We start from the raw sequence: 144,179 nt of genomic DNA, 5'->3' as shown, positions 1-144,179 counted from the left end.
TTGTTACCTTCTAGGATCTCTGAGGAACAGATACTAACATGATTTGACTTGCTGAATCAACGTGTAGGGTGAGCTATTCACAGATTCCTTTCTTTGCAAATTGAACGAGTGGAAATACAATATCGATCGTGCATGCTATTTGGACTTTTTTAGGATATGAAAATGGATTTTATCTAACAAAACGACACTTCATGTTATCTCTGGGACCCTTTGGATGATAAATCAGAGCAAGATTTCAGAATGTAAGGACACATTTTACCTTCAGAGGTGAATTTATCAACCCTATTGCTGTGAAAAAACTGTTTTGTTGTTAGGAGCTCTCCTCAAACAATAGCATGGCATTTTTTCCCGAAGCAATAGATACTGTAAATAGGACTGTGCAGTTATATTAACAAGAATTTAAGCTTTCAGCCGATATAACACTCTTATATGTACCGACATTTGTTGTTACTCTAAAATCTGCGATCTTGACATGCTGAATGAGTCACAACTGTCCCGTTGACGGGATGCCGATCCTTAAGATTTATACACTTTACACCCACCTATACCTTCCATCACCTACAGAGAGATGAACCTGGAGAAGAGCTCCATAAGCAAGCCGGTCCTGCGGCTCTGTTCACAAACACACCCTACAGAGAGATGAACCTGGAGAAGAGCTCCATAAGCAAGCCGGTCCTGCGGCTCTGTTCACAAACACACCCTACAGAGAGATGAACCTGGAGAAGAGCTCCATAAGCAAGCCGGTCCTGCGGCTCTGTTCACAAACACACCCTACAGAGAGATGAACCTGGAGAAGAGCTCCATAAGCAAGCCGGTCCTGCGGCTCTGTTCACAAACACACCCTACAGAGAGATGAACCTGGAGAAGAGCTCCATAAGCAAGCCGGTCCTGCGGCTCTGTTCACAAACACACCCTACAGAGAGATGAACCTGGAGAAGAGCTCCATAAGCAAGCCGGTCCTGCGGCTCTGTTCACAAACACACCCTACAGAGAGATGAACCTGGAGAAGAGCTCCATAAGCAAGCCGGTCCTGCGGCTCTGTTCACAAACACAAACAGACCCCACAGAGCCACAGGACAGCAACACAATTAGACTTAACCAAATCATGAGTAAACAAAAAGATAAAAAGCTTATTTTGTTAAATCTTTGCAATGTGTCAAGTAATTAAGTTTTGCCTATGTACAGACTCAGTGAGCATAACCTTGCTATTGAGAAAGGCCGCCGTAGGCAGACATGGCTCTCAAGAGAAGACAGGCTATGTGCTCACTGTTATTCCACTTCTTCCCTCTCCTGTTCTTCTGTTGTTCCACGACTTCCCTCTCGTGGGCCTTGACCTCTCTCCTCCACTTAGCACCTACCTAGCCCTCGTTAGGGGGTTAGGTACACACACACACACACACACACACACACACACACACACACACACACACACACACACACACACACACACACACACACACACACACACACACACACACACACACACACACACACACACACACACACACACACACACACACACACACACACACACACACAAGTCCCTTGTACCCGGGCATCTCCACCACTTACCCCTCTCATCAGTCAAACTGTTCACATGGCGCCCTATTCCCTTTGTAGTGCAGTATCCTATAGGCCCTGGTCAAAAGTCGTGCGTGACATAGGGAAAAGGGTGCAATTTGGGACGCAGAGGAAAAAAATGTATGAGAAAATAGAGGACAGAATGAAGTGAAGAGAGGCGCAGCTTTGACAGCAGAACATTCACTTGACACATGTTATATTTATTCTTTAAATTGGCTGCACATTCAGTACAACAGATGGGGTACTTCCCTGCGAGAGAGAGAGAGAGAGAGAGAGAGAGCTCTGTCTTGCCTTTGTTATGCTGGCTGAAAAACATTGACACTATTGTTCTTTTCACTCCAACTTTGAGGAATTTACACCTCTACTTAGCTTTACATGTACATGGATAGAGGAGCATTAGAGAGATGACTGGCTTGATGATGTGATGACGGGCGGTAGAGAGATGAGTGGCTTGATGATGTGATGACGGGCAGTAGAGAGATGAGTGGCTTGATGATGTGATGACGGGCAGTAGAGAGATGACTGGCTTGATGATGTGATGACGGGCAGTAGAGAGAAGAGTGGCTTGATGATGTGATGAGGGGGGTGTTAGAGAGGATCAGGTGATCAGGTGTAAACGTCGGTGTTGCAATATGCTCTCATTCACTTTGGGTAAATGCCGTCACACATTCATGTCACCAAGTGTCTCGACAAGTCTCTGGAGAGACAGACAACTGTGCAAACTCCAATTCATTCACACACACCATGTACAGTACAGTGGTGTAAAGGCATGAAGTTAAAAATATTTTTATGTGCTGCTTTTGTCGATTTTTGCGATGTCCGAACTTTACTTTACTATTTATATTTTGTAAAAAGTTTTACTTTTATTTGACCACATTCCTAATTAAAATAATGTACTTTTTTTACCTCATACATTGTCCCTGACAAAAGTAGCTTTGAATGGACAGGACAATGGTCCAATTCATAGAACCCTCACTCACTCACTCACGACACTCACGTCACTCACTCACTCACTCACTCACTCACTCACTCACTACACTCACTCACTCACTCACCACTCACTCACGACACTCACGACACTCACAACACTCACTCACTCACTCACTCACTCACCACTCACTACACTCACTACACTCACTCACTTCACTCACTCACTTCTCTCACTCACTCACTCACTCTCACTCACTACACTCACTCACTTCACTCACTCACTCATTTTGTCACTCACTCACTCACTCACTCACTACATTCCTACACTCACTCACTCACTTTTTCACTCACCACCACCACCACCACCACCATCACACGACACTCACTACACTCACTACACTCACTCACTACACTCACTCACTACACTCACTCACTACACTCACTCACTCACTCACTACACTCACTCACTCACTACACTCACTCACTCACTACACTCACTCACTACACTCACTCACTACACTCACTCACTCACTACACTCACTCACCACCACCACCACCACCACTCACTCACCACCACCACCACCACCACCACGACACTCACTCACTCACTCACTCACCACCACTCACTCACTCACTCACTCACTCACTCACTACACTCACTCACTCACTCACTCACTACACTCACTCACTACACTCACTCACTCACTCACTACACTCACTCACTCACTACACTCACTCACTCACCACACTCACTCACTCACTCACTCACTCACTCACTCACTCACTCACTCACTCACTCACTCACTCACTCACTCACTTACTCACTCACAGCCTGGTATCAAAAAGTACATGTTTTTGTTGTTGTTGATGAAACAATGAATTTGGCCTTACTGCAACTGGCCCATACAAGTGAATAACAGATTTACTACATGGAACAACAGATAAAAAAGGAGGTTTGTTCTGAAGTGTCCTATATCTGAAAGATCAGGAAAACATTTGTAATTTTTCTAAACATGTATTTAACCCCTTATATTTTGGCACTAAACTATCTCCATATACTGTATATACTTCCTGGGTTTTAAGGACCACCATTTTTTGTCTGAGCTGAGGATGAGTGACTGGTGCGTTGCGTTAACTATCGCTGATTTGGATCTTTAGTTCCCTGTTTAACTGTTGCAGATAAACATGTGACATACAAAATTCTAAGGGTGAAAGACATATCTAATCCTTGGTTTCTCTTACATCTGCTCCCGCCAAGCCCTCTACTGCTCATCCTGTGTCTCCGTAACCTGCCGCCACTCACCCAGTGCTCTCCCTCTCTTCCCCTCCCTCTCTCTTTGTTGGTGTGATTGTGTGGGCAGAGACAGGTGTGCTGCAGTCAGAGCAAATCCTCACCAGCTGCAACCTGTTCCATAATCAAGACCTCTACAAATACTCAGTCCTGACACTTCCACACTGCCAGATTATAATCTCTGCTCAGTCAGCCTATGTTTCCAGCCGTTTGTTACAATTTAGAGCCCGTTATCCTGTTGTGCCTGTTTTCCTTGCCTGACACGGTTTTCCTCTTCGCTACAGTTCTGCCCTCTCTGACTCTGGTCCCTGTCTCCAGTCCCACATCTCCTCATCCTGCTACTCCGTCCTGGATTCCCCACTCTACTGCTCACTTGGATTCCCCTCCGGACCTGGGTACCCTGTCTCAATCCCTCTCGCTCCAGCCTCTGCCTCCGTACCTGCTTACCCTGTCTCAACCCCTCTCGCTCCAGCCTCAGCCTCCGGACCTGCTTACCCTGTCTCAACCCCTCTCGCTCCAGCCTCAGCCTCCGGACCTGCTTACCCTGTCTCAACCCCTCTCGCTCCAGCCTCAGCCTCCGGACCTGGTTACCCTGTCTCAACCCCTCTCGCTTCAGCCTCAGCCTCCGGACCTGGGTACCCTGTCTCAACCCCTCTCGCTCCAGCCTCAGCCTCCGGACCTGCTTACCCTGTCTCAACCCCTCTCGCTCCATCCTCAGCCTCCGGACCTGGTTACCCTGTCTCAACCCCTCTCACTTCAGCCTCAGCCTCCGGACCTGGGTACCCTGTCTCAACCCCTCTCGCTCCAGCCTCAGCCTCCGCACCTGCTTATCCTGTCTCAACCCCTATCGCTCCATCCTCAGCCTCTGCACCTGGTTACCTTGTCTCAACCCCTCTCCCTCCAGCCTCAGCCTCCGCACCTGGTTTCCTGCAACCTGCACAAGCTTCCCCTGGCCTGCGCTCCATCTTCCCCCTGCGTTTCAATAATAGCTTGGTTAGTTCATCCCAGTCTCCTCGTCTGAGTCTGCTCTTGGGTTTCCCTGTTCCACTCCGCGTAACAGGTTCACACATGAGTTGGCTTTGAAATGACATGAAAGACATTTAGCTTGGACTAAGGCTGGACTGACTACTTCTACTTCTGTTTGGCAGTCCTTCAGATATTTGAGAAATATATGTCTATTCTCTGGTTAGAAAAACAAAATGAATTGTGTATCTGAGATTGGTGGTAATCCAGCCAATTTCTGGAAAGTGGTCAATTCTTGAAAACAAAACTCCACCCACTTGTTCCACTGCTAAAGGGAGTCTTCTAGTCTTCTCAGAACATACCACTAGAGGTAGTCCTCTAGTCTCATCAGAACATACCACTAGAGGTAGTCCTCTAGTCTCCTCAGAACATACCACTAGAGGTAGTCCTCTAGTCTCATCAGAACATACCACTAGAGGTAGTCCTCTAGTCTCCTCAGAACATACCACTAGAGGTAGTCCTCTAGTCTCATCAGAACATACCACTAGAGGTAGTCCTATAGTCTCCTTAGAACATACCGCTAGAGGTAGTCCTCTAGTCTCCTCAGAACATACCACTAGAGGTAGTCCTATAGTCTCCCCAGAACATACCACTAGAGGTAGTCCTATAGTCTCCTCAGAACATACCGCTAGAGGTAGTCCTCTAGTCTCCTCAGAACATACCACTAGAGGTAGTCCTATAGTCTCCTCAGAACATACCACTAGAGGTAGTCCTATAGTCTCCCCAGAACATACCACTATAGGTAGTCCTATAGTCTCATCAGAACATACCACTAGAGGTAGTCCTCTAGTCTCCTCAGAACATACCACTAGAGGTAGTCCTCTAGTCTCCTCAGAACATACCACTAGAGGTAGTCCTCTAGTCTCCTCAGAACATACCACTAGAGGTAGTCCTCTAGTCTCATCAGAACATACCACTAGAGGTAGTCCTCTAGTCTCCTCAGAACATACCACTAGAGGTAGTCCTCTAGTCTCCTCAGAACATACCACTAGAGGTAGTCCTCTAGTCTCCTCAGAACATACCACTAGAGGTAGTCCTCTAGTCTCATCAGAACATACCACTAGAGGTAGTCCTCTAGTCTCCTCAGAACATACCACTAGAGGTAGTCCTCTAGTCTCCTCAGAACATACCACTAGAGGTAGTCCTCTAGTCTCCTCAGAACATACCACTAGAGGTAGTCCTCTAGTCTCCTCAGAACATACCACTAGAGGTAGTCCTCTAGTCTCATCAGAACATACCGCTAGAGGTAGTCCTCTAGTCCCCTCAGAACATACCACTAGAGGTAGTCCTCTAGTCTCCTCAGAACATACCACTAGAGGTAGTCCTCTAGTCTCATCAGAACATACCGCTAGAGGTAGTCCTCTAGTCCCCTCAGAACAGAGTGTAGAGAATGTTGCACTAATAGAGTCACAGACCTTATTTTCATTTGAACTGTTTGTTGTCTTTGCTAAATAATGATGTTAAAAAATCCATAGGGGCTGATTCAATCTGATTTGATTCAATGAATTCCTCCTTACTGCAGTTCTCTGAACCTCTTATTGCAGAACTGTTGACCTACATCTTTAATTGGACAATAGTTTCTGGTGTTATCCTTAGGATCTGGAAAGAGTCACATTTCCTCCCCTTAATTAAAGAAGGATATCCTTCTGACTTAGATAACCATCGTCCCAATCTCCAAATGATCTTTTAGAATCCCTGGACAACTGTTAGCTTACAACTTGTTGTTGTTGTTGTAATCAACGTTTTATTTTTATTTCACAATATACAACACACAAGGTAGGATTACATTACAAATACTAGCCGACATGACAACACTAACATACAATACAACTATTTACATAATCTCAGGAGTCAATTATTTGAGTGCAGAATATGACATTTACAGAAAGGAAGTAGGGTTTACAATAAAACGTATTCTATACTTGTCATGCATAGGTGTAATAGGTGGCAGGGAAGTCAGGCGCAGGAGAGTCAAATGGAGTGTAAAATGGAGTCTTTTAACCTCTTGAAACTCCCCATCCCGGATCCGGGATTGTGACTAAGCCTCAGGCTCATTAGCATAACGCAACGTTAACGATTTCTGAAAATCGCAAATAAAATTAAAATAATGCGTTTGCTCTCAAGCTTAGCCTTTTCTTAACAACACTGTCATCTCAGATTTTCAAAATATGCTTTTGAACCATAGAAATTGACTAATTTGTGTAAGAGTATGCAAAGCTAGCATAGCATTTTGTGTAGCATGTAGCACGCAACATTTTCACAAAAGCCAGATAACCAAATAAATAAAATCATTTACCTTTGAAGAGCTTCTGATGTTTTCAATGAGGAGACTCCCAGCCACATACCAGATGTGCAGTGTTTCCTGAAAGCGTCTGTGTGTAGGAGAAATCGTTCCGTTTTCTACATTGCGCCTGGCTACCGAAACGAACCGAAAATGCAGTCACCTACAACGTGAAACTTTTTCCGGATTAACTACATAATATCGACCGAAACATGGCAAACGTTGTTTGGAATCAATCCTCAAGGTGTTTTTTCACATATCTCTTCATTGACATGCAGTTCGTGGAAGCTTGCTTCTCTCTCTGTGCCCCATGGAAAAATACTGGCAGGTGACTTTTGCGCACCAATTTCGGCGCAGGACACCGGGCGGACACGTGGTAAATGTGGTCTCTTATGGTCAATCTTCCAACGATCTGCCTACAAATACGTCACAATGCTGCAGACACCTTGGGGAAACGACAGAAAGGGCAGACTCATTCCTCTTGCGTTCACAGCCATATAAGGAGATCATGAAAGACAGAGCCTCAAAAATCCTTGTCATTTCCTGGATGCCAAGTCATCTTGGTTTTGCCTGAAGCTCACGTTAAAGGGCACGCACAGAGAAGATATTTGTATTTCTGGACACGTCAGAGTGTTTTCTTTCGAACAGTAGCAATTATATGCATAGTCGAGCATCTTTTCGTGACAAAATATCTTGTTTAAAACGGGAACGTTTTTCTTCCAAAAATGAAATAGCGCCACCATAAGTGTAAGAGGTTAATAAAGTCCACGGAGTATGCTCCATAACACTAAATGTACATAAACAAACATGGGTACCAGGACCCGACGCGCACCTATACAACACTCATACTACACTGACAATAAAACAATCTCTGACAAAGACATGAGGGGAAACAGAGGGTTAAATACACAACAGGTAATGAATGGGATTGAAAACAGGTGTGTGGGAAGACAAGACAAAACCAATGGAAAATGAAAAAAGGATCAATGATGGCTAGAAAACCGGTGACGTCGAACGCCGAGCACCGCCCGAACAAGGAGAGGCAACAACTTCGGGTGAGAAGTCGTGACAATACTGTTCTCAGAAAATAAAATGGCGTCCCCTCACTCCCCTAACCATGTCGGTCCATAGCTTGGTTAAGAGTTGTTGATATCTGATAGAGTTTTACATTATACATATTATATACATTATATATATTCCATGCCTCAACTGGAAAACATGATAACCATGTTTGAAGGCGAGAGGATTGTATAGGTAATCAGAGCATGAAGCATAACCTTTTTGCTGATGTTCAACCTGCATAACTTAGGTACCAGTTGCAACACAAATGAAGAGTCACCATTCAACAAAAATAAAAGTGGGTCTTTCTTCACAGGGAAACCCATACTTGTTGTAAGGAAATCTGAAACATTTCACCAGACTCGGACGCCACAGGACATTCCCAACCCATGTGACCAGACCTGGGACACAACAGGACATTCCCAACCCATGTTACCAGACCTGGGACACAACGGGACATTCCCAACCCATGTTACCAGACCTGGGACACAACAGGACATTCCCAACCCATGTTACCAGACCTGGGACACAACGGGACATTCCCAACACATGTGACCAGTCATGGGACACCACAGGACATTCCCAAACCAAATGACCAGATCTGGGACACAATAGGACATTCCCAAACCATGTTACCAGACCTGGGACACAACAGGACATTCCCAACCCATGTGACCAGACCTGGGACACAACAGGACATTCCCAAAACATGTGACCAGTCATGGGACACCACAGGACATTCCCAAACCATATGACCAGACCTGGGACACAACAGGACATTCCCAAAACATGTGACCAGACCTGGGACACAACAGGACATTCCCAACCCATGTTACCAGACCTGGGACACCACAGGACATTCCCAAACCATGTGACCAGACCTGGGACAACACAGGACATTCCCAACCCATGTGACCAGACCTGGGACACAACAGGACATTCCCAACCCATGTGACCAGACCTGGGACACAACAGGACATTCCCAACCCATGTTACCAGACCTGGGACACAACAGGACATTCCCAACCCATGTGACCAGACCTGGGACAACACAGGACATTCCCAACCCATGTGACCAGACCTGGGACACAACAGGACATTCCCAACCCATGTTACCAGACCTGGGACACAACAGGACATTCCCAACCCATGTGACCAGACCTGGGACACAACAGGACATTCCCAAACCATGTTACCAGACCTGGGACACAACAGGACATTCCCAACCCATGTTACCAGACCTGGGACACAACAGGACATTCCCAACCCATGTTACCAGACCTGGGACACAACAGGACATTCCCAAACCATATGACCAGACCTGGGACACAACAGGACATTCCCAACCCATGTTACCAGACCTGGGACACAACAGGACATTCCCAAAACATGTGACCAGACCTGGGACAACACAGGACATTCCCAAACCATGTTACCAGACCTGGGACAACACAGGACATTCCCAAACCATGTGACCAGACCTGGGACACAACAGGACATTCCCAAAACATGTGACCAGACCTGGGACACAACAGGACATTCCCAACCCATGTTACCAGACCTGGGACACAACAGGACATTCCCAACCCATGTTACCAGACCTGGGACACAACAGGACATTCCCAAACCATGTTACCAGACCTGGGACAACACAGGACATTCCCAAACCATGTGACCAGACCTGGGACACAACAGGACATTCCCAACCCATGTTACCAGACCTGGGACACAACGGGACATTCCCAACCCATGTTACCAGACCTGGGACACAACAGGACATTCCCAACCCATGTTACCAGACCTGGGACACAACAGGACATTCCCAACCCATGTTACCAGACCTGGGACACAACAGGACATTCCCAACCCATGTTACCAGACCTGGGACACAACAGGACATTCCCAACACATGTTACCAGACCTGGGACACAACGGGACATTCCCAAACCATGTTACCAGACCTGGGACACAACAGGACATTCCCAACCCATGTTACCAGACCTGGGACACAACAGGACATTCCCAAAACATGTGCATTAGTGTTCCAGCAGCATTCATATGGCATCTATCACATATCAAATCTATCACTCACCTCAATTACCTCGACTAATCAATGCCTGCGTTACATTGACTCTGTATCGGTACCCCCTGTATATAGTCTCGCTATTGTTATTTTACTGCTGCTCTTTAACTACTTGTTACATGTATTTCTTATTGTTACTCATATTTTGTAAACTGCCTTGTTGGTTAGGGGCTTGTAAGTAAGCATTTCACTGTACGATGTACACCTGTTGTATTCGGCGCATGTGACTAACACAATTTGATTTGATTTGATACTGGAGTAGGAATCAGCTTCATCTTAAAATGTCTAAATGGGGTTGCATAACCTCTACTGTATGTATCAGCTTATAATGTATAAGCTGCTGTGCTGGGTTTTTTAGAGGTAACAAATACATTTTCCCAAATGGTAGATAGTGCCCTAATCCTTGCATTTCACGGTTCCATACCAGAGTAATCATAAGTGGCAGAGACCATTTTAGAAGAGAATGATGGGTCTATCCATGTAAGCATTATGTGGGATGTTAACGGGGCATCATAGACCATAAGCTTTTTAAAGAAGATCTTAACTTTTGGTAAAGAAATCATGAAAAGCCTAGAGGTGAATACATTTGTTTGAGGTCCTGGAAAGGTATCACCCCCTTATCATTATACATGTCTTGTAAGGTATGCACACCCTTATCATTATACATGTCTTGTAAGGTATGCACACCCTCATCATTATACATGTCTTGTAAGGTATGCACACCCTTATCATTATACATGTCTTGTAAGGTATGCACACCCTTATCATTATACATGTCTTGTAAGGTATGCACACCCTTATCATTATACATGTCTTGTAAGGTATGCACACCCTTATCATTATACATGTCTTGTAAGGTATGCACACCCTTATCATTATACATTTCTTGTAAGGTATGCACACCCTTATCATTATACATGTCTTGTAAGGTATGCACACCCTTATCATTATACATGTCTTGTAAGGTATGCACACCCTTATCATTATACATGTCTTGTAAGGTATGCACACCCTCATCATTATACATGTCTTGTAAGGTATGCACACCCTTATCATTATACATGTCTTGTAAGGTATGCACCCCCTTATCATTATACATGTCTTGTAAGGTATGCACACCCTTATCATTATACATGTCTTGTAAGGTATGCACACCCTTATCATTATACATGTCTTGTAAGGTATGCACACCCTCATCATTATACATGTCTTGTAAGGTATGCACACCCTTATCATTATACATGTCTTGTAAGGTATGCACACCCTTATCATTATACATGTCTTGTAAGGTATGCACACCCTTATCATTATACATGTCTTGTAAGGTATGCACACCCTTATCATTATACATGTCTTGTAAGGTATGCACACCCTTATCATTATACATGTCTTGTAAGGTATGCACCCCCTTATCATTATACATGTCTTGTAAGGTATGCACACCCTTATCCGCCCACAATGGCTTATTGTTTGTCAGCAGGTCATGGCTATGCCATTGTCATGACGTGGACCTGCTGGTGAGGTTTGTGACCCCTATAAATACCTTTCCCCTTTTCTCTCTCTACTCTACACAATGGACTCTTAGAAAGCCCTTTGTTAACATAGAGAGAGTCTGGTACCATCAAAAGGTTGGGGAACGGAACCATATTTTGGGATTCCAACCAGTTGAAAATATCCCTTGGTACTTAAAGAATATGAGGTCAGATCAGTTGTCATTATAATTACTGATAATATATACTGAAAGGCTACACATTATATTTCTCAGATTCACATGGAATTGTTGTGGAATTTAAATGTTTAAATATGAACCCCCTTAATGATTTAGATGCACTATTGTAAAGTGGCTGTTCCACTGGATGTCAGAAGGTGAATTCACCAATTTGTAAGTCGCTCTGGATAAGAGCGTCTGCTAAATGACTTAAATGTAAATGTAAATGAAATATTTGTGAAAAGATTAAATGTAATTTTGGCTTCTAAATGAGAGATTTGTTTTCATGAGTGAAACTATGCTCACTCAGTGGCCCCGCCCAAGTGAACAGAGTTTGGTTGTGAACTATGAAACACGCCCATCTCTCCACCACTACAAAAGCCCATTGATGAAAGTCAACCTTTAAAATGGCTACTATCAACTGCAGAATTAAGTCAACATCAGCGTGAGCTCTGGTTGCGAATGGTTGAACGACTACAACCTAATGAAATTAACAGTGTTCCTGGTGACATGAGGACGGATGTCCATACATTTAGAATGCTGAATTTCAACGTGGAGGTGACGATCGACACGCTGAAGTATGAATTTTGACTATACCAGCCAGAATATAGCATGAGCTTATGGTATGGCAACTTGGTATGAACTTTGAACTCTTATTCACTAAAGAAGTGATACATCCTAGACATCAAGTTAGCGGCAGCAGCTGTAAACGTGTGCTAGGAAAGGATGGACAATCTCTTCAGAAAGACAGGGTACTACAACGTATCCATTCTACCACACGGCGACAGTGTACTACAACATATCTGTTCGACCACAAGACATATTCTTCAAAGGACAAGGAGATCAAACCCAACCTCCTTTCTTTGTGTAACCAGCCGTCATATCGGTTTGGTACACCAGGGACGTTTTCTTTATGACATCATTAGTAATCAATGTATGATTACCAGATCTTTATTTTTCAGAAGACAACAAGTTAATTACATTTACATAATTCGTTTAATCAGGTGATATTAATTGCAGAGAAGTTATTTTATAAAATATCACTTAATCCGAAGACACATATAGGAGAAGATTCACAGAACGTCTTAGTGTTGCCTATATGTCCCTCAGAGTAGTACCATACTTGTAGTGAGTTGGAAATAATTGAACCAAACAGTTTTTGCCTGTAAGTCTATGCGGTGCAACAAGTGCTTCGTCTATGCCTCTCTAAGAAGCTACAATAAAATCATCTGACCAATGACTCTCAAGGATTTTATTTGGACGACCAGTAATATAATGTGTAATCTGGAAGAGACAAAACCTCCTGTTCCCTTTAACTGTGTAAAATCATATCGAAAGCGTGGCTTTTTATTATTCCAAATTAACTGAGGTCGTTGACTTTAATATCTACAAGTATTTTGGTGGAGGAGGTATACGTAGTATGGAGAAAATAAAATGTAGTCGACCGATTATGTTTATTTTTACAACTGCAATCCTACCTTGTAATGATATTTTAAGAGAGTACCATCTCTGCAAATCAGAGGTGATCTCCTTTTTAAGTTTGGGAAAACTTGGGACAATTTGGTGGGTATGCATATGGTCAAATAAATCAAATCTGCCTCATGCCACTGCAATGAGAAGCAGCAGGCAAAGTAAGCTATTTCGCCCATCAGTAAAGGTAATTACCAGTTTATTTTATATCCAGAGAATGAACCAAAAATAGTAAATAATTTCAGAATCTGCAGAAAGGAAATTGAGATGTCTGAGAAATACAATAAGCTGTCATCGGCATAGAGTGACACTTTATGCCGAGTTCCTTAATGTTGAAGGGTGAAATAAGTGGGTTCATTCTCATTGATTGAGCAAGGGGCTGCAATGACAGTGGAAAAGAACGTTGGTGATAATGGACATCCTTGTTTTGTGGAATGTTGTAAACAGAAAGTCTTGGATAGAATGTTACCCGTCTACACAACTGCTTGACAGTAGATAAATCCTTTACCCAAACCAAAGGCCTCCAAAACACACCATACATAGTTCCATTCTAGCCTATCAAAGGCTTTTTCTGCATCAAAACTAAAAAGGAACTGGGACGTTTTCAGACTCATTTCTGATATTGAATAGACGTCTAATATTGTCTGAGGCTAAATGACCCTTTTTAAACCCAGTTTGGGTGGGATTAATTAGATTTCCTACAAGCTGTTCCAATCTGATGGCAAGTACCTTCGCAAACAGCTTGAGCTCTGTTGTAATAAGGCTTAAGTGTTAGGCGGAGCAGCACAGGGAAATCCAAGAGCAGACTCAGACCAGGAAACAGGGATGAATGAACCAAGATATTAATTGCAACACAGGGAGAGAGGAGTGCAGGTCAGTTGGGTGGGTTGTAGGAAATCAGATGTGGAGGCTGATGTGGAGACCACCCTCGCCGTGTTCTGGGTAAACAGGTCCAGAGGGAAATTCAAGCGATTGATGGTGAGCCTGAATCCAGAACAGGTCAGCAGGGTGGTGAGATGTGGAACAGGAGACAGGTACCAGAGTCAGAGCAGCAAAACTGCAGTGAGAGGAGAAACAGCGTCAGGCAGGGAAACAGGCACAGCAGGGTAACAGGATCTTGAATAATCATAAAAAGCTAGAAGCATAATACTGACTGAGCAGAGATTACGATCTGGCAGAATGGAAGTGGCAGGCCTGAGTATTTGTAGAGGTCTTGATTATGGAATGAGTTGCAGCTGGTAGGGAACTGCTCTGACTCAAGCATACCTGTCTCCAACCCCACAATCCCACACACAGAGAGAGAGGGAGAGGGAGAGAGTACTGGGGGAATGGTTGCAGGTCAAGGAGACACCAGATGTCCACTAGGGGGTTTGGTCGGAGCAGATGTGACATTAAGGGCCTAAGACTTTTACAGTCTAGGGAAGATTCGCCAAATTTGAACAAAACTATAATCAGTGAGGTTTTTTGGTCTCTATGGAATTCTTCATGTTTTAATGCATAATTGTTAGAACCAAGAACTAGTGGCACGACAATATCCCATATTTCAAGAAACAGCTCAGGAGGGAAAGCATCAAGTCCTGGTGATTTGACTCTTTTCATAGATGTTCTTCAAGAGTAAGAGGGGAGTCAAGGAATCCAGATTGCACTCTGTCGAGTTTTGGAAGGTCCAATGATGATAAGAAATGTCTTATTTTGATCAGGATCCACCTCTGACGTATATAATTGGGAATAAAACTGTTTAAACGTATCATTCATTTCTGCCGGGTCATGTGATTTCTTACCAGGTGGTGTTTTTTCTTCCCCTCTCGCTCTGTACATTTTTATTTCTGAGCGATTCAACAAGAGCGATTAGTTTTTCCAGATCTACTACTTTTTTTTTACTGCGAGTTGAATTCAGATTTGAGGCAAACGAAGTTGAAAGTTATGTTAAAAAAAGCCTTATTCTGCAGCAATGTTGCGTTAAAGCGCCATCTTCTGGCACCTTTGTTTGTAGCTGTCAAGTCAGAAACTATACAGGACAGCTCCATGTTCAGACACGCTCGGTTGTCTGAAGACACTGGTCTATATAGGGAGATACAAATATGTGGACTATCTGGGAAATTGTATTATGTCTCGAAGAAAATAAAGTATAATCTTTGACAGTCAAATTAGTGGCTGAAGAGTGAGCAGCACATTTATAGAATCTCTTTTGGAATCTATAGACATCCAGAATGTTTTAGGTGGGTTTCTGTATTAGGACAATATCAACCTTTTTGCGTCTGATGTATTCTAAGCATTTGGTACGCTTGATTGCGGAATTCAAACCATGGGAATTTAGTGACATTATGATGACCTCACTGTTAATTTAAAACCGTTGTCATATAGAATGCATGGACAAAATGAAAAATAAATGAAATAAAAAAACATCTACTTCAATATAAAAACGAAAAAATATTTGTGCACCAATATATTTATTTGTGAAGAAACTCTGACAGCTGGGTTTTTAAAATGATTTTTTAACAATTATTGAAACAAAAACAGTAACCACCTGCAAGAAAGGATGTCTTCAACCGCTGTCTTTGGCTGGTTTGAACATCAGGAGGCTTCAGTGACGCACGTTCCAAGTCCAGTCACACGTGTTTTTATCCAACATGACATGAATACATGGCAAAATGACTTTTCACAGAACACGCTCATACCAAGCTGAACGTTCTGTATGTTTATCCCCGTAAAGTTTACCCTACCCCAGGACTGCTTTACTGATGAATAAATATTTTAGCCAGGTAACGTTTTCAGCCCTGAACCAAATAATTATCCAGCCAGATAATCTAGCATGCCAACCAACTCAGCCAGCTGCATCTTAGCAGTATAACCAGAATCCTAACAGCCAAGCTAACACATCCACCATGCTAACACATCCACCATGCTAACACATCCACCATGCCCCTCATACCAAATTAACTAAATGATGTTCCTGAATAACAAATCATCAAATCATCAAGGAACCCACCAGGTACAACCCTAACTCTGTAAACAAGGGCACCCTCATAGACGTCATCCTGACCAACTGGCCCTCCAAATACACCTCCGCTGTCTTCAACCAGGATCTCAGCGATCACTGCCTCATTGCCTGTATCCGCTACGGAGCCGCAGTCAAACGACCACCCCTCATCACTGTCAAAAGCTCCCTAAAACACTTCTGTGAGCAGGCCTTCCTAATCGACCTGGCCCGGGTATCCTGGAAGAATATTGACCTCATCCCGTCAGTTGAGGATGCCTGGTCATTCTTTAAAAGTAACTTCCTCACCATTTTAGATAAGCATGCTCCGTTCAAAAAATGCAGAACTAAGAACAGATACAGCCCTTGGTTCACTCCAGACCTGACTGCCCTCGACCAGCACAAAAACATCCTGTGGCGGACTGCAATAGCATCGAATAGTCCCCGCGATATGCAACTGTTCAGGGAAGTCCGGAACCAATACACGCAGTCAGTCAGGAAAGCTAAGGCCAGCTTCTTCAGGCAGAAGTTTGCATCCTGTAGCTCCAACTCCAAAAAGTTCTGGGACACTGTGAAGTCCATGGAGAACAAGAGCACCTCCTCTGCAGCTGCCCACTGCACTGAGGCTAGGTAACACGGTCACCACCGATAAATCCATGATTATCGAAAACTTCAACAAGCATTTCTCAACGGCTGGCCATGCCTTCCGCCTGGCTACTCCAACCTCGGCCAACAGCCCCGCCCCCCCCGCAGCTCCTCGCCCAAGCCTCTCCAGGTTCTCCTTTACCTAAATCCAGATAGCAGATGTTCTGAAAGAGCTGCAAAACCTGGACCCGTACAAATCAGTTGGGCTTGACAATCTGTACCCTCTATTTCTGAAACTATCCGCCGCCATTGTCGCAACCCCTATTACCAGCCTGTTCAACCACTCTTTCATATCGTCTGAGATCCCCAAGGATTGAAAGCTGCCGCAGTAATCCCCCTCTTCAAAGGGGGAGACACCCTGGACCCAAACTGTTACAGACCTATATCCATCCTGCCCTGCCTATCTAAGGTCTTCGAAAGCCAAGTTAACAAACAGGTCACTGACCATCTCGAATCCCACCGTACCTTCTCCGCTGTGCAATCTGGTTTCCGAGCCAGTCACGGGTGCACCTCAGCCACACTCAAGGTACTAAACGATATCATAACCGCCATCGATAAAAGACAGTACTGTGCAGCCGTCTTCATCGACCTTGCCAAGGCTTTCGACTCTGTCAATCACCATATTCTTATCGGCAGACTCAGTAGCCTCGGTTTTTCGGATGACTGCCTTGCCTGGTTCACCAATTACTTTGCAGACAGAGTTCAGTGTGTCAAATCGTAGGGCATGCTGTCCGGTCCTCTGGAAGTCTCTATGGGGTGCCACAGGGTTCAATTCTCGGGCCGACTCTTTTCTCTGTATATATCAATGATGTTGCTCTTGCTGCGGGCGATTCCCTGATCCACCTCTACGCAGACGACACCATTCTATATACTTCCGGCCCGTCCTTGGACACTGTGCTATCTAACCTCCAAACGAGCTTCAATGCCATACAACACTCCTTCCGTGGCCTCCAACTGCTCTTAAACGCTAGTAAAACCAAATGCATGCTTTTCAACCGATCGCTGCCTGCACCCGCATGCCCGACTAGCATCACCACCCTGGATGGTTCCGACCTTGAATATGTGGACATCTATAAGTACCTAGGTGTCTGGCGAGACTGTAAACTCTCCTTCCAGACTCATATCAAACATCTCCAATCGAAAATCAAATCAAGAGTCGGCTTTCTATTCCGCAACAAAGCCTCCTTCACTCACGCCGCCAAACTTACCCTAGTAAAACTGACTATCCTACCGATCCTCGACTTTGGCGATGTCATCTACAAAATTGCTTCCGAAACTCTACTCAGCAAATGGGATGCAGTTTATCACAGTGCCATCCGTTTTGTCACTAAAGCACCTTATACCACCCACCACTGCGACTTGTATCATCTAGTTGGCTGGCCCTCGCTACATATTCGTCGCCAGACCCACTGGCTCCAGGTCATCTACAAGTCCATGCTAGGTAAAGCTCCGCCTTATCTCAGTTCACTGGTCACGATGGCAACACCCATCCGTAGCACGCGCTACTGCAGGTGTATCTCACTGATCATCCCTAAAGCCAACACCTCATTTGGCCGCCTTTCGTTCCAATACTCTGCTGCTTGTGACTGGAACGAATTGCAAAAATCCCTGAAGTTGGAGACTTTTATCTCCCTCACCAACTTCAAACATCTGCTATCTGAGCAGCTAACCGATCGCAGCAGCTGTACATAGTCTATTGGTAAATAGCCCACCCATTTTCACCTACCTCATCCCCATACTGTTTTTAGTTATTTACTTTTCTGCTCTTTTGCACACCAATATCTCTACCTGTACATGACCATCTGATAATTTATCACCCCAGTGTTAATCTGCAAAATTGTAATTATTCGCCTACCTCCTCATGCCTTTTGCACACAATGTATATAGACACTTTTTTTCTACTGTGTTATTGACTTGTTAATTGTTTACTCCATGTGTAACTCTGTGTTGTTGTCTGTGCACACTGCTATGCTTTATCTTGGCCAGGTCGCACCAATAAACATTGGTGACATTAGCTAGTTAGCTTAGCATTAGTTGTGTATATCTTACTAGTTACGATGGGCCTTTATCCAACGAAGGAGAGGGGCCCGGTGTTGTCTGTTTTTTCCATCTGCAGTGGGGAGAATCTGGAGGAATGGGGGACGATGACTGGTCTCCTTCACTTGTAGTTGTTCTCAGCTGCAAGGCATGCCTCTGCTTCTTCCACAGTATGGAATTCTTGGAGTGTTCCATTTTTCCTGATCTTCAGGATGGCTCGGTCTATCAGGAATGGGCAAAGTCATCTTGCTGTCATCTCTCGTTTGACGTGGTTGAAGTTTTTCCTCTTCAGTGTGGTTTCGTTGCTGTAGTCTGGGTAGAATGCCAGATTGGACCTCCCATATGTCGGTGGGTTCTCGAGGGCTCTGGTTCCCTTTGGAATATTCACTCTGTCCTCATATCTTAACAGGCAGGAAATGAGGGTGTGGGGATGGCTACGGTTACTATTGCCACTGTAGATTCGGTGTGCCTTCCTCCCTTGTAGCAAAGGTATCCATTTTGGTACATTCTCCTGAAGAAAACCTTTTGGGTCAGAACCCTCTGTGGGTTCTTTCAGGCCGACCAGATGTATGTTCAGACTCCTCCCTCTGTCAAGCAACGTCATTTTCCCCGCATCTTGGCAGGTTGCTATGTCATCTGTAGCATCCCTGTAGCTAATCTGCATCTTGGCAGGTTGCTATGTCATCTGTAGCATCCCTGTAGCTAATCTGCATCTCATCACAACGCCGCTCCAGAGACCTGGATGGCTATGTCATCTGTAGCATCCCTGTAGCTAATCTGCATCTCATCACAACGCCGCTCCAGAGACCTGGATGGCTATGTCATCTGTAGCAGCCCTGTTGCTAATCTGCATCTCATCACAACGCCGCTCCAGAGACCTGGCTGGCTATGTCATCTGTAGCAGCCCTGTAGCTAATCTGCATCTCATCACAACGCCGCTCCAGAGACCTGGATGGCTATGTCATCTGTAGCAGCCCTGTTGCTAATCTGCATCTCATCACAACGCCGCTCCAGAGACCTGGCTGGCTATGTCATCTGTAGCAGCCCTGTAGCTAATCTGCATCTCATCAGAATGCCGCTCCAGAGACCTGGCTGGCTATGTCATCTGTAGCAGCCCTGTTGCGAACCTGCATCTCACCACAGCGCCGCCCCAGAGACTTGGCTGGCTATGTCATCTGTAGCAGCCCTGTTGCTAATCTGCATCTCATCACAACGCTGCACCAGAGACCTGGCTGGCTATGTCATCTGTAGCAGCCCTGTTGCTAATCTGCATCTCATCAGAATGCCGCTCCAGAGACCTGGCTGGCTATGTCATCTGTAGCAGCCCTGTTGCGAACCTGCATCTCACCACAGCGCCGCCCCAGAGACTTGGCTGGCTATGTCATCTGTAGCAGCCCTGTTGCGAACCTGCATCTCACCACAGCGCCGCCCCAGAGCGCTTGAGAGTTTTATGATAGACATGTTGGAGGATTCCACCATATCTTTAAGTGATGTAATTTCTACCGAAATGTCACAGTTTTCTAATGGTGAAGGAGAGTCGGACCAAACTGCAGCGCGTATATTGTGATCCATGTTTATTTACACAACGTAACACGAATCCAAAACACAAACTCTACAAAACAATAAACGTAGTGAAAACCGAAACAGCCTTAACTGGTGCAAACTAACACAGACTAAGGACATCAAGACAATCACCCACGACAAACTCAAAGAATATGGCTGCCTAAATATGGTTCCCAATCAGAGACAACGATAAGCACCTGCCTCTGATTGAGAACCACTCCAGACAGCCATGGACCTTGCTAGATAACCCCACTAGCTACAATCCCAAATACATACACACCAAAACCCCAAGACAAAACACACCACAATACAAAAACTCCATGCCACACCCTGGCCTGACCCAATACATGAAGAAAAACACAAAATACTTAGACCAGGGCGTGACAGAACCCCCCTAAGGTGCGGACTCCCGAACGCACCTCAAAACAATAGGGAGGGTCCGGGTGGGCGTCTGTCCATGGTGGCGGCTCCAGCGCGGGACGTGGAACCCACTCAGTCAATGTCTTAGTCCCCTCTCCTCGCGTCCCTGGATAGACCACCCTCGCCGCCGACCATGACCTAGTAGTCCTCACCCAGAACCCCACTGGACTGAGGAGCAGATCGGGACTGAAGGACAGCTCGGGACTGAGGCAGCTCGGGACTGAGGGGAAGCTCGGGAGTGAGAGAAAGCTCGGGAGTGAGAGAAAGCTCAGGAGTGAGAGGAAGCTCAGGAGTGAGAGGAAGCTCAGGAGTGAGAAGCTCAGGAGTGAGAGGAAGCTCAGGCAGGTTGATGGATCTACCAGATCCTGGCTTGCTGGTGGGTCCGGCAGATCCTGGCTGACTGGCGGATCCTGGCTGACTGGCGGATCTGGAAGAGTCTGGTTGACTAGCAGATCTGGAAGAGTCTGGTTGACTGGCAGATCTGGAAGAGTCTGGCTGAATAGCAGATCTGGAAGAGTCTGGCTGACTGGCAGATCTGGAAGAGACTGGCAGATCTGGAAGAGACTGGCAGATCTGGAAGAGTCTGGCTGACTGGCAGATCTGGAAGAGTCTGGCTGACTGGCAGATCTGGAAGAGTCTGGCTGTCTGGCAGATCTGGAAGAGTCTGGCTGACTGGCAGATCTGGAAGAGTTTGGCTAACTGGCAGATCTGGACAGACTGGCAGTGCTGGGCAGACTGGCGGCGCTGGGCAGACTGGCGACGCTGGGCAGTCTGGCGACGCAGGGCAGACTGGCAACGCTGGGCAGACTGGCGGCGCTGGGCAGACTGGCGACGCTGGGCAGATTGGCAGCTCCTTGCAGACTGGCAGCTCCTTGCAGACTGGCAGCTCCTTGCAGACTGGCAGCTCCTTGCAGACTGGCAGCTCCATGCAGACTGGCAGCTCTGGCTGCTCCATGCAGACTGACAGCTCTAGCTGCTCCATGCAGACTGGCAGCTCTAGCTGCTCCATGCAGACTGGCAGCTTTAGCTGCTCCATGCAGACTGGCAGCTCTGGCTGCTCCAAACAGGCAGGAGGCTCCGGCAGCGCTGGAGAGGAGAAAGGCTCCGACAGGGCAGGAGAGGCGAGGGGCACTGTAGGTCTGATGCGTGGTGCTGGCACTGGTGGTATTGGGCCGAGGACACGCAAAGGAAGCCTGGTGCGGGGAGCTGCTACCGGAGGGCTGGGGAGTGGAGGTGGTACTGGATAGACCGGACCGTGCAGGCGCACTGGAGCTCTTGAGCACCGAGCCTGCCCAACCTTACCTGGTTGAATACTCTCGGTTGCCCTGCCAGTGCTGCGAGGTGGAATAGCCCGCACTGGGCTATGTAGGCGAACCGGAGACACCGAGCGCAAGGCTGGTGCCATGTATGCCGGCCCAAGGAGACGCACTGGGGACCAGATGCGTAGAGCCGGCTTCATGGCATTTGGCTCGACGCTCAATCTAGCCCGGCCGATACGCGGAGCTGAAATATACCGCACCGGGCTATGCACCCGTACTGGGGACACCGTGCGCACCACTGCATAACACGGTGCCTGCCCAGTCTCTCTAGCCCCCGGTAAGCACAGGGAGTTTGCGCAGGTCTCCTACCTGGCGTAGCCATACTCCCTGATAGCCCCCCCCAAGAAATTTTTGGGGCTGATTCCCGGGTTTCCATCCACTTCGCCGTGCTGCCTCCTCATACCAGCGCCTCTCCGCTTTAGCCGCCTCTAGTTCCTCCTTGGGGCGTCGATATTCACCAGGCTGAGCCCAGGGTCCATTTTCCGTCCAGTTCTTCCTCCCATGTCCAATTCTCCAAGTGGTGTAGCCTCTCCCACTGAAGCTGCTTCTGTTGCCTCTCCTGTGGCTCCTGTTTCCTCTTCTCCTGCTGCACCTTTGGGCGGCTACACTCCCCTGATTTAGCCCAGGGTCCTCTCCCGTCAAGGATTTCCTCCCATGTCCAGAAATCCTTAATACGCAGCTCCTCTTTGGGCTGCTCCTGCCTGTTGACACGCTGCTTGGTCCGTTTACGGTGGGTGATTCTGTCACGGTTTTCTAATGGTGAAGGAGAGTCTGACCAAACTGCAGCGCGTATATTGTGATCCATGTTTATTTACACAACATAACACGAATCCAAAACACAAACTCTACAAAACAATAAACGTAGTGAAAACCGAAACAGCCTTAACTGGTGCAAACTAACACAGACTAAGGACATCAAGACACTCAGGACAATCACCCATGACAAACTCAAAGAATTTGGCTGCCTAAATATGGTTCCCAATCAGAGACAACGATAAGCACCTGCCTCTGATTGAGAACCACTCCAGACAGCCATGGACCTTGCTAGATAACCCCACTAGCTACAATCCCAAATACATACACACCAAAACCCCAAGACAAAACACACCACAATACAAAAACTCCATGCCACACCCTGGCCTGACCCAATACATGAAGAAAAACACAAAATACTTAGACCAGGGCGTGACACGAAAGCAGTTCCTCCAGGGATTCCTTAACTGCTGATATGACCATTGCCTGCATCGACATTTGATGTTGATTCAGAGCCTTCAATACGGAGGAGTAGGATATATCCTCGAAGGTATTTGTTGGCTCGGTGTCTTTCTTTCTTTGGGATGCTTTGAGGCTTCCCTGTGTCTTGAGTGTCCTCTGTCATTTACAGTCCATGTTATTAAGCATTTTTGAAGGTTCAGAGGTCAGTTGTCAGGAATGTATTATGGACTTTGGACTTTTAAGACGGTATTCGGAACTACACGTGCATCTCTTCCAAAAAGGCCACCGGATGTCCAGCTAAGAACTTTTTTAAACTTCTCACTCTATTCTTAATGTTTACCAATCTGGTATTAGATCTGGACACAACACCGTTTCAGCTGCTACGTTTTTTCTAGACATTAAATTGCTCAGATCATTAAAAAAAATCTTTGTGCTGCCTTATTTCTAGACCTTTCCAAGGCCTTTGACACGGCTGACCATGACGCCATCATTCAAAGGTTGACTGAAATAGATCAGGCTTCTTGAAAGTGTTTTGAAAATTATCTGTCAGATAGGACAAAATGTGTGATTTCTGATGGTGTCAAGTCTAGGTTCTTGGATATTACGAAAGGTGTACCACAGGGGTTGGTATTGGGACCTGTTGTCTTGACTATTTATATAAATAATATAGATCTATCTGTTAAAATGTATAATATTAATCTATATGCAGACAATACTGTTATATATGCCATTGCCCCAACTGTAGAGCAGGAGTTGTTAGAGCTGTAATCTGACCTTGTTGTCTTACAAAAAGTACTGGTTGGTTTAAAACTTGTACATCATGTGGGTAAGACTAAATATATGTTGTTCTCTAATTCTCACAATAATGTTCCGGATTGAATACATATTTATTCATTGGATGGTTCTCCCATCGATTGGGTTGCTGCCTATAAATATCTGGGCTTTTGGATTGACAAGGATTTAACGTTTAAAAAACATACCAATGAATGAGCTAGTTAAAAAGCTAATATTTCATGTGGACTTCGTTTAAAAAATATATATCTTTCCTCTCCCTAAACAGCAGGAAGCAGATTTTGCTTACAAAGCTCTAAAACTCAAGCTTCCAACTTACCTAACCTCGTTGTTGAAGTAGAAAAAACACAAGATACCAAACCCGTTCACAAGGTTGGTTAACGTTTTGAGGGTCCTCAGGTCTCCAACTTAATTTGCTAAATCCGGTTTTCATTTTAATGTGCTTCACTGCTGAAACAATTTGCAGAACTCATTACAATTAGATGTTCAGGCGCCACTCTGGGATATTAGTGTGTTAATTGAGGACCTAGTAGCTTAGAACTGTTTATTATAAATATCAAGAAGATACAGTGGTATGAGACTGTAAACATACTGTATTCATATTCACACACAGTATAAACCTTTCATTTGTAGAGCCTGTGACACTGCGATCATCAGCCTTGTAACAGACTCTGAAGTGTTACGGTGTCTGGTTAGTATGAAGTCAATTGTTACATCCCAAATTGAGCCCTATTCTCGATATATTGCTTTGCTTTTGACCAGAGCCCAACCAACGATGGAAGTTTCCCTTTTCTCCAAACATGTCATCAAACTCCTGTCAGAGAGCTGCGTAGACAAACAGTTCTTCATGTCGGTGTTTGATAAACTCTTCCAGGTTGTATTCTAGGCCTGTGGTTATACTGTCTTGTGGAAAGCTTTACTTTTCAGAAGCCCCAGCAGCCGATTCTGTCTGACAATGGATGTCAATGCACACACACACACACACACACACACACACACACACACACACACACACACACACACACACACACACACACACACACACACACACACACACACACACACACACACACCATGTAGCCGGCCTGCCTCATTAAACGTTGCTATGCATAATTCATTGTTGATGATTAGCATGAGTGTGTGTGTTGTGTGTGTGTGTGTGTGTATCATTTTAAGGTCCTCCGCAAAGTTAACGAGGTGAGGATTGTAAAGAGGACAAGATGAGAACTTAATTAGTCATTGTTAGCCACTCAGACTGTGTGTATGTCCCAAACGACTCCTTATTCCCATTACAGTTCACTACATTTGGACAGAACCAAATAGGCCAAGGTAAAAAAAAAGAAGTGCACTAAATAGGGAATAGGCTGCCATTTGTGACGCTAGGGTATTAGCAGGCATTGTTGCGGAAAAGTAGCCTTATTATGAAATTGTATCTGAGAATAACTGTCAGTAACCCTCCCTAGTCCAACCACTAGTATTATAGTCAGTAACCCTCCCTAGTCCAACCACTAGTATTATAGTCAGTAACCCTCCCTAGTCCAACCACTAGTATTATAGTCAGTAACCCTCCCTAGTCCAACCACTAGTATTATAGTCAGTAACCCTCCCTAGTCCAACCACTAGTATTATAGTCAGTAACCCTCCCTAGTCCAACCACTAGTATTATAGTCAGTAACCCTCCCTAGTCCAACCACTAGTATTATAGTCAGTAACCCTCCCTAGTCCAACCACTAGTATTATAGTCAGTAACCCTCCTTAGTCCAACCACTAGTATTATAGTCAGTAACCCTCCCTAGTCCAACCACTAGTATTATAGTCAGTAACCCTCCCTAGTCCAACCACTAGTATTATAGTCAGTAACCCTCCCTAGTCCAACCACTAGTATTATAGTCAGTAACCCTCCCTAGTCCAACCACTAGTATTATAGTCAGTAACCCTCCCTAGTCCAACCACTAGTCTAACATTCAGTAACCCTCCCTAGTACAACCACTAGTATTATAGTCAGTAACCCTCCCTAGTCCAACCACTAGTATTATAGTCAGTAACCCTCCCTAGTCCAACCACTAGTCTAACATTCAGTAACCCTCCCTCTCTAGTCCTACCACTAGTCTTACAGTCAGTAATATACCCAAGAGTAATGCCTAATATATCGAAGAGTAATATCTAATATCTCCAACTGTAATTGCTAATATATCCAATAGTAATACCTAATTTCTCCAACTGTAATTGCTAATATATCCAATAGTAATACCTCATTTCTCCAACTGTAATAGCTAATATATCCAATAGTAATACCTCATTTCTCCAACTGTAATGGCCTCCGAATTCCGTGCAGATCTTCTTCGGGAACGCAGGAGGTTTAATCCTAGTAAAAATTCCCTGTTTTAGGTCAGTTAGAATCACCACTTTATTTTAAGAATGTGACATTTCAGAATAATAGTAGAGAGAATGACTTATTTCAGTTTGTATTTCTTTCATCACATTCCCAGTGGATCAGAAGTTTCCATACACTCAATTAGTATTTGGTAGCAATGCCTTCAATTTGTTTAACTTGGGTCAAAGGTTTCGGGTTGTCTTCCACAAGCTTCAAACAATAAGTTGGGTGAATTTTGTCTCATTCCTCCTGACAGAGCTGGTGTAACTGAGTCAGGTTTGTAGGCCTCCTTGCTTGCACATGTTTTTTTTCTGGCACGTCTGCTCCCATTCCCCCTCCTGGCGTTCGAGGGCGCCAGGTTACCCGTCATCATACACACCTGTTACCAACATTACGTGCAGCTGCGCTCATTGGACTCACCTGTACTCCTTCACTTTGTTGATTAACCCATGTATATCTGTCTGATCCTTGGTTGTGTTTCCTGTGTCCTGTGTTCCTGTCCAGACGCCGTTCCTGTTCCGTTTCCTGTCCGTCAGTAAATAAACCTTCGCTCCCTGTACCTGCTTCTCATCTCCTACATCGCTCCCTGTACCTGCTTCTCATCTCCTACATCGCTCCCTGTACCTGCTTCTCATCTCCTACATCGCTCCCTGTACCTGCTTCTCATCTCCTACATCGCTCCCTGTACCTGCTTCTCATCTCCTACATCGCTCCCTGTACCTGCTTCTCATCTCCTACATCGCTCCCTGTACCTGCTTCTCATCTCCTACATCGCTCCCTGTACCTGCTTCTCATCTCCTACATCGCTCCCTCCACCTGCTTCTCATCTCCTACATCGCTCCCTGTACCTGCTTCTCATCTCCTATGTCACTCCCTTACAGAATGCGGACACCACTTCAAGAAGCACCAGGGAGTTATTTTTGTTTTTTCTTTTGACATCGGGCTTGGATTCAGCCGCCGATGGAACCAGGGGTGCCTAGGCCAGCTCGTCGGGCTTCCACGACCTAGCTGGCTTGAGAGGTTTCCTTGCCTCGGTTGGCTCGGCAGGTTCACATCCCACGTCATGCTTCAGCCGGCTCATGGGGTCGCAGCGGGATCTTCAGGCTTTCACGCCTCAACCGGATCTTCAGGCTTCCACGACTCAGCCAGTTTGCCAGGCTCCCACGACTCAGCCAGTTCGCCAGGCTCCCACGCCTCTGCCAGTTCGCCAGGCTCCCACGACTCAGCCAGTTCGCCAGGCTCCCACACCTCTGCCAGTTCGTCAGGCTTCTTCTTCCCAATCGGCTTGTCCAGTGCCCATCCCTTGACCTGCCTATCAGGTTTGCCCAGTTGGTACGCCATGTGGCGCCCCTAGGGGCTACTGCCACACCTGCTTCCGCTCCCCCTCCCTGGCGCTCGAGGGCACCAGGCTACCCGTCATCATACACACGTGTTACCAACATTACGTGCAGCTGCGCTCATTGGACTCTGTTCCTTGGTTGTGTTCCCTGTGTTATTATTGCTTTTATCATGTGTTCCTGTCCAGACGCTGTTCCTGTTCCATTTCATGTCTGTCAGTTAATAAGCCTTCACTCCCTGTTCCTCCTCTCATCTAACGCGTCACCCCCTTACAGTTTCAGTTCTGCCCACAAATGTTGATGAATGTTCCTCAGGGCAAAACGGGCACAGTAGGGAGACGTCGTTGTGCCCTTTGTCACAGGAAATGCCCCATCACCTGCACCACCTGTTCAGTAAATCTTTGCCTTACAGCAGAAAGAGACTGCTATGGGCCATGGCACCAGCAGCACACTATTGTGTAGAGGACTGAGGGTCTTCACAATATTGTAAATAGTAAATATGTAAATAGTTACACTTGTTAATTGTTTGTTTTATTTTTATTATTATTTTATTTTTTATTTTTTATATATATATATATATATATATATATATATATATATATATATATATATATATATATATATATATATATATATATATATATATATATTTGGGGTGGGGTGTTTTAGAATAGCATTTATGTAGTTTGTATATAGTTCTTTCCTTCAAAATGTATCACTGTACCAATTTGCCACTTGGGTACATTTGGGTACATTTGTGTGGGACACCTGGGTGACTTCATGCTCAATGTCATGTAGCTCGCTCATGTTTGAAGTTATCTGTCCAAAACTTTGCTCAGCTATTGTTGCCATCTTATGTTCTTCATTCAAATCATCCACAGCATCCTATCAGTATGTTTGACTGTTCGTGGTTATTTGAAAGATGATGCAGCAACAATAAAAAACAGAAAACGTATGTTTATTTCCTTGTATTTTCTTCTAACAGATCTATTGTGTTATATTCCTCTACATTCAATTCACAATTCCACAACATTCAGAGTGTTTCCTTTCAAATGATACCAAGAATATGCATATTGTCATGTCTTGTTATGTCTGTTCCTGTCCTTTCTCTTCACTCTGTCTCTCTCTGCTGGTCTTTTTAGGTTACCTTCTCTGTCTCTCATTCTTCAGCTGTTCTACATCTCCCCTAACTAGCTCATTCACTCCTTCCCACCTGTTCTCTCTTCCCCCTCTGATTAGGTCTCTATTTCTCTCTCTGTTCCTGCTACTTTCAGTGTCTGATTCTTGTTTGTGTTTTTGATGCCAGAAGCAAGCTGTCGTCCCGTTTGCTTCCACCTTGTCCTATCCTGTCGGAGTCTGCCTGGCAGGTGCATCCTGCATTATACTAACGTTCTTTTTGTTCCATTGACTACGTTGGAAGAGGATTTATGCCATTCCTGTTTTTCATTAAAGAACTCTGTTTTCTGTTAAAACCGCTTTTGGGTCTTCACTCAAGTACATAACAGAAGAATCAGACCAAGAATGGACCCAGCGGCTCCGGACCCTTTTCACTCCGCCGTCGAGATCCAGGGAGCGATGCTAGGCAGACACGAGGAGGAATTGTCTGCTGCTCGACATGCCGTTGAGACCCTGGCCGTCCAAGTCTCCGACCTCACAAGACAGGTTCACCAACTCCACCTCGATCCACCGCCCACTTCCAGGGTTTCCGAGTCTCCGGAGCCCAGGATCAACAACCCGCCGTGTTACTCTGGGGAGCCCACTGAGTGCCGCTCATTCCTCACTCAGTGTGATGTGGTGTTCTCTCTCCAGCCCAACACTTACTCCAGGAGCGCAGCCCGCATCGCCTACGTCATTTCTCTCCTTACCGGACGGGCGCGTGAGTGGGGCTCGGCAGTCTGGGAGGCGAGGGCTGAGTGTATTAACCAGTATCAGGACTTTAAGGAGGAGATGATACGGGTTTTGACCGTTCTGTTTTTGGGGAGGAGGCTTCCAGGGCCCTGTCTTCCCTATGTCAGGGGAATCGATCCATAACGGATTATTCTATTGAGTTTCGCACTCTCGCTGCCTCTAGTGACTGGAACGAGCCGGCTTTGCTCGCTCGTTTTCTGGAGGGTCTCCTCGAGGTTAAGGATGAGATCCTCTCCCGGGAGGTTCCTTCCAGTCTGGACTCCTTAATAGCTCTCGCTATTCGCATAGAGCGACGGTTTGATCTTTGTCGCCGAGCTCGTGGAAAGGAGCTCGCGTTCTCCGTTGCTCCCCTCTCCACATCACTGCCACCTGCCGCATCACTGCCACCCTCCTCCGCCGGCTCGGATGCTGAGCCTATGCAGCTGGGGGGTATCCGCATCTCGGCCAAGGAGAAGGAACGGAGAATCACCAATCGCCTCTGTCTCTACTGCGGCTCCGCTGGTCATTTTGTCACCTCATGTCCAGTAAAAGCCAGAGCTCATCAGTAAGAGGAGGGCTACTGGTGAGCGCAACTACTCAGGCCTCTCCTTCTGGATCACGCACTACCTTTCCGGTCCATCTCCGCTGGCCCGGTTCATCTGCTTCCTGCAGTGCCTTGATAGACTCTGGGGCGGAGGGCTGTTTTATGGACGAGACCTGGGCTCGGGAACATGACATTCCTCTCAGACAGTTAGGGGAGCCCACGGCCTTGTTCGCTTTAGATGGTAGTTCTCTCCCCAAGATTCAGCGTGAGACGCTGCCTTTAACCCTCACTGTCTCTGGTAATCATAGCGAAACCATTTCTTTTTTAATTTTTCGTTCACCTTTTACACCTGTTGTTTTGGGTCATCCCTGGCTAGTGCGCCATAACCCTTCTATTAATTGGTCTAGTAATACTATCCTATCCTGGAATGTTTCTTGTCATGTGACCTGTTTAATGTCTGCTATCCCTCCTGTTTCCTCTGTCTCTTCTTCACAGGAGGAGCCTGGCGATTTGACAGGGGTGCCGGAGGAGTATCACGATCTGCGCACGGTGTTCAGTCGTTCCAAGGCCACTCTCTCCCTCCACACCGGTCGTATGACTGTAGTATTGATCTCCTTCCGGGAACTACTCCCCCCGGGGTAGATTATACTCTCTGTCGGCTCCCGAACGTAAGGCTCTCGAGGATTATTTGTCGGTTTCGCTCGACGCCGGTACCATAGTCTCCTCCTCCTCTCCCGCCGGAGCGGGGTTTTTTTTTGTTCAGAAGAAGGACGGGTCCCTGCGCCCATGCGTGGATTATCGAGGGCTGAATGACATAACAGTTAAGAATCGTTATCCGCTTCCTCTTATGTCTTCAGCCTTCGAGATCCTGCAGGGAGCCAGGTTTTTCACCAAATTGGACCTTCGTAACGCCTACCATCTCGTGCGCATCAGGGAGGGGACGAGTGGAAGACGGCGTTTAACACTCCGTTAGGGCACTTTGAATACCGGGTTCTTCCTTTCGGCCTCGTTAACGCTCCAGCTGTCTTTCAGGCACTAGTTAACGACGTCCTGAGAGACATGCTGAACATTTTTGTTTTCGTTTACATGGACGATATCCTGATTTTTTCACCGTCTCTCTCGATTCATGTTCAGCACGTGCGACGCGTCCTCCAGCGCCTTTTGGAGAACTGTCTTTATGTGAAGGCTGAGAAGTGCACTTTTCATGCCGCCTCTGTCCCTTTCTCGGTTCCGTTATTTCCGCTGAGGGCATTAAGATGGATCCCGCTAAGGTCCAGGCTGTCATTGATTGGCCCGTTCCTAAGTCACGCGTCGAGCTGCAGCGCTTTCTGGGCTTCGCTAATTTCTACCGTCGTTTCATCCGTAATTTCGGTCAGGTGGCAGCTCCTCTCACAGCCCTTACTTCTGTTAAGACGTGCTTTAAGTGGTCCGTTTCCGCCCAGGGAGCTTTTGATCTTCTTAAGAATCGTTTTACATCCGCACCTATTCTTGTTACACCTGACATCTCTAGACAGTTTGTTGTTGAGGTTGACGCGTCAGAGGTGGGCGTGGGAGCCATTCTTTCTCAGCGCTCTCTCTCTGACGGCAAGGTCCATCCTTGCGCGTTTTCTCTCATCGCTTATCGCCGTCAGAACGTAACTATGATGTTGGTAATCGCGAACTGCTCGCCATCCGCTTAGCCCTAGGCGAATGGCGACAGTGGTTGGAGGGGGCGACCGTTCCTTTTGTCGTTTGGACTGACCATAGGAACCTTGAGTACATCCGTTCAGCCAAACGACTTAATGCGCGTCAGGCTCGTTGGGCTCTGTTTTTCGCTCGTTTCGAGTTTGTTATTTCTTATCGTCCGGGCTCAAAAAACACCAAACCTGATGCTTTATCTCGTCTCTTCAGTTCTTCTGAGGTCTCCACCGACCCCGATGGGATTCTCCCTGAGGGGCGTGTTGTCGGGTTGACTGTCTGGGGAATTGAGAGGCAGGTAAAGCAAGCACTCGCTCACACTCCGTCGCCGCGAGCTTGTCCTAGGAACCTTCTGTTCGTTCCCGTTCCTACTCGTCCGGCCGTTCTTCAGTGGGCCCACTCTGCCAAGTTAGCCGGCCACCCCGGCGTTCGGGGTACGCTCGCTTCCATTCGCCAGCGTTTCTGGTGGCCCACTCGGGAACGTGACGCGCGTCGATTTGTCGCGCTTGTTCGGTCTGCGCGCAGACTAAATCTGGGAACTCTCCTCCTGCCGGCCGTCTCAGACCGCTTCCCATTCCCTCTCGACCGTGGTCTCACATCGCTTTAGATTTTATCACCGGACTGCCTTCATCAGCGGGGAAGACAGTTATTCTTACGGTTGTCGATAGATTCTCTAAGGCGGCTCATTTCATTCCTCTCGATAAGCTCCCTTCTGCTAAGGAGACGGCTCAGATCATTATCGAGAATGTTTTCCGAATTCATGGCCTTCCGTCTGACGTCGTTTCCGACAGAGGCCCGCAGTTCACGTCTCAATTTTGGAGGGAGTTTTGCCGTTTGATTGGGGCTTCCGTCAGTCTCTCGTCCGGCTTTCATCCCCAGTCTAACGGTCAAGCCGAACGGGCCAATCAGACTGTTGGTCGCATTTTACGCAGTCTTTCTTTTCGTAACCCTGCGTCTTGGTCAGAACAGCTCCCCTGGGCAGAGTACGCCCACAACTCGCTTCCCTCGTCTGCTACCGGTCTATCCCCTTTTCAGTGTAGCCTCGGTACCAGCCTCCGCTGTTCTCATCTCAGCTCGCCGAGTCCTGCGTCCCCTCCGCTCAGGCTTTTGTCCAGCGTTGCGAGCGCACCTGGAGGGGGTCAGGTCGGCACTTTGCCGTAATAGGGCGCAGACTGTGAGGGCCGCTAATAAGTGTAGGACCAAGAGTCCTAGATATTGGTGCGGTCAGAGAGTATGGCTCTCCACTCAGAACCTTCCCCTTAAGACAGCTTCTCGCAAGTTGGCCCCGCGGTTCATTGGTCCGTTCCGTATTTCCCAGGTCATTAATCCTGTCGCAGACTTCTTCTCCGCGCTATCTTCGTCGCGTTCACCCGGTCTTCCATGTCTCCTGTGTTAAGCCCGTTCTTCGCGCCCCCCGCTCGTCCCTCCCCCCCCATCCTTGTCGAGGGCGCACCCATCTACAGGGTTCGTAAGATTTTGGACATGCGCCCTCGGGGCCGTGGTCATCAGTACCTAGTGGATTGGGAGGGGTACGGTCCTGAGGAGAGGAGTTGGGTTCCCTCTCGGGACGTGCTGGACCGTTCGCTGATCGATGATTTCCTCCGTTGCCGCCAGGTTTCCTCCTCGAGTGCGCCAGGAGGCGCTCGGTGAGTGGGGGGGTACTGTCATGTCTTGTTATGTCTGTTCCTGTCCTTTCTCTTCACTCTGTCTCTCTCTGCTGGTCTTTTTAGGTTACCTTCTCTGTCTCTCATTCTTCAGCTGTTCTACATCTTCCCTAACTAGCTCATTCACTCTTTCACACCTGTTCTCTCTTCCCCTCTGATTAGGTCTCTATTTCTCTCTCTGTTCCTGCTACTTTCAGTGTCTGATTCTTGTTTGTGTTTTTGATGCCAGAAGCAAGCTGTCGTCTCGTTTGCTTCCACCTTGTCCTATCCTGTCGGAGTCTGCCTGGCAGGTGCATCCTGCACTATACTACGTTCTTTTTGTTCCATTGTCAACGTTGGAAGAGGATTTATGCCATTCCTGTTTTTCATTAAAGAACTCTGTTTTCTGTTAAAACCGCTTTTGGGTCTTCACTCAAGTACATAACATAATATCTCCAACAGTAATACCTAATATCTCCAACAGTAATACCTAATATCTCCAACAGTAATACCTAATATCTCCAACAGTAATACCTAATATCTCCAACAGTAATACCTAATATCTCCAACAGTAATACCGAATATATTCAACAGTAATACCTAATATATTCAACAGTAATACCTAATATCTCCAACAGTAAAACATAATATCCCTGCCACGTTCTGACCTTAGTTCTTTTGTTATGTCTTTGTTTTAGTATGATCAGGGCTTGAGTAGGGGTGGGTTGTCTATGTTCCTTTTTCTATGATTTGGGATTTCTGTGTTTGGCCTGGTATGGTTCTCAATCAGAGGCAGCTGTCAATCGTTGTCCCTGATTTGAGAACCATATTTAGGGAGTCTGGTTTCACTTTTGAGTTGTGGGTGATTATTTTCCATGTCAGTGTTTTGTTCCACACGGAACTGTTTAGGTTTTGTTTTTTCACGTTGTCGTTTACTGTTTTGTTCAGTGTTCATTATTCTTATTAAAAACCAAGATGAACACTTTACCACACTGCGTATTGGTCCGATCCTTGCTTCTCCTCAGAAGAAGAGGAAGAGGAAAGCCATTACAATCCCAAACTTATCTATGATGGTGTCTGTATGAATGTGTTACTTATCTATGATGGTGTCTGTATGAATGTGTTACTTATCTATGATGTTGTCTGTCGTAATGTGTTACTCATCTATGATGGTGTCTGTATGAATGTGTTACTTATCTATGATGGTGTCTGTCGTAATGTGTTACTTATCTATGATGGTGTCTGTCGTAATGTGTTACTCATCTATGATGGTGTCTGTATGAATGTGTTACTTATCTATGATGGTGTCTGTCGTAATGTGTTACTTATCTATGATGGTGTCTGTATGAATGTGTTACTTATCTATGATGTTGTCTGTATGAATGTGTTACTTATCAATGATGGTGTCTGTCGTAATGTGTTACTTATCTATGATGGTGTCTGTCGTAATGTGTTACTTACCTATGATGGTGTCTGTCGTAATGTGTTACTTATCTATGATGGTGTCTGTCGTAATGTGTTACTTATCTATGATGGTGTCTGTCGTAATGTGTTACTTACCTATGATGGTGTCTGTCGTAATGTGTTACTTATCTATGATGTTGTCTGTATGAATGTGTTACTTATCAATGATGGTGTCTGTCGTAATGTGTTACTTATCTATGATGGTGTCTGTCGTAATGTGTTACTTATCTATGATGGTGTCTGTCGTAATGTGTTACTTATCTATGATGGTGTCTGTCGTAATGTGTTACTTATCTATGATGGTGTCTGTCGTAATGTGTTACTTATCTATGATGGTGTCTGTATGAATGTGTTACTTATCTATGATGGTGTCTGTATGAATGTGTTACTTATCTATGATGTTGTCTGTATGAATGTGTTACTTATCTATGATGGTGTCTGTCGTAATGTGTTACTTATCTATGATGGTGTCTGTATGAATGTGTTACTTATCTATGATGGTGTCTGTCGTAATGTGTTACTTATCTATGATGGTGTCTGTCGTAATGTGTTACTTATCTATGATGGTGTCTGTATGAATGTGTTACTTATCTATGATGGTGTCTGTCGTAATGTGTTACTTATCTATGATGGTGTCTGTATGAATGTGTTACTTATCTATGATGGTGTCTGTATGAATGTGTTACTTATCTATGATGGTGTCTGTCGTAATGTGTTACTTATCTATGATGGTGTCTGTCGTAATGTGTTACTTATCTATGATGGTGTCTGTAGGAATATGTTTCTTATCTTGTTGGAAAGCAACGTCTTTCCTGCTGCAAGTAAGTATTTGTGCCCACAGGAGCCAGGCTGTTAAAATTAATGTATTTTTCCAGTATCCTGAATGGGTGATACCAGCTAATGAACACATTAAGTACAGACTAATACGTGACAATATGTCGGTAATTGGAAGTCATTTGGGGCTATTAGAATGCAACGCATAACGTGGAGGCTGCAGACTTCATCTCCTGCGTCTTGACAAATAAACAAGGTGATATTTGAAGAGTTTTGTGATTTCTATCTCGGTTGGTGAAAATGTGCTCCAGTTTTTAGTTTGAAGCCCCCATGAATAACAACAGTTATATAATGTGAGAGAGAGGGAGAGAGAGAGAGAGAGAGAGAGAGAGAGAGAGAGAGAGAGAGAGAGAGAGTCAGAGAGAGAGAGAGAGTCAGAGAGAGAGAGAGAGAGAGAGAGAGAGAGAGAGAGAGAGAGACAGAGATAGAGACAGAGAGAGAGAGAGAGAGAGAGAGAGAGAGAGAGAGAGAGAGAGAGAGAGAGTCAGAGAGAGAGCGAGAGAGTCAGAGAGAGAGAGAGAGAGTCAGAGATAGAGACAGAGAGAGACAGAGAGAGACAGAGACAGATAGACAGATAGCCAGATAGACAATGAGAGAGAGAGAGGGAGACAGAGATACAGAGAGAGAGAGAGACCGCGAGAGACAGAGAGAGACAGAGAGAGACAGAGAATAATTGTATAAGAATAAGTTCCAGATATTTCTCCTCTCTAATTAGCGTTGCTAGGCGTTGCAAGGCGTTGCTAGGTGCTTTAATGAAACAGGAAATAGAGATATCTAGGGTCTCTCAGATCTACTATGCGTAAAGGATGAAGGATGAGACAGAGCAATTATTAGCATTCTTAAACATCGTTTACGATCACGCCTTTGATAACGCAGGAAGGTTGTTTTTAATGGCGTAGATCAAAGGACATCACATCCCCAGTGGTCCACTGTTTAAACCGACTGTATTAAATACATCACATCCCCAGTGGTCCACTGTTTAACCTGACTGTATTAAATACATCACATCCCCAGTGTTTAACCTGACTGTATTAAATACATCACATCCCCACTGTTTAACCTGACTGTATTAAATACATCACATCCTCAGTGGTCTACTGTTTAAACCGACTGTATTAAATACATCACATCCCCAGTGGTCCACTGTTTACATTTAAGTCATTTACATTTAAGTCATTTAGCAGACGCTCTTATCCAGAGCGACTTACAAATTGGTGAATTCACCTTCTGACATCCAGTGGAACAGCCACTTTACAATAGTGCATCTAAATCATTAAGGGGGTGGTGGTGAGAAGGATTACTTATCCTATCCTAGGTATTCCTTGAAGAGGTGGGGTTTCAGGTGTCTCCGGAAGGTGGTGATTGACTCCGCTGTCCTGGCGTCGTGAGGGAGTTTGTTCCACCATTGGGGGGCCAGAGCATCACATACATTTAACCTGATTGTATTAAATAAATAATTAATAAAACACTGTGATAAGAGGCCTCAGGTTTCATCATCCCTGCAGAGAGACAAGTATATATTAGACTTGTGTGTGTGTGTGTGTGTGTGTGTGTGTGTGTGTGTGTGTGTGTGTGTGTGTGTGTGTGTGTGTGTGTGTGTGTGTGTGTGTGTGTGTGTGTGTGTGTGTGTGTGTGTGTGTGTGTGTGTGTGTGTGAGTGCGTGCGTGCGTGTGTTTGTGTGCGTGCGTGCGTGCGTATGTATGTATGTATGTATGCATGTATGTTTGTAGGTATGTAGGTATGTAGGTATGTATGTATGTATGTATGTATGTATGTATGTAGGTATGTATGTATGTATGTATGTATGTCAATTTGTAAGTCGCTCTGGATAAGAGCGTCTGCTAAATGACTTAAATGTAAATGTAATGTATGTATGTATGTATGTATGTATGTATGTATGTATGTGTGTGTGCGTGTGTGTGTGTGCGTTTCTTTAGTGCTCATAGTGTTTAATGGTTGTTGTGGTGTGTTTTCTTCTCTCTGTCAATATAAATGCTTCATGTTGACATTAACATTGCAGTGATGGGAGTCTAGAGGCTTTTGGGTTTGTAGAAAGACACATAAACACAAGAAAGAGTTCTTCATTAGTGTGCTAACAATTGTTTGCTCTACTCTGGGGAGAGAAAAAAAACAAGAAATAAAATGCCTCAGGTTGATTATAAAGTCACAGTCATAATCCTTTGATTTAGTCCCCAAAGAAAGAGATTTAAACATCAAGATGATGCTCCAGTTTGCTATGGTAACGAATATGTAATACGCTCTGTTTATGACAGGTTAAAGTTCTTTGCTCTGTTTCACAAATAAAATATAGATACTTCAGCTTGGCAATAACATCCCAATGATGCCCAGGGCCTTTGAGTTGAAGAAAGAAGCAAACATAAAATGTTGTTCATTAGATGAGCCAAACAAACTGTCATTTGTTTTTAGAAAAATAAAAACATTTGCAGTTAAACGGTTCAGTGGGAAGGGGGGGGGGGGCATTCTCAAGGGAAATTATTAAGAAGAGAACATTAGGCTTCTGCAATGAAGATCTGAGCTGACAGTCCTTACCTCAACTAAGGAAAAACCAACAACAAAAAAACAACATTGCATTGCATTAAAAAAATAGTCCCAGTTAGACACTACATCAATCAGAGCACTGCCACTGGCTTGTCATGTCTGGACACCATGTCTGTCCAGGCAAGCCAATCATTTCATTTAAAGCCAAAGTCTCCATTTGGAGCAGTGTGGTGACAGTGTGCTAATTGGTGATCGGTTCGTCGGCCTGCCAGTGTGGTGACAGTGTGCTAATTGGTGATCGGTTTGTCGGCCTGCCAGTGCGGTGAGTGTGCTGATTGCTTTCTCTGCTCATCCGTTGCTAATGCCAGTTCGTGTCACCGCAGTAACACTGAAGGTGCCAACTATCAATCTCAGTTCGCTAAGGTGCCGTGTGTGTGTGTGTGTGTGTGTATGCGTGTTTGTGTCCGTGCATGCGTACATGTGTGTGTAGACGATCAATCTGAGCTGGGTGAGATGCTTTCGAAATCCTTAACCACAGGGCCGATGTTAACTAAAGTGAAAACGATCACTCTGCAGCAGTCTTGTCATTCAGTGTGTGTGTGTGTGTGTGTGTGTGTGTGTGTGTGTGTGTGTGTGTGTGTGTGTGTGTGTGTGTGTGTGTGTGTGTGTGTGTGTGTGTGTGTGTGTTTGTGGGCTTGTGTGTGTGTGTGTGTGTGTGTGTGTGTGTGTGTGTGTGTGTGTGTGTGTGTGTGTGTGTGTGTGTGTGTGTGTGTGTGTGTGTGTGTTTGCGGGCTTGTGTGTGTGTGTGTGTGTGTGTGTGTGTGTGTGTGTGTGTGTGTGTGTGTGTGTGTTTGTGGGCTTGTGTGTGTGTGTGTGTGTGTGTGTGTGTGTGTGTGTGTGTGTGTGTGTGTGTGTGTGTTTGCGGGCTTGTGTGTGTGTGTGTGTGTGTGTGTGTGTGTTTGCGGGCTTTGTGTGTGTGTGTGTGTGTGTGTTTGTGTGTGTGTGTTTGCGGGCTTGTGTGTGTGTGTGTGTGTGTGTGTGTGTGTTTGTGTGTGTGTGTGTGTGTTTGCGGGCTTGTGTGTGTGTGTGTGTTTGCGGGCTGTGTGTGTGTGTGTGTGTGTGTGTGTGTGTGTTTGCGGGCTTGTTGTGTGTGTGTGTGTTTGCGGGCTTGTGTGTGTGTGTGTTATGTTATTTTAGTACATGGATTGAAGGTTGAAGAGGCAGCAGATTACAGGGTTTTATATATATATATATATATATATATATATACATACATTCCATAATGAACAGAAACACCTATTCAATAAGAAGCGGATTACACTCCCATCAACAAGATTCTGCCTCTCAGCCTAAAAAAAAGTTAATGTGATTTTGCTGAGCTATCAAAAATAATGCTGAACCTATAACATTTTGTCTGATTGTCTGTTTTTATAAATTTACCAAAGCACCTGGTCCTCTAAAACTACAGCGCTTGACATAACAAGATGGCCGCCCTATTTCCAGGTTCTAGACACATTGTTTTGGTGGGTTATTTATTACATTATTTTTTTAGAATGTTTCCTGCATTATTACCTACAACCAAAAATAACGTGGATATCAGGTCGGTTGGTCACTAATTTCTACCAGAAATTCGACTTCCCTCAATTGGATCCTTTGTTTGAACTCGCCTTGACAAAATTATGTGGATATATTGAAGCAACATCTCAAGACATCAGTCAGGAAGTTAAAGCTTCGTCGCAAATGGGTCTTCCAAATGGACAATGACCCCAAGCATACTTCCAAAGTTGTGGCCAAATGGCTGAAGGACAAAGTCAAGGTATTGGAGTGGCCATTCCATTCTTCTCCAAGACGTCAACTCCAGAGAAGAGGAAGAAGCTGTGTATTTAAGGTATTTTATGTATTGCCATGACCTCAACTCCAAATCCAAAGTTAGTTTGTTCGCTATATGGCTTACAGAAACAAAATAACAAAATGTAGACCTACCGTGTCTTTGTTAAACACGTTATATTGAACACATTTGCAGTCCACATTGTAATTGCATGGCTTCAATGGTTAAATAAAGGTTAAATGAAAAAATACACATTTTGGGAAAAATAGCATTCACAGTGATATAGGGGCTATGCCTAATGTAAATTGCATTATGACTGAGCATGGACATGCCAAACATGGTCAATATGAAATATTAAATGCATTATAGATAAAGTCTAAAAAGAGAACAAATAATTAGAATCAAATTCTAAACAAAACGAAACAACAACTTTTTTTGTTTATGTTTTCTGTTTTGTTTTAGGGGGTGGATCAGCTTTAATTATTGCTGATAGATTGTAGCTTCCATCATTGTAATTTCTGCGTCATTTCCAATTCCCCATATATTTTGGGGGTAAATATACATATTTAAATATAGATATATATACATACTGTACATACACATACCCACATATTTACAGTTCAAGTCGGACGTTTACATACTTTTTACATACTTTTTTTCCACAAATGGCTTTTTAACAAACTATAGGACTTTGTGCATGAATTTCCGACTTCAACTGTATGTATATATCTATATATGTATAAAAAAATATATATATATAATAAAGGAAAATATATTAAAAAAATATATATATATACACATACGCATACATATATTTGTAACGGCTTTCATCTGGTGGAAGAGAAGCGGACAAAAATGCAGCGTGGTGGTTATTCATGTTCTTTAATAAATGAACTAGACATGAAATAACGAACAAAACAAAGAACGAACTTGAAAACCTATACAGCCTACCTGGTGAACACAAACACAGAGACAGGAACAATCACCCACGAAATACTCAAAGAATATGGCTGCCTAAATATGGTTCCCAATCAGAGACAACGATAAACACCTGCCTCTGATTGAGAACCACTCCAGACAGCCATAGACTATGCTAGATACCCCCACTAAGCCACACACCCAACACCTAACAACACCCCAAGACAAAACACACCACAATAAACACGTCACACCCCGGCCTGACCAAATAAATAAAGACAAACACAATATACTACGACCAGGGCGTGACAGAACCCCCCCCCCCTAAGGTGCGGACTCCTGGACGCACACCAAAAACCATAGGGGAGGGTCCGGGTGGGCGTCTGTCCATGGTGGCGGCTCCGGCGCCGGACGTGGATCCCAATCTATCAATGTCTTAGTCCCTCCTCCTCGCTTCCTTGGATAGTCCACCCTCGCTGCCGACCATGGCCTAGTAGTCCTCACCCAGAACCCCACTGGACTGAGGGGCAGCTCGGGACTGAGGCAGCTCGGGACTGAGGGGTAGCTCGGGACTGAGGGGAAGCTCGGGACTGAGGGGAAGCTCGGGACTGAGGGGAAGATCGGGACTGAGGGGAAGCTCGGGACTGAGGGGAAGCTCAGCACTGAGAGGAAGCCCGGCACTGAGACGAAGCTCAGCACTGAGAGGAAGCTCAGGCAGGTAGTTGGATCCGGCAGATCCTGGCTGGCTGGCGGTTCTGGCAGATCCTGGCTGACTGGCAGATCTGGAAGTCTGGCTGACTGGCGGATCTGGAAGAGTCTGGCTGACTGGCGGATACTGGCTGACTGGCAGATCTGGAAGAGTATGGCTGACTGGCGGATCTGGAAGAGTCTGGCTGACTGGCAGAACTGGAAGAGTCTGGCTGACTGGCGGATCTGGAAGAGTCTGGCTGACTGGCAGAACTGGAAGAGTCTGGCTGACTGGCGGATCTGGAAGAGTCTGGCTGACTGGCGGATCTGGAAGAGTCTGGCTGACTGGCGGATCCTGGCAGACTGACGGCTCTGGCTGCTCCATGCTGACTGGCAGCTCCATGCTGACTGGCGGCTCTGGCTGCTCAATGCTGACTGGCGGCTCTGGCTGCTCCATGCAGACTGGCGGCTCTGGCTGCTCCATGCAGACTGGCGGCTCTGGCTGCTCCATGCAGACTGGCGGCTCTGGCTGCTCCATGCAGACCGGCGGCTCTGGCTGCTCCATGCAGACCGGCGGCTCTGGCTGCTCCATGCAGACTGGCAGCTCTGGCGGCTTTTTGCAGACTGGCAGCTTCTTGCAGACTGGCAGCTCTGGCTGTTCCATGAAGACTGACAGCTCTGGCCGCTCCATGCAGACTGGCAGGTCTGGCTGCTCCATGCAGACTGGCAGCTCTGGCGGCTTCTTGCAGACTGGCAGCTCTGGCTGCTCCATGTAGACTGGCAGCTCTGGCTGCTCCATGCAGACTGGCAGCTCCTTGCAGACTGGCAGCTCCTTGCAGACTGGCAGCTCCTTGCAGATTGCAGACTGGCAGCTCTGGCTGCTCCTTGCAGACTGACAGCTCTGGCTGCGCTAAACAGGCAGGAGACTCAGGCAGCGCTGTAGAGGCGGAAGGCTCTGGCAGCGCTAAACAGGCGGGTTTTAGATTAACTAACTTCAAATAATGACTCGGGACGTCGGGTTTGATACGAAAGCTTCTTTTAGTAAGAATACTGGTTGACGTTACATTTAACAACAATTGTTTTGGTACAGAGCAATGCAGGTAAGATGCTGTCGGAAAGTCAGCTTCAATCACTAAACACCTGCACATAATTGGCGCGTTATCACTCATTCCTCTCGCAAGGCATTCTGGGACTTGCAGTCAAAAAGCGTAATTCAACACAACCCAATACAATTACATATGCAAATAAATCGAAAGAAATATCTTTGGATACAGTTCAAAGAATAAACTTAAACATTAACTCAAACACATTAAAGTTACAACATCGGGAGACTCCAGCAGCGCAGGACAGGAGGAAGGCTCTTCCTGCGCTGAACAGGCGGGAGACTCCGGCAGCGCAGGAGAGGAGGAAGGCTCCGGCAGCGCTGAACAGGCGGGAGACTCCGGCAGCGCAGGAGAGGAGGAAGGCTCCGGCAGCGCTGGAGAGGCGAGGCGCACTGTAGGCCTGATGCGTGGTGCTGGCACTGGTGGTACTGGGCCGAGGACATGCACAGGAAGCCTGTTGCGGGGAGCTGCCACCGGAGGGCTGGGGTGTGGAGGTGGCACAGGATGGGCTAGACCGTGAAGGCGTACTGGAGATCTTGAGAGCAGTGCGGGCACAGGACGTGCAAGGCTAGGGAGGTGCACAGGAGGCCTGGTGCGTGCGGCTGGCACCATCTTCACCAGCCGACTAACACGCACCTCAGGACGAGTATGGAGCACTGACCCAGGTGCCCTCAAATCCCCGACACGCTCCGTCGGGCGAATTCCATGCTTAAAGCACCAACACAGCAACTCCCTCATTTCTCTCTCCTCCAATTTCCCCATTAACTCCTTCACAGTCTCTTCACAGTCTCTGCTTCGCTCACCTCCAACACCGGCTCTGGTTCTGGTCTCCTCCTTGGCTCCTCACGATAAACAGGGAGAGTTGGCTGACTCTGCCACACTCTCCCTGAGCCTCCCACCAAGACATTTTTGGGGTTGACTCTCGGGCTTCCATCCGCGTCGCCGTGCTGCCTCCTCATATCAGCGCCTCTCCGCTTTCTCCGCCTCCGGTTCTTCTTTGGGGCGGCGATATTCTCCAGGCTGAGCCAGGGGTCCTTCTCCGTCCAATTCGTCCTCCCATGTCCATTCCTCTCTTTGTTGCTCCTGCTGTTGCTGTTGCCTGTTACCACGCCGCTTGGTCCTGTTGTGGTGGGTGATTCTGTAACGGCTTTCGTCTGGTGGAAGAGAAGCGGACCAAAATGCAGCCTGGTGGTTATTCATGTTCTTTAATAAATGAACTAGACATGAAATAACGAACAAAACAAAGAACGAACGTGAAAACCTATACAGCCTATTTTTTCTTTATAAAAAATGATTTATTACCTTCAATACCATTCATTCTTTACAACTCAGAATTTACATACATACTCCAATAATGGTATTTTAATTTAACTAAACAACAACCCCAAACAAAACCTCAGGGGAGCATCTTCCCTCCCCGTCACCCTACAAACTACCTTTCCCTATCTCCCCGTCCCTAATCTATACCCTTACAAATCTAAATAACACACAGCCTTAAACCCCCCTTCCACCTCTCCCGAGCAGCATGCTGCCCCCACTTCCTCTCCTCTCTCTTCATCCTCCCCCTCAAATCTCCTTCCACTCTCCTCACTATCCCTTCCACCCCCCAATCTCTCCCTGTCTTCACCATGTTCTGCCTGGCTTCCCACAGCCCCCGTTTAAAGAGACTCATGAGAAGCCAGAGCAGAAACCTGTCCCTATCCGTCCCTCTCGCTCTCCCTACACCTCTCTCTAACCTGGCCCACGTCAAAACAAAATCCCCCCTTACCAAACCTAACAACATCGTGCCCTAGCCCATACTACTCCGGCAAAGGCACAGTCCCAAAAGACATGGCGCACAGTCTCCTCCCTGCCACAAGAGGATCTTGGACAGGTGGGGGATTGCACCAAACTATACCGGTACATGATGGAACGTACCGGCAAGCACTTATGGAGGCTCAACCAATTCAGGTCCTTGAGCCTGTTGTCCAGACCCCGCGCCTGCACTCCCTCCCAGACCACTTCCGAGATGCCCACTACAGGCGCCGGACTCCCTGCCTTTCTGACCTCCTCGTAAAGGTGCCTGTCATCTAAACCTACTCGGGCAACTTCAACCTCAGGGTGCGCACGCAGCCACTTGGCCGCATGACCAAAGTGCCACGGCAGCTGTTCCGCCCGAGGACCTGTGTTAGACCACACCATTACGCTTCTCACCTGATACGAGAAGAACACCCGCAGGAGGTAACCGGACGGGTGTATCACTGGATGAGCAAGCTCCGTTAACAAGAAAGAGTGCCCTGGCGACCCACTCGCACCTGCCACTCCACATGAACTGAAACACAAGCATCACTAGAGGCCTCCTCAGACAAGCCGGCAATGGGTAGATGTACGCCGAAAACAAAAGAGACGGCAACACATCCACCTTTAGCACAAGGACTTTGCCCATAAATGACAAATACCTAGCCTTCCACATTGCTAGCTTCCTCTGTACCACTGCGATACGCATGTTCCAGTTTAGCGTCGCTGAGCCGGAGGTCTCAAAATGGACCCCGAGAATCCTCAGGGCCCCCTCACAGAGAGATAACCCCCCGGGCACATCCGTTCTACCGCGCCATCTTCCGAAAAACTTGACGGAAGACTTTGCATGGTTCAGAACCGCTCCCGACGCTCGGGTGAAATCCCCAAAGATGGCAAGGGACCTTGTCAGGCACGAGTCCTTGCATAGCAGCAAGGAAGTGTCGTCGGCGTACTGCGTCATCTTAACACGCAGCTTCCAGGGATCAGTAAGCCTTCCACCCCTGTGTCTGCCCTAATGGCAGCCCCCAGAGGCTCCATGTACAGAACGAAGAGGAGAGCCGAGAGTGGGCACCCCTGCCTGACCCCAGACGAGAGGTCAAAAACGTCACCCAAGTGACTATTTACACTAACTCGGCACCCCGCTCCGACATATAATGTACGAATCCATCCTATGAACTTCTCCCCAAATCCTAATCGACCTAACACTGAATAAAAAAGATCTATTCACGCGATCAAAGGCTTTCGCCTGATCTAGCGCTGCTACCATTAAAGGCAATCCTCTATCTTCAACCCAAGCGATGGAGTCCCTGATTAACTGTAGGTTCCATCTAATAGAGCGGCCCTCTACCCCGCACGTCTGATCCTCATGGACGACGTAGGGAAGGGCTGTGCGCAACCGGTCTGCTAAAACCTTTGCAAGTAGCTTGTAATCTACACACAGCAAGGTCAACGGCCGTCAGTTGCCAAGGTCTGTTACTTCCCCCTTCTTATATAAAAGTGACAGCACACCAACAGCCATTGATCCCCCCGGGACCCCCGTCTCAAGGATGGCCTTCAAGACTTCGAGAACCACTGGTCCAAGTATACTCCAAAACTTGAGAGAAAACTCAGCCGGCAGCCCATCCATCCCAGGCACCTTCCCTTTTCCCATCCTCCTAAGAGCGCTCTCAACCTCTTCTAGTGAGATCTGGGCCTCCATCACTTCTCTAATGTCCACCGGCAACCGCCTGGACAAGTGTTCTAAAAACACATTTCCCTGCTCTACATCTATTTCCCTTTCCTTAAATAAACCATGGAACTGATCAGTTGTCACCCTGACCATTTTCTTCCCTAACGCCATGCATTACCTTCCTACTCTGTCTGGCCCTAACCGACTTAAAGAACATAGCAGAACAAGTCTCATTGTGTTCTAGAAAGCCACTATGCGCACGCTCCAGGAAAACTCAAGCCTTCCGCTCCTGCAACTCCCTGAGCTGCGCCTTTAGGGTTGCGGATGTCTCCCAGTCAAACGACCCGCCGAGGTTGCCTGCCTCGTACTCGAGTTCAATTAACCTTTGGATACGATCCACCTCCCTCCTCTCCTCCCTTTTTTTCCTCTCGCAATACCCTATTATAAAAGCCCTAATCCTCACCTTAACTAATTCCCACCACTCTAACACCCCCTCGCACATGGACCGGAGGCCTTCAAGCCTCCAAAAGAAACCATAAAACCTGTCAACAAAAGCCTGCTCCTCCAGCACCTCCCGATCTAACTTCCAGTACCCCCTACCAAAGAGGCAGACTGGCGACCCCACCTGCAGGAGCACCCCGTCGGGATCCAAAAAGAAAACAGGCAACAGCCGCCCAGACAACTTACCCAAAGACCTGGGTACAAAAATATAGTCGAGCCTCCGCGCAACCCCCCTGGAGTTGCGCCATGTAGGACCGGCCATTTTCGGAGTAGTGTGCAGGCCACCATCAACCAGACCATGGCAAGCCATTAGCCCGGTGATGTCGCCTGCACTGCTATCCCCCTCTATTCCTAAATCTGTATTAAAATCCCCCCCTATCACTAATTTCCTATTTGTGACACACAGGGGCGCCAGACAGTCCACCATCTCCCTCCTGTCTGCCACCACCTGTGGCCCATACACTACCACTAATCTAAATTTACAATCCCTTATCGTGACATCCACCCCTATAACCCTCCCCTGCATCACCACAAAAGAACCATCCACTTTTACCTCCCTGTGCCCACACAAAATCCCTACCCCCGATGAGTGCACCCCCCCAATAACCCAAACCGACTCCCCCTTGTCCCACTCCCTCTTAAACCTACTAACATCCCCTCCATCCCTCAGGTGAACCTCCTGTAAAAAACAAAAATCAAACCCCACACCCTCCAAATAACTAAAAACCGCCCTCCTCTTAACAAAATCCCTTAAACCCCTTACATTTAAACTAACAAAAGTAAAATTAGACCCCATGAAATAAAAACATGTAATACACTCAAATACTAAACCCAGACACAAAAAAAACAAAAACAGGAGACTCACCCGATGCTTCCCTGCTCCATATCGACATCCCCCCCTCTTCCTCCATCTCACCAACCCAGGATGCAGGAATAGTGTTTGGCTCCGGGGTGCCCTGCACCCTGGGTCTACCCCCACACTCCTCCCCCTCCCCAGTGCTGCAGCTGGTTTGGAAAAAAATAGGGGAGGTTGAGTCCCCAAACAAAAAACTCCCCACCTCCTCCTGTACCCAGTCCTGAGTCTTGTTAGGTGTGACCCCACCCACCAGAAGTTGAGGGTCTGGGGAAACCAGGAGCAACCCAGAGGTTTCTCCCATCCCCATCACTCTCTTGACCATCCCCTCCCTCTCATTGTCGGCCAATCACACCCTCCTCTTCATTCTCTTCTTTGGTGATGGCGGTAGTGGAGAGATACCACCCTCCCCCCGCCAGCTCCTCCACCATACCCCTCATCTCTTCCACCAGGGCACTTTCCCCCCAGTCCACTTGCTCTTCCACCGTCTCCTTCTCTACCACCCCTCCCTCGCGTTCTTCTCTCTCATGCTCCTCCACTCGGTTGCCTTCTTCCGCCGCTTTTCCTGGTTCTCCTACTCCCGTGCCTTCCGTTTCCTTCTCTCTTCCATCCGCCGCTTCTTGCTCCTCCTCCTTCCTTGCGTCATTCCCCTCTGGACTTGTACTCTTGTCATGAGGCGTGCTTCCTTCCCTTCCCCTCCTCTTCTTCCCCCATCCCCCGCTCCTGCTCCCCCCCAGCCGCAGACGTGTATGACCTCTGACGAGCCGGGCACCCCCGCCACAGGTGTGCTGACGAGCCACACCCGTGGCACGTCTTAGGCTTGTCACAATCCTTCGCCTCATGCTCCCCAGATCCACAAAATCTGCATTTTCTTGTGCTGCACGAGGCAAAGATGTGGCCGTAGGCCATACAGCGCCTGCAAAATGGGAGCTGACGTGCATAAAACAAGGTCCCCCTGTCAGCCCCCAGGGAGAACATAGCAGGAGGATGGAGGTAGCCACCATGTCCCTTTGGGTCCTCCCTGAGGAGGGCCTGGAAGCCTCTCCTCCCATTCCAAAACCCAAGGGAGTCTTTGAGGTGCCTTGCTGAGGAGATGTTATCCATGTATCTCCCCAGAAAGGCCCTCACCTCTTCATCCTTAACGTATGGGTTGTACATGTTGACAGTTACAACCCTAAAGTTGTTCCTCGCCAGGCTTGTTATTTCATAATGGCTCATCGGCCTCTCACCTCCCACTGCTCTTGCTCTTCTCAGAATATCATCATGTTTCTCCTCTGTATTTAGTGCCACGTCGTATGCTCCCTCCAACGAGTTGCCTTGGAAACAAAACACGTCCTTCACCGTCAGCTTTAGAATCCCCATCAAGATTGTCCTTCCAAAAGTTTCCCGTCCGAAAGACTCCAACTCCTTTTCCTTCCAAGCAAACCGAATCGTGTTGGCCAGCCCAATCCCAGGGACCGACCGTGTTGATGGATTTTGCACCATCTCCGCAAGGACAATGGAGCACCCGGCTCACGTTCTCTTCTCTTCCAAAACAAGGAAAAAAGAAAAACCAAAGTGACTGCGCCTATTTATTTTTTTTATAAAAAAATTATTTATTACCTTCAATACCATTCATTCTTTACAACTCATAATTTTCATACATACTCCAATAATGGTATTTTAATTTTAACAAAACAAAAACACCCGTCTCACGTTCTCTTCTCTTCTCTTCCAAAACCAGGAAAAAAGAAAATCCAAAGTGACCGAGCCTATTCTGGTGCAAACAAACACAGAGACAGGAACAATCACCCACGAAACACTCAAAGAATATGGCTGCCTAAATATGGTTCCCAATCACGATAAACACCTGCCTCTGATTGAGAACCACTCTAGACAGCCATAGACTATGCTAGATACCCCCACTAAGCCACACACCCAACACCTAACAACACCCCAAGACAAAACACACCACAATAAACCCATGTCACACCCCGGCCTGACCAAATAAATAAAGACAAACACAATATACTACGACCAGGGCGTGACAATATTTTATATATATATTTTTTAAGTATATTTTATTATTTCCGGTAAACCCTACCACCCCTTCCCTAATTGGAGTAAACTAATAAAACAATAACACTTGTGATTTTACTTCCAGCTTATACATACTATAGACATTTTATGGACACAATCTATTTTACAATAGTTATATTTGGTTTGTTTTTAGTCCTGGCCTTCCTCTATTTCTGATGTCCATCCAGTTTGATTTCTACTTGGCATATATTTTTAACTGTACTATTTCACTAAGGTTCTGAACCTATATACCTTCTACAGACTCAGTATATTTGACATTTTTGCAAAAATAATTGTTATATTATTGATCGATTGACTATGACTTTTCAAATCGCCCGGAATTGCTATCTGCAGGGTTAGCTCCAGGTAAACGTTGCAATTCTTCAGCCATTCCTGGAACTGTGACCAAAAATGAGCTGCATATGGACAATACAAAAATAAATGATCTCCTCACAGCAAAATCTGCAGTGCTGAGAAGGTTGTATCCCCCATATACATAACATTCTATTGGTTGCAAGAAATGTGAATAATAATTTAAATTGAAAAATGTCAAGTTCTGCGTGTCAATTCATAAACCTTGTGCCATGGAATCAGTACATCGGAACTATTTTTCAACCTACATAGCACAGCTGTACATTTATTGGTCAAGTTAAATGAAACTGGTATATATTTTTATTGAACCATTTTTAGTCTTTAATACAGGGCCTACAGACAAACTCATTACTTTTACCCCTTTCTACTTGCCTGTTCTATTTTTTGCAGTAATGCTGCAATTAGTTGGTTGTAATTTTGGGTAGAGCAGACATTTCCATATGTCTGTGTTAGCTGCTTGTGTGACATAACTCCAGCAGTCCTATTTATGATATAATTTACAAATATTATACCATTTAAAAAAAGTGTTGAAAAAAAATAAATATATATGTATTTGAGTTTAACTACAATATTTGTTGCATTACTTGTTCTGTTTTTTAATTTCTGCCCTCTGAATTCATATTCATTATATAATTAGGCCCTTCTAATTTTGTCTGGCTTGCCATTCCAAATAAAATATATTTTTTTGCTCATATTTTAACGATTTTCGTTGGTGGAAGGAGAGGAGGATCAAAGTGCAGCATGGTATGTATCCATAATACTGTTAATCCAGAATGAATAACCGAACAAAAACAACAAAATGATAAACGACCAGTTCTGACAGGTGCAACAAACAATAACCAGATAATAACTACCCACAACTCAAGGGCGAAACCAGACTGCGTAAGTATGGTTCTCAATCAGAGACAAAAATTGACAGCTGCCTCTGATTGGGAACCATACATGGCCAAACACATAGAATACCCACCCACATCACACCCCGACCAAACAAAAAAATAGAAACACACAAAGCAATCTACGGTCAGGGCGTGACATATAATTCAAAAAACAGGTTGCTAGGTGTAGGCAAGGTAAACTGGGATATGACTAAAGAGTTAATCAGGGTAAACTGGGATATGACTAAAGAGTTAATCAGGGTAAACTGGGATATGACTAAAGAGTTAATCAGGGTAAACTGGGATATGACTAAAGAGTTAATCAGGGTAAACTGGGATATGACTAAAGAGTTAATCAGGGTAAACTGGGATATGACTAAAGAGTTAATCAGGGTAAACTGAGATATGACTAAAGAGTTAATCAGGGTAAACTGGGATATGACTAAAGAGTTAATCAGGGTAAACTGAGATATGACTAAAGAGTTAATCAGGGTAAACTGGGATATGACTAAAGAGTTAATCAGGGTAAACTGAGATATTACTTAAGGGATTTCCCCACAAATAGACAGGTATTTTCCATAAACTGGAGTGAGATAATTTCTTTCTTTCGGGATTTGTATACAGGGTATGTCAGACCATTTTATTACTAAACTACACAGTGTAATGTAAAAGTTGTATTTTTTGTGTGATTCAATACGTACATATAGTACACAGATCATACTTTGGTTGTAGTCCAGAGGGGTCAGAAAGGGTATTTAGATCCTCTATGAGGCTGTGGAGGGATTTGAACTGTGGATTTAATGAATCATCAGTGTGCAATGAAAAAAACAACTACACACAACTCAAGGGCGAAACCAGGCTATAACCACTCCACAGGGGCGGCAGGGTAGCCTAGTGGTTAGAGCGTTGGACCCCGAGCTGACAAGGTACAAATCTGTCGTTCTGCCCCTGAACAAGGCAGTTAACCCACTGTTCCTAGGCCGTCATTGAAAATAAGAATTTGTTCTTAACTGACTTGCCTAGTTAAATAAAGGTAAAAAAATAACCACGTAAGTGCACTTCTCACAGGCCTCATCTCTCATATCCTGTTGCAAAAATGAAGGCTCACGAACAACAGCTACAGTCCAATCAATGTTTTTGAGCCCTGGATTTCTAGACTCTTGATATTATTGTTGGATCTGAATTTAGCAGATGGCAAAAATAGATAGTGGACAATGTTGAAATACTCCTCTAGACAGTTTAAAATGTTATGAGATGTAGCCATTATTGACTCTTTTACACTTAGCGTTACTATACATAACTTTAACCCGATTTATAAGAGAATCCCCAAAATGGAAATAACGCAGGCATGAAATATAAACTCCAGTCCTACTTTATCAAAGGCCTTTTCAAAGTCAGCTATGAAAACCAGGCCTGTCTTCCCAGATGTCTCACAATGTCCTATTGTTTCCAGTACTTGTTTTATATTATCTACAATGCATCTTCTATGTATAAAACCTGTTTTATGAGGATGAAAAATATCAGAAAATGCCTTTTTAATTCCATGCGCTACACATTTAGTGAAAAATATTTGCATCACTACACTGAAGTGTAAGAGCCTTCCAATGTTTTTAAATGGACAGAAAAAACAACTTGTCTGAATAGGCTCCTTACAGTCACCATCATACAATATCATAACAATGTAGAATATGAATGGTTTTACGGACATCCAAATGTTCACACTAGGCTACCTGCCGCCCCTACACTCTAACCACTAGGCTACCTGCCTCCTCTACACTCTAACCACTAGGCTCCCTGCCACCCCTGCCACCCCTACACTCTAACCACTAGGCTACCTGCCACCCCTACACTCTAACCACTAGGCTACCTGCCACCCCTACACTCTAACCACTAGGCTCCCTGCCACCCCTACACTCTAACCACTAGGCTACCTGCCGCCCCTACACTCTAACCACTAGGCTCCCTGCCACCCCTACACTCTAACCACTAGGCTACCTGCCACCCCTACACTCTAACCACTAGGCTCCCTGCCACCCCTACACTCTAACCACTAGGCTACCTGCCGCCCCTACACTCTAACCACTAGGCTACCCGCCACCCCATTATACTGCACCCCACTAGGCTGCCTGCCACCCCTACACTCTAACCACTAGGCTACCTGCCACCCCTACACTCTAACCAGTAGGCTACCTGCCACCCCTACACTCTAACCACTAGGCTACCTGCTGCCCCTACACTCTAACCACTAGGCTACCTGCCACCCCTACACTCTAACCACTAGGCTACCTGCCACCCCATTATACTGCTCCCCCACTCGGCTACCTGCCACCCCTACACTCTAACCACTAGGCTATCTGCCGCCCCTACACTTACACTCTAACCACTAGGCTACCTGCCACCCCTACACTCTAACCACTAGGCTACCTGCCACCCCTACACTCTAACCACTAGGCTACCTGCCACCCCATTCGATTGCTCCCCACTAGGCTACCTGCCACCCCATTATACTGCTCCCCACTAGGCTACCTGCCGCCCCTACACTCTAACCACTAGGCTACCTGCCACCCCTACACTCTAACCACTAGGCTACCTGCCGCCCCTACACTCTAACCACTAGGCTACCTGCCGCCCCTACACTCTAACCACTAGGCTACCTGCCGCCCCTACACTCTAACCACTTGGCTACCTGCCGCCCCTACACTCTAACCACTAGGCTACCTGCCACCCCATTATACTGCTCCCCAATAGGCTACCTGCTGCCCCTACACTCTAACCACTAGGCTACCTGCCGCCCCTACACTCTAACCACTAGGCTACCTGCCGCCCCTACACTCTAATCACTAGGCTACCTGCCGCCCCTACACTCTAACCACTAGGCTACCTGCCACCCCTACACTCTAACCACTAAGCTACCTGCCGCCCCTACACTCTAACCACTAGGCTACATGCCGCCCCTACACTCTAACCACTAGGCTACCTGCCACCCCTACACTCTAACCACTAGGCTACCTGCCGCCCCTACACTCTAACCACTAGGCTACCTGCCACCCCATTATACTGCTCCCCAATAGGCTACCTGCCGCCCCTACACTCTAACCACTAGGCTACCTGCCGCCCCTACACTCTAACCACTAGGCTACCTGCCGCCCCTACACTCTAACCACTAGGCTACCTGCCGCCCCTACACTCTAACCACTAGGCTACCTGCCGCCCCTACACTCTAACCACTAGGCTACCTGCTACCCCATTATACTGCTCCCCACTAGGCTACCTGCCGCCCCTACACTCTAACCACTAGGCTACCTGCCGCCCCTACACTCTAACCACTAGGCTACCTGCCGCCCCTACACTCTAACCACTAGGCTACGCAGCCGCCCCTACAATCTAACCACTTGGCTACGCTGCCGCCCCTACACTCTTACCACTAGGCTACCTGCCACCCCTCCACTCTAACCACTAGGCTACACTGCCGCCTCCACACTCTAACCACTAGGCTACCTGCCACCTCTACACTCTAACCACTAGGCTACCTGCCGCCTCTACACTCTAACCACTAGGCTACCTGCCGCCCCTACACTCTAACCACTAGGCTACCTGCCGCCCCTACACTCTAACCACTAGGCTACCTGCCGTCCCTACACTCTAACCACTAGGCTACCTGCCCCCTACACTCTAACCACTAGGCTACCTGCCGCCCCTACACTCTAACCACTAGGCTACGCTGCCGCCCCTACAGTCTAACCACTAGGCTACCTGCCGCCCCTACACTCTAACCACTAGGCTACGCTGCCGCCCCTACAATCTAACCACTAGGCTACGCTGCCGCCCCTACAATCTAATCTAACCATATGGTAGGCCTAAGGGAGGGCTTGGGATTAGAACATCCGAAATGGAAAAACAAGATATTTTTACAGGTTACAGATAACCTCTAAATACGAGGTTCGCCGATACTCACTGAAGATTCTCATCTCTCTGTTTCACTGGTTTAACATCTATTATCTCTGTTTCACTGGTCTAGCATCTATTATCTCTGTTTCACTGGTCTAACATCTATTATCTCTGTTTCACTGGTCTAACATCTATTTTCTCTGTTTCACTGCTCTAACATATATTATCTCTGTTTCACTGGTTTAACATCTATTCTCTCTGCTTCACTGGTCTAACATCTATTATCTCTGCTTCACTGGTCTAACATCTATTATCTCTGTTTCACTGGTTGAATATCTATTCTCTCTGTTTCACTGGTCTAACATCTATTCTCTGTGTTTCACTGGTCTACCATCTATTCTCTTTGTTTCACTGGTTTCACTTCATCTATTCTCTCTGTTTCACTGGTCGAACATCTATTCTCTCTGTTTCACTGGTCGAACATCTATTCTCTCTGGTTCACTTCATCTATTCACTGTGGAGGGCGATAGAGGAGATAATAACCAATCTCAGACAAAAACTCCCCAGCAGACTAATATCTTTCTCTGTCCTTTTTCCGCCTAAGTCAGACAGTTTACTTTTTCCACTAGTCTTTCTGTGTGTGTGTCGTGTATGTCTGTGTGTGTGTCGTGTATGTCTGTGTGTGTGTCGTGTATGTCTGTGTGTGTGTCGTGTATGTCTGTGTGTGTGTCGTGTATGTCTGTGTGTGTGCCGTGTATGTCTGTGTGTGTGTCGTGTATGTCTGTGTGTGTGTCGTGTATGTCTGTGTGTGTGTCGTGTATGTCTGTGTGTGTGTCGTGTATGTCTGTGTGTGTGTCGTGTATGTCTGTGTGTGTGTCGTGTATGTCTGTGTGTGTGTCGTGTATGTCTGTGTGTGTGCCGTGTATGTCTGTGTGTGTGCCGTGTATGTCTGTGTGTGTGCCGTGTATGTCTGTGTGTGTCGTGTATGTCTGTGTGTGTGCCGTGTATGTCTGTGTGTGTGTCGTGTATGTCTGTGTGTGTGCCGTGTATGTCTGTGTGTGTGCCGTGTATGTCTGTGTGTGTGCCGTGTATGTCTGTGTGTGTGCCGTGTATGTCTGTGTGTGTGCCGTGTATGTCTGTGTGTGTGCCGTGTATGTCTGTGTGTGTGTCGTGTATGTCTGTGTGTGTGCCGTGTATGTCTGTGTGTGTGCCGTGTATGTCTGTGTGTGTGCCGTGTATGTCTGTGTGTGTGCCGTGTATGTCTGTGTGTGTGCCGTGTATGTCTGTGTGTGTGCCGTGTATGTCTGTGTGTGTGCCGTGTATGTCTGTGTGTGTGCCGTGTATGTCTGTGTGTGTGCCGTGTATGTCTGTGTGTGTGCCGTGTATGTCTGTGTGTGTGCCGTGTATGTCTGTGTGTGTGCCGTGTATGTCTGTGTGTGTGTCGTGTATGTCTGTGTGTGTGTCGTGTATGTCTGTGTGTGTGTCGTGTATGTCTGTGTGTGTGCCGTGTATGTCTGTGTGTGTGTCGTGTATGTCTGTGTGTGTGTCGTGTATGTCTGTGTGTGTGTGAGCATGTGTGTCTGTGCATGTGGCTGGACCGGCAGCCCCAGACGTTCTATAGAAGCCTACACCACTGGAGGACTGACCTCCCCAGACGTGTGTTTGTGCTTGTGTGTGTGTGCGTGTGCGTGTGTGTGTGTGTGAGAGAGAGAGCTTGTGGAGTGTGTGTGTGTGTACAATGACAGAAGAATCGGGGGACTTACATCCAATTAGGAAGACAGAACCATCTTTAAATTCAACCTATGAACGATCTTGGACACACACACACACACACACACACACACACACACACACACACACACACACACACACACACACACACACACACACACACACACACACACACACACACGTATGTTCACAGACCAAGTATAAATGTGACGTGGGGTTATTGCCAGGTTTAAAAATTGACATGGTTTCACCAGAAAATATAAATTACGCAAATTTATATTTCAATATTGCAGGAAGTCTCTGTGGGACCGGGTGGCAGTTAATGTCAAAGCAGGATATTCAAAGGACAATAAATATTTTATATATTATTATATCTCTACACTTTAATTAGACCGATAGTTACACAGTTTCACAGAAAGTCTGTGTCCCAAATGTCACCAATACATTATTTATTTTGGGGTTCAATATTACTTTGTTGACAACATTTGAATGAGACATGCATCAAATCTACTTCTCAGTACTTCTTCCATTTCTACTTTGCTAGTCTTTTAAAACAGTGTTGTCATCATTTCCTGATACAGAATTACCATACAAAATGACATCTCCACAGCTCTAGGAGCTTGACAACTTCTCTGCGCCACCTTAAAAGGCTATGTCCCAAATAGCACCCATAAAGCCCCAGTAGTGAGTCAGGGAGCCATTTCGGAATTTTTTTTCAGATAAATCCAACTGCTGATGCGACATTCCTCCTTCTTCGCCCCAAAGATCATTTTTGAGTGAGTTTTTCCCTCCCCCGAATTCTATTAGCAAGCAGCTCGGGCAACTAATTGCTAACTTAAAAGGTCAGACTTAATTTCCAGCGGAAGGATAATAAAATAAGATTCTGTCCCAAGGACTTATTACCGCAAACAAGACTCACCGGATTAACGTTCACTCCTTGTGTAGTGTTTGTCTGTGTCAAATCAAATTTGAGTGGTTGTGTACATACAGTATTTGTAGCTAAATGGGTGTAGCACAATGCTAGTGTTCCTAGCTCAAATAGTGCATTAGTATCTAACAATACACAACAATACACACCAATATAAAAGTAAAAGAATGGAATTAAGAAATATAGAACTATTAGGATGAGCAATGTCAGAGTCCGGAGTATATATATATATATTAACAGTACCAGTCAAACGTTTGGACACACCTACTCATTGAAGGGTTTTTCTTTATTTTTTACCATTTTCTACATTGTTGAATAATAGTAAAGACATCAGAACTGTGAAATAACACATATGGAATCATGTAGTAACCAGAAAAGTTAAAAGAAAATCCAAATATATTTTAGATTCTTCAAAATAGACACTTCTTGCCTTGAAGACATCTTTGCACACTCTTGGCATTCTCTCTACCAGCTTCATGAGGAATGATTTTCCAACAGTTTGAAGGAGTCCCCACATATGCTGAGCACTTGTTGGCTGATTTTCCTTCACTCTTTGGTCTAAATCATCCCATACCATCTCAATTGGGTTTGTGGTCGGTCGGGTGATTGGGGAGGCCAGGTCATCTGATGCAGCACTCCATCACTCTCCTTCTTGGTCAAATAGCCCTTAAACAACCTGGAGGTGTGTTGGGTCATTGTCCTGTTGAAAAACAAATGATAGTGCAAACCAGATGTGATGGCGTATCTCTGCAGAATACTGTGGTAGCCATGCTGGTAAACCGTCTTTGGGAATAGTCTCCCTTACACGGGACAGTTGAGCTAACGTAGGCTAATGAAATTAGCATGAGGTTGTACGTAACAAGAACATTTCCCAGGACATAGACATATCTGATATTGGCAGAAAGCTTCAATTATTGTTACAGTTTTTTCGATTGCTAAACGACAGTGGGCACAACTGGAGTCACATGTGCAAAACTCTAACTACAGTCTGCACTACCAACAGTCACCTGAGCTAAACAGTTCACATCACCTGCAAAACTCATTCCAAGCAACACAACTCTTAACACATGGCTCAAAACACACTCAGTGCAGCCAAACACTATGCACAACCCTCACTGAGATAACACACACTGTCACTCAGAACACACTGAGAGTAAAAACACTAGCATCAAACACCAATACAGAAAATACAAACTTTTCATCTTTACAGTTTGATCAATTTCAGTGACTTCCTACAAAGTAAAATTTTCTTCAAAGAAAAGAGTGACATTCTTTCACATGATTTATTAAATTTTTTTGAACATAACAATTCTTTAAGGTAAATGAAAATTAGCAGTTTGCTTCAATAGTCTGTAGTAATTTACGGAATTACAGTAATGAGAAAAAAAAGGTAGAAACTAAAAGTACATACTGTAATTGGAACAAATAATTGAGGGGCTAATCCTGCCTCTCTCTAGCATCAGGCCACAGGTTTTCTTCAACATCACATCTAATGTTTTCTCTTGCCATGCACCTGGGGAAGAACCTTCTGGAGTGCCTTCTCCATCCCTGGCAGTCCTCTGGACTCGTGTCCTCACATCCGGCACGCATGGCTTCCAAAAGAGACATTTGGTCATGTGGGTGGTGACCAAACACTTTCCACCTCCAGGCAAAGAAAAACTCCTCTATTGGGTTGAGGAAGGGTGAATATGCAGGCAGGTACAAAACCATAAATCTGTGATGTGCTGCAAACCAATCTGTGACAGCTGCAGAGTGGTGAAAAGCAACGTTATTGCAAACTATGACAAAAACTTGGGGGTTTCTTACTGGCTCCCCCTGTTCTGCTGGCACTAGCTGAGCATAGAGCTGTTCAAGGAAAGCTATAAGCCTTTCTGTGTTGTATGGGCCAATGAGTGGTGTGTTGAGAAGCAAACCATCATTGGCCATTGCAGCACACATGGTGATATTTCCCCCCTTTGGCCTGGAACCTCCACAGTGACCCTTTGACCTATAACATTCCTTCCTCTGTGCCGTGTTTTGGCAAGGTTAAATCCAGCTTCATCGATAAATACAAATGAATGTGGTCTTTCCAGTGCTTCCACCTCCATTACTCTCTGAAAAACAGTAAGTGCACAGTTTTACTGTAGAAATGCTAGTGTTTTTTTTTTTACTGTAAGGATGAAACTCTCACCTGTTTGTATGATGGAAAATTCGCATTACAGATGCCACTGGGATCTTTGCAGATTGGGTTGCACCCTCAACCCTGCCTCTCTCAATGAGAGACCATGGTTCACGACATGGTCTATAAGAGTAGCCCTTATTTCATCTGAAATAACAGCTCTTTGTCTTCTTTTCTTCCTCTACGCATCTGCCCTCTCCCTGCCACCCTTCTTCCTCCACAAACCCATCTTCCTTGTTCCATTTCCAAAATGAGTCTTTCTGAGCTCTACCTATATATACTGTAATATGTGTGTGTGTTCACTAACAAGTCTAAAACAAGACACCTGCTTAGCCTTTCAGCTGAAATTGCAATCAGCAGTGTTTGAAAGGCACAAGGCTGAAATCTATTCCGTTTTGAATGTGTGGTTCACAGTTTTGACAGCAGTGTGTTAGCATTTGAACAAAGTGCTGTAAATCCACAGTGTTGTGCGGGTTGTGGTTAAAGTCATGGGATAAGTGTGTAGAGTTTTGAAAACTGTGTTCAAGCAATGAAAAACGAACTAGAGTTTGGTCCACATGAACTGCTGCTGTGCAGACTGTAGTTAGTGTTTTGCACATGTGACTCCAGTTGTGTCCACTGTCGTTTAGCAATCGAAAAAAACTGTAATCTAACTGTACTGTCCAATTTTCAGTAGCTATTACAGTGAAAGAATACCATGTTATTGTTTGAGGGGAGTGCACACTTTTGAACATAAAAAGTAATTAATAAACAAATTAGGCATATTTGGGCATTCTTGATTCACAATTTGGAACATAATTGCAATGGTTCATTGGATCAGTTTAAAACTTTGCACATACACTGCTGCCATCTTGTGGCCAAATTGCGCCTGGGCTGGAATAATTACTCATGGCCTTTATCTTGCATTTCAAAGATGATGGTCCCCCCAAAAAAATACAAGAGAATGTTTTTTTCTTCTTTGTATTATCTTCTACCAGATCTACTGTGTTATCTTCTTATACATTCCTTTCACATTTCCACAAACTTCAAAGTGTTTCCCTTTCAAATGGTACCAAGAAAATGCATATCCTTGCTTCAGGTCTTGTTACAGGCAGTTAGATTTGAGTACGTAATTTCATGCAAAATATGTTTTTAACGGGGCGGATCCTTAACAGGATGCCTTGAATTCTAAATAAATCACAGACAGTGTCAGCAGCAAAGTGCCCCCACACAATCGCAACTCCTCCTCCATGCTTCACATGGAGAACCACACATGCTGAGATCATCCGTTCACCTACTCTGCCTCTCACACAAAGACACAGCGTTTGGAACAAAAAATGTCAAATTTTGACTCATCAGACCAAAATACATATTTCCACCATTCTAATGTCTATTGCTTATGTTTCTGGGCACAATTAAGTCTCTTCTTCTTATTGGTGTCCTTTAGTAGTGGTTTCTTTGCAACCATGAAGGCCTGATTCACACAGTCTCCTCTGAACAGTTGATGTTGAGATGTGTCTGTTACTTGAACTCAGTGAAGCATTTATTTTGGCTGCAATTTCTGAGGCTGGTACCTCTAATGAACTTATCCTCTGCAGTAGACTCTGGGTCATCCTTTCCTGTGGTGGTCCTCATGATAGGCAGTTTCATCATAGCGCTTGATTGTTTTCAGACTGCACTTAAAGAAACTTTCAAAGTTCTTGAAATGTTCTGCATTGACTGACCTTCATGTCTTAAAGTAATGATGAACTGTTATTTCTCTTTGCTTATTTGAGCTGTTTTTGACATAATATGAACTTGGTATTTTACCAAATAGGGCTATCTTCTGTATACCATCCTTACCTTGTCAGAACACAAATGATTGGCTTGAGCGTATTAAGAAGGAAATAAATTCCCCAAATACATTTTTAACAAGGCACAGCTGTTAATTGAAATGCATTCCAGGTGACTACCTCATGAAGCTGGTTGAGAGAATGCCAAGAGTGTGCAAAGCTGTCATCAAGGCAAATCTGTAATCCCATCGATGTGGATGGGGGTGTGCTCCCTTTGCTGTCTCCTGAAGTCCACAATCAGCTCCTTCGTTTTGTTGACGTCGAGGGAGAGGATAATTTCCTGACACCACTTCACCAAGGTCCTCACCTCTTCCCTGTAGGCTGTCTCATTGTTGATGGTAATCAGGGCCACTTGATGATTGAGTTGGAGACGTCCGTGGCAACGCAGTCATGGGTTGACAGGGAATACGGGGGGAGGGCTGTCCCTGGTCCCTTTGTTGATAATCAGCATTGTGGAAGGGTTGTTGCCTACCTTCACCATCTGGGAACTGCCCGTCAGGTAGTCCAGGACCCAGATGCACAGGGCGGGCTTTAGACTCAGTGCCTTCGAGCTTAATGATGATCTTGGAGGGTACTATGGTGTTGAAGGCTGAGCTGTAGTCAATGAACAGCATGGTTACGTAGGAATTCATCTTGTCTAATGGGATAGGGCAGTGTGCATTGCGATGGCGATTGCGTCATCCGTGGATCTATTGGAGCAGAATGCAGATTGGATTGGGTGTAGTGTTTCGGGTAAGGTGGAGGTGAGATGATCCTTAACTGGCTTCACAAAGCATTTCACAATGACAGAAGTGAGTGCTATTAGGTGATAGACATTTAGTTCAGCTCTTTTGGGTAAAGGAACAATGGTGGGAGCAAGTGAGGACATTAGACTGGGATGGGGAGAGATGTCCGTAAATACTCCAAACAGCTGTTCTGCGCATGCTCTGAGGACACGGCTAAGGATGCCGTTTAGGCCGGCAACCTTGCGAGGGTTAACACGCTTAAACATCTTACTCACGTTGGCCACGAAGAATGAGAGCTCACTGTCCTCAGGAGGCACTATGTTTTCCTTGAAGCAGGCAAAGAAGGTGTTTAGCTTGTCCGGTAGCAAGACGGTGGTGTCCGCGACGTGGCTGGTTTACCTTCATTATGTGATTATGATTATCTGGAGTCAAAAGTATTTGGACACCTCTTGAAATTAGTGGATTTTAGTAAATTTAAATACATTTGCGGACTCCCACTTACTGCTTCTTTCTCTCTTGCTTTCCCTCACTCCCCTCTCTACCCCCTCTCTACCCGCTCTCTCCCCCTTTCACCTCTCTCTCTCTCTCTCTCTCTCCTCTCTCTCTCACTCCACTGACTTGTAAAAGTACTTGTAAAAGCATTAATAGTTTATATGGACACCTCATCAACTTAATGGATTTGGCTATTTCAGCAACACCCGTTGCTGACAGGTGTATAAAATCTATCATACAGCCATGCAATCTCCATAGACAAACATTGGCAGTAGAATGGCCCGTACTGAAGAGCTCAGTGACTTTCAACGTGGCACCATCACAGGATGCCACCTTTCCAACAAGTCAGTTCGTCAAATCTCTGTCCTGTTAGAGCTGCAACGGTCAACTGTAAGTGCTGTTATTGTGAAGAAGAAACGTCTAGGAGCAAAAAAAAGCTTAGATGCAAAGTGGTAGGCCACACAAGCGTGTAGCGCATCCTCGGTTGCGCCGCTCACTACCGAGTTCTGGAAGCAACATCTGCACAATAACTGTTTGTCAGGAGCTTTAATGAAATGGGTTTCCATGGCCGAGCAGCCGCAAACAAGCCTAAGATCATCATGCGTAATGGCAGGTAATGGCTGTAAAACTCGTCACCATTAAACATCCAGATGCAGTGGAAACACATTCTCTGAAATGATGATTCACGTTTCACCATCTGGCAGTGTGAGGATGGCCAAACTGACCATCGTTATGTTTGGAGGAAAAAGAGGGAGGCCTGCAAGCCGAAGAACACCATCCAAACCGTGACGTACGGGGGTGGCAGCATCATGATGTGGGGGTGCTTTGCTGTAGGAGGGGCTGGTATACTTGACAAAATAGATGGCATCATGAGGAAGGAATATTATGTGGTTAAAACCTCTTAAGGATCAACATGTCAACACCTCTTATAAATACAATTAGTGAGGAAATCTCTCCTCCACTTTGAGCCAGGAGAGATTGACATGCAAATTATTAATTTGAGCTCTCTGTGTACTGTACATCCAAGTGCCAGCCGTGCTGCCCTGTTCTGGGCTAATTGCAATTGCCCTAAGTCCCTTTTTGTGGCACCTGACCACACGACTGAACAGTAGTCCAGGTGCTCGTGGTGGAACCTGTTTTTCAATCTCTCTGTCCAAGCTTTGATGCACCTGTACTCACCTCGCCTTCTGGATGGAAGGGTGAACAGGTAGTGGCTCGGGTGGTTATTGTCCTTGATTATCTATTTTGCCTTCCTGTGACATTGGGTGATGTAGGTGTCCACAAGGGCAGGTAGTTTGCCCTCTGTGATGCGTTGTGCTGACCGCACCACCCCCTGGAGAGCCTTACGGTTGTGGGTGGTGCAGTTGCCATACCAGGTGGTGATACAGTCCGACAGGATGCTCTCAATTGTGCACCAGTAAAAGTTAGTGAGGGTTTTCAGGAACAAGCTAAATGTTTTCAGCCTCCTGAGGTTGAAGAGGCGCTGTTGCACCTTCTTCACCGCACTGTCTGTGTGCATGAATCACGCACCTTTTAGTTGAGGTTTAGGGTTTAGTGAATGATTTGTCCCAAATACAATGCTTTTAGTTTTAGAAATATTTAGGACTACATTATTCCTTGCAACCCACTCTGAAACTAACTGCAGCTCTTTGTAGTAGCTGAAATGTATAGTGTTGAGTCATCCGCATATATAGACACATTGGCTTTACTCATGTCATTAGTAAAGACTGAAAAAAGTAAGGTGCCTGGACAGCTGCCCTGGGGAATTCTTGCTTCTACCTGGAATATGTCAGAGAGACTTCCATTAAAGAACACCCTCTGTGTTCTGTTAGACCGTTTATTTATTTCTCCAGACAAAGTTGGCTCCATTTCAAAACTCATTTGGTATCAACTTTGTTAGCTTGATGGCTAGCAGCTTAGCGTCGCTGTCAAGCAGTCTTCAGTCTGTCTGCTAAACAGGATTCTGGGACAAGAAATAATGGTCCAAACTGTTGAAAGCTAACCGCATCATGGAATCCATGAAAAAACACATTTTGTATTTGTAAAACACACAGCGTAGGTAGGCGGTAGTGAACAGCAAAAAGAAAAAGTTATATTGAGAAGCTTTCTCTTGACAGCTTGATGAAAACCAGTCAATATTCAGGCCTCCAAGAAAGTAGACCTCTCTGTTTCCAAGGCCAGAAGATGGAACAGGGGAGAGGAAGAAGCAGAATCGGGGAAATATCCCTGGCTGACAGTGAGAGTGTTGATCACCATAGTCAAGATAGACTTGCACAGTTGTAAGGCACATTACACCATATCTGATGAGTCTAAACAAAACCTAGACCAGATTGTCAACTCTGGTACTCGCGTCAACCAGGAAATATTTCCCTTCTTTTTTTTTACTCATTAAACTTTAGGTGTATCTTGACCAGCTGTTGGAGAGAGAAAGAGAGAGGCATGGTGTCTGGATGATGATGCTGGAGAGGACACAAGGAGCACATTTTGATTTGGTCCATCTCATCCAAGCCAACCAGGGAGGTGGTGAAGGTGAGGGGGGGAGCCCCTTTTTGTCTACAGGCACTCCTTCTGCCTACTGGTACTACATCTGTTGGCAGGGCCAGAGAATTGTTCTTCCAAGCTGCTGCGTGTGGCATATGATTTCCCTGACCCTAATGGCCAGTATAAAGGATCTTACCTGACCGACGCAGTCGAGCTTTGAGCTAATGGCAATGCTAGACAGAGCATGCGCTTCGAATGCTTCAACTTTGGCATTGTTGGAGGTATTGACGCCAGAATATCATCCACTTTTCCAAAAACTTTCTTTCTAGAGTGTCACTATTAGAAGTAGACGTTACTGAAATAGTTTACTTAGTTAGGTTATTTTGCTGGCTAGTCATTGACGATCACATCATCAGATAATGTTAGCTACAAAGTACACTTTACCTCTGCATCCATACCTACGTACATATTACCTCAATTACCTTGACTAACCGGTGCTCCTCTGTATATAACCTCACTACAGTTATTTTATTGTTACTCCTTAATAATTTTTAATTGTTTTAAATATTTTTTTTACTTGAGTTTATTTTAATAAACACTTTAAAACTTTTTTTTCTTAAAATTGTATTGTTGGTCAAGACTTGTCATTTCACTGTTGAATACCTGTTGTATTCGGCACATGTGATAAATAACATTTGATTTGATTTGAGAAAGCGGTTGTTTCTGTTAGTGTCAAGCTTACCTGTGCAGCAGCAACGATTCCATTTCGGCATTACATTATCATCATTTCACACTAAGTTCTTAGAAGGAGTTGCCTCCGGAGCTCGTGCCACCTTTCAAAATTGCCACCGATATTTACTCTTGACCTTGCAATATCTTGTGTTCATTTTCATTCAGGGTTTTTTCACTTCGGTTGATAGTAACACTCGGTAGCCGGGTGTTTAATCACCAGGGAGCTGTTGTAGTGAGAACAATGATTCACATACAGTTGAAGCCGGAGGTTTACATACCCTTAGGTTTGTAGTCATTTAAAACTCATTTTTCAACAACTACACAAATGTCTTGTTGACAAACTATAGTTTTGGCAAGTTGGTTAGGACATTTACTTTGTGCATGACACAAGTCATTATTCCAACAATTGTTTACAGACAGATTATTTAACTTATAATTCACTGTATCACAATTCCAGTGAGTCAGAAGTGTACATACACTAAATTGACTGTGCCTTTAAACAGCTTGGACAATTCCAGAAAATGATGTCATGGATTTAGAAGCTTCTGATAGGCTAATTGACATAATTCGAGTCAATCGGAGGTGTACCTGTGGATGTATTTCAAGGCCTACCTTCACACTCAGTGCCTCTTTGCTTGACATCATGGGAAAATCAAAAGAAATCAGCCAAGACCTCACAAGTCTGGTTCATCTTTGGGAGAAATTTCCAAATGCCTGAAAGTACCACGTTCATCGGTACAAACAATAGTACCCAAGTATAAACACCATTGGACCACTCAGCCATGGCATACCACTCAGGAATGAGACGTGTTCTGTCTCCTAGAGATGAAAGCGCTTTGGTGCGAAAGTGAAAATCCAAAGTAAAACAAGTCCTATATCGACTTAACCTCAAGGAAGAAGCGAATGCTCCATAACAGCCATTAAAAAAGCCAGACTACAGTTTGCAACTGCACATGGGGACAAAGATTCAACTTTTTGGAGAAATGTCCTCTGGTCTGATGAAACAAAAATAGGACTGCTTGTCCATAATGACCATCGTTATGTTTGGAGGAAAAAGGGGAAGGCTTGCAAGTCGCAGAACACCATCCCAACCGTGAACCACGGGGGTGGCAGCATCATGTTGTGGGGGTGCTTTGCTGCAGGAGGGACTGGTGCACAAAAAAGATGACTTCGCGAGAAGGAACATTATGTGGATATATTGAAGCAACATCTCAAGACATCAGTCAGGAAGTTAAAGCTTGGTCGCAAATGGGTCTTCCAAATGGACAATGACCCCAATCATACTTCCAATGTTGTGGCAAAATGGCTGAAGGACAACAAAGTCAAAGTATTAGAGTGGCCATCACAAAGCCCTGACCTCAATCCCACAGAAAATCTGTGGGCAGATCTGAAAAGGCGTGTGCGAGCAAGGAGGCCAACAAACCTGATTCAGTTTCACCAGCTCTGTCAGTAGGAATGGGACAAAATTCACCCAACTTATTGTGGGAAGCTTGTTTAAGGCTACCCAAAATGTTTGACCCAAGTTAAACATTTTGAAGGCAATGCTACCAAATATTAACTCAGTGTATTTAAACTTCTGACCCACTTCGAATGTGATGAAAGAAATCAAAGCTGAAATAAATCATTCTATCTACTATTATTTTGACATTTCACACTCTCAAAATAAAGTGGTGATCCTAACTGACCTACGACAGGGAATTTTTTCAGTAATTGTGAATAACTGATTAGTATTTGAGATACACTGATATACATATCAGATGTATGTAAACTTCCAACTTCAACTGTTACCTCTGTGTACTGTACGTCTGACGCAAACACATGCCATTGATTTGTCATGTCGCCTCAACATGACCTTAACATTAACTGGTATATTTATCAGGTTGTCTTACCATTAAAAAGGTTTCAGCATCCTCTGCCAGGTCACATGCCTTCTTATCATCCTCTGCCAGGTCACATGCCTTCTTATCCTCCTCTGCCAGGTCACATGCCTTCTTATCCTCCTCTGCCAGGTCACATGCCTTCTTATCATCCTCTGCCAGGTCACATGCCTTCTTATCCTCCTCTGCCAGGTCACATGCCTTCTTATCCTCCTCTGCCAGGTCACATGCCTTCTTATCCTCCTCTGCCAGGTCACATGCGTTCTTATCATCCTCTGCCACGTCACATGCCTTCTTATCCTCCTCTGCCAGGTCACATGCCTTCTTATCCTCCTCTGCCAGGTCACATGCCTTCGTATCCTCCTCTGCCAGGTCACATGCCTTCGTATCCTCCTCTGCCAGGTCACATGCCTTCTTATCCTCCTCTGCCAGGTCACATGCCTTCTTATCCTCCTCTGCCAGGTCACATGCCTTCGTATCCTCCTCTGCCAGGTCTCATGCCTTCTTATCCTCCTCTGCCAGGTCACATGCCTTCTTATCCTCCTCTGCCAGGTCACATGCCTTCTTATCCTCCTCTGCCAGGTCACATGCCTTCTTATCATCCTCTGCCAGGTCACATGCCTTCGTATCCTCCTCTGCCAGGTCACATGCCTTCTTATCCTCCTCTGCCAGGTCACATGCCTTCTTATCCTCCTCTGCCAGGTCACATGCCTTCTTATCCTCCTCTGCCAGGTCACATGCCTTCTTATCCTCCTCTGCCAGGTCACATGCGTTCTTATCATCCTCTGCCAGGTCACATGCCTTCTTATCCTCCTCTGCCAGGTCACATGCCTTCTTATCATCCTCTGCCAGGTCACATGCCTTCTTATCCTCCTCTGCCAGGTCACATGCCTTCTTATCCTCCTCTGCCAGGTCACATGCATTCTTATCATCCTCTGCCAGGTCACATGCCTTCTTATCATCCTCTGCCACGTCACATGCCTTCTTATCATCCTCTGCCAGGTCACATGCCTTCTTATCATCCTCTGCCAGGTCACATGCCTTCTTATCCTCCTCTGCCAGGTCACATGCCTTCGTATCCTCCTCTGCCAGGTCACATGCCTTCTTATCCTCCTCTGCCAGGTCACATGCCTTCTTATCCTCCTCTGCCAGGTCACATGCCTTCGTATCCTCCTCTGCCAGGTCACATGCCTTCGTATCCTCCTCTGCCAGGTCACATGCCTTCTTATCATCCTCTGCCAGGTCACATGCCTTCTTATCCTCCTCTGCCAGGTCACATGCCTTCGTATCCTCCTCTGCCAGGTCACATGCCTTCTTATCCTCCTCTGCCAGGTCACATGCCTTCGTATCCTCCTCTGAAAACAATAATTCACTAAATCTGATGCCACTCCGTCACAGGTCTCCCCTGCTTTTGAAGAAACACAAAAACACATGTACATATTTTTTTAAATCTATAAAAAGTTTAGAGATGGATGCTCAAAAACAAACTTAAACCATTTAAGTTAAACGTGTTAACAGATCGACAGGTTAGTTCAGACAGAGACAATGCCAGTAGTTAGTGCAGCAGTCTGCGGATGAAGTTGTTGAGGAATGGTACGTGATAGAGGAGGAGGACATATCAAGCACTTAGGTTTGTGGGGACAGCTTGGGGCTCAGTGCCTTCTTTGGTGGTCTGCCAAGAGAGTTTAATAATTGGTGGTCTTAAACAAATCTACTTTGAAACAGAAGTACACACCTGACATGCATGGTTATGTGCTTAAACAAGACATCTGTACCATGTCGGTTATAGAGTTGAAATGTTTTACATTTTGAGTTTGAATCCCAATATTACACTTTATATACGGTGCATTCGGAAAGTATTCAGACCCCTTCTCATTTTCCACATTTTGTTACATTACAGCCTTATTCTAAAAAAATATTGAAATATTTTTTTCCCCTCATGAACACCCCATAATACCCTATAACCCTAACCCACAATACCCTATAACCCTAAACCATAATACCCCATAGCCCTAACCCATAATACCCTATAACCCTAACCCATAATACCCCATAACCCTAACCCGTAATACCCCATAACCCTAACCCATAACACTAACCCATAATACCCCATAACCCTAACCCGTAATACCCCATAACCCTAACCCATAATACCCTATAACCCTAACCCATAATACCCTATAACCCTAACCCATAATACCCTATAACCCTAACCCATAATACCCCCTAACCCATAATACCCTATAACCCTAACCCATAATACCCTATAACCCTAACCCATAATACCCCATAACCCTAACCCATAATACCCCATAACCCTAACCCATAATACCCCATAACCCTAACCCATAATACCCCATAACCCTAACCCATAATACCCCATAACCCTAACCCATAATACCCCATAACCCTAACCCATAATACCCTATAACCCTAACCCATAATACCCCATGACCCTAACCCATAATAACCCATAACCCTAACCCATAATACCCCATAATGACGAAGCGAAAACAGGTTTTTTAGAAAGTTTTGCAAATGTACAAAAACAAAACGAGAAATGCCTTATTATTGAGTTTTGGGAACTGCTCGATATGATTAGTCATTGCCCAACACTCACATAAAGTTAGCATAAAGTTTGGGAATCCTGAGCTTTTTCTCTGGCTCCCACGCCACGTTCGAACCTCCCAGCGGTCCCCACTCACCTCTTACCGCTTCACTTTATTTGAAAATGAATAGGAAGCCGTGTTTCACTAAGAGTTGGTGCCTCATTTACATAGCCATTAGGCTACATTACATGGTACAAATTCAGGGCTCTACACTGACATTTTTTTTTTTACAAAGACACATTTAGGAGCACAATGAACGTATTTCATATCAAATTACCCCCAAAAATGTTTTGGGGTGTACCATGCTCAATAAAGTTAGCCTGATGACTCACACTAAATTGTTCCGCTGCTCTGTCGTTCCCTATATACTTTAGTCTGAGACTGCGATCATTGAAGTCGTTTGTGGTGACGAGGGTCATTTGATTATCTCGAAACCAATCAGAGTACTAAAGCCAATCACGAATTTACCCACATGTGATCTAGTTCTGGCTCAACCCTGTCCGTTTGTGGACCAATCAGATGGCCCCAGAATGTGTTCTCATTTTGTGAAGGGTCGGTGAGGTCCTCAGATCCAGACTCATTGCAGAGAATAAACTAACGTCTGTAGGTGGAGCTTTAAGCCGGCGCAAGGAGTGTAGGTATCCAGGCAACAATAAAGTACAACCCTCAAATATTTGTCATTGGTTGTTTTGTGACTGACAGGCGCCTGTCCTATCAATAGATCGCTAGAAGATGCATATCGTTCATTCTAGCGGGAGAGAGAGGGAGAGAGGCAGACTTTTTTTTTTTTAGGTGACTAGCGAATTGAAAAATAGCCTAGTAAATCTTAGTGGAAAAGGGAGAAGAATATAAATTAGTCTGTAAATCGTCTGTTTCACCGACATCCGGATTTTAGTGGAAAACACTGTTCAAAGTGCACTACTTTTGAACAGATCCCATCAAAAGAAGTGCACTATATAGAGTATCTGGTGCCATTTGGGACGTAGGCCTGCTCATGCATATACAATACAAAGCTGTCATGCTTATCGACACATCTCCCCATGAGACCTGCTAGCTCGCTCTTTTGTACTGCCGCGTCGAGAGACATCGGGTTCCCAAGTGGCGCAGCGGTCTAATGTACTGCATCTCAGAGGTACAGACACCCTGGTTCGATCACAACAGTCTGTAATTGGGGGAGTACCATAGGGCGGTGCACAACGGTTTAGAATGGTGTAGGCCGTCATTGTAAATAATAATTTCTTCTTTAACTGACTTGTTATAAAAAAGGTTTATAAAAACAGACACATTCTAATGTGCTGCTCTACGAACTGCCTCAGTCCACACTATTATTGGGCTGTGTCCCATGTTCCTTACATAGTGTACTGCTTTTAACCAGAGCCCTATGGCTAGTAGTACAATATATGTACTGTATAGGGAAACGGGTGTTGTTTGCATTCCTGGGTTTTTTGCATTGCACCTAGAAACACAAGCATATTGCTAGGTATTTGCACTGTTGTCTAGAAACACAAACATATTTTAAATTATGCATATTGTGTGCATTATATATTCTAGGTATTACTGCACTGTTGTAGCTAGAAACACAAGCATATTGCTAGGTATTACTGCACTGTTGTATTGCTAGGTATTAAACACAAACATATTGCTAGGTATTACTGCACTGTTGTAGCTAGAAACACAAGCATATTGCTAGGTATTACTGCACTGTTGCATAGCTAGTATTACTGCAAGCAAGAAACACAAGCATATTGCTAGGTATTACTGCACTGTTGTAGCTAGAAACACAAGCATATTGCTAGGTATTACTGCACTGTTGAAACACAAGCATATTGCTAGGTATTACTGCACTGTTGTAGCTAGAAACACAAGCATATTGCTAGGTATTACTGCACTGTTGTAGCTAGAAACACAAGCATATTGCTAGGTATTACTGCACTGTTGTAGCTAGAAACACAACATATTGCTAGGTATTACTATTAGAAACACAAGCATATTGGTATTACTGCACTGTTGTTGTAGCTAGAAACACAAGCATATTGCTAGGTATTACTGCACTGTTGTAGCTAGAAACACAACATACAAGCATATTGCTAGGTATTACTGCACTGTTGTAGCTAGAAACACAAGCATATTGCTAGGTATTACTGCACTGTTGTAGCTAGAAACACAAGCATATTGCTAGGTATTACTGCACTGTTGTAGCTAGAAACACAAACATATTGCTAGGTATTACAAGCATATTGCTAGGTATTACTGCACTGTTGTAGCTAGAAACACAAGCATATTGCTAGGTATTACTGCACTGTTGTAGCTAGAAACACAAGCATATTGCTAGGTATTACTGCACTGTTGTAGCTAGAAACACAAGCATATTGCTAGGTATTACTGCACTGTTGTAGCTAGAAACACAAGCATATTGCTAGGTATTACTGCACTGTTGTAGCTAGAAACACAAGCATATTGCTAGGTATTACTGCACTGTTGTAGCTAGAAACACAAGCATATTGCTAGGTATTACTGCACTGTTGTAGCTAGAAACACAAGCATATTGCTAGGTATTACTGCACTGTTGTAGCTAGAAACACAAGCATATTGCTAGGTATTACTGCACTGTTGTTGAAACACAAGCATATTGCTAGGTATTACTGCAAACACAAGCATATTGCTAGGTATTACTGCACACTGTTGTATTAGCACTAGCTAGAAACACAAGCATATTGCTAGGTATTACTGCACTGTTGTACTGTTGTATTAGCTAGAAACACAAGCATATTGCTAGGTATTACTGCACTGTTGTAGCTAGAAACACAAGCATATTGCTAGGTATTACTGCACTGTTGTAGCTAGAAACACAAGCATATTGCTAGGTATTACTGCACTGTTGTAGCTAGAAACACAAGCATATTGCTGTATTACTGCACTGTTGTTGAAACACAAACATATTGCTAGGTATTAGAAACACAAGCATATTGTATTACTAGGTATTACTGCACTGTTGTAGCTAGAAACACAAGCATATTACTAGGTATTACTGCACTGTTGTAGCTAGAAACACAAGCATATTGCTAGGTATTACTGCACTGTTGTAGCTAGAAACACAAGCATATTGCTAGGTATTACTGCACTGTTGTAGCTAGAAACACAAACATATTGCTAGGTATTACTGCACTGTTGTAGCTAGAAACACAAGCATATTGCTAGGTATTACTGCACTAGCTAGAAACACAAACATATTGCTAGGTATTACTGCACTGTTGTAGCTAGAAACACAAGCATATTGCTAGGTATTACTGCACTGTTGTAGCTAGAAAACAAGCATATTGCTAGGTATTACTGCACTGTTGTAGCTGTGCTAGGTATTGTAGCTAGAAACACAAGCATATTGCTAGGTATTACTGCACTGTTGTAGCTAGAAACACAAGCATATTGCTAGGTATTATGCACTGTTGTTGCATATTGCTAGGTATTACTGCACTGTTGTAGCTAGAAACACAAGCATATTGCTAGGTATTACTGCACTGTTGTAGCTAGAAACACAAGCATATTGCTAGGTATTACTGCACTGTTGTAGCTAGAAACACAAGCATATTTGTGCACTGTTGTAGCTAGAAACACAAACATATTGCTAGGTATTACTGCACTGTTGTAAGCATATTGCTAGGTATTACTGCACTGTTGTAGCTAGAAACACAAGCATATTGCTAGGTATTACTGCACTGTTGTAGCAAGAAACACAAGCATATTGCTAGGTATTACTGCACTGTTGTAGCTAGAAACACAAGCATATTGTATTACTGCACTGGTATTACTGCACTGTTGTAGCTAGAAACACAAGCATATTGCTAGGTATTACTGCACTGTTGTAGTATTACTGCACTGTTGTAGCACAAGCATAGGTATTACTGCACACAAGAAACACAAGCATATTGCTAGGTATTACTGCACTGTTGTTGTATTGCTAGGTATTACTGCACTGTTGTAGCTAGAAACACAAGCATATTGCTAGGTATTACATATTGCACTGTTGTAGCTAGAAACACAAGCATATTGCTAGGTATTACTGCACTGTTGTAGCTAGAAACACAAGCATATTGCTAGGTATTACTGCACTAGCTAGAAACACAAGCATATTGCTAGGTATTACTGCACTGTTGTAGCTAGAAACACAAGCATATTGCTAGGTATTACTGCACTGTTGTAGCTAGAAACACAAGCATATTGCTAGGTATTACTGCACTGTTGTAGCTAGAAACACAAGCATATTGCTAGGTATTACTGCACTGTTGTAGCTAGAAACACAAGCATATTGCTAGGTATTACTGCACTGTTGTAGCTAGAAACACAACATATTTAGGTAGCACTAGAAACACAAGCATATTGCTAGGTATTACTGCACTGTTGTAGCTAGAAACACAAGCATATTGCTAGGTATTACTGCACTGTTGTAGCAAGAAACACAAGCATATTGCTAGGTATTACTGCACTGTTGTAGCTAGAAACACACAAGCATATTACTGCACTGTTGTAGCTAGAAACACAAGCAGGTATTACTGCACTGTTGTAGCTAGGTATTACTGCAAACACAAGCATATTGCTAGGTATTACTGCACTGTTGTAGCTAGAAACACAAGCATATTGCTAGGTATTACTGCACTGTTGTAGCTAGAAACACAAGCATATTGCTAGGTATTACTGCACTGTTGTAGCTAGAAACACAAGCATATTGCTAGGTATTACTGCACTGTTGTAGCTAGAAACACAAGCATATTGCTAGGTATTACTGCACTGTTGTAGCTAGAAACACAAGCTGTATTACTGCACTGTTGTAGCTAGAAACACAAGCATATTGCTAGGTATTACTGCACTGTTGTAGCTAGAAACACAAGAAACACACAAGCATATTGCTAGGTATTACTGCACTGTTGTAGCTAGAAACACAAGCATATTGCTAGGTATTACTGCACTGTTGTAGCTAGAAACACAATGCATATTGCTAGGTAACATAGCTGCAAATCTGTGTTTTGAAACACGATCAATAAATGTTGATTTGATTTGCATCAGTAGACACACACAGACAGACACACACACACACAGACAGAGACACACAGACACACAGACAGAGACACACACAGACAGAGACACACACAGACAGAGACACACACAGACAGAGACACACACAGACAGAGACACACACAGACAGAGACACACACAGACAGAGACACACACAGACAGAGACACACACAGACAGAGACACACACAGACAGAGACACACACAGACAGAGACACACAGACAGAGACACACACAGACAGAGACACACACAGACAGAGACACACACAGACAGAGACACACACAGACAGAGACACACACAGACAGAGACACACACAGACAGAGACACACAGACAGAGACAGAGACACACACAGACAGAGACACACACAGACAGACAGACAGAGACACACACAGACAGAGACACACAGACAGACACACACAGACAGAGACACACAGACAGAGACACACACAGAGACACACACAGACAGAGACACACACAGACAGAGACACACACAGACAGAGACACACACAGACAGAGACACACACAGACAGAGACACACACAGACAGAGACAGAGACACACACAGACAGAGACACACACAGACAGAGACACACACAGACAGAGACACACACAGACAGACACACACAGACAGAGACACACACAGACAGAGACACACAGACAGACAGAGACACACACAGACAGAGACACACACAGACAGAGACACACACAGACAGAGACACACACAGACAGAGACACACAGACAGACACACACAGACAGAGACACACACAGACAGAGACACACACAGACAGACAGAGACACACACAGACAGAGACACACACAGACAGAGACACACACACACAGACAGAGACACACACAGACAGAGACACACACAGACAGAGACACACACAGACAGAGACACAGACAGACAGAGACACAGACAGACAGAGACACACACAGACAGAGACACACACAGACAGAGACACACAGACAGAGACACACACAGACAGACACACACAGACAGAGACACACACAGACAGAGACACACAGACAGAGACACACACAGACAGAGACACACACAGACAGAGACACACACAGACAGAGACACACACACACACAGACAGAGACACACAGACAGACAGAGAGACACACACAGACAGAGACACACACAGACAGAGACACACACAGACAGAGACACACACAGACAGAGACACACAGACAGAGACACACACAGACAGAGACACACACAGACAGAGACACACACAGACAGAGACACACACAGACAGAGACACACACAGACAGAGACACACACAGACAGAGACACACACAGACAGAGACACACACAGACAGAGACACACACAGACAGAGACACACACAGACAGAGACACACACAGACAGAGACACACACAGACAGAGACACACACAGACAGAGACACACACAGACAGAGACACACACAGACAGAGACACACACAGACAGAGACACACACAGACAGAGACACACACAGACAGAGACACACACAGACAGACACACACAGACAGAGACACACACAGACAGAGACACACACAGACAGAGACACACACAGACAGAGACACACACACACACAGACAGAGACACACACAGACAGAGACACACACAGACAGAGACACACACAGACAGAGACACACACAGACACACACACAGACAGAGACACACACAGACAGAGACACACACAGACAGAGACACACACAGACAGAGACACACACAGACAGAGAACCCCACACAGACAGAGACACACAGACATAGACACACACAGACAGAGACACACACAGACAGAGACACACACAGACAGAGACACACACAGACAGAGACACACACAGACAGAGACACACACAGACAGAGACACACACAGACAGAGAACCCCACACAGACAGAGACGCACACAGACACAGACGCACACACAGACAGAGACGCACACAGACACAGACGCACACAGACACAGACACAAACAGACAGAGACACACACAGACAGAGACACACACAGACAGAGATACACACAGACAGAGACACACACAGACAGAGACACACACAGACAGAGACACACACAGACAGAGGTTTTAGAGACACACACACAGCTGTTCCCAGGAGTGCTGACAGAGACGATAAAAACAGATCCAGCAGTTGAGAGTTTTCACTTTTTATGACACACTCATCTTAGACCATTTGTTTGAACAATGGACACACACAGACAGAGACACACATTAGACACAAACAGACAGACACACATAGACAGAGACACACACAAGAGAGAGACACACAGAGAGAGAGGCAGAGACACACACAGACAGAGACACACACAGACAGAGACACACACAGACAGAGACACACACAGAGAGACACACAGAGAGAGACACACACAGAGGCTGGTTTTAGAGGCTGTTCCCAGGAGTGCTGTGGAGGAGAGGAGTTTTCCTTTTTTTACGTTCCTCATCTTAGACCATTTGTTTGAACAATGGGTCTAAGAGAGGAGAGAGGAGGAGAAGAGAAGAGAAGGGAGAGGAGGAAGTGGAGAGGAGAGGAGAGGGAGTGGAGTGGAGTGGAGTGGAGTGGAGGAGTGGAGGAGAGGAGAGGAGAGGGAAGGAGAAGAGAAGGGAGAGGAGAGGAGAAGAGAGAGGAGAGGAGAGGAAGGAGAGGAGAGAAGAGAAATAATGTTTTTGCATTCCAAAGCCATCAGGCAGAAAGAAGCCAGTTATAACACCACACACATTGCTTTGATTTAAATTCACCGCACAGCTTTCACTGGAATGATAGCAGACATTTTGTTCAGGCGAAAACATAAAGGGAGACTTATTTTTGGGTACTGAGCACGTTCGAGTCAGAGTTAAACCTAGATTTCTTAAGGCGTAGCTCAATGTCTGCCTTGTTCTTGTACCTGTCTGTGGTAAGAAGCTTTGGATGCGTCCGAAACGGAAGCCGACGGATACTGATTAAAAGTATATACTATATATAGGAAATGAAAAGCCCTTTCAGACAGCCTTTGTATAAGGGCCTTTTCTAGGTAGAGTATTAGACAGGATTCTCTCGAATTGGAGATGTCAATCAGAAACAGAAGACCAGAAGACCACCACTGCTCACAACGTAATGCTATAATGAGGATTTGACTCCTGCTCACAACGTAATGCTATAATGAGGATTTGACTCCTGCTGACAACGTAATGCTATAATGAGGATTTGACTCCTGCTCACAACGTAATGCTATAATGAGGATTTCAATTCTGCTCACAACGTAATGCTAAAATGAGGATTTGACTCCTGCTCACAACGTAATGCTATAATGAGGATTTGACTCCTGCTGACAACGTAATGCTAAAATGAGGATTTGACTCCTGCTCACAACGTAATGCTATGATGAGGATTTGACTCCTGCTCACAACGTAATGCTATAATGAGGATTTGATTCTGCTCACAACGTAATGCAATGCTAAAATGAGGATTTAACTCCTGCTCATAAGGCAATTCTATAATGAGGATTCAACTCCCGTTCACAATGTAATGCTATAATGAGGTTCTCCTTTTCACAACGTAATGCTATAATGAGGATTTGGAGAGAAAGATGCACTTATCTAACAGTCATGTTGCGAAATTTGAGGTCACTCTTTCAAGATAAGCTACCCTGATGTCTTCTCTCTCTCCATCTCCCCTCTCCCTCCTCTACTCTCTCTCTCCCTCTCCCATCTCCCTCCTCTACTCTCTCTCTCCATCTCCCCTCTCCCTCCTCTACTCTCTCCCTCCTCTACTCTCTCTCTCCATCTCCTCTCTCTCTCCTCTTCTCTCTCCCTCCTCTACTCTCTCCCTCCTCTTCTCTCTCTCTATCTCCCCTCTCCCTCCTCTACTCTCTCCCTCCTCTTCTCTTTCTCCATCTCCCCTCTCCCTCCTCTACTCTCCCTCCTCTACTCTCTTCATCTCCCTCTCCCTCCTCTACTCTCTTCATCTCCCCTCTCCCTCCTCTACTCTCTTCATCTCCCCTCTCCCTCCTCTACTCTCTTCATCTCCCCTCTCCTCCCTCCTCTACTCTCTTCCACTTCTCTCTCTCCTCTCTTCCACTTCTCTCTCTCCTCTCTCCCTCCTCTAGTCTCCTCCACTCTCTCTCTCCATCTCCTCTCCCTCCCTCTACTCTCTTCCACTCTCTCTCTCTCCATCTCCCCTCTCCCTCCTCTACTCTTCCACTTCTGTCTCTCCTCTCTTCCACTTCTCTCTCTCCTCTCTCCCTCCTCTACTCTCTTCCACTTCTCTCTCTCCATCTCCCCTCTCCCTCCTCTACTCTCTTCCACTTCTCTCTCTCCTCTCTTCCACTTCTCTCTCTCCTCTCCCCTCTTCCTCCTCTCTCTCCTCTCTTCCTCTTTGACTCTTCTCTCCCTCCTCTCCCCTCTTCTTCCTCTCCCTCCCTCCTTTCCCCTCTTCCTCCTCTCTCTCCCTCTCCCCTCTTCCTCCTCTCTCTCCCTCCTCTCCCCTCTTCCTCCTCTCTCTCCTCTCTTCCTCCTCTCTCTCCTCTCTTCCTCTTTGACTCTTCTCTTCCTCCTCTTCCTCCTCTCTCTCCCTCCTTTCCCCTCTTCCTCCTCTCTCTCCTCTCTTCCTCCTCTCTCTCCTCCTCTTCCTCTCTTGACTCTTCTCTTCCTCCTTTTCCCCTCTCCTCCTCTCTCCCTCTCTTCCTCCTTCCTCCTCTCTCTCCCTCCTCTCCCCTCTTCCTCCTCTCTCTCCTCTCTTCCTCCTTTGACTCTTCTCTTCTTCCTCCTCTCTCTCTTCCTCTCTCCACCCGTACCCAACAGAGGAAATCAGACACATTTAGACTCAGAACAGCATCCTCTATCCTTTATCACCACAACTATTATCACCGCAACCATCAACCAGGCCACCAATCATAATTTAGCCTGACCATTTAACCATGTCATTGATCCAAGCTTCTCAACACGTCAGCCGGGCAACAACAACGCATCCTGCATTATCTGGAGCAGAAGGGGAATTATTCCGCAATTCGTGAGATGTAGAGTATGGTGTGTCAAAGACGTGTTGTGGAGAGCAGAATAGATGCTGTGGAGCCACTATCTGAGGCTGCTTGACTTACACTATATACACAGCGGTATGTGGACACCCCTTTAAATGAGTGATTCGGCTTTTACGGCCCGCATCCTTTGCTGACAGGTCAATACAATCGAGCAAACAGCCAGTGACGTTCAACGTGGCACCGTCAAAGGATACTACGTTTCCAACAAGTCAGTTTGTCAGATTTCTGCCCTGCTCGAGCTGCCCCAGTCAACTGTAGGTGCTGTTATTGTGAAGTGGAGATGTCTAGGAGCAACAATGAGTAGGCCACACAAGCTCACAGAACGGGATCACCAAGTGCTGGGTTGCAACACTCTCTACCGAGTTCCAAACTGCCTCTGGAAGCAACGTCAACATAAGAACTGTTTGTCGGGAGCTTCATGAAGTGTGTTTCCATGGCCGAGTAGCCGCACACAAGCCTAAGATCACCATGTGCAATGGCAAGCGTCAGCTGGAGGGGTGTAAAGCTTGCTGCCATTGGACTCTGGAGCAGTGGAAACGCTTCACCATCTGTTCTCTGTAGTGATGAGTCAGGGTCTGTTTATCATGGTTCAGGCCCATTAGTTCCAGTGAAGGACAATCTTAACGCTACAGCATACAATGACATTCAAGACGATTCTGTGTTTTTGTGGCAACAGTTTGACAATGCCCCTGTGCACAAAGCGAGGTCCATACAGAAATAGTTTGTCTAGATAGGTGTGGAAGAACTTGACTGGCCTGCACATAGCCCTGACCTCAACCCCATATGTTAACATGTATGCACGCATGACTGTACGTGACTTTAGATGAAATCACATGGCTAAACGTACAGTATATATTATATTACATGGCAAGGTTTTATACGACTCTACGGACCAGTTTCCTGGAACCAGATAAGCCTATTTATAGACTGAATAGAATGTTCAATGGCGATAGGTTGAGGTATAATATAGGACGTGGACACTGGTCATTTATAGTGTATTTCATAAGTTACAGTTCCTCAACTGCTTAGACACAATTCCTGGAACTCACCATTCTCTCAAATCTTCACACACAACGGTACAAACCTCTAACTTCTGGGTCACATTTAAAACTTTGCCCTCAGACAACACACACACAAGCTGTCAGAAACACAGACTCCATGACTGTTACACACTGGAGGGATTCATTCAAAACACTGCTTCCAAAATGTTTAGAAAAGGTTTTCAGAGAAATAATTGGAAACTTTAAAATCACAGCACTGACTATCCAGATAATCCTTTCAGGAACACCCTGGTGAGAGAACTTCAAAACACTACTGTAATAAATACCTCTTACATTAGTGGATAAGGGAGTACTACTGTAATAAATACCTCTTACATTAGTGGATAAGGGGATACTACTGTAATAAATACATCTTGCATTAGTGGATAAGGGATACTACTGTAATAAATACCTCTTACATTAGTGGATAAGGGACTACTACTGTAATAAATACCTCTTACATTAGTGGATAAGGGAGTACTACTGTAATAAATACCTCTTACATTAGTGGATAAGGGGATACTACTGTAATAAATACCTCTTACATTAGTGGATAAGGGAGTACTACTGTAATAAATACCTCTTACATTAGTGGATAAGGGACTACTACTGTAATAAATACCTCTTACATTAGTGGATAAGGGGATACTACTGTAATAAATACCTCTTACAATAGTGGATAAGGGAGTACTACTGTAATAAATACCTCTTACATTAGTGGATAAGGGGATACTACTGTAATAAATACCTCTTACATTAGTGGATAAGGGGAAACTACTGTAATAAATACCTCTTACATTAGTGGATAAGGGGATACTACTGTAATAAATACCTCTTACATTAGTGGATAAGGGGATACTACTGTAATAAATACCTCTTACAATAGTGGATAAGGGAGTACTACTGAAATAAATACCTCTTACATTAGTGGATAAGGGGATACTACTGTAATAAATACCTCTTACATTAGTGGATAAGGGGAAACTACTGTAATAAATACCTCTTACATTAGTGGATAAGGGAGTACTACTGTAATAAATACCTCTTACATTAGTGGATAAGGGAGTACTACTGTAATAAATACAACTTACATTAGTGGATAAGGGACTACTACTGTAATAAATACCTCTTACATTAGTGGATAAGGGATACTACTGTAATAAATACCTCTTACATTAGTGGATAAGGGAGTACTACTGTATATACCTCTTTTTGGTAAAAACCTGACCTTTGAAATGTCACACTGACCAAACATGTGGATAAGTCTCCATACTGTAAAATGCCCCATTTCAAAAGCTTTATTCCAAATGGATTAAATGTAATACTCAGCATCAGTAATAAATACCTCTTACATTAGTGGATCAGGGAATAGTACTGTAATAAATACCTCTTACATTAGTGGATAAGGGAGTACTACTGTAATAAATACCTCTTACATTAGTGGATAAGGGGATACTACTGTAATAAATACCTCTTACATTAGTGGATAAGGGAATACTACTGTAATAAATACCTTGTACATCTAGTGGATAAGGGAGTTGTACTGTAATAAATACGTCTTACATTAGTGGATGGAGGGGATACCACTGTAATAAATACCTCTTACATTAGTGGATAAGGGATACTACTGTAATAAATACATGTTACATTAGTGGTGACCATTATGAACTTTTAGTTAGGTTGAACTACTGCCTAGTCGATGACGATGTGTTCCTAATAAATCCAGATCAAAGATTCTTACAAGTGGATAACACAAACATTTTACTGTAATAAATACCTGCTTACATTAGTGGATAAGGGAGATTGTACCCTGTTACATTAGTGGATCAAGGGAAACTATACAGTTACATTAGTGGAGAATGGGATACTACTGTAATAAATACCTCTTACAGATAAAGCATACTACTGTAATAAATACCTCTTACATTAGTGGATTCCTTTCAAAAGGGGTACTACTGTAATGTGTTACTTCTTACATTAGTGTCAAAGGTGGATACTACTGTAATAAATACCTGGTCTTACATTAGTGGATTTGAATACTACTGTAATAAATTATTGGCTTACCATTAGTGGCCAGGGAGTACTACTGTAGTAAATACCTCTTACATTAGTGGACCAGGGATACTACTGTAATAAATACCTCTTGTACTCCTAATAAATACCTCTTACATTAGTGGATAAGGGCAGTACTACTGTAATAAATACCTCTTACATTAGTGGATTAAGGGGACACTCCTGTAATAAATACCTCTTACATTAGTGGATAAGGGAGTCTACTGTAATAAATACCTCTTACATTAGTGGATAAGGGAGTACTACTGTAATAAATACCTCTTACATTAGTGGATAAGGGGATACTACTGTAATAAATACCTCTTACATTAGTGGATAAGGGAGTACTCTGTAATAAACACCTCTTACATTAGTGGCAGAGTACTACTGTAATAAATACCTCTTACATTAGTGGATAAGGGGCAGTACTACTGTAATAAATACCTCTTACATAGTGGATAAGGGCAGTACTACTGTAATAAATACCTCTTACATTAGTGGATAAGGGAGTACTACTGTAATAAATACCTCTTACATTAGTGGATAAGGAGTACTACTCTAATAAACACCTACTTACATTAGTGGATAAGGGGACACTACTAAGTAATAACTACATCTTACATTAGTGGATAAGGGAGTACTTCCTGTAATAAATACCTCTTCCATTAGTGGATAAGGGGATACTACTGTAATCTACATCTTACATTAGTGGATAAGGGAATCTACTGTAATAAATACCTCTGGTCATTAGTGGATGGAGTCTACTACTGTATATGCTTTTTGGTCAAAAACCTGACCTTTGAAATGTCACACTGACCAAACATATTAAGGAAGTCTCCATGCACAGTAAAATGCCCCATTTCAAAAGCTTTATTTCCAAATGCATTAAATTACAGGTTACTCAGCATCATGTTCTCATCATCTCGTCTCAGGTCTGGGTCAGGACATATTCATCAGGGCACCCATTATGTTTGCATCTTGCCAGGCAGTCTCCTAAGGCGGTCTGTCTTAGAGGTGCCGGTCTCCACCTCCACACCTCCATATTCAATCAGGGCAGCCCAAATCCATACATCTTGGGCTTCTCTAGTTGCCCTGGCTCCCCTTGCTGTTGAAGAATGTTATTCACCAGGGCAGCTGATCTAGAAGTGGAAGGGGAGTTCCACCGTGTTGGATATTCGACCATGGCGGTGGAGGACGAACCGAACGCTGATGGCTGCACATAGGGTGAGTTCCGTTCCTCCCCTCTGGCCAGGAACTTGTGCGTGGTCATCGGTGACCAATGATGTTCCATCCTTTTGTGTCCTTTTGTTAGGTTGATCCCTGCCTAGTCGATGACGATGTGTTCCTGGGGGTCAGCCATGGCATCCAGCTCAAAGATTCCAATACAAGAGTAAACACAAACATTTTATTACTACAAATACAGTACTGCAGTGTACTACTGTAATGGAAGGAAAGATTGTGTACTGCAGTTACTGTATCACATAACTATACAGTTCTGTATTGATATGCTGGAGAGATGGAGCCATACTCTATATACTGTAAAAGTTCTGTACAGTAAAGCAACTACCTGCACATATTGGAATCGTTGTTCCTTAACTCTGATTTGATATTCCTTTCAACAACATGGTACAGATGCTTTGTCCTTATGTGGTTCTTCTGAACGATCTGGTCAATGGTGGAAATGCTGATGCTGTCAATCCCTTGGAAGAATACCTGGTCTTCAACTATTTGGGTTTGAATACCCCTCAAATGGATGGCATTATTGGCAATCACCATATTCACCAGGGCAGTCTCCTGAGTCTCCACCTACCTCCATATTCACCAGGGCAGTCTCCTGAGTCTCCACCTACCTCCATATTCAACAGGGCAGTCTCCTAAGTCTCCACCTACCTCCATATTCACCAGGGCAGTCTCCTGACTCTCCACCTACCTCCATATTCACCAAGGCAGTCTCCTAAGTATCCGCCTACCTCCATATTCACCAGGGCAGTCTCCTAAGTCTCCACATTCCTCCATACTTACCAGGGCAGTCTCCACCTACCTCCATATTCACCAGGGCAGTCTCCTAAGTCTCCACCTACCTCCATATTCACCAGGGCAGTCTCCTAAGTCTCCACATCCCTCCATATTCACCAGGGCAGTCTCCTAAGTCTCCACCTAACTCCATATTCACCAGGGCAGTCTCCTAAGTCTCCACCTACCTCCATATTCACCAGGGCAGTCTCCTAGGTCTCCACATCCCTCCATATTCACCAGGGCAGTCTCCTAAGTCTCCACCTACCTGCATATTCACCAGGGCAGTCTCCTATGTCACCACCTACCTCCATATTCACCAGGGCAGTCTCCTAAGTCTCCACCTACATTCATATTCACCAGGGCAGTCTCCAAAGTTTCCACCTACCTCCATATTCACCAGGGCAGTCTCCTAAGTCTCCACCTACCTCCATATTCACCAGGGCAGTCTCCTGACTCTCCACCTACCTCCATATTCACCAAGGCAGCCTCCTAAGTATCCGCCTACCTCCATATTCACCAGGGCAGTCTCCTAAGTCTCCACATTCCTCCATACTTACCAGGGCAGTCTCCACCAACCTCCATATTCAGCAGGGCAGTCTCCCAAGTCTCCACCTACCTCCATATTCAGCAGGGCAGTCTCCCAAGTCTCCACCTACCTCCATATTCACCAGGGCAGTCTCCTCAGTCTCCACCAACCTCCATATTCACCAGGGCAGTCTCCGAAGTATCCTCCTACATCCAATAGATGGCCGCCTTTCAGTTCTGCAAAAATGAAAAGTTACCATTACTGACCTATGGTCATCCATTACTAAACTATGGTCATCCATTACTGAACTATGGTCATCCATTACTGACCTATGGTCATCCATCACTAAACTATGGTCATCCATTACTGACCTATGGTCATCCATTACTGAACTATGGTCATCCATTACTGTGGTAAAAACAACACTGAGATCAAATTGGAGATTATGTCTTTATGTACTACAACATTACATGGAGATTAGGTCTTTATGTACTACAACATCACATGGAGATTATGTCTATATGTACTACAACATTACATGGAGATTATGTCTATATGTACTACAACATTACATGGAGATTATGTTTATATGTACTACAACATTACATGGAGATTAGGTCTTTATGTACTACAACATTACATGGATCACAGTAACAAGGCAAATGACCTGTTTTCCCTTCTGAAAGTACAGACAATGGATTCAACCGTGTAATGGCTTAGGTTGGGTTCCACTAGCTGTCCAGCTTCTCTCATAGTCATCCCATGTATGAACACATGATGAGCTAGTGTGGCACGGATTTCATCTGAGATTACTTGTCGTTGTTGTTGTTGTTGTTGTCCTCGTCCTCTTCCTCTCTGTTGTCTTGCAACTTGGGCATTGTTAGGATCCATTGTTCCACAGCACATGGACACGCCTCTAGGCCCGCCTCTAGGCCCGCCTCTAGGCCCTATTGATTGATCCTGCCATTCTGATTGGTGTTTTAACAATTTTGAGGCTTAGTGTTTGCACCTGGAGAAAGGTGTGTTCTTTGAGTTTAGGTTGTGATGACTTAAGTTAACTGTATTGAGAGCATGTGTTCGCTGAATGAATATATACCTCGATAAATGATTTATTTGGTCACTTTTGTGTAAGGTTTTGCAGGAAGCGTTTTGAATATTGAAACGTTTGGATACAGGTGAATAGTGTTTACGGTTATGGGAAATGTGTGTGTGTTTTGGGAATGACGTAAGGGTTTTTGTGCTACAGGAACATGTTTTTGTGTTTAACGCAATTGAGAAAAACTGTAAGAGTCCATTAAAATCAAATGTATTTGATCCAAAAATTAAAAAAAAAAAAATCACAATTTTTGTCTTACGGATCAATTCACGATGAGGACTTTTTTGTAACTTATATTAAACATGCAACTTCTGATTCCAGTCCAATCTGTTTAAATTAAGAAATGTCCCATTGCGATTTTAGAAGGAAGCTAGTGGAAATGTCGTGCTTTTATACCTCATATCCAGACAACGTTGAAGATGATTCATCTTGTGCCGGAGATACCTAATTAGCTACAGTTTGTCCAAGTCCCATCTAGCATGTTTTAGTAATCTCATAGAGAATAATCTGGACTGGATCAAAAAACAAACATCCCCAATGGGCCTAATACTCATTAAAGTTTGGAGCCTCTTGTGATGCTTTACTCTGTGGAACCAACTGTGATGAGAGAGAATCTGACAGTTTACTTTTGAAAAAGTAACGCTTGAAAACCTGGGAGAGAAGACGAGGACTGAATCTGGGAGCTCTTGGCAGTTCAAGGGACCTTCACATCCAGATTTTAACACCAATCTCTTAGTTTCCTCCAACTTGCATTCAGAAAATGGGCAATTTATCCAGAGTTCCGTAAAGAAAAAAATGACAGAAAAACTTGTCTGTCTTTTCAACAGTGGTAGAAAAATCCCTTCTCGGTTTCATCTCTGCGTGGTTGCTGCTAATTAGTGCACCGAGTGTATTACCCATGAGGCAGTTGAACCCTTGCTCCCCGTCGACGTTGAACTAGGCACTGCTAAAATAAAAGAGGATCAAACTATTTTATGGAAGTTGTGAGAAAGCCATATCTGCATCAGTGTAGTGCACTGTATAGGGAATAGGGTGCCATTTTGGACAAAGCCCACAGATTGAAAAAGAGCTGTGCTATTGAACCTCGGCTGGGGGGGACGAAAAGAGGAGAGGAGGAGAACAGGGTGATGCAGGCAGGAAGTTTCATCGTTAAAGGTCTCAGAAGACAAAATGTGCTGAGAATGTCTGATTTCATGTTGTTTTGTCATCTTAGCCAAATAGACGTTGTCATATGTTGGTACAGAAGGCCTTTACGTTAGTAGGCCAAAATAAGGAAGGTTAAATATGACTAAGATTGGAGGAAATAGAAATGTCTTTATGCACAAATATTGATATAATAACCGTCGTATCGAAGTAAACTTGGAGTCGAGATTACATGTTGTTTGGTCCACCCACTATGACTGTGGAAAGCATGCCGTTTATTAAGCTTCAGATTAAATACAGGATGATGAACTTCACAGGGGGTTGAAAGGTAAACGGTGATGAGCTTGATGGGTCTTATTCTAGGGACATGATGATCGATGCTTGGCTGCTGTTTGACAAATACAAATAATTGTGGTCTTTTGTCCATAATAATCTCATCATGTAAACTTTACCAGCACTGTATCCACCAGCCAACAGCCTATAATGCAAATGCGTTTGTGCCAAAACCATCAGCAGAGGTGAAAATGCGATGGAAACCCATTGAATTTGGTGAATGGGAATTTAACCGCAAAAGTTATTTTTATGGGCACTACATCACTACATCTTCACTACATCACACACAGCCTTTAATCCACAACAAGTCCATTTTAGGGAAACACATCTCTGGTGGGAAAATACATATATTGTATTTATTCCAATTTTTGAATGTTCACATGGAAATCTGGTCGCCAAATGGATGGAAACCGAGGTAGGTCTTGGAATACATCCACAGGTACACTTCCAATTGACTCAAATGATGCCAATTAGCCTATCAGAAGCTTCTAAAGCCATGACATCGTTTTCTGGAATATTCCAAGCTGTTTAAAGCCTTAGTCAACTTAATTTATGTAAACTTCTGACCCACTGAAATTGCGATACAGTGAAATATAAGTGAAATAATCTGTCTGTTTGAAAAATGACTTGTGTCATGCACAAAGTATATGTCCTAACCGACTTGCCAAAACTATATTTTGTGAACAAGAAATTTGTGTAGTGGTTAAAAAACAAGTTTTAATGAGTCCATCCTAAGTGTATGTTACCTTCCGACTTAAACTGTAGTGTTGATTAACGTAATGATTCAGAATTGTGTGGATATTTTAAAAGCCTATAATTTCCAAATTTAACTGACGCACCTTTAAAACCAAGATGTTTTTCCGTCAACTTTAGCATCCAGACAACTTTTTGCTGACTTTTCTTTATATACGTATGAAAGTTATTGCTGGCCACAAAGACTCTAGTTTTATTTCCGCCAAACGACCTAGTCATGATTACGGTAAAGTTCTGCCTACCGCTTAGAGCCAACGACTCCTTGATCTGGAAATGTGGTCGGAGGTTCCGTGTGCAATTGCGAAGCCTCCGGATGACAACCAAATCGAGCTCCATACCTCATCCTGGGCACTTCTCAAATGTTGTATAGCATTGACATATTGACACGATTGGTTGACAGTAGGTGGGGGCGGGAGCTCCTGTATAAACACAAACTCACTTCCTTGACAACTTATTTCACAACAGCTCTGCTCTGGTCCATGAGGCCTGCTCGGCGCAAGAAGTATGAAGCCCTGACTTTAACAGAGTGTCAAAGTAAATGCTGCACGGTCAAATGCAGAGAGGGGAATGACCATAGAGGACCTTTTAGTATGAAATGTAGCTGCAGTGCTGAGGCACCACGCTCTTAAACACTTAGTGGTTGCTAGGCAGTGCCCTGTTTCCCATCCTCCTGGCAGTTCTAAACTTTTCAAGGCATGTCACTTCACCCATCTCTTTGCACCACTAAGTATGCACTGTTTTCTGAAGCACTACTGGATGGATCCATAAATAATTACCGCCGGGATAAATAGCACTAAATTATGAAAATATTGGAATAAAGTAGGCTAATGCAATTGAAGGCGTTGCTTACTAAAACTCCCAAAGTCATCCAATCCTTGTAATACACTTGAAGCAATAGCCTACCCGCATGTGGCCAAGGAGATTATATTTACAGCATCATTTTGATTGGTGCTTTGAGACAAACGTGGGGACTTGTCTTGATAAATCAATCAATGTCAGATTTTTGTTTTCACTGAATCTATTTTTTTTAGATATTGGTCCGTCAATTGGGCTGGGGAACTGTTTGCTAGGTTGAGGTGAGTGATACTCATGATAATCGAATCAGGTTGGCTCATATATTACAACATTTTACCATGTATGTCACACCCTGATCTGTTTCACCTGTCTTTGTGATTGTCTCCACCCCTCTCCAGGTGTCCCACCCCTCTCCAGGTGTCACCCATCTTCCTCATTATCCCCTGTGTATTTATACCTGTGTTCTCTGTTTGTCTGTTGTCAGTTCATTTTGTTTCGTCATGCATACCAGTGGTTTTCCCTCTGTGCATGTCTCTCGATTGTTCCTGTTTCATAGTTTTCCTGGTGTTGACCATTCTGCCTGCCCTGAGCCTGCCTGCTGTCCTGTAACTTTGCCCCACCTTTCTGGATTAATGACCTCTGCCTGCCCTTGATCTGCCTTTTGCCTGTCCCTATTCGATTTAATAACACGTTGTTACTTTGACGTTGTCTGCATCTGTGACTTACCTGAAATGTGATCATGTAAACTGAACAAAAATATAATTTGCAACATGTAAAGTGCTGGTTCCATTTTTCACAAGCTGGAATGGTTCTACTTGCACACAGACTCACACAAACACACATAAATCAGAACCATGTCCTATTTAGCAAAAACTGATTGGACTAAATTGTTTTTAGTATCTCAGTTGTCACTGTATAAGACTAAGAATAGGTGATTTGATGATATTGAAATTACAGTGCCTTGCGAAAGTATTCGGCCCCCTTGAACTTTGCGACCTTTTGTCACATTTCAGGCTTCAAACATAAAGATATAGAACTGTATTTTTTGTGAAGAATCAACAACAAGTGGGACACAATCATGAAGTGGAACGACATTTATTGGATATTTCAAACTTTAACAAATCAAAAACTGAAAAATTGGGCGTGCAAAATTATTCAGCCCCCTTAAGTTAATACTTTGTAGCTCCACCTTTTGCTGCGATTCCAGCTGTAAGTCGCTTGGGGTATGTCTCTATCAGTTTTGCACATCGAGAGACTGACATTTTTTCCCATTCCTCCTTGCAAAACAGCTCGAGCTCAGTGAGGTTGGATGGAGAACATTTGTGAACAGCAGTTTTCAGTTCTTTCCACAGATTCTCAATTGGATTCAGGTCTGGACTTTGACTTGGCCATTCTAACACCTGGATATGTTTATTTTTGAACCATTCCATTGTAGATTTTGCTTTATGTTTTGGATCATTGTCTTGTTGGAAGACAAATCTCCGTCCCAGTCTCAGGTCTTTTGCAGACTCCATCAGGTTTTCTTACAGAATGGTCCTGTATTTGGCTCCATCCATCTTCCCATCAATTTTAACCATCTTCCCTGTCCCTGCTGAAGAAAAGCAGGCCCAAACCATGATGCTGCCACCACCATGTTTGACAGTGGATATGGTGTGTTCAGGGTGATGCGCTGTGTTGCTTTTACGCCAAACATAACGTTTTGCATTGTTGCCAAAAAGTTCAATTTTGGTTTCATCTGACCAGAGCACCTTCTTCAACATGTTTGGTGTGTCTCCCAGGTGGCTTGTGGCAAACTTTAAACGACACTTTTTATGGACATCTTTAAGAAATGGCTTTCTTCTTGCCACTCTTCCATAAAGGCCAGATTTGTGCAATATACGACTGATTGTTGTCCTATGGACAGAGTCTCCCACCTCAGCTGTAGATCTCTGCAGTTCATCCAGAGTGATCATGGGCCTCTTGGCTGCATCTCTGGTCAGTCTTCTCCTTGTATGAGCTGAAAGTTTAGAGGGACGGCCAGGTCTTGGTAGATTTGCAGTGGTCTGATACTCCTTCCATTTCAATATTATCGCTTGCACAGTGCTCCTTGGGATGTTTAAAGCTTTGGAAAAATTTTTGTATCCAAATCCGGCTTCTTCACAACAGTATCTCGGACCTGCCTGGTGTGTTCCTTGTTCTTCATGATGCTCTCTGCGCTTTTAACGGACCTCTGAGACTATCACAGTGCAGGTGCATTTATACGGAGACTTGATTACACACAGGTGGATTGTATTTATCATCATTAGTAATTTAGGTCAACATTGGATCATTCAGAGATCCTCACTGAACTTCTGGAGAGAGTTTGCTACACTGAAAGTAAAGAGGCTGAATAATTTTGCACGCCCAATTTTTCAGTTTTTGATTTGTTAAAAAAGTTTGAAATATCCAATAAATGTCGTTCCACTTCATGATTATGTCCCTCTTGATGTTGATTCTTCACAAAAAAATACAGTTTTATATCTTTATGTTTGAAGCCTGAAATGTGGCAAAAGTTCGCAAAGTTCAAGGGGGCCGAATACTTTCGCAAGGCACTGTAAGTGCTGCTGAAATAGTGGAGGCAGATCCAGTTTCCTTTGCGACTGACAGTAACTCTCTTTGGTTGTAAATAAATATTTGTTGAGTTGTCCTTGAAATGTCCTAAATATGAGCTTGCTTGACCATGCCGTAGGTCTTGTAACTATTTGTTACATGCAACATGCTTTGTGGACAGAGGTTGCTCTCCGGTTTTCTGATGAAACAAAGTTGTTGTTGAATTTATTCTGAAACTGTGTCTTCTTATTGACTCAGCCTCAGGCCCATGTATCACTGTGTCAAGGCATATGAACACACATGTTATAGAGCAAACAACGCAATTATCACAGCACATAGGTTGTAATATGGCTTTCTTTCTTTGCTTGACTTCATAATGGATTTTACACCACTACCGATTCGGTGGGGTAATTGGTCTCACCAAAAAATAAGTACAAACACTTTGGCAGCCATTCTGAAAAGGTTTATACTCAATTAAAGCTCGATGTGAATCCAGCCTACAGGTCAGATTTTAAAAATGCTTTTCGGCGAAAGCATAAGGAGCTATTATCTGATAGTCTGCACCCATCTGCACCAGCGGAAAACAAAGGAGCTAGCATAGCAGGCGCTACACATAACACTGAAATAAAATATAAAATATGCATTACCTTTGACGAGCTTCTTTTGTTGGCACTCCAATATGTCCCATAAACATCACAAATGGTCCTTTTGTTTGATTAATTCCGTCCATATATATCAAAAATGTCCATTTATAAAGCGCATTTGATCCAGAAAAAGACAGCTTACAAAAACGCAACGTCACTACAAAATATTTCAAAAGTTGCCTATAAACTTTGCCAAAATATTTCAAACTACTTTTGTAATACAACGTTAGGTATTTTTAAACGTTAATATTCGATCAAATTGTAGATGGGGCAAATCTGTATTCAATACAGGAAAGAAAAGAAACCAGCACTGCTTTTCACGTCTTGTGCAACTCACAAAAGTGTCCCCAGTTCCGAGTTGGCCCATTTCTTCATAGCACAAAGGAATAACCTCAACCTCAACCATATTCCAAAGACTGGCGACATCCAGTGGAAGCGGTAGGAACTGAAAATAGGTTCCTATTAAATATCCAATGGCAAAGACAATCTAGTGTACAGAGAAGGGGGGGATCTGAACAGTTAGTCCTCTGGGTTTTGCCTGCTACATAGGTTCTGTTATACTCAGACATGATTCAAACAGTTTTAGAAACTTCAGAGTGTTTTCTGTCCAAAGAGAACAGCAGAAACTGACCTGTCAGGTGCAAAACACACTAAAACTACCCATTTACCACAAGGTTGAAAATTCTGCCCCCTAGCTTTAAGATGGTTTTAATCAGAGACACTGACAGCTGCCTCTTATTGAGAACAACAAAAGAGAACAGCAGAAACTGACCTGTCAGGTGCAAAACACACTAAAACTACCCACACCACACAGGTTGGAAAAGGCTACCTAAGTATGGTTCTCAATCAGAGACAACGATAGACAGCTGCCTCTTATTGAGAACCACAAAATGGAGAATAAAAACCTCACTGTGGCCAGGGCATGACAGTACTCACCCCCAAAGGTGCGGACTCCGAACCCAAAACCTGACTCTAAAGGGGAGGGTCCGGGGGGGGCTTCTTTATGGCGGCAGCTCTGGTGCGGGACGTGGACCCCACTTCACCTTAGGCTTGGCCCCCTTAGGTGGCACCTCTGGAGCGGGGTCCCTCGCCGCGGGCCCTGGACAGGCGGGCGACTCTGGCAGCGCCGGACAGGCGGGTGACTCTGGCAGCGCCGGACAGGCGGGAGACTCTGGCAGCGCCGGACAGGAGGGCGACTCTGGCAGCTCCGGACAGGAGGGCGACTCTGGCAGCTCCGGACAGGGGGGCGACTCTGGCAGCTCCGGACAGGGGGGCGACTCTGGCAGCTCCGGACAGGGGGCGACTCTGGCAGCTCCGGACAGGGGGGCGACTCTGGCAGCTCCGGACAGGGGGGCGACTTTGGCAGCTCCGGACAGGGGGCCACTTGGCAGCTCCGGACAGGGGGGCGACTCTGGCAGCTCCGGACAGGGGGGCGACTCTGGCAGCTCCGGACAGGCGGGCGACTCTGGCAGCGCCGTACAGGCGGGCGACTCTGGAGGGAGGAGACGGAGAGACAGCCAGGTCCTTGGAGGAGGCACAGGATAGACCGGGCCATGAAGGCGCATTGGAGGTCTCGAACTAAAGTCCTGCACAATCCGTTCTGGCTGGATGGTGATTTTAGCCCGGCACGTGCGGGCGCAGGCACAGGACGCACTGGGCTGTGCAGACACACGGGAGACACAATGCGCAGCGCCGACGCAGGATATCCCGAGGAGACGTACTGGAGGTCTGGAGAGCAGGGCTGGCACCATCCGTCCTGGCTGGATCCTCATCCTAGTCTGGCAGATGCGGGGAGCTGAGATTTAGCGCACCGGGCTAAGAACGCGAACTGGAGACACCGTGCGCTCCACCGCATAACACGGTGCCTGCCCAGTACGATGCCCGCCATGGTAAGCACGTCTTGGAGAGCTGTAGCGCCGAGCTGGCCCAGGATGTGCAGAGCTATGGAGGCGCAAAGGAGGTCTAGTGTGTGGGGCTGGCACAGTCTTCACCAGACGGCTAGCACGCACCTCAGGACGAGTATGGAGAGCTGACTCAGGTGACAACAAATCCCAGACACGCTCCATCAGGCGGATGTCGTGCCTCGTGCACCAACGCAGCAACTCCCTCATTACTCTCTCCTCCAATCTCCCCATTAACTCCTTCACTGTCTCTGGCTTGCTTCCTTCTCTCTCCTCCAATCTCCCCATTAACTCCTTCACTGTCTCTGCCTTGCTTCGGTCTCTCTCCTCAAATTAACTCCTTCACTGTCTCTGCCTTGCTTCCATCTCTCTCCTCCAATCTCCCCATTAACTCCTTCACTGCCTCTGCCTTGCTTCGGTCTCTCTCCTCCAATTAACTCCTTCACTGTCTCTGGCTTGCTTCCGTCTCTCTCCTCCATTCTCCCCATTAACTCCTTCACTGTCTCTGCTTCGCTCCCTTCGCTCACCTCCAATTCCACCCCGACTGGCTCTGCTTCCATCCTCGGCTCCTTGCGGTAAGCATGGGGAGTTGGCTCAGGTCTGAATCCTCCCCGTGTGCCTCTTGGGCTTCCTTGTCAGCCGTGCCAACTCCTCGTAGTGTTTCCGCTCAGCCTTAGCAGCCTCTAGTTCCTCCTTTGGACGGTGATACTCCCAAGCCTGTGCTCAGGCTCCCTTGCCTTCCAGTATCTCCATCCATGTCCATCTCCCCAGATAGCGCTGCTCCTCCTTACCATGCTGCTTGGTCCTTTGGTGGTGGGTAGTTCTGTAACGGCCGTTGGTGGAAGAAGGTGAGGACCAAGGTGCAGCGTGGTACATGTTCATCTTGTTTATTTACCTGAACACTGAATAACCAAAACAACAAAGAGAACAACCGAAACAGCTCCGTCAGCTACAAAACATACTAAACAGAAAGCAACTACCCACACCACACAGGTGGGAAAAGGCTACCAAAGTATGGTTCTCAATCAGAGACAAAGATAGACAGCTGCCTCTAATTGAGAACCACACGCAGCCAAACAACACAGAAATCCAAAACATAGAAAATTAACATAGAATGCCAACCCTAGTCACACCCTGGCCTAACCAAAATAGAGAATAAAAACCTCTCTATTGCCAGGGCGTGACAAGAACAGAAATGTCTTACTATTGTTAAGTATATAACTGTTAAATATCAAACAAATCAGGTAAATACGTACTCTGTCTCGCTCTCACAATTTCGCAGCAACTCTTCTTGGGGTCCAGCAAACATTAAGGCAGTTACACACAATTAAAAACATTACAACAGATTTCACATCTTACAATTTATGTGAAATGAACTATACGAGTCTCCTGGACATAGTTTGTGTCGTCAAAGAAGGGAACTGCCCCAAAACAAATAAACAACTAAATAAATAAACAGGCGTTTAGAAATCACAGACAGACATCTGACATTAAGCCAAGAAACAAAATAACCCATTGAATCCCTGAGGACCTTATCAGCATCTTTAAAGCGGTACTTCTGAGGATATCATCAACATGCAGAGAAAATGATAGAAGAAGAGAGGGAGGAAAGGGAGAGAGAGAGAGAGAGAGAGAGAGAGAGAGAAGGCATGTAAATTCAAAAAATGAGCATCAACAAACAAGCACTTTTATCCATCTCTCCCTCTTCTCATCTCCTCCCTCCATCCACTAACCAGTAAGAAGCCCAGTAGTCTCTCCTTCTCTCTCCTTCTCTTTCATATTTAAATGCCACGTCTCCAGAGATATATGTCCTTGGGTTTGACGTCTTCTTGTCTCCGTCCCAAATAGCACCCTATTCCATACACAGTGCACTACTTCTGACCAGAGCCCTGTTAACAAAGGACGCACTGGACCATTGATTTACTGTGTGTGTGTGTGTGTGTGTGTGTGTGTGTGTGTGTGTGTGTGTGTGTGTGTGTGTGTGTGTGTGTGTGTGTGTGTGTGTGTGTGTGTGTGTGTGTGTGTGTGTGTGTGTGTGCGTGTGTGCGTGTGTGTGCATGTGTGTGCGGGTGTGTGTGTGTTTGTGTGTGTGTCTACATGTGAAGGCCACCCTCGGTCTCTTTTCGTCTGGTTGGGTTTAACTACGAGAATGAAAAAGGAGGGGGTAGGGTCTAGCTATAGGAATGGAAGAGGAGGGGGTAGGGTCTACCTATAATAATGGAAGAGGAGGGGGTAAGGTCTAGCTATAGGAATGGAAGAGGAGGGGGTAGGGTCTACCTATAGGAATGGAAGAGGAGGGGGTAGGGTCTACCTATAGGAATGGAAGAGGAGGGGGTAGGGTCTAGCTATAGGAATGGAAGAGGAGGGGGTAGGGTCTAGCTATAGGAATGGAAGAGGAGGGGGGTAAGGTCTAGCTATAGGAATGGAAGAGGAGGGGGTAGGGTCTACCTATAGGAATGGAAGAGGAGGGGGTAGGGTCTAGCTATAGGAATGGAAGAGGAGGGGGTAGGGTCTACCTATAGGAATGGAAGAGGAGGGGGTAGGGTCTAGCTATAGGAATGGAAGAGGAGGGGGTAGGGTCTAGCTATAGGAATGGAAGAGGAGGGGGTAGGGTCTAGCTATAGGAATGGAAGAGGAGGGGGTAGGGTCTAGCTATGGGAATGGCAGAGGAGGGGGTAGGGTCTAGCTATGGGAATGGCAGAGGAGGGGGTAGGGTCTAGCTACGGGAATTGCAGAGGAGGGGGTAGGGTCTAGCTACGGGAATTGCAGAGGAGGGGGTAGGGTCTAGCTATGGGAATGGCAGAGGAGGGACTAGCTATTTTATTTAATTTTTTTACCTTTTTTTAACTAGGCAAGTCAGTTAAGAACAAATTATTTTTTTCAACGGGTGTTGATGACTCTCTGAGGTCATTAAAGGTCCGATGGCACTTATCGTAAGAGTAGGGGTGTTAACACTGGTGTCCTGGCTACATTAATCTGGAACCTAAGGAGGGGGCTCAGGGTCTAACTATTAGGAATGGAAGAGAACGTGTTCTCAGGGTCAACTTATGGTAACATAAAACAAAAAAAAAATCTAAAAATGACAATGGAAGAACAGGGGTTAACTGGTCTAGCTATAGGAAATGGAAATGGAGGAACAGTGGGTTAAGGGTCTAGGAACAGTGGGAATGGCAGAACAGTGGGTTAAGGGTCTAGGAACAGTGGTTTAAATGGCAGAGGAGGGGTTAAGGGTCTAGGAACAGTGGGTCAATGGCAGAACAGTGGGTAAGGGTCTAGAACAGTGGGAACTGGCAGAGGAGTGGGTAGGGTCTAGAACAGTGGGTTAATGGCAGGAACAGTGGTTTAACTGGTCTAGGAACAGTGGAATTGAACAGAGGGGGTCAGGGTCTAGGAACAGTGGGTTAATGGCTAGGAAGGTGGGTCAAGGGTCTAGGAACAGTGGAATGGCAGAGAGGGGGTAAGGGTCTAGAACAGTGGGAATGGCAGAGGAGGGGGTAGGGTCTAGGAACAGTGGGAATGGCTAGAACAGTGGGTTAACTGGTCTAGGAACAGTGGGTCAACTGGCAGAGGAGTGGTTTAACTATTTTAGGAACAGTTTTTTAACTTTTTTAACTAGGCAAGTCAGTTAAGAACAAATTACTTTTTTCAACTGGTCTTGATGACTGGTCTAGGTCATTAAAGGTCTAGGAACATGAGTTAACTGGTATAGGAACAGTGGGTTAACTGGTTAACAGTGAGTTAACTGGTCTAGGAACATGGGTTAACTGGTCTGGCCATCAAATTGGTTCATTCATGGGTTCCTCTCCCCTGGAACAGTGGGTTAACAGGTCGTTGGAACAAGTGGGTTAACTGGTCTAGGAACAGTGAGTTAACTGGTAACATAAAACAAATAAAAAAATAAAAAATGACAACTTAGGAACAGTGGGTTAACTGGTCTAGGAACAGTGGTTTAAATGGTCTAGGAACAGTGGGTTAACTGGTCTAGGAACAGTGGGTCAACTGGTCTAGGAACAGTGGAGTTAACTGGTCTAGGAACAGTGAGTTAACTGGTCTAGGAACAGTGGGTTAACTGGTCTATGAACAGTGAGTTAACTGGTCTTGGAACAGTGAGTTAACTGGTCTAGGAACAGTGGGTTAACTGGTCTAGGAACAGTGGGTCAACTGGTCTAGGAACAGTGGGTTAACTGGTCTAGGAACAGTGGGTTAACTGGTATAGGAACAGTGGGTCAACTGGTCTATGAACAGTGGGGTTAACTGGTCTAGGAACAGTGGGTCAACTGGTCTAGGAACAGTGGGTCAACTGGTCAAGGAACAGTGGGTCAACTGGTCTAGGAACAGTGGGTCAACTGGTCTAGGAACAGTGGGTCAACTGGTCAAGGAACAGTGGGTCAACTGGTCTAGGAACAGCCGGTTAACTGGTCTCGGAACAGTCGGTTAACTGGTCTAGGAACAGTGGGGTTAACTGCCTGTTCAAGGGCAGAAAAACAGATTTGTACCTTGTCAGCTCGGGAGTTTGAACTTGCAACCTTGCGGTTACTAGTCCAATTGCTCTAACCACTAGGCTACCCTGCCTCTTCAGTAATGAGAGAGGAGGGGTTAGGATCTAGCCTCTTGATACTCCCCATCCCGTATCCGGGATCGTGAATAAAGCCTCAGGCTCATTAGCATAACGCAACGTTAACGATTTCTGAAAATCACAAATAAAATGAAAATAATGCGCCTGCTCTCAAGCTTAGCCTTTTCTTAACAACACTGTCATCTCAGATTTTCAAAATATGCTTTTGAACCATAGCAATTCACTAATTTGTGTAAGAGTATGCAAAGCTAGCTTAGCATTTTGAGTAGCATTTAGCATGCAACATTTTCACAAAAACCAGATAACCAAATAAATAAAATAATTTACCTTTGAAGAGCTTCTGATGTTTTCAATGAGGAGACTCTCAGTTACATAGCAAATGTTCAGTTTTTCCTGAAAGAATCTTTGTGTAGGAGAAATCGCTCCGTTTTGTACATCACATTTGGCTAACGAAACGAACCGAAAATTCAGTCACCAACAACGTCAAACTTTTTCCGAATTAACTCCATAATATCGACCGAAACATGGCAAACGTTGTTTGGAATCAATCCTCAAGGTGTTTTTTCACATATCTCTTCATTGATATGCAGTTCGTGGAAGCCTGCTTCCCCCTCAGAATCGCATGGAAAAATACCAGCAGCTGAAAAAGACGCACCAATTTCGACGGAGGACACCGGGCGGACACCTGGCAAATGTAGTCTCTTATGGTCAATCTTCCAATGATATGCCTTCAAATACGTCACAATGCTGCAGACACCTTGGGGAAACGACAGAAAGGGCAGGCTCATTCCTCTCGCATTCACAGCTATATAAGGAGACAATGGAAAACGGAGCCTCAAAAATCCTGCTGGTTTCCTGGATGCCATTTCATCTTGGTTTTGCCTGTAGCTCCCGTTCTAGGGCACGCACAGAGAATATCTTTGCAGTTCTGGAAACGTCAGAGTGTTTTCTTTCCAAAGCTATCAATTATATGCATAGTCGAGCATCTTTTTGTGACAAAATATTGCGCTTAAAACGGGCACGTCTTTTTATCCAAAAATGAAATAGCGCCCCCAGAGCAGTAGCAGAGGGTTTAGGTTCTCGCTACCTACTCCCACCTTCCTCACAACTGCTGTTGGTGACGATCTACTGCACAGCATCTCCAAGGGAATGAACAATTACCCATTCTCTGTCATTGATGAATAATCATACGACGAGGCTAAATTATTCTGACTCAATTGCCAATGTAACAAACACACACAGGCATACACACACGATTGCTTCCACTTTCACTCCTGTTTTGTTTCGGGGCATTCAAGACCAGGCAAGAGAATTGGAGAGCTCTGCTATAATTATGTTTAATGTCAGGCTACTGTGCTGCTGTGTGCATGTTTGAGGGACTCATACTCCATTATGTTTCCACTAGGATACACTGATCATTAGGCTTCGGACGTGAAGAGATTTAGACAGAGAGAGTAAGGGGAAGGGCGAGAGTGAGAGATAAAGAGAGAGAGAGGAATTTTGAGAGATGGATAGAGAGAGAGAGGAGATGAACAACTTATTCTCTCTTCCCCCATCCCGTTCTCCCTCTAACCAAACCTTTAAATTCTCCTCTCTCCTTCTTTCCAAAAGCTTATCATCATTAATGACTGGCTTAAGGGCAGGTGGCACTGGGTCACCGTTAACTCTCTTGCACAGTTCCTCTAATTATAAACATTTCAAAGTTCCGTCATTGTCATGGAAACCGGATCCAAGGTTCCAGAACAACAAGTGTTTCAGAGGTTTTTCAAAGACAATTGCACTTCACCTTAGCTCCAGATCATTAGACTCTTAAATGTTGTTTTTTTAACAAGGGAATATCTCTTTTTAAGGTGGAAACATTTGATTATGCACAGCTCCGATAGGGGAAAAACAACACTGGCTGTGTCCCAAATGGTACACTATTGTCTCTCTCTCTTCCTCTCCCTCTCTCTCTCTCCCTCTCGCTTCCTCTTCCTCTCCCCCTCTCTCTCTCCCTCTCTCTTCCTCTTCCTCTTCCTTTCACTCTCTCTCTCTTCCTTTCCCTCTCTCTATTGCTCTCCCTCTCTCTCTTTCTTCCCCCCCTCTCTCTCCATCTCCCTCTCTCTCTCTCCCTTTCTCTCTCTCTCTTCATCTCCCTCTCTCTCCCTTCCTCTCCCTCTCTCTCTTTTCCTCTCTCTTTTCCTCTCTCTCTCTCTCTCTCTCTCTCTCTCTCTCTCTCTCTCTCTCTCCATCTCTCCCTCTCTCTCTCTCTCTCTCTCTCCCCATCTCTTTCTCCCCCTCTCCATCTCTCTCCTTCTCACTCTCCCTGTCCATCCCCATCGCTCTCCCTCCCTCTACACATACATGCATACACATATATATATATATCCATCATGTTCTACATCCCTCTCCCTCTCTCCTCTCTCTCCCAGTCCATCCCCATCTCTCTCCGTCTCTATATATCTCTCTCTCCATCACATTCTCCCTCCCTCTCCAACTCCCTCCCCTCTCTCTGGCTCCATGACAGCCTTATTACCATTACATGACTGTAACTCAGGTTGACATTGACAACGACGTGACAACAACCATGTAGCTCGTGCAGAAATCATTCATTATTCACAATGTGCAAGACAGAAGGAAACAAACAGATCTCGGTGACACGAGGCCCACCCTATTTCCCCATGTAGTGCACTACGCTGAACCTGCAATGTCATTTGAGACACATTTAACATATGCCACTTATCAGGCACTTCTTCACAAAAAGCCTGAGGGCGCATACTTTTTTGTAGATGCATGTGATCCCCTAAAGGAATTGAACCCGTGACCTTGATGTTGATAGCAACACACTCAGCAACTGAGCCACACAGGATCAACTGGATCAATGACAAAGCCTTTTATGCCCCTCTGCTCTGCACCGGTTCTCTGTTCTGTTCTCTCAAGTCTTGTTTGGCCTTGTTTTGCTTAGTCATTTTGCCTTTTTCTTCTGTATTTGAGAATATTAATGAGTTAGCGTCCTTCATGAAACCTTGCTGAATGCTTCCCTCGGTGAACCGAGAACGAGAGACAGAGAGAGAGATGGGGAGGATTGCAGAGAGAGGAGAAGGTGGAGAAAGTGAGCAAGACTGAGAAAGATGGAGAGGAGAGCAAGAAAGAGAGAGAGAGAGAGAGAGAGAGAGAGAGAGAGAGAGAGAGAGAGAGAGAGAGAGAGAGAGGTCATTTGAAAGACTTTCTACAAAAATAATTTATAGATACTAATGGATATCGTGTATAATTCCTCCTTTGAACTTCTCGCCAGAGAGAGAAAGATTAGAAAGGTCTGCTGCAATCCTTCCTCTTCTGATTTTTTTGTCTGATGCAGTGTGTTAAACGCTATACAACAAAGCTTTCTTAGTGTCCAACAAGCTTTCTCTACCCTTAAACTTGTTCTGAACACCTCCAAAACAAAGGTCATGTGGTTTGTTAAGAACAATGCGATAATGCGATAATGTGAATAGTGTGATTACTACCTCTGAGGGTTTAGAGCTTGAGGTAGTCACCTCATACAAGTACTTGGGAGTATGGCTAGACGGTGCACTGTCTTTCAGCACATATCAAAGCTGCAGGCTAAAGTTAAATCTAGACTTGGTTTCCTCTATTGTAATTGCTCCTCTTTCACCCCCGCTGCCAAACTAACTCTGATTCAGATGACCATCCTACCCATGCTAGATCACAGAGACATTATTTGTTTATCGGCAGGTAAGGTTGCTCTCGAGCGACTAGATGTTCTTCACCATTCAGCCATCAGATTTGCCACCAATGCTCCTTATAGGACACATCACTGCACTCTATACTCCTCTGTAAACTGGTCATCTCTGTATACCCGTCGCAGGACCCACTGGTTGATCCTCTTAGGGGGGAGGAGTGAGGCATGATGGTATGAGGGCCAGATCAGGAATCAGGACACCGGGGGTTAACACCCACTACTCTGACCACAGAGAGTCAGGACACTACTTCCAGCAGCATCTGGTCTCCCATCCAGGACCAGCTATGATTAGCGTCAGAGGGAAGCCAGCAGTGGGATGCAGGATGGTCTGCTGCAGGCAAACCTTTTTACCTCTATGGTTCTATTCTACAATACTGTTCTATTATTTAGCATTCTAGAACATGTATTCTGCTCAACCCAAAACGGAATGGAATTCTCTACTACATTCTATTCTTTTTACATTTCACTGCCTTCCCCTTTGCTTTTTTCATTGTATTACCGCAGTAACATATTGGATACCAATCAACACAGTGTCAAGGGCCTGGTGGCTCCCTCATCTACCTCATTTAAAGAGAAGCATTCATTCTATTGACTTACTGTCAGAAGGCCAGGGATTGGCTTCTGGGCTATCTTTACCACATTCCAACACATCCATCTGTGTTCTAGCCCCTCAGCCACGACCATATTGGATTTCCTTCACTTCATCCGTTGACCAGACATCTAGACCAATAGGATCTCTTTATTCCTGTTCATCGCTGACCTAGCAGGGGTGGATGAAGATGCTCCTATGCACTGATCTAGGGTCAATGTTGTGTTTTTGCTCAAATGGTTATGGTTCGGATTTTGAAGAAGGTAAACTGAGTCTACATTTTTACCCGAATTGACTCAATGGATATAGCATAGTTTCCATTCTCTTATCACAGACTCTCCTTGCATGGGCTCTAAACATCAGAAGTCTTGAGTGGCTAAGATGTTTGAAGCTCTGATCACTTTAAAATAACAACATTTGCTTGTCAAGCTAAAGGCTAACAGCTGTCATCCTGCTCTCAGATCTTATTCCGCTATCTTGCCAACTCATTGTCAAGTCAAACATGACGATTCTACTAGGAGTTGGCAAGAGAACAGAAACAGACTGGGACCCAGGCTAAGCTGCTGTTTGTGTGAGTTCCAAACCATTTCAGCTAGATCAGGAGGATGGTGTAATAGCCAGGACAGTGAACACGCTGTGGTGTGATCCTGCCCTTCCCCCTGCAGGCCAGGACAGTGAACACGCTGTGGTGTGATCCTGCCCTTCCCCCTGCAGGCCAGGACAGTGAACACGCTGTGGTGTGATCCTGCCCTTCCCCCTGCAGGCCAGGACAGTGAACACGCTGTGGTGTGATCCTGCCCTTCCCCCTGCAGGCCAGGACAGTGAACACGCTGTGGTGTGATCCTGCCCTTCCCCCTGCAGGCCAGGACAGTGAACACGCTGTGGTGTGATCCTGCCCTTCCCCCTGCAGGCCAGGACAGTGAACACGCTGTGGTGTGATCCTGCCCTTCCCCCTGCAGGCCAGGACAGTGAACACGCTGTGGTGTGATCCTGCCCTTCCCCCTGCAGGCCAGGACAGTGAACACGCTGTGGTGTGATCCTGCCCTTCCCCCTGCAGGCCAGGACAGTGAACACTCTGTGGTGTGATCCTGCCCTTCCCCCTGCAGGCCAGGACAGTGAACACGCTGTGGTGTGATCCTGCCCTTCCCCCTGCAGGCCAGGACAGTGAACACGCTGTGGTGTGATCCTGCCCTTCCCCCTGCAGGCCAGGACAGTGTCACTCTGACACACACATACAAACACAGTCTGAGAGTAGGCTAATAACTTATGTAACACATTACTCATATCCTACCGCTAATTTCCCTATGGATTGAATAAGATAGAGCTATAGCACTGTGATCGCCCAAAATAATTCCCTAACACTTCTCCCTGTTTATTATTCAAAAGATTAGCTGTGAGTTCTATCCCTGCCTATGGGCCCTGACCAACGGTAGGAATGGAGCACCATTTGGGACTCGTTCTGTTTTTTGGACATGCGTCAAATTACTCCAACTTTTCAGGAAGCTCACCATGGTGCAGTATTTGGAGAGGACTCAGGAGTGACATGACCAATTTATTCAGGAAGTAGAGACGCCGTTGCGCCCCCTTGACAAAAGAGCGGTGGCGTTGATGAGCCATGAAAAACCCTCGGGTAAAGGTGAAAGCCGACAAACTTTAAAAAAGTTCTGACTCCACTGCAGTGCCATTGATGTGGATCGTTGCATGTTCCTTCTTGTTGCTTCCTGAAGTCAACAATCAGCTCCTTTGTTTTGCTGACATAGAGGGAGAGGTTGTTGAACTGGCACCACAATACCAGTTCACTTACCTCCTCCCTATAGGCTGACTCATTGTTGTTGGTTATCAGGCCTACAACTGTGGTGTCGTGCAAAGCCACACAGTCATGGGTGAACAGGGAGAGGACTAAGGACACACCCCTGGGGAACCCCTGTGTTAAGAGTCAGTGTTGTTGCTAATCCTCAGAGCAAGTGGTCTGCCCATCAGGAAGTCCAGGATCCAGCTGCAGAGGGAGGTGTCCAGACCCAGGGCTCTGAGCTTGGTGTCGAGAATGGGAGGGAACAATAGTGTTGAATGTTGAACTGTAATCAAATAAACAGCATTCATAGGCATTTTGCTTGTCCAGATTTGTTACGGCCGTGTGAATAGCAAATGGGAATGGCATCTTCCGTGGATCGGTTGGAGCAAACTGCCTGGCATACAGACCTTGATCTGGGCCATGATCAGCCTCTCAAAGCACTTTTAATTTTAATTTTAATTTAACTAGACAAGTCCGTTAAGAACAAATTCTTATTTACATTGATGACCTAGGAACAGGGTGACTGCATATTTTTACCTTGTCAGATTGGGGATCTAGCAAACTTTCTGTTACTGATTCCAATCTTAAAATCTGGATACAATTTGAATTAGTAGTAGCCATATTCTGGCTTCTTGCTTATACTAGTCTTCACATATCTAGTCTTCACATAACTAGTCTTCTCATAACTAGTCTTCTCATTACTAGTCTTCTCATAACTAGTCTTCTCATAACTAGTCTTCTCATTACTAGTCTTCTCATTACTCGTCTTCACATAAGTCTTCACATAACTAGTCTTCTCTTTACTAGTCTTCTCATAACTAGTCTCCCAAGGCAGCTGGGGTGGCAGGGTAGCCTAGTGGTTAGAGCATTGGACTAGTAACCAAAAGGTTGCAAGTTCAAATCCCCAAGCTGACAAGGTACAAATCTGTCATTCTGCCCCTGAACAGGCAGTTAACCCACTGTTCCTAGGCCATCATTGATAATAATAATTTGTTCTTAACTGACTTGCCTAGTTAAATAAAGGTTAAAAAAAATATCAAACTTTCTGTGACTGGCCCAACTCTCTAACCACTAGGCTGCCACCACTTCATGATAACTGGAGTGATTGTGACAAGGTGATAGTCATTTGGACATGTCACCTTTTTTTTCTTGGGCACTAGAATGATGGTGGTCTCCATTAAGCAGATGGAGACTACAGCCAGTTCATGGACAATTTGAAGATGTCAAAGAATGTGCCCCGCCAACAGTTCACTACACACTCTGAGGACTCGGCCGAGGATGCTTTGTGAGTATTCACTCTTTTGAGAGTGTCAGGTTCAGAAAGCGAAAGCACCTGGTTGTCTGGTAGTCTAAATGACTATTGCCCAGTAGCATTCACATCTGTAGCCATGAAACATGTTGAAAGGCTGGACTTTCAGACGGGCCGCTCCCCAAAGGGAAGGCAACAACACATCCGCCATGCTGACCCTCAACATGGGGTTCCCTCAGAGGTGCGTGCTTTGTCCCCTCCTGTACTCCCTGTTCACTCACAACTGTGTGGCCGCACATAACCCCAATACAGTTACTAAGTTTGCTGACAACACGACAGTGGTAGGTCTGATCAGTGGTGATGATGAGACAGCCTATAGGGAGGAGGTCAAAGACCTGGCAGTGTAGCGCTGGGACAACAACTTCTACCTCAATGGCAGCAAGACAAAAGGAGCATATTGTGGACTATCTGAAATGGATGGCCAACCACGCCCCCAACCACATCGACTGGGGTGTAATGGAGAGGGTTGAGCGCTTCAAGTTCCTCAGTGCACACATTACTTAGGAATTATTATGGTCCACACACACCAACACAGTCGTGAAGAGGCCACGACAAAGCCTCTTCCTTCTCAGGCGGCTGGAAAAGATTCAGAATGAGCCCTCAGATCCTCAAAAAGTACTAAACTACAACATTGGGAGAATCTTGACTGGCTGCATCAATACTTGGTATGGCAACTGCTTGGCTAAATGAATGGTTATGATTTTGTGTTCCTTATTTAGTTGAACATTAAATATAAGCCTGTTGTACATTAAATAGCCTAGCGTTACCCTATTTATGTCATTTGTTGGGTGGGCCAATACGACAGGCAAATACCTTTGTTGGTAATTAACTGAATGCCACAATACAATATCCAGTTCGTATTTTCCCTATAAACAATGACTTTTGACCCTTGTCATGACACTCTCTCTTGGGTGAGGATCAAAAGTGCCAAATCAGCTTGGCACAGGGCTGACTGATTCCCTCACCCCCTCTCCCACCAGAGTTTTATGACTTAAACAACCGGATCATAAATACCTGGCAGAAACCTTCCCTTCTGCTCTGTGGTATTGAGTTTAATATCCTTTATGTGTAGAGAAAGTCTCTAGACTAAAAACTCTAACATCAAAAGATTGGACAAATACGCATTCAAGGGGTCAGGTTAACATCTACAGTTGAAGTCGGAAGTTTACATACACTTAGGTTGGAGTCATTAAAATTCATTTTAACCATTCCACAAATTTCTTGTTAACAAACTATATTTTTGGCAAGTAGGTTAGGACATCTACTTTGTTCATGACACAATACACGCAGTCAGTCAGGAAAGCTAAGGCCAACTTCTTCAGGCAGAAGTTTGCATCCTGTAGCTCCAACTCCAAAAAGTTCTGGGACACTGTGAAGTCCATGGAGAACAAGAGCACCTCCTCCCAGCTGCCCACTGCACTGAGGCTAGGTAACATGGTCACCACGATAAATCCATGATTATCGAAAACTTCAACAAGCATTTCTCAACGGCTGGCCATGCCTTCCGCCTGGCTACTCCAACCTCGGCCAACAGCTCCGCCCCCCCCCCGCAGCTCCTCGCCCAAGCCCTTCCAGGTTCTCCTTTACCCAAATCCAGATAGCAGATGTTCTGAAAGAGCTGCGAAACCTGGACCCGTACAAATCAGCTGGGCTTGACAATCTGGACCCTCTATTTCTGAAACTATCCGCCGCCATTGTCGCAACCCCTATTACCAGCCTGTTCAACCTCTCTTTCATATCTTCTGAGATCCCCAAGGATTGGAAAGATGCCGCAGTCACCCCCCCTTCAAAGGGGGAGACACCCTGGACCCAAACTGTTACAGACCTATATCCATCCTGCCCTGCCTATCTAAGGTCTTCGAAAGCCTAGTCAACAAACAGGTCACTGACCATCTCGAATCCCACCGTACCTTCTCCTCTGTGCAATCTGGTTTCCGAGCCGGTCACGGGTGCACCTCAGCCACACTCAAGGTACTAAACGATATCATAACCGCCATCGATAAAAGACAGTACTGTGCAGCCGTCTTCATCGACCTTGCCAAGGCTTTCGACTCTGTCAATCACCATATTCTTATCGGCAGACTCGGTAGCCTCAGTTTTTCGGATGACTGCCTTGCCTGGTTCACCAATTACTTTGCAGACAGAGTTCAGTGTGTCAAATCGGAGGGCATGCTGTCCGGTCCTCTGGCAGTCTCTATGGGGGTGCCACAGGGTTCAATTCTCGGGCCGACTCTTTTCTCTGTATATATCAATGATGTTGCTCTTGCTGCGGGCGATTCCCTGATCCACCTCTACGCAGACGACACCATTCTATATACTTCCGGCCCGTCCTTGGACACTGTGCTATCTAACCTCCAAACGAGCTTCAATGCCATACAACACTCCTTCCGTGTCCTCCAACTTCTCTTAAACGCTAGTAAAACAAAATGCATGCTTTTCAACCGATCGCTGCCTGCACCCGCATGCCCGACTAGCATCACCACCCTGGATGGTTCCGACCTTGAATATGTGGACATCTATAAGTACCTAGGTGTCTGGCTAGACTGCAAACTCTCCTTCCAAACTCATATCAAACATTTCCAATCGAAAATCAAATCAAGAGTCGGCTTTCTATTCCGCAACAAAGCCTCCTTCACTCACGCCGCCAAACTTACCCTAGTAAAACTGACTATCCTACCGATCCTTGACTGAGGCGATGTCACCTACAAAATTGCTTCCAACACTCTACTCAGCAAACTGGATGCAGTTTATCACAGTGCTATCCGTTTTGTCACTAAAGCACCTTATACTACCCACCACTGTGACTTGTATGCTCTAGTCGGCTGGCCCGTGCAACATATTCGTCGCCAGACCCACTGGCTCCAGGTCATCTACAAGTCCATGCTAGGTAAAGCTCTGCCTTATCTCAGTTCACTGGTCACGATGGCAACACCCATCCGTAGCATGCGCTCCAGCAGGTGTATCTCACTGATCATCCCTAAAGCCAACACCTCATTTGGCCGCCTTTCGTTCGAGTACTCTGCTGCCTGTGACTGGAACGAATTGCAAAAATCCCTGAAGTTGGAGACTTTTATCTCCCTCACCAACTTCAAACATGTGCTATCTGAGCAGCTAACCGATCGCTGCAGCTGTACATAGTCTATTGGTAAATAGCCCACCCATTTCCACCTACCTCATCCCCATACTGTTTTTATTTATTTACTTTTCTGCTCTTTTGCACACCTGTATCTCTACCTGTAGTTGACCATCTGATCATTTATCACTCCAGTGTTAATCTGCAAAATTGTAATTATTCGCCTACCTCCTCATGCCTTTTGCACACAATGTATATAGACTCCCCTTTTTTTTCTACTGTGTTATTGACTTGTTAATTGTTTACTCCATGTGTAACTCTGTGTTGTCTGTTCACACTGCTATGCTTTATCTTGGCCAGGTCGCAGTTGCAAATGAGAACTTGTTCTCAACTAGCCTACCTGGTTAAATAAAGGTGAAATAAAAAATAAAAATATATTTTTTTCCAACAATTGTTTACAGACAGATTATTTCACTTATAATTCACCTTATCACAATTCCAGTGGGTCAGAAATTTACATACACTAAGTTGACTGTGCATTTAACCTCACTGTTGTAGGGGGCAGTATTTTCATGTCTGGATGAAAAGCGTGCCCAGAGTAGGCTGCCTGCTTCTCAGGCCCAGAGGCTAGGATATGCATATTATTAGTATATTTGAATAGAAAACACTCTAAAGTTTCTAAAACTGTTTGAATGATGTTTGAGTGTAACAGAACTCATATGGCAGGTGAAAACCTGAGAATTACAACCAGGAAGTGGGAAATCAGAGGTTTGTAGTTTTTCAAGTGATTGCCTATCCAATATACTGTGTCTATGGGATCAGATTGCACTTCCAACGGCTTCCATTAGATGTCAACAGTCTTTAGAAAGTTGTTTCAGGCTTCTACTGTGAAGGGGGAGAGAATGAGAGCTGTTTCAACCAGTGGTCTGATTGAAAGCCTTTAGTTTAGTCTCGTGCGCGGCCGTGAACACGACCTCAGTTCCTTTTGATTTCTAAAGACAAAGGAATTGTCCGGTTGGAATATTATTGAAGATTTATGATAAAAACATCCTAAAGATTGATTCTATACATTGTTTGACATGTTTCTACAAACTGTAATAGAACTTTTTTGACTCTTCGTCTTTGTTCTCGCGCCTTGTGTATTTTATGGACTAAACGCGCAAACAAAAAAAGAGGTATTTGGACATAAATTATGGAATTTATCGAACGTTTGTTGTCTAACATGGAGACCTGGGTTTGGCATTAGATGAAGATCATCAAAGGTATGTCTCCTTGGCTGGAAAATGGCTGTATGGTTTTCTGTAACTAGGTGCTGACATAACATAATCGCATGGTGTGCTTTTGCAGTAAAGCCTTTTTGAAATTCATGGTTGGATTTACAAGAAATGTATCTTTAAAATTGTGTATAATAATTGTATGTTTGAAGAATTTTAATGATTGGGATTTGTTGTTTTGAATTTGGCGCCCTGCAATTTCACTGGCTGTTGTCAGGGTGGGACGCTACCGTCCCACTTGTACCAGAGGTTAAACAGCTTGGAAAATTCCAGAAAATTATGTCAATTGGAAGTGTACCTGTGTATGTATTTCAAGGCCTACCTTCAAACTCAGTGCCTATTTGCTTGACATTGGCGGAAAATCAAAATCAGCCGTTGTAGACCTCCTAGAACTGGTTCATCCTTGGAAGCAATTTCCAAATTTCCACATTCATCTGTACAAACATTATGAAAGTATAAACACTAAGGGAGCACTCAGCCATCATACCGCTCAGGAAGGAGACACGTGCTGTATCCTAGAGATGAACGTACTTTGGTGTGAAAAGTGCCAATCAATCCCAGAACAACAGCAAAGGACCTTCTGAAGATGCTGGAGGAAACAGGTACAACAGTATCTAAATCCACAGTAAAACAAGTCCTATATCGACATAACCTGAAAGGCCTCTCAGCAAGGAAGAAGCCACTGCCCCAAAACCACCATAAAATAGCCAGACTACGATTTGCAACTAAACATGGGGACAAATATCATACTTTTTGGAGAATTGTCCTCTGGTCTGATGAAACAAAAATAGAACTGTTCGGCGTGACTCTTCAATGTTATGTTTGGAGGAAAACGGGAAAGCTTGCAAGTCGAAGAACACCATCCCGACCATGAGGCACGGGGGTGGCAGCATCATGTTGTGGGGGTGCTTTGCTGCAGGAGGGACTGGTGCACCTCACAAAATAGATGACATTATGAGGAAGGAATATCATTGAAGCAACATCTCAAGACATCAGTCAGGAAGTTATAGCTTGGTCGCAAATGGGTCTTCCAAATGGACATTGAACCCAAGCATACTTCCAAAGTTGTGGCAAAAAGTTTTAAGGACAAAAAAGTCAACGTATTGGAGTGGCCATGACAAAGCCCTGACCTCAATCCTAAAGAAGATTTGTGGGCAGAACTGAAAAAAGAGTGTGCGAGCAAGGAGGCCTACAAACCTGACTCAGTTCCATCAGCTCTGTCAGGAGGAATGGGCCAAAATTCACCCAACTTATTGTGGGAAGCTTGTGGAAGGCTACTGAAATGCTTGACCCAAGTTAAACCTTTTAAAGGCAATGCTACCAAATATTACTTGAGTGATCTTAGCTGTACCCTGGATAATCAACCATTGAGACCAGTACATTGCCGGGTTGTTGCCGGTGTGGAAAGTGGTCTTAGCTGTACCCTGGGTAATCAACCATTTAGACCAGTACATTTCCGGGTTGCTGCCGGTGTGGAAAGTGGTCTTAGCTGTACCCTGGATAATCAACCATTGAGACGAGTACATTGCCGGGTTGCTGCCGGTGTGGAAAGTGGTCTTAGCTGTACCCTGGATAATCAACCATTGAGACCAGTACATTGCCGGGTTGCTGCTGGCGTGTAAAATGGTGTTAGCTGTACCCTGGATAATCAACCATTGAGACCAGTACATTGCCCAGTTGCTGCCGGTGTGGAAAGTGGTCTTAGCTGTACCCTGGATAATCAACCATTGAGACCAGTACATTGCCCGGTTGCTGCTGGCGTGTAAAATGGTCTTAGCTGTACCCTGGATAATCAACCATTGAGACCAGTACATTGCCTGGTTGCTGCCGGTGTGGAAAGTGGTCTTAGCTGTACCCTGGATAATCAACCATTGAGACCAGTACATTGCCGGGTTGCTGCCAGTGTGGAAAGTGGTCTTAGCTGTACCCTGGATAATCAACAATTGAGACCAGTACATTGCCGGGTTGCTGCCGGTGTGGAAAGTGGTCTTAGCTGTACCCTGGATAATCAACCATTGAGACCAGTACATTGCCCGGTTGCTGCCGGTGTGGAAAGTGGTCTTAGCTGTACCCTGGATAATCAACCATTGAGACCAGTACATTGCCCGGTTGCTGCCGGTGTGAAAAGTGGTCTTAGCTGTACCCTGGATAATCAACCATTGAGACCAGTACATTGCCGGGTTGCTACCGGTATGGAAAGTGGTCTTAGCTGTACCCTGGATAATCAACCATTGAGACCAGTACATTGCCGGGTTGCTGCTGGCGTGTGAAATGGTCTTAGCTGTACCTGGATAATTGACCAGTACATTGCCTGGTTGCTGCCGGTGTGGAAAGTGGTCTTAGCTGTACCCTGGATAATCAACCATTGAGACCAGTACATTGCCGGGTTGCTGCCAGTGTGGAAAGTGGTCTTAGCTGTACCCTGGATAATCAACAATTGAGACCAGTACATTGCCGGGTTGCTGCCAGTGTGGAAAGTGGTCTTAGCTGTACCCTGGATAATCAACCATTGAGACCAGTACATTGCCGGGTTGCTGCCGGTGTGGAAAGTGGTCTTAGCTGTACCCTGGATAATCAACCATTGAGACCAGTACATTGCCCGGTTGCTGCCGGTGTGGAAAGTGGTCTTAGCTGTACCCTGGATAATCAACCATTGAGACCAGTACATTGCCGGGTTGTTGCCGGTGTGGAAAGTGGTCTTAGCTGTACCCTGGGTAATCAACCATTTAGACCAGTACATTTCCGGGTTGCTGCCTGTGTGGAAAGTGGTCTTAGCTGTACCCTGGATAATCAACCATTGAGACCAGCTACGTGTAAAATGGTGTTAGCTGTACCCTGGATAATCAATCTTTGAGACCAGTACATTGCCTGGTTGCTGCTGGTGAAAGTGGTCTTAGCTGTACCCTGGATAATCAACCATTGAGACCAGTACATTGCCGTGTAAAATGGTCTTAGCTGTACCCTGATAATCAACCATTGAGACCAGTACATTGCCTGGTTGCTGCCGGTGTGGAAAGTGGTCTTAGCTGTACCCTGGATAATCAACCATTGAGACCAGTACATCGCCGGGTTGCTGCCAGTGTGGAAAGTGGTCTTAGCTGTACCCTGGATAATCAACAATTGAGACCAGTACATTGCCGGGTTGCTGCCGGTGTGGAAAGTGGTCTTAGCTGTACCCTGGATAATCAACCATTGAGATTGCCCGGTTGCTGCCGGTGTGGAAAGTGGTCTTAGCACCCTGGATAATACATTGACCAGTACATTGCCCGGTTGCTGCCGGTGTGGAAAGTGGATAATCTTAGCGGGTTGTACCCTGGATACCCTGGATAATCAACCATTGAGACCAGTACATTGCCGGGTTGCTGAGTAAAACCAGTACATTGCCATTGAGTGCCTGGTTGCTGCCGGTGTGGAAAGTGGTCTTAGCTGTACCCTGGATAATCAACCATTGAGACCAGTACATTGCCGGGTTGCTGCCAGTGTGGAAAGTGGTCTTAGCTGTACCCTGGATAATCAACAATTGAGACCAGTACATTGCCGGGTTGCTGCCGGTGTGGAAAGTGGTCTTAGCTGTACCCTGGATAATCAACCATTGAGACCAGTACATTGCCCGGTTGCTGCCGGTGTGGAAAGTGGTCTTAGCTGTACCCTGGATAATCAACCATTGAGACCATTACATTGCCGGGTTGCTGCCGGTGTGGAAAGTGGTCTTAGCTGTACCCTGGATAATCAACCATTGAGACCAGTACATTGCCCGGTTGCTGCCAGTGTGGAAAGTGGTCTTAGCTGTACCCTGGATAATCAACCATTGAGACCAGTACATTGCCTGGTTGCTGCCGGTGTGGAAAAGCTGTACCCTGGATAATCAACCATTGAGACCAGTACATTGCCGGGTTGCTGCCAGTGTGGAAAGTGGTCTTAGCTGTACCCTGGATAATCAACAATTGAGACCAGTACATTGCCGGGTTGCTGCCGGTGTGGAAAGTGGTCTTAGCTGTACCCTGGATAATCAACCATTGAGACCAGTACATTGCCCGGTTGCTGCCGGTGTGGAAAGTGGTCTTAGCTGTACCCTGGATAATCAACCATTGAGACCAGTACATTGCCGGGTTGCTGCCGGTGTGGAAAGTGGTCTTAGCTGTACCCTGGATAATCAACCATTGAGACCAGTACATTGCCCGGTTGCTGCCGGTGTGGAAAGTGGTCTTAGCTGTACCCTGGATAATCAACCATTGAGACCAGTACATTGCCCGGTTGCTGCCGGTGTGGAAAGTGGTCTTAGCTGTACCCTGGATAATCAACCATTGAGACCAGTACATTGCCGGGTTGCTGCCGGTGTGGAAAGTGGTCTTAGCTGTACCCTGGATAATCAACCATTGAGACCAGTACATTGCCGGGTTGCTGCCGGTGTGGAAAGTGGTCTTAGCTGTACCCTGGATAATCAACCATTGAGACCAGTACATTGCCCGGTTGCTGCTGGTGTGGAAAGTGGTCTTAGCTGTACCCTGTATAATCAACCATTGAGACCAGTACATTGCCGGGTTGCTGCTGGTGTGGAAAGTGGTCTTAGCTGTACTCTGGATAATCAACCATTGAGACCAGTACATTGCCGGGTTGCTGCCGATGTGGAAAGTGGTCTTAGCTGTACCCTGTATAATCAACCATTGAGACCAGTACATTGCCTGGTTGCTGCTGGTGTGGAAAGTGGTCTTAGCTGTACTCTGGATAATCAACCATTGAGACCAGTACATTGCCGGGTTGCTGCCGATGTGGAAAGTGGTCTTAGCTGTACTCTGGATAATCAACCATTGAGACCAGTACATTGCCCGGTTGCTGCTGGTGTGTAAAATGGTTTAATAAAAGTAGCAGATCAGAAAGCGTGGCTGCACGGCTGACAAATGAACCTCAAACTCTTGAGTGAAGAAGATCCAGACTATATCAGAAAATTCCGTCTGCATTTGTTCAAGTACTCTAGTCTAGTAAACTTGACCGAGCACCACCGCGTCTGTACCTTTGAAGGAGCCAGTCTAACAAAGACGAGCGGTGAAGAACATTTCCCTCACACCAACGTGTGGTACTCTGATGTATCCATTCTAACTGAATGTATATATATATATATATATATATATATATAGATATATATATGAATATATCTTATAAGCGTTTAATTCGGGAGATAGTAACTCCTTAAATACATTTTCCCGTGGTTTCCTAAGTTACTGTGTTAATTGTTGCATGATTCATTTAATCACATAATTAATGAATCTGAGCCTAGAGGAAAGTCTTTGTCCTCAGGCCTGGAGGGAAGCCAAAGTAATGCTACTACCCAATAGTGATAAGGCGCCATTTTACTGTTTCTAACAGCAGACCAATCAGCTTGCTGCCAGCTCTTCGCAAACTGTTGGAAAAAATTGTGTTTAACCAAATACAATGTTTATTCCCTGTAAACAAATTTAAAACAGACTTTCAGCGTGACTGAGGTGTAATGGTTGTCTTCGTCGTCTGACGACGAGAATGAGAGATCGGACCAAAGCGCAGCGTGGTATGTGTTGATGATGTTTACTTACTGAACACTGAAATACAAAATAACAACGTGAAGAAAACTAAACAGTTCCATCAGGTGCAAAACACACTAAACAGAAAATAATCACACAGAATACTGGTGGGAACAGGCTACCGAAGTATGATTCTCAATCAGAGACAACGAACGACACCTGCCTCTGATTGAGAACCATACTAGGCCAAACACATAGAAAATATAGCATAGAAAAAAGAACATAGACAACCCACCCCAACACAAAGCCATAAAAAAGAAACAAAGGTCAGGACGTGACATGATGATTGGTTGAAATAAATTGATAATAAGAAGATTGTGTGAGCTGCACTGTTAGATTTCAGTGCAGCCTTTAATATTATTGACCATAACCTGTTGTTGAAAAAAAGTATGTGAGTGAAATTTGTAAATAAATTCATTAAAAATCCTACAATGTGATTTTCTGGATATATTTGTCTCATTTTGTCTGTCATAGTTGAAGTGTACCTATGATGGAAATTACAGGCCTCTCTCATCTTTTTAAGTGGGAGAACTTGCACAATTGGTGGCTGACTAAATACTTTTTTTGCCCCACTGTATACACAAACAACCACAGCTAATGAAGTCACTGAAATCCTTATCATAGACTTGCAGTCGGTTTTGGAATGCTTGGCCAGTAATAAACTGGTCCTAAACATCTCTTAATACTAAGAGCATCGGATTTTGTACAAATCATTCCTTAAGTTCTAGACCTCAGCTGAATCTGGTAATGAATGGTGTGGCTGTTGAACAAGTTGAGGAGACTAAATTACTTGGCCTTACCTTAGATAATAAACTGTCATGATCAAAACATATAGATTAATAGTTGTAAAGTTGGGGAGAGGTCAGTCCAGAATAAAGAGATGCTCTGCTTTTTTGACACCACACTCCACGAAGCTAATTTTGTCTTATCTTGATTATTGTCCAGTTGTGTGCTGCAAGGAAAGACCTAGATAATCTGCAGCTGGTCCGGAACAGAGCAGCACGTTTGCTCTTCATGCCCAGTCTCTCTTGGCTAAGAGTTGAAGATTGTCTGACGACATCACTTCTTTTTATAAGAAACATTCATGTGTTGTAAATCCCAAATTGTTTGCATAGTCAACTTACACACAGATCTGACACACACACACTTACCCCACCAGACATGCCACCAGGGGTCTTTTCACAGTCCCAAAATACAGAACTAATTCAGGAACGCGTACAGTATTATATAGAGCCATTATTGCATGGAACTCCCTTCCATCTCATATTGTTCAAGTGAACAGCAAACCTGGTTTCAAAAAACAGAGAAAGCAACACCTCACGGCACAACGCCTCTCCCCTATTGGACCTAGACCTAGTTTATGTGTATGTATTGAAATGAAGGCTGCGAATGCCTTTTAAATAATATACATAATGTATGTAGTTCTGTTCTTGTCTATTAATGTTCTGTATTATGCCAGGTTTCATGTTTTGTCTGGACCCCAGAAAGAGTCGCTGCTGCTTTTGCAATGGGGATGTTAATAAAATATCATAATAGTCTAGCCAACAGCTAAACACTACAGAACATGCAGAATAGGTTGGCAGAAACTAGCTATTTTCCAGAACAGAACAAAGTGTACAAGATAAAGAATGATTTAATGTTTTATTTCAAAAAGTACTTTTACCAGTATCTTTATTTATAGTCAGAGAGGCTTGACTGCCAAACGGCACATAGGTAGAGAGACAGCTGAGTAAACATCACTCAGCACGTGAGCAAGCCCTAAATTCACATCTTAGCCCTACATCAACACATCATCAGCCCTAAATCATCAGGTTGCCTTGGTTACACTCAAGCCCTAAATCATCATGTTGCCTTGGTTACACTCGAGCCCTACATCATCAGGTTGCCTTGGCTACACTCCAGCCCTACATCATCAGGTCTCCTTGGTTACACACGAGCCCTACATCATCAGGTTGCCTTGGTTACACTCCAGCACTACATCAACAGGTTGCCTTGGTTACACTCCAACCCTGCAAAATGTAAACAAACCTGAAGAGGGAATAATGGAAAAAGCTCTGGTATTTCCAGTGAGGTGGCATCAAATAAGTAAAATGAAGACGTCATATCTCTTATTTGAGAGATATAAACCAAAATCTAAAATATATTATTTTATTTTGCACTTAGTGAGTCTGGCTTTAATTTGAAGAGAAGACGGGTTATATGTAAAAAAAGGTTTTAATGTTGTTTTACTTTGAAAATCATCCTGATCATGCAGGCCTAGGTCTACACAATACCCAAACTAACAATAGACAGGAATCCATACCATTTCACTCATTTCAATTGTAAAGTCATGTCGCACACATAATAACACAACATTTTTCAAAACTGGAAGGTCAATTTGATAAAGTATTCAATCATTTCACTGTGGATTTGTGATGGAAATCAAGGCATTAGAATGTAAAAGGGGCCACCAAAATATATGCAGTTTGGCAGAATTTCTGTGTCCGGCCCGTGGAGACCAGGCTAGCTACTCTTTCTCTTTGGCTGACTACTCCAGGAACTTGTGGAACACACTGCTATAATGGGAAGAAGGTGCGGACTGGAGTGACTGCGAGAGGTTTGCAGCAGATTGACATAAGGAATAGTTTCACTGCACTGGTGCCTGACCTACCTCTGCTTGCATTGCTGGAACTGCCTGTGTCTGTCTGTGTGTGTGTCTGTGTCTGTGTCTGTGTCTGTGTCTGTGTGTGTGTCTGTGTGTGTGTCTGTGTGTGTGTCTGTGTCTGTGTGTGTGTCTGTGTCTGTGTGTGTCTGTGTCTGTGTGTGTGTGTCTGTGTCTGTGTCTGTGTCTGTGTCTGTGTCTGTGTGTGTGTCTGTGTCTGTGTGTGTGTCTGTGTCTGTGTCTGTGTCTGTGTCTGTGTCTGTGTCTGTGTCTGTGTCTGTGTGTGTGTCTGTGTGTGTGTCTGTGTCTGTGTCTGTGTCTGTGACGCCTGTGTCTGACTCCAACGACGCTGAGGCTTCATCGTCAAGTTTGAATCCTTTCCCTTTCTGTGGATTTGACGGGGCCTGCAGTGGGAGGTCTGGACCTCAGGTCCTCTCAGGTCCCTGGGAGCAGCGGGCGTACTCTACCCTGCTTCTCGTGGGCCCGTAAAAAGCTCAACGAATTGTGTGCGGGACGGAAATGGGCAGATTTCTCAATTCCTTTGTATTGAACATTTCAATGGTGAGAAATGTCTCAGTCCCTGGAGCAAAAACGTGCTCTCCAGGAGCACGACTCCAGGACATCAATAAGCTGCCAGAATCAGGAAATGGGGGGATTTTTTTTTTTTTTTTTTTATCATAGTTCATGTGTTATTCAATGACATTATGAAGGGCAGCTCAGAACAACCGAAGATGGATTTTAAAAGAACTGATTGGTTCACTGCTTGACACCAACAAACACACGGAACACTTCCGCAGACTTTTAGCCCCTGTAACCGTCTACGAGACCATTGCAGCCATTGTGGTTATAACGTTGATACCTTCTGGAAAACAAAGCTCGTATAATAAGGAGGATGAGATCCACCCAAATAATTTGGGTTCCTGGATCCTTTCACAGCATTATAAGGCTGCGTTGAGGCAATGACTTATCAATGACAAGCCAAGCTCAGCTAATCCCTACCTTTGTGTCGCTGAGTCATAATGCTTCAGCACATGTACAATATATCAGGCAAGACACAAAGCAAGTAACCTAATGAATGTCCCTCTAACTGCCCTGAATACCTCTCCTACAGCTATTGTATGCAGTAAAGTATTTACTTATTTAACCTTAATTTGTTTTTATTATTTACTTATTATTATTATTATTATTATTTATTTACCTCTCTCTCCTTTTCTTCAGTCATCCTCCCTCCCTCCCTGCCTCTCTCCTAAAGCTTCTGCCCTGAACCCCACACTGACCTGAGTGATAATGGATTGAAAGGAGCCAGGGTTAGGCGGAAATGCAGCCATCTTACTGAAGGCCTCAGGCTGTGTATACAAATTGGCACCCTATTCACTATATAGTGCACTAGTTTTAACCAGAGCCCATAAGGGATCGTAAGGCCCTGGTCAAAAGTAGTGCACTATATAGGGAATAGGGTGCCATTTGGGACGTAGCCTCGGTGGATCTCAGTCCAATCCAATTCTTCATTACCTCCTGTGAGAGCGACTGAATAGAAACGATCGTGCGTGTGTCTTGACGATATGCCATGCAGCCAAAAGGCCAGCGCTTCTTTCTGATATTAAATATTGATTGGAGAAGATTGATCTAAACACCAGCCTGTATTAAAAGAGCACTGAGTAAGAACCGTTAAAGCAGAGACGTGTGAAAAAAACAGAACCTGAGTTATGAAGAAAAGAAAAAACACTACCTCTGTGTGCCTTGGGGGGAGCAAGAGATGGAGAGAGAGAGGAGATAGATGGAGAGAGAGGATAGAGATGGAGAGAGAGAGGAGAGAGATGGAGAGAGAGAGGATAGAGATGGAGAGAGAGAGGAGAGAGTTGGAGAGAGAGAGGAGAGAGATGGAGGGAGAGAGGATAGAGATGGAGAGGGAGAGGAGAGAGATGGCGAGAGAGAGGAGAGAGACGGAGGGAGAGAGGAGAGAGATGGAGGGAGAAAGAGATAGGGAGAGAGGAAAGAGATAGAGAGAGGATAGAGATGGAGGGAGAGAGAGAGAGATAGACAGAGGGAGAGAGAGATTGAAATGTAGGGAGAAGGAGAGAGACGGAGGGAGAAGGAGGGAGAGGGAGAGGGAGATGGAGGGAGGAGGAGAGAAAGAGATGGAGGGAGTGAGTGTGAGAGAGATGGAGGGAGAGGAAGAGAGAGAGATTGAAATGGAGGGAGAAGGAGAGAGAGTTGGAGGGAGAAGGAGAGAGAGATGAAGGGAGAAGGAGAGAGAGACAGAGACAGAGAGAGAGATTGAGGGAGAGATGGAGGGAGAATGAGAGAGAGATGGAGGGAGAATGAGAGAGACAAGACAAATAGATAGAAAGAGAGAGAGACGGAGGGAGAAGGAGAGAGAGACAGAGGGAAAGGGGGAGAGAGACGGAAGGTGAGGGAGAGAGAGATGGAGGGAGAGAGAAACAGAGGGAGTGAGGGAGAGAGAGATGGAGGGAGAGGAAGAGAGAGAGAGATTGAAATAGAGGGAGAAGGAGAGAGATATGGAGGGAGGGAGAGAGATAGAGACAGAGAGAGAGATTGAGGGAGAGATGGAGGTAGAGAGAGAGATAGAGAGATGAAGGGAGAATGAGAGAGATGGAGGGAGAGAGAGGGAAATAGATAGATGGAGGAAGAGGAAGAGAGATGAAGAAAGATGTTGTGAAAGGGAGAGATAGGGAGAGAGGGCAATGGAGGAAGCGAGATGGAAATAGATGGAGGGAGAGAAAGAGAGATGAGGGAGAGAAAGAGAGATGAGGGAGAGGGAGAGTGTGAGATGGAGGGAGAGGGAAATAGATAGGGAGAGGAATGTGGGAGAGAGATGGAGAGAGATAAATGGAGGGAGAGGCAGAGAGAGAGGGATATATATGGAGGGAGAGAGAGGGAGAGAGCGGGTGAGGTAAATATACAGGGAGAGAGAGAGAGACAGACGGAGGGAGAGGGAGAGTGTGATAGATGGAGGGTGATAGATGGAAGAAGATATGGAGGGAAGATGAAAGAGAGAGAACAAAATAATAAAAGTAGAGATATAAACAGAGAGACAGTATGTGACGGAGAGAAACCAAGGTGGAAATTCTAATTCGGGAGTTTGGACTTTTTTCCAGTGAAAGCTCCTTTCCCTGCTTGTTGCGAGGCATTGAAGGAGATAGTTGTTTGTTTTGTAATGCATGTTATGTGTATTTGTTTGTGTTTTAGATCCTTACAGCTCTCCAAACTGATGAGAGGGTGAACGTGTCTGTAGGAGAGAAGAGAGAGAGAAGAGAGAGAAGAGAGAGAGAGATAAGGATCAGAGAGAGGATAGACAGACATTGGAGATAGAGAGAGGATAGACATGGGAGAGAGAGAGGATAGACATGGGAGAGAGAGAGGATAGACATGAGAGAAAGAGAGAGGGATAGACATGGGAGAAAGAGAGAGAGAGGATAGACATGAGAGAGAGAGGAAAGACATGGGAGAGAGAGAGGAGATAGAAATGGGAGAGAGAGAGAGGATAGACATGGGAGAGAGAGAGAGGAGATAGACATGGGAGAGAGAGAGAGAGGATAGACATGGGAGAGAGAGGGATGATAGACATGGGAGAGAGAGAGAGGAGATAGACATGGGAGACATGGGAGAGAGAGGGATGATAGACATGGGAGAGAGAGAGAGGAGATAGACATGGGAGAGAGAGGGATGATAGACATGGGAGAGAGAGAGAGGAGATAGACATGGGGAGAGAGAGAGGAGATAGACATGGGAGAGAGAGAGAGAGGAGATAGACATGGGAGAGAGAGAGAGGATAGACATGGGAGAGAGAGAGGAGATAGACATGGGAGAGAGAGAGAGGAGATAGACATGGGAGAGAGAGAGAGGAGATAGACATGGGAGAAAGAGAGAGGATAGACATGGGAGAGAGAGAGAGGATTGACATGGGAGATAGAGAGAGGATAGACATGGGAGATAGAGAGGATAGACATGGGAGAGAGAGAGGAGATAGACATGGGAGAGAGAGAGGAGATAGACATGGGAGAGAGAGAGAGGAGATAGACATGGAGAGAGAGAGAGAGGATAGACATGGGAGAAAGAGAGAGGAGATAGACATGGGAGAGAGAGAGGATAGACATGGGAGAGAGAGAGGATAGACATGGGAGAGAGAGAGAGGAGATAGACATGGGAGAGAGAGAGAGAGGAGATAGACATGGGAGAGAGAGAGAGGATAGACATGGGAGAGAGAGAGGAGATAGACATGGGAGAGAGAGAGGATAGACATGGGAGATAGAGAGAGGATAGACATGGGATACACATGGGAGATAGAGAGAGGATAGACATGGGGAGAGAGAGAGGGAGATAGGCATGGGAGAGAGAGGAGATAGACATGGGAGAGAGAGGAGATAGACATGGGAGAGAGAGGGAGATAGACATGGGAGAGAGAGAGAGGATAGACATGGGAGATAGAGAGAGGATAGACATGGGGAGAGAGAGGAGATAGGCATGGGAGAGGAGATAGACATGGGAGAGAGAGATAGATAGGGAGAGAGAGAGAGGAGATAGACATGGGAGAGAGAGAGGAGATAGATATGGGAGAGAGAGAGGAGATAGTCATGGGAGAGAGATGAGATAGACATGGGAGACATGGGAGAGAGAGAGGAGATAGACATGGGGGAGAGAGGAGATAGATAGAGGAGAGGATAGTCATGGGAGGAGAGATGAGATAGACATGGGAGAGAGAGAGGAGATAGATATGGGAGGGAGAGAGATAGTCATGGAGAGAGAGATAGAGTCATGGGAGAGAGAGAGATAGACGTGGGAGATAGACATGGGAGATATGGAGAGAGAGAGGAGATAGACATGGGAGAGAGAGAGGAGATAGACGTGGGAGAGAGAGAGAGGAGATAGACATGGGGAGAGAGAGAGAGATAGTCATGGGAGAGAGAGATGAGATAGACATGGGAGAGAGAGAGGAGATAGACATGGGAGAGAGAGAGAGGAGATAGACGTGGGAGAGAGAGAGAGGAGATAGACATGGGAGAGAGAGATGAGATAGACATGGGAGACAGAGAGAGGAGATAGACATGGGAGAGAGAGAGATATGGGAGAGAGAGAGAGGAGATAGACATGGGGAGAGAGAGAGGAGATAGACATGATAGACATGGGAGAGAGAGAGGAGATAGACATGGGAGAGAGAGAGAGGAGATAGACATGGGAGAGAGAGAGAGGAGATAGACATGGGGGAGAGAGAGGAGATAGACATGGGAGGAGAGAGAGGAGATAGACATGGGAGAGAGAGAGGAGACATGGAGAGAGAGAGGAGATAGACATGGGAGAGAGAGATAGACATGGGAGAGAGAGAGGAGATAGACATGGGAGGGAGAGAGAGAGAGATAGACATGGGAGAAGAGAGAGGATAGACATGGGCGAGAGAGAGAGAGATTGACATGGGAGATAGAGAGGATAGACATGGGAGAGAGAGGATAGACATGGGAGAGAGAGGAGATAGACATGGGAGAGAGAGAGAGGAGATAGACATGGGAGAGAGAGAGGATAGACATGGGCGAGAGAGAGAGGATTGACATGGGAGATATAGAGAGGATAGACATGGGAGAGAGAGAGGATAGACATGGGCGAGAGAGGAGATAGACATGGGAGAGAGAGAGGATAGACATGGGAGAGAGAGAGGATAGACATGGGGGAGAGAGGAGATAGACATGGGAGAGAGAGAGGAGATAGACATGGGAGAGAGAGGATAGACATGGGGAGAGAGAGAGAGGATTGATGGGAGACATAGAGAGGAGACATGGGAGAGAGAGAGGATAGACATGGGAGAGAGAATGGAGAGTCATGGGAGAGAGAGGAGATAGACATGGGAGAGAGAGAGAGGAGATAGACATGGGAGAGAGAGAGGAGATAGTCATGGGAGAGAGAGAGGAGATAGACATGGGGGAGAGAGAGAGGAGATAGATATGGGAGAGAGAGAGAGGAGATAGACATGGGAGAGAGAGGGAGATAGACATGGGAGAGAGAGGAGATAGACGTGGGGAGAGAGAGAGAGGAGATAGACATGGGAGAGAGAGATGAGATAGACATGGGAGAGAGAGAGGAGATAGACATGGGAGAGAGAGAGGAGATAGATATGGGAGAGAGAGAGAGGAGATAGACATGGGAGAGAGAGAGAGGAGATAGACATGGGAGAGAGAGAGAGATAGACATGGGAGAGAGAGAGGAGATAGACATGGGAGAGAGAGAGAGGAGATAGATATGGAGAGAGAGAGAGGAGATAGACATGGGGAGAGAGAGAGGAGATAGACATGGGAGAGAGAGAGAGGAGATAGACATGGGGAGAGAGAGGAGATAGATATGGAGAGAGAGAGGAGATAGACATGGGAGAGAGAGAGGAGATAGACATGAGGAGAGAGGAGATAGACATGGGGAGAGAGGAGGAGATAGACATGGGAGAAGAGAGAGGATAGACATGGGAGAGGATTGACATGGGAGAGAGAGGATAGACAGACATGGGAGACATGGGGAGAGAGAGGAGATAGACATGGGAGAGAGAGAGAGAGATAGACATGGGAGAAAGAGAGAGGATAGACATGGGAGGATTGACATGGGAGAGAGAGGATAGACATGGGAGAGATGGGATAGACAGAGAGAGAGGAGATAGACATGGGGGAGAGAGAGAGGAGATAGACATGGGAGAGAGGATAGACATGGGAGATAGAGGAGGATAGACATGGGAGATAGGCATGGGAGAGAGAGGAGATAGACATGGGAGGCGATAGATATGGGAGAGAGAGAGAGGAGATAGACATGGGAGAGAGAGGAGATAGATATGGGAGAGAGAGAGAGGAGATAGTCATGGGAGAGAGATGGGACAGAGAGAGAGAGGAGATAGACATGGGGAGAGAGAGAGGAGATAGACATGGGAGAGAGAGAGAGGAGATAGTCATGGGGAGAGAGAGATGAGATAGACATGGGAGAGAGAGAGGAGATAGATATGGGAGAGAGAGAGGAGATAGTCATGGGAGAGAGAGATGAGATAGTCATGGGAGAGAGAGAGGAGATAGACAGGAGATAGATATGGGAGAGAGAGAGAGGAGATAGATAGATGGGAGAGAGAGAGGAGATAGATATGGGAGAGAGAGAGAGGAGATAGTCATGGGGAGAGAGATGAGATAGACATGGGAGAGAGAGAGGAGATAGACATGGGAGAGAGAGAGGAGATAGAGTTAGAGAGAGAGGAGATAGACATGGGAGAGAGAGGAGATAGAGATGGGAGAGAGAGAGAGGAGATAGACATGGGAGAGAGAGAGAGGAGATAGACATGGGAGAGAGAGAGAGGAGATAGACATGGGAGAGAGAGAGAGAGGAGATAGACATGGGAGAGAGAGAGGAGATAGACATGGGAGAGAGAGAGGAGATAGACATGGGAGAGAGAGAGAGGAGATAGATATGGGAGAGAGAGAGAGGAGATAGACATGGGAGAGAGAGAGGAGGTAGATATGGGAGAGAGAGAGAGAGGAGATAGACATGGGGAGAGAGAGGAGATAGATATGGGAGAGAGAGAGAGGAGATAGACATGGGAGAGAGAGGAGATAGACATGGGGAGAGAGAGAGGAGATAGACATAATAGACATGGGAGAAAGAGAGAGGATAGACATGGGCGAGAGAGAGAGAAAGGATTGACATGGGAGATAGAGAGAGGATAGACATGGAGATAGAGAGGATAGACATGGGAGAGAGAGAGAGGAGATAGACATGGGAGAGAGAGAGAGGAGATAGACATGGGAGAGAGAGAGGTTAGACATGGGAGAGAGAGAGAGGAGATAGACATGGGAGAGAGAGAGAGGATAGACATAGATAGACATGGGAGAGAGAGAGAGGAGATAGACATGGGAGAGAGAGGATTTCATGGGAGAGAGAGGGATGATAGACATTATTAGACATTAGACATGGGAGAGAGAGAGAGGAGATAGACATAGAGGATTGACATGGGAGAGAGAGGGATTCATGGGGAGAGAGAGAGGAGATAGACATTAGACATTAGACATGGGAGAGAGAGAGAGGAGATAGACATGGGAGAGAGAGAGGATAGACATTATTGTCATGGGAGAATGGATAGACATCTGACATAGGATTGACATGGGAGAGAGAGAGGATAGACGACATGGGAGAGAGAGAGGATCATGGAGATAGACATGGGAGAGAGAGAGGAGATAGACATGGGTTAAAGATAGACATGGGAGAGAGGAGATTTAGAGAGGATTGACATTAGACATGGGAGAGAGAGAGGAGATAGACATAAGGGTAGACATGGGAGAGAGAGAGGATAGACATGGGAGAGAGAGAGGAGATAGACATGGGAGAGAGAGAGAGGAGATAGACATGGGAGAGAGGATAGACATGGGGAGAGAGAGAGAGGAGATAGACATGGGAGAGAGAGAGATGATAGACATGGGAGATAGAGAGGATAGACTTAGAGAGAGGAGATAGACATGGGAGATAGAGAGAGGATTGACATGGGGAGAGAAGGATAGACATGGGGAGAGAGAGAGGATAGACATGGGAGAGAGAGAGAGGATAGACTGAGATAGACAGTGGAAGGAGATAGACATTTACAGATAGAAATGCATCTAAATCATTAAGAGGGGGCATGGGAGAGAAGGAGATAGACATGGGAGAGAGAGAGAGGAGATAGATATGGGAGAGAGAGAGAGGAGATAGACATATCATAGGAGATAGACATGGGAGAGAGGTGGGAGATAGACATTGAGAGAGAGGGGATAGACATGGGAGAGTCCTGGGGATAGACATGGGAGAGAGAGAGATGGTAGACATGGGAGATAGAGAGGATAGACATGGGAGAGAGAGAGGAGATAGACATGGGAGAGAGGAGGAGGATAGACATGGGAGTTTGAGGATAGACATGGGAGAGAGAGAGAGGATAGACATGGGAGAGAGAGAGGAGATAGACATGGGAGAGAGAGAGAGGAGATAGACATGGGAGATAGAGAGAGAGAGGATAGACATGGGAGAGAGAGAGGAGATAGAAATGGGGCTGAGCGGATAGACATGGGAGATAGAGAGAGGATAGACATGGGAGAGAGAGAGGAGATAGGCATGGGAGAGAGAGGAGATAGACATGGGAGAGAGAGAGAGGAGATAGAGCAGGCCAGAGGAGATAGACATGGGGAGAGAGAGAGGAGATAGACCCTTGATAGACATGGGGAGAGAGAGGGATAGACATGGGAGAGAGAGAGAGATAGACATGGGGAGAGAGAGAGGAGATAGACATGGGAGTAGGGAGACATGGGGAGAGAGAGAGGATAGACATGGGAGAGAGAGATGATAGACACCATAGACATGGGAGATAGAGAGAGGAGATAGACATGGGAGATAGAGAGAGGCTTGACATGGGAGAGAGAGAGGATAGACATGGGAGAGAGAGAGGATAGACATGGGGAGAGAGAGAGATAGACATGGGAGAGAGGAAGAGATAGACAGAGAGGAGATAGACATGGGAGATAGAGGATAGACATGGGAGAGAGAGAGGAGATAGAAATGGGGAGAGAGAGAGGATAGACATGGGAGATGGAGGATAGACATGGGGGAGAGAGAGGAGATGGCATGGGAGAGAGAGGAGATAGACATGGGAGAGAGAGAGAGGAGATAGATATGGGAGAGAGAGAGAGGGGAGATAGACATGGGAGAGAGAGAGAGGAGATAGACATGGGGAGAGAGAGAGGAGATAGACATGGGAGAGGAGAGGAGATAGACAGAGAGAGAGAGGAGATAGATATGGGAGAGAGAGTTGATAGACATGGGGTTTATGGACCTGGGGCAGGCGGAGATAGACATGGAGAGAGAGAGAGGAGATAGATATGGGAGAGATGCAGGAGATAGACATGGAGAGAGAGAGGAGATAGACATGGGAGAGAGAGAGGGGATAGATATGGGAGAGAGAGAGAGGAGATAGACATGAGAGAGAGGAGATAGACATGGGAGGAGAGAGAGAGGAGATAGACATGGGAGAGAGGGAGATAGACATGGGAGAGAGAGAGAGGAGATGATTGAGAGAGATAGACATGGGAGAGGGATAGATATGGGAGAGTCCAGGAGATAGACATGGGAGAGAGAGGAGATAGACATGGGAGAGAGAGAGGAGATAGACATGGTTGGTTGAGGAGATGACATGGGAGAGGAGAGGAGATAGACATGGGGGAGAGAGAGAGGGAGATAGATATGGGAGACGCAGAGGATAGACATGGGAGAGAGAGATGAGATAGACATGGGTGGAGGAGATAGACCGAGAGAGAGGAGATAGATATGGGGGAGAGAGAGAGGAGATAGACATGGGAGAGAGAGGAGATAGACATGGGAGAGAGAGATGAGCCAGACATGAGATAGTGATGATATGGGAGAGAGTCAGATAGACATGGGGTCATAGACATGGGAGAGAGGAGGAGATAGACATGGGTCTGCCAGGAGATAGAAGAGGAGATAGATATTAGAGGAGATAGACATGGGAGAGAGAGAGGAGATATTGAGAGAGGAGATAGACATGGGAGAGAGAGAGAGGAGATAGACATGGGAGAGAGAGAGAGAGGAGATAGACATGGGGAGAGAGAGGAGATAGACATGGGAGAGAGAGAGAGGAGATATGGGAGAGAGAATGAGATAGACATGGAGAGAGAGAGAGGAGATAGACCATGACAGGAGATAGACATGGGGAGAGAGATGACTACTACATCACAGGTCTCAAAGAGGTTCAGCTGCAGAAAGATGATTCTTGGTGTATCATTCTCTTTCCGAGAATAGGATTCCTTTCACCTTTTTGTCCTTTCCTCTCCTTTCTTTGTCATGAACAGATCTGTATTACCCTGATGGGGATACGTACTGTTAAAGGGCTCATACACCTTAGCCAAATACATTTAAACTCAATTTATCACAATTTCTGGCATTTAATCCAAGTAAAAAATTATCTGTTTTAGGTCAGTTAGGATCACCACTTTATTGTATGAATGTGAAATGTCCGAATAATAGTAGAGAGAAGGATTTATTTCAGCTTTTCTTTTTCAGCTTTTATCACATTCCAGTGGGTCAGAAGTTTACATACAATCAATTAGTATTCGGTATCATTGCCTTTAAATTGTTTAATTTAGGTCAAATGTTTCAGGTAGAAGGGTAACCTTCCACAAGCTTCCAACAATACTTTGGGTGAATTTTGGCCCATTGCTCCTGACAGAGCTGGTGTAACTAAGTCAGGTTTGTAGGCCTCCTTGCTCGCACACACCCTTTTTCACATCTACCCACAACTCTTCTATAGGCTTGAGGTCAGGGCTTTGTGCTAGCCACTCCAGTACCTTGACTTTGTTGTCCTTAAAATCCTCTCTGGGATATGTGGGACACTAGAGTCCTCAACCAACAGCCAATGAAAATTTGCAGGGTGCCAAATTTGAAACAACAGAAATCCCATAATTAAAATTCCTTAAACATACAAGTATTTTACACCATTTTAAAGATAAACTTGTTGTTAATCCACAGTGTCAGATTTCCCACTTCCTGTTTGGATTTCTTCTTAGGTTTTTGCAATATGAGTTATGTTATACTCACAGACATCATTCAAACAGTTTTAGAAACTTTCTCTCGAAATCTAATAATAATATGCAAATTCTAGGTTTTAGGTCTGTGTAGCAGGCAGTTTACTCTGGGCACCTTTTTATCCAAGCTACTCAATAGTGCATCGCAGTCCCAAAGAAGTTAAGCCATTTTGCAACAACTTTGGAAGTATGCTTGGGGTCATTGTCCATTAAAAAGACCCAGTGCGACCAAGCTTTAATTTCCTGACTGATGTCTTGAGATGTTGCTTCAATATATCCACAAAATTTTCCTCCCTCATGACGCTATCTATTTTGTGAAGTGCACCAGTCCCTCCTGCAGCAAAGCACCCCCACAACATGATGCTGCCACCCCTGTGCTTCACGGTTGGGATGGTGTTCTTCGGCTTGCAAGCTTCCCCCTTTTTCCTCCAAACATAACAATGGTCATTATGGCCAAACAGTTATATATTTGTTTCATCAGACCAGAGAACATTTTTCAAAAAAGTACAATCTTTGTCTCTGTGTGCAGTTGCAAAACCGTAGTCTGGCTTTTTTTATGGCGGTTTTTGAGCAGTGGCTTCTTCCTTGCTGAGCGGACTTTCAGGTTATGTCGATATAGGACTCTTTTTTACTGTGGATATAGATATAGATACCTGTTTCCTCCAGCATCTTCAGAATGTCCTTTGCTGTTGATCAGGAATTGATTTGCACTTTAAGCACCAAAGTACGTTCATCTCTAGGAGACAGAACGCGTCTCCTTCCTGAGCGGTATGATGGCTGCGTGGTCCCATGTTGTTTATACTTGCGTACTATTGTTTGTACAGATGAACGTGGTACCTTCAGGCGTTTGGAATTTGCTCCCAAGGATGATTCAGATTTGTGGAGGTCTACAATTTTCTTTTGAGGTCTTGGCAGATTTCTTTTGATTTTCCCATGATGTCAAGCAAAGAGGCACTGAGTTTGAAGGTAGACCTTGAAATACATCCACAGCTACACCTCAAATTGACTCAAATCAAAATAAATTATGACATTATTTTCTGGAATTTTCCAAGCTGTTTATTAAAGGCACAGTAAACTTCTGACCCACTGGGATTTTAATTTGGAATTGTTGGAAAAATGTATTTGTGTCACAAAGTAGATGTCCTTAACGACTTGCCAAAACCATAGTTTGTTAACAAGACATTTGTGGAGTGGTTGAAAAACGAGTTTTAAATTACTCCAACCTAAGTGTATGTAAACTTCCGACTTCAGCTGTTGTGTTAACAGAATCTGGAAGGCTGTTTTCAATGAGGAGGTGTTTTAGCTGTTGAACAGATGCTGTTCTTTTGCACTGTGAGTCTGATATAAACTAAAAATAGCTCTGTGACTGTATTTGTAGCAACAATCTGTTTTTGATGTATTGTTGATAGCCCACCTTACAAAAAGAAGATGTGTGAAGTCATATCTGAAGTGAAACAATGCTTAACAATGACATTTACACCTCTAGGGAAAAATAACAGTTTCACTTGTACCTCCTATTCTTGCGTCTGTGTGGAAAAACATTGTTTCAACTAGCTAGACGTTTATCCATGTTTCTCAAACGTCAAATTTAGAAGTTGTTGCGAACAAAATGTTTGTTAGGTTTTAACTCAACGTTTTTTTAAAGACTAGGAATCACAGGCAGATGCTCCCATTCCCCGTCCATAAAACCTACTTGAAGGTAACGGCGCTCACTGTTGCCCATACTGGCAGGTTTCCACGTCATCTCTCGACGTTGCTGTCTGGGCTGGACTTAATAAATGTTTTTAATCTCTGAGCCGGTTGACAATGCTGTCTGGGCTTGACTTAATAAATGTTTTTAACAGGTAAAGTGTTTTAATGGCCTAAACTTCCCTCCACTGCGTCAGTGTAATTGTCCCTGCCTGTTCATTGACAGAGAGATGCACAGAGGGAGGGAAGAATGGAAAGAGAGATGCATGGTGGGATAGAGACAGAAAGAGAATGAGAGAGAGAGATGCATGGTGGGATAGAGACAGAAAGAGAATGAGAGAGAGAGATGCATGGTGGGATAGAGACAGAAAGAGAGGGATGAAGAGGGAGAGATGAGAGAGAGATGCATGGTGGGATAGAGACAGAAAGAGAACGAGAGAGGGAGATAGAGGGAGAGATGAGAGAGAGAGAGATGCATGGTGGAATAGAGACAGAAAGAGAACGAGAGAGGGAGATAGAGGGATAGATGAGAGAGAAGAGATGAGAGAGAGAGAGAGATATGCATGGTGTGAAGGGCGTGAAGTGACAGCAGTTCATGTCCTGATGGAGATAGATGGAGGAATAGTGAAAGAGGGAAAATGAGGAAAGGGTGAGAGAGGAAGAAAGATTTGAGGAGTGGAGAGAGTGCCTCTGCTGCAATAAGAGGACAGGAAGGCAGAGAGAGGACAGGAGGCAGAGAGAGGTCAGGAGTCAGTGAGAGGACAAGAGGCAGAGAGAGGACAGGAGGCAGAGAGAGGACAAGAGGCAGAGAGAGGACGGGAGGCAGAGAGAGGACGGGAGGCAGAGAGAGGACAAGGAAAAGTGTGGGATGAGAGAGAATGAGAGAGAGAGGGGAAAGTGAGAAAGAGACACCTCCCACAACCATCCAACCTCCGCCACCATCTGCCACCATGCATCAACCACCACCATCCACAACCCAACATCCACCAACACCATCTACAATCCACCCACCATGCACCATTCCCCATCCACCACCACCATCTACCATTCACAGTTCATGTCATCCATGACCACCATCCATCACCATCCACCCCATCCAATATCATCCACAATGCACCACCATCCACCAGGCAGCTTGAATGGCTGTTGGGAAAAGTGGGGTGAGAAGGCAGACACATCTTCAGGGAAACCGACAGTTTGATTTTCATCACGTCATCTAGACCAGGTCTTCACAAACTGGTGCTGCCAAGGGAAGGCCTGACAGCTGGAAAGACGTTTTGGACACTACAATGAAAACACTTTGTTATTAAAGGCCTCTGAACTCTGGTGTATCTTATGAACTATCCAATGTTATGGGCAGCGACCATGTAACACTTGTACAGCATACCGATGTGTGCTGGTATCAAGGGGCAAAGTTTTGACACTTAAAAAAAAAAGCAATTGAGGGACTAGTTTTTTGGGGGGAATGACCCTAATTTTCACTTGTCTGCCAGCTTGTATGATGACAAGTTTCTCACACGACTGGCCTATCTGGGGGTGATGTTTTTTCTCGCCTGAATGATCTGAATCCAGGACTACATATTCAATGTGCGGGACAAAACTGAGGCTATGACGAAGAAGTTGGAGCTCTTCTCTGTCTGCATTAACAAGGACAACACACAGGTCTTTCCATCATTGTATGATTTTTTTGTGTGCAAATGAACTCAAGTTTCCAGACAATGTCAAATGTGATAAAACGAAGCACCTGAGCGAAGTCGGGTGTGGAATTACGCAGATACTTTCCCGAAACGGATGACACAAACAACTTGATTCGTTATCCCTTTTCATGCCCTGCCTCCAGTCCACTTACCGATATCTGAACAAGAGAACCTCATCGAAATTGCAACAAGCAGTTCTGTGGACATTTCATTGAATCAGAAGCCATATTTCCGGATTGGGCTGCGCTCAGAGTATCCTGCCTTGGCAAATCACGCTGTAAAGACACTGGTGCCCTTTGCAACCACGTATCTATGTGAGAGAGGATTCTCGACCCTCAACAGCATGAAAACTAAATACAGGCACAGACTGTGGAAAATGATTTAAGACTGAGACTCTCTCCAATACAACCCAACATTGCAGAGTCATGTGAATCCTTCTCATTTCTAACCTGTGGTGAGTTATTCACAATTAGACGATGAACAAATAAGGTTTTATGGTGAAATAAAGAGCAAACATATTGATTATTATTTGTGCCCTGGTCCTACAAGAGCTCGTTGTCACTTCCCACGAACCGGGTTGTGACAAAAACCTGTAATAAATGTATCAGTATAGTGTGTGTGGTAGGCTGACCCTGGTGCTAGAGGGGGTACATGGAATATTTGAAGGGCTATGGGACTAGAATACGTTTGGGGAAAATTGATCTAGATCAAGGGCTGTGATTGGTTTAAATATCGCACCGTTATGATTAAACCTTGAAGCTCTTTAATTATTTTCCCTAAGAGACACCATTCCAAAGAGGTTTGCAAATAGGATTTGTTTATGAATGCAACTCTTTGTGTGTTTCTTTTCAGACCACTTCCTGGTGCTTGGTTTCATCAATAATTGATGGGAGGTTGTCAGAGAGAGAGAGAGAGTGAGAGAGAGAGAGAGAGAGAGAGAGAGAGAGAGAGAGAGAGAGAAAGAGAGCGAGAGAGCGAGTGAGAGCGAGAGAGAGAGAGAGAGAGAGAGAGAGAGTGAGAGAGAGAGAGAGAGAGAGAGAGAGAGAGAGAGAGAGAGAGAGAGAGAGAGAGTGAGAGAGAGAGAGAGAGAGAGAGAGCGAGAGAGAGTGAGAGCGAGAGAGGGAGAGAGCGAGAGAGAGAGAGAGCGAGAGAGAGAGAGAGAGAGAGAGTGAGTGACAGAGAGAGAGAGAGAGAGAGAGAGAGAGAACGAGAGTGAGAGTGAGAGAGAGAGAGAGAGAGAGAGCGAGAGAACGAGAGTGAGAGTGAGAGCGAGAGAGAGAGAGAGAACGAGAGAGAGAGTGAGAGCGAGAGAGAGAGAGATAGCGAGAAGCGCCAGAAGAGCTGTCTCCTCAACAAAAAGAGACTCAGTGTGACAAGCACATGACGAGGCCACATTGCAGTACACAACACACACACCTCCCCATAGCAACACACACCTCCCCATAACAACACACACACACATACACCTCCCCATAACAACACACACACACACACAGGCCTCGTAACACATAAATACACAGACCTCCCCATAACAACTCACACACCTCCCCCTAACAACACAGACCTCCCCCTAATAACACACACCTCCCCGTAATAACACACCTCCCCATAATAACACACACCTCCCCATAATAACACACCTCCCCATAATAACACACCTCCCCATAATAACACACACCTCCCCATAATAACACACACCTCCCCATAATAACACACACCTCCCCATAATAACACACCTCCCCGTAATAACACACCTCCCCATAATAACACACACCTCCCCCATAATAACACACCTCCCCATAATAACACACACCTCCCCATAATAACTCACACCTCCCCATAATAACACACCTCCCCATAATACACCTCCCCACACCTCCCCATAATAACACACACCTCCCCATAATAACACACCTCCCCATAATAACACACCTCCCCATAATAACACACACCCCCATAATAACACACCTCCCCATAATAACACACACCTCCCCATAATAACACACCTCCCCATAATAACACACCTCCCCACCTCCCCATAATAACACACACCTCCCCATAATAACACACACCTCCCCATAATAACACACACCTCCCCATAATAACACACCTCCCCATAATAACACACCTCCCCATAATAACACACCTCCCCATAATAACACACCTCCCCATAATAACACACACCTCCCCATAATAACACACACCTCCCCATAACAACACACACCTCCCCATAATAACACACCCCTCCCCATAATAACACACCTCCCCATAATAACACACCTCCCCATAATAACACCTCCCCACACACCTCCCCATAATAACACACACCTCCCCATAATAACACACCTCCCCATAATAACACACACCTCCCCATAATAACACACACCTCCCCATAATAACACACCTCCCCATAATAACACACACCTCCCCATAATAACACACACCTCCCCATAATAACACACACCTCCCCATAACAACACACACCTCCCCATAATAACACACACCTCCCCATAATAACACACACCTCCCCATAACAACACACACCTCCCCATAATAACACACACCTCCCCATAATAACACACACCTCCCCATAATAACACACCTCCCCATAATAACACACACCTCCCCATAATAACACACACCTCCCCATAATAACACACCTCCCCATAATAACACACCTCCCCATAATAACACACACCTCCCCATAATAACACACCTCCCCATAATAACACACCTCACCATAATAACACACACCTCCCCATAATAACACACACCTCCCCATAATAACACACACCTCCCCATAACAACACACACCTCCACATAATAACACACCTCCCCATAATAACACACCTCCCCATAATAACACACCTCCCCATAATAACACACCTCCCCATAATAACACACCTACCCATAATAACACACACCTCCCCATAATAACACACACCTCCCCATAACAACACACACCTCCCCATAATAACACACACCTCCCCATAATAACACACACCTCCCCATAATAACACACACCTCCCCATAATAACACACACCTCCCCATAATAACACACACCTCCCCATAATAACACACACCTCCCCATAACAACACACACCTCCCCATAATAACACACACCTCCCCATAATAACACACCTCCCCATAATAACACACCTCCCCATAATAACACACACCTCCCCATAATAACACACACCTCCCCATAATAACACACACCTCCCCATAATAACACACACCTCCCCATAATAACACACACCTCCCCATAACAACACACACCTCCCCATAATAACACACACCTCCCCATAATAACACACCTCCCCATAATAACACACCTCCCCATAATAACACACACCTCCCCATAATAACACACCTCCCCATAATAACACACCTCCACATAATAACACACACCTCCCCATAATAACACACCTCCCCATAATAACACACCTCCCCATAACAACACACACCTCCCCATAATAACACACACCTCCCCATAATAACACACACCTCCCCATAATAACACACACCTCCCCATAATAACACACCTCCCCATAATAACACACCTCCCCATAATAACACACCTCCCCATAATAACACACACCTCCCCATAACAACACACACCTTCCCATAATAACACACACCTCCCCATAATAACACAAACCTCCCCATAATAATAACACACCTCCCAATAATAACACACCTCCCATAATAACACACACCTCCCCATAATAACACACACACACCTCCCCATAACAACACACACCTCCCCATAATAACACACCTCCCCATAATAACACACACCTCCCCATAATAACACACCTCCCCATAATAACACACCTCCCCATAATAACACACACCTCCCCATAACAACACACACCTCCCCATAATAACACACACCTCCCCATAATAACCTCCCCATAATAACACACCTCCCCATAATAACACACACCTCCCCATAATACACACACCTCCCCATAATAACACACCTCCCCATAATAACACACACCTCCCCATAATAACACACCTCCCCATAATAACACACCTCCCCATAACAACACACACCTCCCCATAATAACACACACCTCCCCATAATAACACACACCTCCCCATAATAACACACACCTCCCCATAATAACACACCTCCCCATAATAACACACACCTCCCCATAACAACACACACCTCCACATAATAACACACACCTCCCCATAATAACACACACCTCCCCATAATAACACACACCTCCCCATAATAACACACCTCCCCATAATAACACACCTCCCCATAATAACACACACCTCCCCATAATAACACACACCTCCCCATAATAACACACACCTCCCCATAATAACACACCTCCCCATAATAACACACCTCCCCATAATAACACACACCTCCCCATAACAACACACACCTCCCCATAATAACACACCTCCCCATAATAACACACACCTCCCCATAATAACCTCCCCATAATAACACACCTCCCCATAATAACACACACCTCCCCACCTCCCCATAACACATCCCCATAATAATAACACACCTCCCCATAATAACACACACCTCCCCATAATAACACACACCTCCCCATAATAACACACACCTCCCCATAATAACACACACCTCCCCATAATAACACACCTCCCCATAACAACACACACCTCCCCATAATAACACACACCTCCCCATAATAACACACACCTCCCCATAATAACACACCTCCCCATAATAACACACCTCCCCATAATAACACACCCTCCCCATAATAACACACACCTCCCCAAACACACCTCCCCATAATAACACACACCTCCCATAATAACACACACCTCCACATAATAACACACCTCCCCATAATAACACACACCTCCCCATAACAACACACACCTCCCCATAATAACACACCTCCCCATAATAACACACACCTCCCCATAATAACACACCTCCCCATAATAACACACCTCCCCATAATAACACACACCTCCCCATAATAAACAACACACACCTCCCCATAATAACACACCTCCCCATAATAACACACCTCCCCATAACAACACACACCTCCCCATAATAACACACACCTCCCCATAACAACACACACCTCCCCATAATAACACACCTCCCCATAATAACCTCCCCATAATAACACACACCTCCCCATAATAACACACCTCCCCATAATAACACACCTCCCCATAATAACATAATAACACACCTCCCCATAATAACACACACCTCCCCATAATAACACACACCTCCCCATAATAACACACCTCCCCATAATAACACACCTCCCCATAATAACACACCTCCCCATAATAACACACCTCCCCATAATAACACACCTCCCCATAATAACTCCCCATAATACAACACACCTCCCCATAATAACACACACCTCCCCATAATAACACACCTCCCCATAATAACACACACCTCCCCATAATAACACACACCTCCCCATAATAACACACCTCCCCATAATAACACACACCTCCCCATAATAACACACCTCCCCATAATAACACACCTCCCCATAATAACACACACCTCCCCATAATAACACACCTCCCCATAATAACACACACCTCCCCCTTTTTCCAATGATACCCATAATAACACACACCTCCCCATAATAACACACACCTCCCCATAATAACACACACCTCCCCATAATAACACACCTCCCCATAATAACACACACCTCCCCATAATAACACACCTCCGAATAATAAACACACCTCCCCATAATAAACACACCTCCCCATAATAACACACACCTCCCCATAATAACACACACCTCCCCATAATAACACACCTCCCCATAATAACACACACCTCCCCATAATAACACACCTCCCCATAATAACACACCTCCCCATAATAACACACACCTCCCCATAATAACACACACCTCCCCATAACAACACACACCACCCCATAATAACACACCTCCCCATAATAACACACACCTCCCCATAACAACACACACCTCCCCATAATAACACACCTCCCCATAATAACACACACCTCCCCATAATAACACACACCTCCCCATAATAACACACACCTCCCCATAATAACACACACCTCCCCATAACAACACACCTCCCCATAATAACACACCTCCCCATAATAAACACACCTCCCCATAATAACACACACCTCCCCATAATAACACACCTCCCCATAATAACACACACCTCCCCATAATAACACACCTCCCCATAATAACACACCTCCCCATAATAACACACCTCCCCATAATAACACACACCTCCCCATAATAACACACACCTCCCCATAATAACACACCTCCCCATAATAACACACACCTCCCCATAATAACACACACCTCCCCATAATAACACACCTCCCCATAATAACACACACCTCCCCATAATAACACACCTCCCCATAATAACACACCTCCCCATAATAACACACACCTCCCCATAATAACACACACCTCCCCATAATAACACACACCTCCCCATAATAACACACCTCCCCATAATAACACACCTCCCCATAATAACACACACCTCCCCATAATAACACACCTCCCCATAATAACACACACCTAACCACCATAACAACACACACCTCCACATAATAACACACACACCTCCCCATAATAACACACACCTCCCCATAATAACACACCTCCCCATAATAACACACCTCCCCATAATAACACACCTCCCTATAATAACACACACCTCCCCATAATAACACACCTCCCCATAATAACACACCTCCCCCTCCCCATAATAACACACACCTACCCATAATAACACACCTCCCCATAATAACACACCTCCCCATAATAACACACACCTCCCCATAATAACACACACCACCCCATAATAACACACACCTCCCCATAATAACAACACACACCTCCCCATAATAAACACACCTCCCCATAATAACACACCTCCCCATAATAACACACCTCCCCATAATAACACACACCTCCCCATAATAACACACACCTCCCCTAATAACACACCTCCCATAATAACACCACCTCCCCATAATAACACACACCTCCCCATAATAACACACACCTCCCCATAACAACACACACCTCCCCATAATAACACACCTCCCCATAATAACACACACCTCCCCATAATAACACACCTCCCCATAATAACACACACCTCCCCATAACAACACACACCTCCCCATAATAACACACACCTCCCCATAATAACACACACCTCCCCATAACAACACACACCTACCCATAATAACACACCTCACCATAATAACACACACCTCCCCATAATAACACACCTCCCCATAATAACACACCTCCCCATAATAACACACACCTCCCCATAATAACACACACCTCCCCATAACAACACACCTCCCCATAACAACACACACCTCCCCATAATAACACACCTCCCCATAATAACACACACCTCCCCATAATAACACACCTCCCCATAATAACACACACCTCCCCATAATAACACACCTCCCCATAACAACACACACCTCCCCATAATAACACACCTCCCCATAATAACACACACCTCCCCATAATAACACACCTCGCCCATAATAACACACACCTGCCCATAAATACACACACACCTCCCCATAATAACACACCTCCCCATAACAACACACACCTCCCCATAATAACACACACCTCCCCATAATAACACACCTCCCCATAATAACACACACCTCCCCATAATAACACACACCTCCCCATAATAACACACCTCCCCATAACAACACACACCTCCCCATAATAACACACACCTCCCCATAACAACACACACCTCCCCATAATAACACACACCTCCCCATAATAACACACCTCCCCATAATAACACACCTCCCCATAACAACACACACCTCCCCATAATAACACACACCTCCCCCCAAAACAACACACACCTCCCCATAATAACACACCTCCCCATAACAACACACACCTCCCCATAATAACACACACCTCCCCAAAACAACACACACCTCCCCATAATAACACACACCTCCCCATAATAACACACCTCCCCCCCATAATAACACACCTCCCCATAATAACACACACCTCCCCATAACAACACACACCTCCCCATAATAACACACCTCCCCATAATAACACACCTCCCCATAATAACACACACCTCCCCATAACAACACACACCTCCCCATAACAACACACCTCCCCATAATAACACACACCTCCCCATAATAACACACCTCCCCATAATCACACACCTCCCCATAATAACACACACCTCCCCATAATAACACACACCTCCCCATAATAACACACACCTCCCCATAATAACACACCTCCCCATAATAACACACCTCCCCATAATAACACACACCACCCCATAACAACACACACCTCCCCATAATAACACACACCTCCCCATAATAACACACCTCCCCATAACAACACACACCTCCCCATAATAACACACACCTCCCCATAATAACACACACCTCCCCATAATAACACACACCTCCCCATAACAACACACACCTCCCCATAATAACACACCTCCCCATAATAACACACCTCCCCATAATAACACACCTCCCCATAACAACACACACCTCCCCATAACAACACACCTCCCCATAATAACACACACCTCCCCATAATAACACACCTCCCCATAATAACACACACCTCCCCATAATAACACACACCTCCCCATAATAACACACACCTCCCCATAATAACACACACCTCCCCATAATAACACACACCTCCCCATAATAACACACCTCCCCATAATAACAATAATAACACACACCTCCCCATAATAACACACACATCCCCATAACAACACACACCTCCCCATAATAACACACACCTCCCCATAACAACACACACCTCCCCATAATAACACACACCTCCCCATAACAACACACACCTCCCCATAATAACACACACCTCCCCATAACAACACACACCTCCCCATAATAACACACCTCCCCATAATAA

Source organism: Oncorhynchus masou, chromosome 13 (genome assembly GCF_036934945.1).
Source record: "Oncorhynchus masou masou isolate Uvic2021 chromosome 13, UVic_Omas_1.1, whole genome shotgun sequence".
NCBI lineage: Eukaryota > Metazoa > Chordata > Actinopteri > Salmoniformes > Salmonidae > Oncorhynchus > Oncorhynchus masou.
Note: the sequence above shows the minus strand (reverse complement) of the source record.